Source organism: Equus quagga, chromosome 1 (genome assembly GCF_021613505.1).
Source record: "Equus quagga isolate Etosha38 chromosome 1, UCLA_HA_Equagga_1.0, whole genome shotgun sequence".
NCBI classification, from domain to species: domain Eukaryota; kingdom Metazoa; phylum Chordata; class Mammalia; order Perissodactyla; family Equidae; genus Equus; species Equus quagga.
In genome coordinates this window covers 161,003,262-161,147,440 of record NC_060267.1, presented here as the reverse complement: position 1 = coordinate 161,147,440, position 144,179 = coordinate 161,003,262, and the positions used below count along the sequence as shown (strand labels likewise).

Here is a 144,179-nt window from a genome sequence, read left to right as displayed (position 1 = left end):
GTGTAAGAAACCAGTCCCCACGGATGCCCAAAGAAAAAAGGCAAAGAGGTCAAGAGCAGGAAGGAAATTAACTTTTCATTGGACACACTGTGTAATTTTTCAAACCATATTCACATATTACTTGTTAAAGATATAATTAAATACCTAATTTGAAAGAAGGACAAGTGTTTCTGTAAACATGAATTATTCCATTAAGCAGCGAGGCAGGTGGAGAGTGGGGCGGGAGTTGTTGTTGAATTCCCATGATCCCTAAGAGAAGAATCCCGGTTCCTAAATCTATAAATGCGGCTACTGTCCTATCTAGATAACAGGCTGAACAAACAGAATACCTGGACTAGTACTCAGGATGTGTTTTTGCAACATCCTTTCTGTCATGTGCGTATAAGAAGATGTCACTTTATAAACTAGCCATTTCAAGGTAACAGGAGAGTCTGCTGTGCAAAGAGACAGGTACATTTCATCCAAATGCCAGTTTGTAAGTGTAAATAATTGAAAAACCCCCCATGATAATACCATGAGACTGAGAATAGCAGAATAAAAATAGAGGTTGAGCACTGAAACTGGCTTCCAGGGGTGGGAAAAAAGTGTTTGCCTTTGGGATGCCATTAAGCGGGCAATGACCATCTGCTGTTCTGTCTGCAGCCTCTGTAGTTGTGGCTCTTGTTAAAGGTGGCAATTAAAGTCTAGATGAGATGTCACAAAGGGGTCATCATTGAGGTCATCATGAAAGACTTTGAAAATGAACAGAAATGTCAGGACTTCCAATCGAACAGTTCTGTGACACCAGTGGGCCCACTTGTGGCCAGGACTTATGAATCCCAGCCTCTCCCACACTTACTAAAGGACAACTGTTGCAAAGGTCCCAGGAATCCTCCTCATTCTCGGATATGTATTGAGTGCTTACTACAAATCACTTTGCATCACCCTTAGTCCTATTTTAAGCATTAACTGTACTCTTCCATTTTGACGTTATAATCCAATGATCACTATTTTCCAAGAATCAACATGTCAGATGAGATATATTCATAAAGAAGATTCAGGATACAAACTATCTAGTTACTCTGGGGAACTTGGAGCCTGAAGCCTTGTCCAAAGAGGGTGACTATAATGTTAATTGCCAGCCACAATCTTCCCAGACAATGGAACCTTTAAAAAATTTTAAATTATAAGATATATAAAGTGTACAAATCTTAAGTATACAAACTGGTGATTTTTAACATATGTGTCCACCTGTATAACCACCATCCAGATACAGTTCTGACTTCTATGGCCAAAAAATACACACTGTGTGATTCCATTTAAACAACATAGACGAACAGGCAAAATTAATACACTTATACAACCACCACCCAGATCAAAACAGGAAACATTTCGACATCTAAGACAACTCCCTCTTGCTCCTTCCCAGTCAGTACTATCTCTACCAGAGGTAACTGCAATTCCGACAGCATAGAATCATTTTGTCTATTATTGAAATTCCTATAAATGGAATCACACAGTATGGACTCTTTGTGTCTATGATTCATCCGTTGCACTCATCAGTAGTTCTTTTTATGCTGTGCAGAATTCCACTTTATAAATATAGCACATTTTGTTCATCCATTTTCCTGTTGACAGACATTTAGCCTGTTTCAAGTTTTTAGCAATTTTGAATTAATCTCCTATGATCATTCTTGTATATGCCTTTTTGTTGACATATGTACTAATTTCTCTGTTATATAGGACTGTAATTACTGGCTCATAAGGTGGGCATTGTTTAGCTTTACTAGATGTGACCAAATGGAATAAATACTTTTATGAAATTTCACAAAACTTAGAGAATTATTTACTTATAAGGAGAAAGATCTTTTCCTGCAAATAGCCTTCTTAGGTGCCAACAGCCCACACTGGTCTCTACCTTCCTAACTCCCTACCTTCTCTATTTTCCTAACTCCTTCTGTACCTGTTCAGGGTGATCCAACCTTTATTCCCAGAGTTTGGTCTGGGAAGCATGGGTAGTCCATGCTTTTTAATTCTGCACATTTCCATAAGAAAAGGCACCTCTCCAGAATGACATTTCACCATTTTCTAGTTAAGAAGAAATAATTCAACATATAAGAAAAGTTCCAGGAGAATAGACGCTCAGAAGCTAAGGGAAGAGGCAATTTAAAGAAAGAAGGGATGTTTAGTTGAATTAAACTCTTTGAAGAAGTCAAAAAGGAGGCAAATTAAGAAAAAAGTCATGAGAGTATGCAGGATGGAGAAAAAAATATCCACTTAAATATTAAATAAGCATGAAAAAATTTTTAGACCGAGAGAAGAGAGGCAATGATGCTGTTTAGCTACAGAGATCAGACTGTCGGGGACAACACATAAAAGAAAAGCATGCCTAGCCCACAAAACTCCATCCTGCTCAGCCCTGATTCTCACAAAGAATTAGTCACAAAGAAGTAAACAGCAAGAAGGCTAAGCAAGATCTCCAGCGCACTCTCTGAACTTGGTTTTTGAGAGCTACAGACCAAGAACCCTCTCACCAGTCTCCCTTCATATTGACCTTGCCATGCTGTCACCAAAAGCACAGGCTTGACGTTAGAAAGTGTCATGATGTGTTTCCCGGCTGGGCCGGGCTACACAGCACTGCTGTGGCTTGAGTCTAAGAGCTGTGGAGGAGTGCGGCCACAGTCACATGGGCGGCAGGGAAACAGGATCTCTTGGCACAGATGATACCTTCTAAGAGACAGGGAGAGGTTGGCAATGTTACAAAGAGAAGGGATGTCCAAAGGAGCACAGGCCCAGACAGGCTTCGAGGGTAGAGGCCAAAATGTCAGCACCCCAGAGATGTGAGGAAAAGACTAGAGCCACATTTTACTATTTTTACTTCTAAATGATTGGAGAAGCTCAGTCATTACAGTCTCAGACAGTGGCTTTCAATTCTTGACTGAAGTCAATAGTAAAAAGAAAGGGTGTGTGTGTGTGCAAACACGCATATATACACATATTTATACATATGTAATATATAATAAATATACACATTTATGTATGTGTATGTATACTTCTATTTTTAATTTTTCTTAATATCCCAATGCTTGATTTGAAAATCACTGCTCTAAAAAGTCCCCAGAAAAGACCTCAACTGGCAAATAGCCCATTAAAAGTCCCCACATTTCAACAAGAGTTGTGATCTTAAGTGCCTTTTGGAACCAAGTGGGAACTTTCACTATACAAAGTACCTGGTATAAATAGAAAAAAGTAATGGAATAAAATGAACTGAAATATAAAATATCAGCTCATTCTATATAGTAAGGTCAGTATTTTGGGAGACATCTGTGTCATTTATACCAGTGTGTGTGTATTGGCTTTCAATATAAAAGGTATCTTTTACCGGGCCTTGCAATCACAAAAGTTGGAAAGCCACTGCTTAAAACATAATTGTGGTGCTTCTCCAGTTGCTAAGCAAAAAGATCTATGTCTAAAACATCAAGCGAGAGATTTGAGGCCAAGTCTTCTTTCCAATACAATTGAGAGATATGAAGGTCTCACTCTTCATAACAGTGACAAAATTAAGATGCCCTATGAAGAAGACATCTTTGCTCTTTCCACCACTATCAGTGACTTTTTGTCTGACAGTAAACAAACCCATCTGCCTCATCAAGGTTGGAATCTGAGCTTCCCAGAGTGGTATTTTTAAAAGAAGTGCATGACATAAAGGCACTGACATCTTCAGATTTTTCAAAGTATCTGAAAAAATATTCACTATCTATGAGAATTCAACGTGTCCCCTTATCTGTACTTAAGATTAATTCAATCAATATTTTTCAGGAATTTTTTTCTTCTTGGATTTCTTATTAGTTCAAACCACCCCTGCTACCCAGAGTCAAGTTAGCATGATGTTGAAGCCCCACCATGTCCCATTAGAGTTTGTTCCCCGTGGGAATGTACATCCTCCCTGTACCTGCTTGCTCCTCCACCAACAAGGGAAACAAAAACTCATTTTCCTGAATATCAAACTACATTCTTATTAGCTTTGAACACACAGAATACAACACATTCTGTTTGTTTAGCAGAACTGGAATTCCTCCATCAAAAGGTGTTATCTTAACCTCGGCTTGGTGCACAAACTTGAGTAGACAAAAATTAGACCTTTATTTTCACAATATCTAACTGAAGTTTAGCACTTCCTTCAATGATGAATGTAGGTAACCAACTGCAATATTATTTGCGGTACCTAACCGTGTTACAAATAGAAAGATATTTTCATAACACATCAGAGGTGTTGCAAATAACTCAAAATATCATTACTTTGAAATATGCCAGTTATTTGGCTGAACGCTAGATCTTTTTATTTAATGTGTTATTAAATATCATATGGATCACAATATTTTTGATTTGATAACTTTGTTTCAAAATAATTGGTTTACTTTATAATCCTATGCATTTTATTTTATGCACTTAAAAACATTATTCTGAAAAGAAATCCACAGAGTTCACCAGTTTCCTAAAGTTTGTCAAATGTCTAGAACATGCCCAGCTCATATTAGCACCATATAAGTTTCAATTTGGTGGTCTAGTGGTTAAGATTCGGCGCTCTCACAGCCACAGCCTGAGCTTGTTTCCCGGTCAGGGAACCACACCACCTGTCTGTCGGTTGTCATACTGTGGGAGCTGCATGTTGCTGTGATGCTGAAAGCTCTGCCACCAGTATTTCAAACACCAGTAGGCTCACTCACGGTGGACAGAACTCAATGAAGCTTCCAGACTAAGACCGACTAGGAAGAAGGACCTAGCCACCCACTTCTGAAAACATTGGCCATAAATCCCTGTGAATAGCAGCGGGACATTGTCTGATATAGCACCAAAGGTGAGAGGATGACACAAACAGACCAGGCAGGGCTCTGCTCTGCTGTACCCAGGGTCACTAGAAGTTGGAATCAACTCCACAGCCCTGACAACAGCAAAAATTTTAATTAAACAAATAAAAATAAATGTAATGATTTACTGGGGACTGGGACGCAGTCATGGACTGGGAAGGCTAGGTGATGGAGAGAAGTAAGTTAAGAAGAAAATGAGTAAAAAGTAATTTCACTAAATAAAATCCCAATATGTATGATGCATGATAAGGCATGTTTATATAGTTTTATGCTTATTGATAAAGCAAATTCTAAAAACAAAAGAGCAAATTTTAAATCTTATATAGGTGTTGGAAGTCACTCTTTTCTGACACTATGTTTAGAGTTTAAAGATAAAATACTCCTAATAAAAAGCCAGAGACAGGGCATCTGCAAAAAGAACCACCACAGAAAATGCAGCCACTGAGACTACACCCCGCCTTTCTCTTAGTGTAGAAGCAGTCCCAGCCATTGAAGTTGAGTAGATTTTTATTAAAAAATAAGACAGGTGAGAATTTAAGGAAAGCATTATCCTCTGTGCTGTGGAAATCTCTTCAAAAAACTACAGCTTCTTGGCAGCTCACTTGAGGACAAAAGAAAAACATGGCAAGTAATGTAGTATAAGATATAAAATGAGAAAGCCAAACTGCCACCTTTAGAGTCTCCTAGGATCCTTCCCCAGGACCCCCACAGATGTCCTGGCATGGTGCCAGCTCTGAACTTGCCGTGTCTGAGGACTTTTCCCTTTCAGATGGTAAAGTTCAGAGTGGGCCTCAGTCTTTCTGGGTTATCCTTCCCTCAAAGAAGAGAGTCAAGCCTAAAGGTTAGACTGTAGGCATCATCCATAAGCCTCCATCCACCCTCAATCCATTTTTCTTACTGCAGTCAAAATCATTGTTTATAAACTCAAATGTGATACTCTTAACCTCTCCCTCCAAAAAACCTTTTAGGCTCCCTATTTCTGTTAAGATCTAGACCAAACTCCTTCATGTGACGTGCAAGACCCTGCAAGGTCTCACCTGAGCCCACCTCTCCAGCCTCACCCACAAGCATGCTCCGCCCCTTCTCTGCTCCAGCCACACCAGGCTTCTCCAGTCCCCTGTACTCTCTGTGTCTCTCTCTCCACAGTCCCTTTGCACATCCTCATCCCTCTGCCTGGAATGTTCTTCCAGCCCTCTTCGCCAAGGTAAAGCCTTTGCATCTTTCAGATCTCAACCTCAATCCAAGCATCAGTGTATTGGGAAAGTCCTTCTCGCCTCCTGACTGCCATGTTTCATCAAGTCAATGATGCCTGTTTCTTTATACTTTAGCATCTCAGAGATTAGAGTGTGTCCTATCTCACCATCACTGTTGGCCTAGATTAAAGTCAAATTCTTCCAGGAAGATTTGCCTTTGCCTCTGCCAGTTATCTCAGGGATCTACCAACCTGAAATCACTTTAAATTCTCTGCTTGAGTTTTTTTGGATACATTATTGATGTGAATTCAGACGGAAAACCCTTAAGTACTGACTTGACATTGGAATTCTCGGGGGAATTTTTTTTCCTTCTTCCTCCCAGTGACAAGGTTGAGACAAGCCAAGTTTCTTTGCTGTCCCTTACTGTGATATGGTTTGTTTCTCATTTGCCCTTTTACTGAGGGGGACAGCTCTCTGGCATCCCAGCTTAACATGGAGTTCCCTTTTAGGGTTTCCATCACGGATGATTTTTTTCCTACTGGTAGCTGAAATAACCACGCATCATATGAAAATCTCCTGTATGTTTTGATGAAATACAGGAGTTCAAATTCCCTTGAGAGGCTTTTCCAGTATTCTGTACAGCTCCAATTTTCTCACTTGTCAGAGTTGTAGCTTTTATACTATAGAAACAAATAGAGATTTGTTTCTCTTCTTTGATTAAATTTACCTCCCTTACTAGACTATAAGCTCCATGAGGACTGGGACATGAGACCTCATTTTTTTCATTGCAATCTTAGAACCCAGCACAGAGTTTGAGCAAATATTAGGTGTTTAAAAACAGCACAAACAAATACATAGAAACAGATATTGGATTGGTGGTTACCAGAGGGGAAGGGAGGAGGGAGGAGGGGTGAAGGAGTGACTCGGCACATGTGTGAGGTGAGGGATTGTAATTAGTCTTTGGGTGGTGAACATGGTGTAATCTACACAGAAATCAAAAAATATCAATATACACCTGAAATTTATATAATGTTATAAATCAATGCTACTGCAATAAAAAATAAAATTAAAATTAAAAATAAATATTAGGTGCTCATTTAACACAAATTGAGTAATTGAATAAATGAATGAATGGGTTGTTGGGAGAATGGATGAATGAATGAGATAACTCCTTTGCACAATAACTCATAGACATACTGTCAAGATCATGGCCCATTTGACTCACTACCTCTCCGAATCAACCAGACCTGTGATCTTCCACATCTAGCACCACAAGAACTGGAAACCTACGCCTGAGTAGCAGCGCACACATGCCAGCCCATCCCAATCTTCTACACTTCGACTCCACTCCTCTTCACCTCGAGCACAAGTTCCCGCCTTTCCCCTTCCCCTGAATCTCCACCCCCGATCCTTTGCTGGAAATCCGCCTCTGCCCTGCCATGAACAACAGAGGTGCAGGAGCGCTGATCTGACCGCGCTCAGCTTCCCAGCCACATCCTCTGGTTTTCCCTCTCAAGATGCCTTTTTTCTCTAGAGTGAGGAGGGGTTGAGCAGCCAAGAGCTCTGTGCTGAATGCCCGAGTGAACAGCAGCCTTTGACCCTTGAAAACCCAGAGTGAAAGCCAAGTTACTTAGTCCCTGGGGTCCCCAGTTCCGTCCAATCCCACTGTACTTTTCATAGTTGTGAGCATGTTTTTCTCCAGACTCTACGTTCTTTGCAGGACCACATACAAGGCACGTGGTTAAGAGCCCTGGATTTGGAGTCAGACAAACTGCGTTTGAACTTTTGCTCTACCACTGGCTTGTCTTGGACAAATTCCTAACCTCCCTGTGCCTGTGCCCACATGAGTAAATTAAGGATAACAGCTAACTCATTGTGTATAAAGTATTGGGCAGATCAGGCTCCCAATAAAACCAACTTTGAGGTCATCATCCTCTGACTCTGAGCCCCTGTTTTTCTTTACTGTGTTTCTGACTTTGTGTGTTCTGAGTTCCAGTGTCCACCTTGTACCCTGGACTCTAGGACTGGGGACCTGCCTACAGACAATGCTACCTGCTGCCAGACATTCCTGACACCTGTTGTTTGTCTGCCTTCCTGGCATCAGGCACGACCAGTTCTCAAACACTCCCATCTGCCAGCAACCTCGCAGCTCACTAAATCTTCATGCCCTAACATGATTCTCACTTGAAGCCTGCCACTGTCTTCTCTAACATCCCAACTGCCTGGCTGGTAGGCTATCTACTCATAAGCATCACTTTGTCCCCGGTTTTACTGTTTCCAGGATTCAGGCAGGAACCAAGCTGTGAAGGAAGCAGGACAGGAGCTACTGTGTTCACCTTACAAATGAGGAATCGGAACGTGAGAGAGAGGTCGTATTTGGCTCCGATAACTGCAGCTGGTACGTGGAAGAGTAGGTCTTGATCCTCATCTCCCCTTTCATCCTGGGTCAGTATTTTTTCTCCACAACAACTGCTATTCACAACACCATGGCTATTCGTTCATTTCATAGGCTAATATTTACTGTGTGCCAACCCTATGCTCAATACTATGGACATAAAGTGATGAATAAAATGTTCCAAAATATTCATAGAGCATTTATTCATTCAATAAATTCTTATTCGGCTCTTATGTGCTAGGCATTGGGCTGGGTGCTGGGGATATAACAGTAAATGGGGCCCTCTAAGGGAGCACAGTCCAGTGAGGAAGATTGAAGCTTCCTATACGATGTGGAAAATGCCATCAGAGGAGAAATCACAAATGCTCTGACCACATGAAGGAGGAGCACTTCCCCCTCCCCTATCACAGTGACAACCACACTTTATTGGAATTACTTCTTTTAATATCCACCTTCCCTACTACAGCATCTTATCACTATAGCCCCAGCCTGAGCACAGTGCCAGAAACAGAGGTGCTAAGTCAATGTGTGGGAAATAAAGAAAGGAGACAAAGAAGTGGGGAGGAAGGAATATCCCTTCCTCTGAAATCCAATCTGCCCAGTTAGCACCTCTTCTTCCCACAATCCACTTGCCAACCAGCAGTGTCCCATGTCTCCTTACCTTTGGTGCTGCATCTCCAGAGAAGTGAGGAAAGGAGGCACTGTGGGTGAGGCATACCCACGAGATCAGCAAATCTCAGCCACAAGCAAATAAAGCCAATGAATCCTCCTGAGGGCAAAACTTCATGAATTGCTATATGGATATTCAGGGATGTTCTGGGAGAGTTCACGGAAGAATCCTGTCAGTCAATCCCCCTCGCTTTACTCTCAGCTAAGAGCTAAGTTTTTCATCAGTGCTACTGTGAGTGGAATCAAAGAGAGTTGTAAGGAAGGAATTAAGCCATCAGGGTCATAACGTGTGTGTTTGTGTGTGTGTGGGTGTGTATGTGTGTGTCTCCATCAATTATCTGTACCTTAAAGTAGAGAGACCCTGCAGAGAACCCAGCAGGAGGTCCCAAATTCAAAGCTCCTAAGGCCTCCTGCGGGTATCTGACCTGTGCAAAGTTTTCAATATTCCAGCAGATGAGGAAGAATACGATCTTAAAGAGTCTCCTAAACGTTTTTGCAGCTCATACACCCTTTGTGCTTTGTACATTTCTGTGATTAGAATTATCATTTTGTCATTCTAAAGAGTAAGAGTATAATTTGAATACACATGGTATCACAGAGCTTTCTGAGCGATAAAATGCCATATCCTCCTCAAAGGCCCAGACACGAGGATATGAGTTGACCAGAACAAGAAGTTAAAGCAGATCAGAGTGATGGCAAAATCAAAAAGAGCTGGGGCCATGATGGTACACAGAAGCTTTCTACTTTCTGCAGGTTAGAGCCTCGCAAGGTTTCCTAGCTCAGCTAAAATTTATTGTTCATTCCTCAAACCTGAATCTCTGGAAAACAGAGTTCTCTCCTTTGTCAGTTTCCATGTCTTTATGCATTCTTCCAAAAAGATGCTTCCCCATTCTATTACAAAACTAAGCATATCCAGATATTGCACTGACTCCTTCAGATATCATATAGCAAAGTAACACTTATGGGTATAAAAATCATTTAATACATTAATACATTTTCCCACAGTTACCATTATTTGCTAAAATATTTCATTTCCCAAATCATGGAGTGAAAGGATTCATCATTAGTTAAACTTCATTAGCTAAAATTAAGAAGGGTTTATTCACTGGTTTTTCCCTCTTAGGAAGTAAAGATGACCACTGTTTCCCTTCAAATAAAGAAAAGCAAAAGGATTTCCTAAGACGGAGTTGGTGATCCCGAAATCATCTAGAATAATAATAGTAATAGTTATGTGTTTGGGTCTCATTACATAAGATATGTGCTACTATTATACCTTTTAATAAATGAGGAAATCATAGCTTGGAATGGTTAATGCCTGCACCCAAGGTCATAAATCCACAAAGTGGTGGAATAACATTTGTAGTCAGACGCTCTAGTGAAGGAACAGATTTCAAAACAGAAAATGATGACTGGTTCCTCACTGCAATGAAAATATATTCCCGCTAAACCTTGAAATAACTCATCTGCCCATAAATGTACGTGATTGTAATATACCTTAGATGGATGTGGCCTTAAAACACAGCTTCTAGTTCCATTTATATGCTGGAAAATTTAGTTGTCAGTATTGATTAGTCAGAAGTCATTTCCTTCATAGTCAAGACCATTTTAAATCTTCTGAAAGAGATAAACATTGAATTCTAAAGTGAAGTCCCTTATTTACATAGTGATTGTGCACACTTTCTTGCCACTTTTCTTCCTTGGCTGTACACAATTTTTTATTGAGGAGTACATAATAGACATTCATTAAAGGCTGCATTGAATGGGTTGATGAATAAATGAATGTCACTGACCCTCTGTCTTGGGCAACTGTTTAAGATCTACTCTGACTGGGTGTTTTGATCCTTGGCTATTTTGGTTATCTTCTGCTGCCTAACAAGTTACCGCAAAACTTGGTTAAAATAATAACAATTTATTATTTCTCGTGATTCTATGAGTTGACTGAGCTCATCTGGGCAGTTTTCCTGTTCCACATGGTGTTGGTGGGATCACTCATGTGGCTGCATTCAGCTGGGAGCTAGGCTGGGGTGCCTCAGTGTTCCTGACATGGTTTATCTCTCTATGCTATATCTCATCCTCTAGACATTCTCCACATGGCCTCTTTCTGTAGCAGGGTATCCTGGACTTCCATTCAGCATGGCAGCTGGGTTCTAGGAAGGAGCATTCTGAAAGGACCAGCCACAAAATGCAAACACGTATCAGGTAATCATACAGTCAAACCCAGACTCAGTGTAGGAGGGGGCTATAGAGAGCATGAATCCAGGAGGCATGGGTTATTTAAGCCAGTGGTCTAAGAGTCTACCTCATTAGTTGTTTTCACTTCTTATCTCTTCAAGTATGAACTGATCTGAAAGAGCAAAGTTGTAACTGTCAGGATCTTTTTAGTTAGAAGTAACAAAAACTCAACTCAGACAAACTAAAGCAAAAACAAAATATATTGACTCATGCAATTGTAAATTCAGGCATAGTTGGATCTGGGTGCACAAATATTATAATTGGGACTCTCTCGCCATCTCTTGGCTCTATTCGATTCTGTGTTAGCTTTATTTTCTAAAAGGCAATCACCATGTGATTAAAAAAAAAAAGATCACCAACAATCTATATTTAAACGGTCTTCATAGCTCACAATTTCAGAAGGAGAGAGCCCTCTTATGGCTTTGATTTCCCAAAAGAGACTATTTGCCAGAGTCCTCAGACAGAGAGATTTCTTACCACATCAATGGGTCAGTGGAAAGGACCCATTTAGTCCCTTTTTCACTAAAAAAACAGTGGTTCCAATAGTTACTGCTGCATAACAAATTGCTACAAAACATAAGTGGCTTAAAATAACATAAGTAAACATAAAATAATTTTATTATTTCATGGTTTCCGTGGGTCAGAGATTTGAGACTGGCTCTGCTGGGCAGTTCTGGCTCAAGATCTCTCAAGTGGTTACAGTCATATAGGGACTGGAGGTGGAAGTGGGGTGGGGTGGGGTGGGGTGGGGTTGGGTCAGCAGAAGCAGATGGCAGCTGGCCAGACATCTCTCTCTATGTATAGTTTCAACATCTCTCTCTATGTATAGTTTCAGGGCTTCTCATGTGGTCTTTGCATGTGGAATAATTCAGGCTTCTTCAGAGCATGGTGGTCTCAGAGCGGGTGGACTGCTTACATGGAGCACAGGCCTCCAGCATGAGTGTTACAACAAGCAAGGTGGAAGATGCATCACCTTTTCTGACCTGGACCCAGAAGTCCTGCAACCTCACTTCCACATCCACATTCTGTTGGTTACAAGTGAGACATAAGAGATTCAAGATACGAAGAATTAGACTCCACCTTTTGGTGAAGGAGGGGTAAGTTTCTACAAGAACACGTGGACTGAGAAATATTCTTTTGGCCATCTTTGGAAAATCCAATACCACAACAGCCCTTATAGGACCCTGGCTTGATCCAGGAGCCCCAGTTCTAATGTGTACCTTGCTTAGGTCCAGGTTATCGTGACATCATGCTGCAAACATGTTTCTCTGACTTCACATTACCTCTTTGTTTCAAGCACCTAAGGATTTTAATCTCTTTTTTGGGGAATGTGATTTGGTTTTGTTGATGTTCTTGTATTTTGTCCATCTGGACCACGTGTTAGTAGTAGGAGAAATAGCGTTAGCCCAGTCTACATGTCCAAAACTGGATTTTTGACTCTATTGCTTGTCTCTGAAACTTCAGTCCTATTTGGCAAAAATCTCCACCAAGTTTGAATCAGCTTATTCTCAAGTTTTAACTTGAGAGAATAAAGCACATGAAACTCTTTAGCTTTTCTTTTTAGTTCCCTTTCCAAAGGTGAACCAAGATATAAGGAGTACAATGAGTCTTGAGCAAAATAGAGTCACATCTATAGCATAGTGGAATTACAGAACATAAAAAATATGACAATGTCTGAAAGCACGCAGAGAGAAAAGACATATTACCTACAAAGAAACAACTATTAGTCAGAAAGCAGTTATTTCAAAAGTAATGATATGAACAAAACTATGATGAATATTGTCAACATGCTGAGCAACAATAATTATCAATCAAAACTCCATACTCAGCTAAAACATGTGATTGAAAATTAAAATGCAATCACAACTGCAGACAGATTGAATTATCAATCACAAGCCATTGCAGAAAGAAGTACTGAAGGGTATACTTCACTAAAAAGGAAATTAAATCCAGAAGAAGGAAGTGAGTTGTAAGAAGCAATGATAAGCATAGAAACTGTAAACATACGGGGCATAAATCAATTCATTCAGAAGTTCTTTCAAGTCATTAAGGTACAAACTAAAAAGAAGAATGGCCCAAACACATTCCTGATATATACTTCTTGATATTTTATCTGATCTATTAGGTGATGGTTCATATAAGTGCTGATTTTTACAGAGGTAACCACAAGATCCTGTAACTGTGCATCATTAGGCATCTCTGTTAATTATGACAATAAAAACATACAAATAGTTAACATGCAAACTAAACTCTCAAACAAATACTGTGTGGTGCTGACACAAAAACAGACGCACAAATCAATGGAACAGAATCAAAAGCCCAGAAATAAAACCACACATCTTTGGACAGCTAAGACATAAAAGGGAGCCAAGAACATACAATGGAGAAAGGAAAGTCTCTTCAATAAATAGTGTTGGGAAAACTGGACAGGCACATGCAAAAGAATGAAAGTAGACCATTATCTTACACCATATGCAAAAATTAACTCAAAATAGATTAGAGACTTGGACGTAAGACCTGAAACCATAAAACTACTAGAAGAAAATATAGGCAGTTCACTCTTTGATATGGGTCTTAGCAGCATCTTTTTGAATATCATGTCTACTCAGGCAGGGGAAGCAAAAGAAAAAATAAATAAATGGGACAACATCAGAGTAAAGAGCTTCTGCAAGGCAAAGGAAACCATGAACAAAACAAAAAGGCAACCCACCAATTGGGAGAAAATATTTGCAAAGCATATATCTGACAAGGGGTTAATTTCCAAAATATACAAAGAACATATACAACACAACAACAAGAAACAAACAACCCAATCAAAAACTGGGCAGAGGATCTGAACAGACATTTTTCCAAAGAAGACATACCAATGGCCAACAAGCAAATGAAAAGATGTTCAACATCACTAATTATTAGGGAAATGCAAATCAAAACTACAATGAGATATCACCTTACATCTGTTAGAATGGCTATAATTACCAAGATAAAAAATAACAATGTTAGAGAGGATGTGGAAAAAGGGGAATGCTCATACACTGCTGGTGGGAATGCAAACTGGTGCAGCCACTATGGAAAACTCTATGGAGATTTCTCAAAAAATTAAAAATAGAAATACCATACGATCCAGCTATCCCACTACTGGGTAGTTATCCAAAGAACTTGCAATCAGGAATTCCAAGAGACTTATGCACTGCTATGTTCATTGCAGCATTACTTAAAATAGCAAAGATGTGGAAGCAACCCAAACGCCCATCAAATGATGAATGGATAAAGAAGATGTGGTACATGCATACACAATGGAATACTACTCAGCCATAAAAAAAGACAAAATCGTCCCATTTGCAACAACATGGATGGACCTTGAGGGTATTACATTAAGTGAAATAAGCCAGACAGGGAAAGACAAACACCACATGATTTCACTCATATGTGGAAGATAAACAAACACATGGATAAAGAGAACAGATTAGTGGTTACCAGAAGGGAAGGGGATTGGTGGGCGGGTGAAAGGGGTAAAGGGGCACATATGTATAGTGACAGATAAAAATTAGACTATTGGTGGTAAGCACAATGCAGTCTATACAGAAACTGATAAATAATAATGTACATCTGAAATTACACAATGTTATAAACCATTACGACCTCAGTAAAATAATTGAAAAAAGAAAAAAAAATTTGTAAATATGTGTATATTCAGGTTAATATACACATGTATATTTGCTTGGTCTATCAGCTGAGCGGGCACAGAAGCAGTCACCCCAGTAGTGACTAGCACACAGTGCCCAGAACTTGGTTTCCAATACCGTTCTCTACTGCAAGGGCTGGTTAGGGCTCCTTAGAGGAATGGCTAATTCTATGACTGAGGCAGCAAATATACAAAATGAGCCTTGAGCATCTTGTTGTGCCAGAAAGTGAAGTGCTAAAACACAAACAAAAAAACACTAGAAAACTTTGAGCAACAAAATAATGTAGTATGGGATTATAACTGAAAGTATAAAATAGATATCTATGATATAAGTGATTAAATAATCATATAAAAGGGGGAAAAAGAGACAAATCTCCCATGCCCACTTCTCAAGTCTTGGCTGTGCATAGTGACTTCCTTCCATTGAGTACAGTATGGAAAGGGGGAAAAGTATAACTTACAGTGGAGAAACTTGACCAACACACCTCAGCCAGGTGATCAAGGTTAACATCAACAGGGATAAATGATGTTGACAGTATGTTCCTTAGATATGATGTGATGAGAATGGCCTTTACCTCCGTGGTCTTCTCCCCAAAACACATAACCACAGTCTAATCATGAGAAAAAAATCAGACAAATCTCAACTGAAGGACATTCTACAGAATACCTGACCAGCACTCCTCAAAACCATCAAGGTCATCAGAAACCAGTAATGTCTGAGAAACTAGCATAGCCAAGAGGCGCCTAAGGAGACAGGACAAGTAAATGTAATGTAGATTGGATCTTGAGACAGAAAAAGGACATGAGGTAAAAGCTAAGTAAATCTGAATAAAGTATGGACTTTAGTTAATAATAATGCATCAGTATTGGCTCATTCATTATAACCAATGCACCTTACTAATGTAAGAAGTTAATAATAGGGGAGACTGAGTGTGGGGGACTAGCTTTATAACTTTTGGGTAAACCTAAAACTGTTCTAAAATTATTAGTTTATTTTGAAAAATAAAGTGAATGTTACCAAGAGAGAGAGAACATGTGCATGCATGAGCAAAGAGCAGGAGTGCAAATAGTAAAAGATCTATATAAACCAGGAAGGTGAATAATTGAGAGCTGATCTGCATAAAACAAAGAACTGCCAGAAAAATAAAGCTTTGTCATTCCAAGTGTGATCCCTAACCAGCAGCATTGCATCACCTGGAAGCTTTAGAAATGCAGAATCTCAGCCACCCGGACCTCCTGAATAAGAATCTGCATTTTAGCCAGATCTAGAGGGTGATTTAAAGTTTAAAAGGTACTAGCTTAGTGACTATCAAATGTAAATTGCATATTTATCCTCTGTCTCCCCAACGCTCACCTTGCCCCAGCAAAATTCTTCTACCTGTAAATCTCAAGAATTCAGCTTTTCTGATAGATGTATTTACTACAAAAGTTAATGAACTTACCAAGAATTCTACTTGTGAAAATATTTCTAACTGGACAAACTGCAGGCTGGATGTCTGGACAAAGACATTCTTAGTCTTAATCCAAATTCTGTACTAGTTAACCTCTCCTCTCACAATTTAGAGCGCTGGGATGGGGAGTGCCAAAAAAGATAAGTGTGTATTGATCAGTTCAAGGTATGCATATACACGAGCTCACTCCAAGAGAAAAAGAAAAAGGCTTTCCCGCCGCCCAGGCGAAGGTGTGTTCACCTCTATCTACGGAGCGGAAAATCCGACAGAGTAATTACAGGTGAAATAAGGACTGTATGCTCCAGATTACTCTCAGGAAACATTTCTGAGTCTAAATGCACTTTTTAATTAGCTCTTCCAACAGCATCATGCTAATTGGCTAATTTGGAAATGATATGAGACCCCGTGTGCTTTAAAGAAAATCTGTTTGTTGATGTATTTATTTGCACCTGAGACTGTCTTATTGCTGGCAGGACAGATATTATTAAAACAGAATCACCTGCTTACTTTAACCAGATTTTTTTAACGAACACTCATGAATTGGATTATCTCTAGGGTTTCAGGAGGAAGTATTAGCATTTTGAGTGATGGGAAATTGCCACTTAGCTGGGAAATAAATGAGCTTTAAATAGATCCCATTATTTTTTACAAGGTTATTCATAATAGAAGAAATGCCCTTCAAGTCTATCCTCATTGTCAGTTTATGACTGGGGTGTTAGCCTTTAACTAGCTCTTCACATCAAGCCACAGTGAGTTTTCATAAGTGGTTATTACATAAAATAAAATTTCCTTTTATTGGTCCACATATTTCCAACAAGTTTCTCGGTTTGTAAGCTATGAAGTGAAGCAAATGTATTAAGTTTATTAGCCTGGGCTAGGAAACAAGGGCTTTTTAAAGTTTTTATGGGTTTAATATATTTACTATTAACAAGACTATCCTGAACGCTATAGAAACATAATTTAGGTGAGAACATGCTGATGTATTTGGATACTTATTTATATCTCACCTGAATATTTCATACCGCTCTACTTGTTTCACTGAGAGATGACACTTCATAATCCAAACAAACCTCCCCTCTAGCTTACTATTTTAAATGTCCCCTTCCAGCCTAATTACTGCCACTAAATTATAAAAGAAGAAACTGCATGGATCGCCCTGGATTTCGGAAAGTACGGTGGTAAACAGTCTCCTGCCTCCAGTTTAACCATCTCTTTTTTTTCTGAAAGTGTTACTGAGCAGGCTGTAGCTATTTGCACTGTGCTCATGGCTAAGTTTGGAAATGCTAGGATGCCCCCTACCGTTGCAAATGGGGAAGTGCGTTTCTTGGCTGTCATTCAGAGAACAGGATTCTTCCGAAAAGGACACTTAGCGAAAGTTCAGATAAGCAACGGTTAGTTGCATGGATGGATGGAAAATGGGACAGATAAGTAAACCTAATTGATGATAAATTTAAAATTTTGGAGCAGAGTTAATGCTCACCTGGTCTAGAGATCATGGGGCAGGGGGAGGTGAGTATTATATAACCTTTAAAATATATGTGTATTTGCACTTTTTAAAAATGATAGTGTGTAGCTTTCATCATGATTTCAAAGGGATGTATAACCAAGGTCACTCTCTCTCTGTTACCTTCCCTGTCATCTTTCTTGATATCAACATCCATGTAGGTGATCCTTCTACTTAACACCAGACTTCTCACTTTTTGAACTCCTCTCCTTCAATGATCTTGTTCTCCACCTCCTTCAGGCACTCAGGCCCACTGTCACATCCTAAACTGTCATTCCCAACAACTCTACCACCTCCAGAATCTTACTTGCAAGTATTCGACTCTGATCACCAACTCCTCTTTTTCTAACAATTTTTTCATAGAATTCTTTCTCCAGGGGCCAGCCCGGTGGCACAGCAGTAAAGTTTGCAGATTCTGCTTCAGAGGCCCAGGGTTTGCTGGTTCAGATCCCAGGTGCAGACCTCCACACTGCTTGTCAAACCATGCTGTGGCAGTCATCCCACATATAAAGTAGAGAAAGATGGGCACGGATGTTAGCTCAGGGCCAGTCTTCCTCAGCAAAAAAGAGGAGAATTGGTGGTAGATGTTAGCTTAGGGCTAATCTTTCTCAAAAAGAAAAAAGAAGCTAGAGGAAAAAAAGAAGAATTCTTTCTCCACAATACTTTGACCCACTGGGATGGCGCAATCCATTGACCCTGCCATTTTGCACCAGCATTTCATTTCTCATCTTAGTTTCCAAGTATATCACTAGAATCACTTCCTTGCATGCACTCAATTCCTTTGTCCTTCCTCCCACCAACTTATTCACCACGTGAAATTCCAACCCTAGCTCAACCCAGATCTCCACTTAGTCCAGATCTAAAGTCCAGCAGCTACATACGAAGAAATTAACTGAAGAAAGACACAAAACCAAGTGATCAGTCTCACTTTAAATTTATAATCACCAAATTCAAGAGGGCTGGCAATTTTACTATATTATTGATAAACTGGACTTCATCAAAATTTTAAACGTCTCTTCTTTGAAAGACTGTTAAGGAAAAAAAAAGACAAGCCAAAGACAAGGAGAAAATGTCTGCAAAACACATATCTGATAAAGGACTTATATCTAAAATATATGAAGAACTCTCAAAACTCAACAATAAGAAAACAAACAAATCAATAAAAAAAAATAGGCAACATATTAGAATAGACACTTCAAAAAGATATATGCATGGTCAACGAGCCCACGAAGGATGCTCAACATCATTGGTCATTACAGAAATGCACATTAAAACCACAAGGAGCTATTACTGCAGACCTATTAGAATGGCTGAAACTTAAAACAAAAAAAAACCTGATAACACCAAGATGCACTAAACTCTCATAAATTGCTAGTGACAATGCAAAACAATAGAGTTTTTTTGGAAAGCAGATTTTCAGTTTCTTATAAAGTTAAACATATACTTGCCGTATAGCCCAGCAATCTTACCCATAGGTATTTTCCCAAGAGAAATGAAAACTTATGTTTACACAAAACCTATACATGAATGTTCAGAGCAGCTTTATTCAGAATTGCCAAAGACTGGAAACAATGCAAATGGTTTTAACTGGTGAATGGATGAACAAATCGTGGTATAGTCATACAGTGAAATACTACTCAGCAATAAGAAGAACGTACTGCTGATCCATGCAATGACGTGGATGGATCTCAAAAGCATTGTACTAAGTGAAAGAAGCCAGTCTCAAAAGGCTAGGTACGTACTCCATGATTCCATTTATATGATATTTTGAAAAAGATAAAACTATAGGGGCAGAAAACAGATAAGCGGTTGTGAGGGGCTGGAGTGGAGAGGGGGAGATGTTTACTACAAAGGGCACAAGGGAATTTTGGGAAGTGATAGAACAGTTCTATATTTTGTTTGTGATGGTGGTTACACAACCAGTACACATTTGTCAACACTCATAGAATTGCACACTAAAAAGAGTGGATGTCACTGTATGTAAATGATACTTCAATAAACCTATTTAAAAATTGGTACAATTTATCATGACATTAAAAACAACAAATGCCTAAGAATGAATCTAACAGAAGATGTACAATATCGCAACATGGAAAACAAAAGAGCATTCCTGAGATAAAGAAAAGCTAAATAAACGCATGGATGTACCAGGTTTATTGTTTGGAAGTCAAAACATTATAAAAATGTCATTTCCCCCAATTGATCTTCAGAGTCAATGCAATCACAATAAAACTGCCAGCAGATCATGTGTGTGCACGTTTCAAAAAAAAATAATAGAATGAGGAGCTCTGCTCAAAGCATAGAAAAGTGATAGACATGCCATGATAGGTACTCTGAATTACCTAGAGGAGTGGCCAGAGGGAATTGTCAAATCTGCCAAAATCAACAATGGACATGTAGTTAAAGAAAATCAAGAATCTCAAGGATGAGGGCAAAACCAAGAAAAGTCAACATACTGATTATATTAACAGATGGGGAACAAAGCATGAGCTACAACCTAAACTAGGCCTTTTGGTTAATATGTACTGTGCGAGGTGCTCATATATCCATTATCTCCATAACTATCAAAACCACCTTTACAAGTTGATAAGAAGCCATTGTTATTTCCATTTTGTAAATAAGAAAGCCACAGCTTTGTAAGGCTAGGTGTCTTTCCCAAGGTCACAAATCCAGTGAATGACAGATTTATTATGCACATCTATTGCTCCCAGTTTGTTCCTCAGGAGGGGTGTGACTAATGAACCAAAATTGCTAAGCTTTATAACACTTCACAGTCAGACTTAGTGAAGCATGAAGGCCTGAAGACTGTGTCATGCTACGGGCTACGATTCCTGCAAGTGAGAATCAAGAAACCAGCACTATGTAGCTGATGCCACACAATTTGGGGAAAAGGGTGTCATTGTAGAAAAAGTAGGAAAAAACTAAATGATGAATTAGAAATCAGTGAAGGCATGAAACTTGATTGAGATTACAGTTCTTCATCCTCTATTAATACAGCCAAAGGTAAGAAATATAAATCACAAGATGTTCATATGCTACATGAAAAGAAAATTTCTAATATCATGTATCTTACAGCAGCCTGAGCACCAGGAAGAGCCATACAACTGTCTGATTTCTATATGGTAAAATGCAGCTGGTTTCATGGTTGGGCCACCGCTTTTTGGAGCCCTGGTCAGAGATGACTGCAGCTTACGGCAGCTTGGTGCACAGGTTAAAGGCTGCTTCTCGAGTGACAGGTCTACATATGGAAATGACATCAAGCAAAAGGCAGAGATGCTGACCTTAACTAAAGATAAACTGGAAAGTCTCCAACTGCTCAGATGTTAGGGAAAACCACCTTTATAAAGCTATGAGGGGGTCTTGGTCACACCACAGACCACGGAGGTGTTTGCAGCCAGATTTCTGGCAGGCCAACACCAGCCAGCAGGCTTATAATAGGCAGAGGTGGCTTCAGGGTGCAGCCTGATGCAACTTGACTGTACATGCCAGTTAGAACACTCGGTATAGTTGTAGGGGGCAGTGACCTTGGCTGATAGCGGATGGCCAAGACCCAGTAAGAAGTAGCTAAGGGGGACAGGCCCAGTGGAGCAGCGGTTAAGTTCTCACGTTCCGCTTCTTGGCGGCCCAGGGTTCGTCAGTTCGGATCCCGGATGCAGACATGGCACTGCTTGGCAAAAGCCATGCTGTGGTAGGCGTCCCACGTATAAAGAGGAGGAAGATGGGCATGGATGTTAGCTCAGGGCCAGTCTTCCTCAGTAAAAAGAGGAGGATTGGCAGAAGTTAGCTCAGGGCTATTATTCCTCAGAAAAAAAAGAAGTAGCTAAGGCAAGAATTCAATTCTAGAAGAAAATGTCTTTTCATGTACCTGAATCTTTTAGATATTAGGATATGAAACTTTTAAACAGTAAGTCAATTCAGATGCCTTTATGCTACAGAGCTTGTTAGTGTGGCTCTAGCTTTTAAACAGGGCTTACCCAAATAGGCATCACTAGATCCATCACCCCAAAGCCATCCCACTTTCAGGGCAAGGAGCAATCTATCTATCAGCTTAACCTGGATTTATGCGGCACAAGTATCACCCCACGACATGCCGCACTTTGACTCTAGATGGTTTAAATCATAGGAGAAAGAAACTTTCATAAGAGGTAGGTTTCTGAATCCTAAGCAATTCCAAAGCAAGAAGCAGTGGACACAGTTCCTGGGCACAAGATTGAAGGGGCCTACTCACAAGAGAATATTGACAGTAGGCTGTGATGCAGCACCTACACTCAGTTCGGTCCTTAAAGCATTGGATAACATCAAGGGCCATGAAGCTCAAAGATAGAAGAATTGTTTCAGATTAATGGAAACTAAAGAGACATGACAACTAAATGTAGCATGTCATTGTAGACTGGATCCAACTTAAACCAAGAAAAAATTTATACTTTTTCTATGTGCTATAAAGGATATTATTACTATAAAGGATTATTGGAGAAATTTGAATAAAGTCTGTAGGTTAGATAATAATGCCATAACAACACTAATTTCCTGATTTTGAATATTGCACTATGGTTGGGTAATAGAATGTCCTTGTTTTCAGAAAATACATACCAAAGTATTTAGAAGTGAAGTGTGCATGTGCATATGTGTGGATGGGTGGATAGGTAGATGGACGGATGAATGGATGGATGGATGGATGGATGGATGGATGGAGGATGGATAGATAGAGTTAAAGAAAACAGCGCTGGACAGTAGTTATAGCAGTAAAAGACAGATGTTATTGAGGAACTATTGCAATAGGGGAAAAGAGACCTCAGTATAGAACTGGGCTCAATTCCAAATACAACAAGGAAATATGAGGATTTATAGCCACAGAGCAGGTTGTGGGAGGTTGGTGGATGGAAAATTATTAAGAAGAGACATCAAGGGTAGGGGGAATTCTTGCTAAACTGACTTAATAGGAGTTCTTTTTAAAGGCAGGCCAAGGTTTCATACCTCAAATATGGCAGATGAAGAATTTGATCAGATGTGAAGGGTAATCAGATATCAAGGGTGAGAGGATTTGCCCTAAACTGACTTAGTAGAATTCTTGCTAAAACTGGGCAATGCAGCCCCAGTAGGGACAAACACAGAAACCCAAAGTCAAGGCCTAGTTGAGAAAAGGGCTCAGAGGAGCCTGACCAAAGTTTGGTCAGGAGTCTGTCTTTGTCAATAAATGGATGGATAGCTATTACACAGATAGGTAGGTAGGTAGATAGATAGAAAGATAGATAGATAGATAGATAGATAGATAGATAGATAGATAGATAGATGGATAGGTAGAGATATTCTTGTAAATGTTTAACAATTGGCTCTTTGGGAGGAAAAATCCCTGATCTGTAGCATTTGTTGGTTTCCTTAGTGTAAATATTCCCACTATAGCTGGTTTCAAGATACCAGTGTGGGGTCACTGGACACAGTGCTGGGAATACTCACAATTGACTTGAAAGAACCATTAAAACCAGGTTCCAACACACCACTGCATAATTCTTTGTCCTACTTTTGCAAATCTTCTGTAAGTGTGAAATTATTTGAAAATAAAAAGTTAAAATCTTTAACATAAATTATCTATACAAGAAATGTATCATAAAATTATTTTTTCTAGAGACAAGAAAAGTATCATAAAATTATTTTTTCTAGAGACTGGGTAAAGCAATTTTTTAAACCTTAGTCTCTCTCTTTTTTTTTAAGTAATGGTAGACTACATGGTATACTACAGTATAACCACAATATGTAAATTAAACAGCAATTTTTATACTAATAGACAACAAACAAACAACAAAAGGTCAAGGTCTATCACCAAGAAATACTGATAGAATGCACATTATTGATCTTTCCATTAATCAAGTTATATTACTGATAAAGCTTCAGTCGTGGATTTAACCGACACCGGTACTCTTTTGATACAGAAAGAGCACACTGTATTGGAAACACTCACCCGCACCGTCCCTATCAGATCCAGGCCAGGCCATCACATTTGTTTATCCAAGAGCCAAGGGCTGAGGGAGGGAATGACTCAGCACAATTTGCTACTAATAACTCTCTAAAGTTACATCTAAGGGTGGGTCAGCTTTGTCCTCTTCAGATACTTCAAGGACAATATGCTTTTCTGGTCAGAGAAAGATATTAAAAACTAATGGCCATTATGTCATTGTTGGAACTCAAGTGTTCGCTCTCTAAATTCTGCTCCTTGTGATTAAATTTGTCTTCTTTAGACACTATTAGAAACTAAAAGTCCACTAAGGCTGACTCGTGCCATAGTGACACCTAAAGAGAAAAAAAACAAAATGTCGAAAGCAAAATTTTCTGAACCTGGCATCACAAACCAGACTTTGAATTTCAGACAACCAACTAAAATGGATAGAATTCTTAGGCATACTAAACATCACAAACTTCTAATGTCATTCTGAACTATGTCTTTGATGAGGTTAAAGGTTAACTCCAAGTGTTTGTCAAGTTCTTTGATGCTTTCTAGAAAACAATAAAATTTTAAAATCCAAAATCTAATTTATTAGCAACACATACAGGTATACGAGTCCCACCACAGTGACTGCTGAATTGTAACAGAATATTTAAAACCAGAATGGACTGAACATTTTTCAGATGAACATAGTTTTAACAATTCTTTTGTTTAAATGAATGAACTCTCAAAATATCACATGGTTGTTTTACACTTGATCCGGTCTGCGTGCTGTAGCTCATCTAGAACATTTCTGATGTTCTCGACACAAACTTCTCCTCTGTGATGTTTTTTTGATGCAAGATTCCAAACATGCTCAAATTCTTCATCAGAAAGTTTGACACCAATGTTACATAAAATCTCTGCAATCTAGAAAACAACATTGGCACTCAGACCAAGATTGATATGTTTGTAAATCTGTATTTTAAAAATATCTTTATAACATCTAAGACTATGGATATTTATCCTAAAATAGTCTGTGTAGAGGGAGGGAGGATGTTTGCATGTGCGTATGTGCTCATTGCATATAACGGAGCAAATACCACAATTCCAGTGTTTTCAGTCCAGGAATAATTTTGCTAATATGAACAGGAAGGTGTTCACCTATATTAGCCAATACATAATATTCCTTCCAACTCTAAGTGTTTCTGTTATTTTAAAGAGAGGTAGCAAAATTCAAGTAGAAAGAGTAAAAGAGCTAAAGATAGAAGACTTGTTGGACTTGTGTTCCTTCTCAGTTACTTCGTGGTCACCATGACCTTATGGATGTCATGTAAACCCCTTGAATATTAGTTTCTCCTCTTTAAAATATGAACGTTTATAAAATGTCTCTACTTGGCCTCGTAAACTTTAACTAGAGTTGTGGGCGTGCAAATGCCAGAGAGATGGCGCAAGCACAAGCAACTAAGCAGACTAAAATCTGAGTACACTGAAACCCAGAAAACGGTGTTATTAATAATCTCTCTGCGATGATAATTATTAAAAGAGATGAAGAGGGAAAATATGCTTCTTATGTCCCAGGGAAAATATAAGAAAGGAAAGATAAGAACTAGTAATGGGAAGAAATGTTAGAATGAGTAGAAGGAAGAAAAAATGTGGGGGGAAAATGAAACTAAATTTAAAAGAGGAAAAACATTTACTATGAAGCATACAGAGAGAAAGCCAAGAGGGAAATGGAAAGAAAGGGTAGACAGTGAATAGAAAAGCCAAAGAAATAGAATAGTTGCAGAATACAATTAATAGATCCCCTAGAAATGACGGGCTCTTGCGGGAAATTAACAGTATAATCAAGTAAACTTGAAACTCAGAAGAGCTGTGCTGCCAGCAGCTGCAGCTGTACAGAAGAACACCTCAATGCCCCCAGGCATAATAGCTGCTATTTTTCCCCCACCCAGTGGCAGGTCAAGAATGTCCCCAAAGAGGGGCTGCCCCCGTGGCCGAGTGGTTAAGTTCGCGCACTCCGAAGCAGGCGGCCCAGTGTTTCGTTGGTTCGAATAATCCTGGGCGCAGACATGGCACTGCTCATCAGACCACGCTGAGGCAGCGTCCCACATGCCACAACTAGAAGGACCCACAACGAAGAATATGCAACTATGTACCGGGTGGCTTTGGGGAGAAAAAGGAAAAAATAAAATCTTAAAAAAAAAAGAATGTCCCCAAAGAGTGAACTCATGAAGGGATCCAAGTCAGTCTTGGGCGTCCCAGGCCTCCTCTTCTGCTTCCTTCCCACTCCTCAAGAGGCATTCCTCCCCTAGTTCAGCATGCCATGGTAGTGTATTGATTAGCTAACACTTTTACAGAAACGCATCTATTCTCAACTTAACACTATTACTCCAACCAGGCCTTTGGGTACTTACTTTTTATCTAGAATTGTGAGATAAAGGATGACTTCCTAGTTAAAAGAATTTTAGGCATCATGAAACAAAGAGATTTTTGCTTCTTTTGGCAACACTGAGCTTGTATTTCATAGGCCCTTTGGAGCAACTGAGGGAAGTGAAAACACAGTCTGGAAACGTCTCTTCTCTGATGTCCTGGGGAGGATCCTGGGTTCTTTCTTGGGGACAAGCCAGCAGGCATTATCCTCTGAGTTTCTCCCTTCCTTTCTCCTCTACCTCAGCAGGAATGAATCATTAGAATGAATCTGTTATTAATTAAGTTGGTATTCAGTAAGTTTTCAAGCCATCGACCCTTCATCTGTAGTCCCAGAAGGCATCATATATCGATTCACATCATTTCTAGTTCTGGATATGAAAGTTCGGAAGCACTTGCTCCCTAGATCACACACTGCTTTCCACGAGTAGAGAGGGAGACAGGCTGGTCTGACCAAGCAATGCTATTAATCCTTGGCCCTCAGAACCCCAGTGGCTATTCTAACCTAGCAGGTTGCTTCTGCTTTATAACCCACCTAGGAAGAAAATCACCTGGGATGTGAGGACCATATTTTCTGAGTCAAAAATAAAACAAGAACATAGCTGACATATGGTTTGGCAACAGGACAGAACAGTTTAAATCAGTGCTTGTTGCAAATACCCTGAGACATGTGACAGCAGTACATAAGGAAGGTGGCAGAGTGGCCCTCCTCATACTTACTCTTTGGTTTTGGAGACCCAAGACCATAAGGATAGTTACACAAGGAAAGGATTGATCTTTTCTGCTTTTTCTCAACTAATAATAGTGTTGAATGTCTTAGGAAAACACTTTTCTTTCTATACATAGGTCATAGTGACTACATGACATGAATGTAATGCTTCCTATCATAAAGTAAATTCTACTTCAAGACTTGTACTTAAATGTTACAACCAAATTGAACAATAGAGGACTCTCAAGAATCCTCTATTTGGGGACCCTGATGACTTCTGTAATATAAAAGCTCAAGTTTTAAACAGTCTGAAATAGTAGCTGTTGATAAATAAGCATTTTCTCTTTGCGTGTTTATAAAGTTGACATTTCTTTCAACCCTTTTGAAATAATATGCTGTACCTCTTTTTTTGATCTGGTCTTGAAGAAGTCTCTTTCAAACACTCCTTTCTGGGCAAAGATGCTAGGATGTAGTAGAGAATAGGCATTGCCCTCTTCGCCATAATTAGTTCTATCACTGACGCGACGAATTCGGGGGGCAGGAAGATCAGATCGAATGGTTGGAACACCATAGATGGGATAACCTAGGAGGCCATCAATGAGGAAAGAAAACAGACATTCTAAAACTGAGCTGTACAGTACAGTAGCCACCAGCTGCATGTGCCTATTGAGCACTTGAAATGTGCCTACTCTGAACTGAGATGTACTGTAAGTATAAAATACATACTGAATTTCAAAGATTGAGTGCCATAAAAAGAAGGTTAAATATTTAATCATTTTATATTGGTTATTTGTTGAAATGATAATATTTTGGAGATATATATTATATCTAAAATATAAATATTATTAAAATTAATTTCACCTCTTTCTTTTTCATAATGTGGCTACTAAAAATTTAAAAATACATATAACTCCAATTATATTTCTATTGGACACACTATTCTAAGGGAGTAGCAAGATCTCATTATATCAGAATGTACAGAATGTCTATAAAATCCAGTTAAGAAAAACATGGAAATCCTTAACCATGTCCTTAGTCCAAGAAAATTATCTTGACCAACATAAAATAGTCTTTCTAAATAACCAATATTCGTCATGCTCGATATTGAGAAATGGGTTGTTATGGATTGAACTGTATCCTCCCAAATAAGGTGAACTTATTTGGAATTAAGATCATTGCAGATGTAATTAGTTAAGATGAGATCATACTGGAGTAGAGTGGGCCCCCAATACAACTGGAGTCCTTATAAAAAGGGAACATTTGAATATAGACACTCACACAGGAGAACACCATGTGAAGATAAAGGCAGAGATCGGGGTGATGCAGCAGAAGTCAAACAGCCCCAAAGATTGCCAGGAAACCACTAGAAGCTAGGAGAGGGGCTTGGAATAGATTCTCCCTCACGGCTCTCAGAAGGAACCACCCAGCCAACACCTTGATCTCTGACGTTCAGCCTCCAGAACTGTGAGACGATAATTTTCTGTTGTTTAAGCCCCCCAGTTTGTGGTACTTGTTGTGGCAGCCTTAGCAAAGTAATAGATGGTGGACAAAGATATAAAGAATTGTTTGTAAGAGCTCTTCAAACATTTGAAGGCAAGTCTGTTTGTAGCTAAGAATCCTCTGGTTTAAAAGCCCCCTAACACTTGGAGAAGTCTGAATTACTACAATGTATAACATTCAGTGTTCTTAACTATGATGGTTTCAATTTCATTAATACAGAGAGAATCATTTTACTTGGGTCATTACAAACAATAGTTCAGTTCAGCCTACATATCCTGCGACCTGTTGGGTGTTTATAACACAGAATTGAATAGAAGGTCGTAGGTTTTCAGAAACTTAGTCTAATGGAGATAAAGGCTGGGGACAATGCAAGGACAGACAAAGGACACTTCGCTTCTACATTTGCTGATCCTTTTAAAACTCAACAGTTCTCCTGGCCTTAGCCCCATCTTCCTAGAAACCTCCGTGCCATGAGATCCAAGTGGAGGAAGAAATGAATACGCAGGCTGAAGCGCAAAAGAAGAAAGATGAGACAGAGATCCAAGTAAACCGGTAGCTTGTGCACCCATGGAAGCCACAGGAGCAGAAATAAGGAAAGCCAGTGTCCAGAGACACGGGCACAAATTGTTGGACTGCGTGCCCTCTGTCTAGAACTTGTCTCAATGGATCTAGAACATTCATCATCACATGATCACCGTCACCACCTTTAAGAGATCCACCTTGCTCATACCAAAACAGGCCCTTTTGGTCCTTTGCCATGGACCTATGACATTCTGGACTGGCTCTGTTTTCAGTTGTGGCTGAATATATCATGTGTACAATAAATCATCTCTTCTGTTGACTTAACTGAAGAAAACAACAACAACAAATAACATGACATACTCACAAGTAGAAGGAACGGCTCCTACCACTGCACAGATCTCAGAAGAAGTTGTCTTATAGTGATTAGAAACTTTATCACTTGGCCTCAGAAGTGTCCGGAGAGTGTTTTCTGAGCTCCCTGGTTCTTTTAAGACAATATCTTCAGGCTTTATCAGGAGAGTTGGTTCAGATTCATCAACATTAGCTTCAGCAGGGTTTGCACAATCTGGTTTTCTATCTTTAAGGAAAGAGGGAAATGGGGGGGGGGGGAAGTACAGGAAGAAATTACTACTTGGTGCTTGCTGCTCTGCAAAAAACTTGGTTTTCCATTTAGTCTCTTCTTGCTAGTGGGAAGCGAGACTGGCTGGTGTAAACGCTCCACTGATGCCAGCACCCCACTGTGGAAAAGCAAGTTCAGGCCAGTGTCAAATACCAGGAAATTTGAACGTGGTCTAATGTTTCTTTTTACGACTCCACTCACTTTAGAATAAAGCTTTTAAATCTGAAAGACCAACTGCAAACTTAGAACCTATTATTTTTCTTTCCTCTTTTTTTAAACTAGAGCTTATTTTCATATTTAACTGGAACTACAGGTTTACCAGAGTCGTTCCTAGCACTGTGCCCTAGCCAGAGACAGGAGAAGACATATTTGGAGTTGTAAATTCCGCACATACCTGATCACAGGAGGAGCCTCGCGTATTGCAACATTTGAAGAGGCAATGAAAACTCACTGTGAGATCAGGAACCCATTATACAAATGTCTCCCTTCAAATCACTATATAAAAGAAAACCCCGAGGTAGAACTGAAATTGGAAGACTTTATCCTCTTTTGCAGATTTGCTTTGCTGAGGCAATTCTGAAATTGAGGCATGAATTCTTGACACATTTTTTTCACAGAGCTGGTAATTCCACAGCTAGAGGGCGCTGTGGTCGTTCAACCTCCAGAAGAACGCAAGGTCTGGAAAGCCCAAGCAAGGGTGGCAAAGGCAAATGGTGCCCCAGCATCGGAAAGGGCTGGGAACTGCGGAAACCGGAAAGACCCGCCTCTCTAAAGTCTGCACCCTCTATTCGGCTCTTGCGAATCGTTGCCATGAAAGTGTTCAGGCCCAGTATTTCAGATTCTCTAATCCCCTCCGCACCCACCAAAAAAGCGGAAATCTGTCGAAAGAATGAAAACCAGTTCCTCAGAAAACTGAAAGACACCGTCTTAGAGTACTTACCCCACTTTCCTCCAAAAGTCAACAGTAAGATAGAATCTGATGTAAGAAAATTCCTGGTAAAACAATCCTCAACCCCTTCTGATCTGCTGGCCACTATCTTAGAGGAAGAAAAACCTCGAGAACACTGAAAAGGGCTGATGAAGTCAGGAGCCCAAAACCAGGAACCATATGAGGAACTATCTGGTTTGAAACCAGGCTTCTGCTTCCCCTACTTAATGAGTTGTGCCAAGAAGAAAAAACATTCCCTCTTCATTTCTGAAAGGATTGAGGTAGAGTTGTCTTCTATAAAAAGCTTCTTTAGGTAGAGAAGATTCTCCTGCTTTCCTAGTAGATAGAGAGAAAGGCCATCCCACAAACTTCTAAGGGCTCGTATCATCAATAAAGTCCAAAATTTGGTTATGGCCTTGCAGAACGGCATGACCCAGGAATAAAAGAGAAAACGGTAGTATCTTCACTTTTTAGACGAGAGATATTCGAAGAGGAAATAAAAATGTAAATAACCTTTCTAAAAAGTTAATCCTTTCCAATAATCAAGATCTGAAAATTAAAGCAAACGATGTATCATTATGTGCCAACTAAATTACAAGAATGTTTGAAATAACACTCAATGGTAGCAAGGTTGGAATAAAATCTTCTCACAGCCTTGGCTGATAAAGTTGCAAATTGGTACAATCATTTAGAAAAGGAAAATGAAAACATATAGAGTTACTTCTGGGATGATAATAACATTCATAAGAAATGAGATATAATTAGAAACAGGAAGCTTTTTGAGAGATGATAATCATTATAATGTTACCCATATAACTTTAAAAATATCTGGAAATAACCTAAATTTCAAAAAGTGAGGAAATGGTTTAGTAATTCATAATACATCACCATAAGGGAACTGAAAATGAAATTTACAGAAACCATAAAAGTATTTCTTCATTCCATAGAAAGTGGAAAGCTACATTTTAAAACGCCAAATAAAAATGGGACACTCGTGATTTGAGCTACATTTAAAATATGTGCCAATGCACATACATAGGTATGGATGTGCATCTGTCTATATGTGGTTAGTGAGGCAGGAGGAGAATATGTGAACACGAAAGTATTTGAATAAAGGTAAAGATTATGTTTTTCCTTTTCTTACAAAATTTAAAAGATCAAATTTTCCTATGTCAAATTCTATCTGAATATTGACTTTCCTGGGGGAGGGGAGCTAACTACTCTAAGACAATGGTTTTCAAGAACTTTCTGAGGAACTGTCTTTCATATTTTGGGCTTCTCTGTGAATTGTTTTGCTTTTTATTTTTTTCCTTTTGAATGAGTAATACGTGGTTCCAAATTCAAAAGATACAAAAAGATAGATTAAAAAGTGAGTGTTGCTGCCACCCTGTCCCTCAGCTGCCCAGTTCCCCCCCCCCGCGGAAATAATAAATGTTATCAAATTCTTTCTTATCCTTCCACAGATATTCTATGCAAAAACAAACAAATAAATAAATATGTATATATGCATATTTTTAAATATATAATATTAAAGTTGACAAGAGTTGAGCTCCTAGAAAAATGAAAATATAAAAGTCCATTTAAGACTTAAGCAAACCTTCGAAATGTAAATACCTTTAATAATAACCCTCTTTTCATATTCTTTAAGAGGCACTTTATCTTTCCAGTTAAGAAAATTTGCAAATTCTAGGTAGTTAATCAGTCCATCATTATCCACATCACAGTAGTCAAATAGCTGGTCCAGGAGCTTCTCATCTAAGTGCAAGTTGACCTCTTCACAAGCTTCCCGAAGCTCGGCTTTATCTATCACCCCATCTCCCTTCTGTTAGACACAAAGCAAAACAAGATGAAATGAGCATTGCCTTTAAGAGTAAAGTATGCAACATCTATTATTTTATTTAAGAAAAAAGAGCTCTATCACATAAACTCAAAGAATTTGTCTCAATTTTCACATAAGAGAAATCATATATTAAGCGAGATTGGTCCTCATTGCATTGACGTGATACATGCACAGTAATTTGAACCCTGGTTGGAGTGGGTATGGCTTAGAATCTTTGTTCATTCTATTTTAATATGCTTTCTTTAAATCATGCTGCTTACACTGTGGTAGAGCAGGTATAACCATGGTTTGTGCTTCACATCTCATTTGATCAATGTGGTATACTCTTGACGGCTCTCTACAATTTTTCATACTTTCAAAGTTTCTAACCCCTGTGGTGTTCCACTTGGACAGTAAATAGTCCTCCACTCCATTGCCTGGTAATGAGAAGAAACCGGGGAGGTAGTTGCTGGCCAAGTGCAGGGAGGTGGATTCAAAGACTGTTGCCTGCTTCCTGCTGACACTCCTAGGGGCAAGAGGGACATGCCACCACCCAGCATTCAGCCCCCACTGTAACAATCAGCACTAAGATTCATCCTGATAGGGGGAGGAGGGCAAGTTTCCACCCTCTTTCAGACAATAGTTAAAGACAGGAGTGCCTACGCTGAGTGTGCAAGGAGGGAAATTTATGAAGGCTCTGAGCGGAACTGGCTGGTTCACTTGGGAGATGAGGGAGTGGAGCACACAATTCTCGTTAATGAAGAATGGCAAGAGCTGGGACATCTTACTGCTCAGCCCCTCCTGCAGTCTATCAAGCCAATCTGAAATCCATTCAGGGATGACAGTGAAAGAGGATTTTTGCAGTGTGTCCTAGCTGCTACAAGGGAGCTTTGGCCATCTCAGATTTCTCTGAGACAGACAAACTCCCAAGGGAAACTACAAATGACTAATTGACTAGTATTTAGCTCTTATGACCAGGATTGGATTTACAATGCTGATGAAGGTAATCCTCTGGAGAACGAGAAACTGACCCAATGAATTCTAGACAAATTCCTGCAGTCAGACCCTGAAAAATATCCCTACCCTTATGTAAAACAGAATGAGAATTTAAAACAGATTATCTTGACAAGAGAGCTACAAACGCCCTGGATTAAAGTAGACTCCTTTATAAAAGTCTCTGCTGCAAGCCCAAATCAACCAAAAACGCAAACCCCTCAGCCCTAGATGAAAAGCAATGTGGGGTGTGGCTGTTGAATCAAGAGGTCTCTGAAACTGAAATAGATAGTGTCAATAACGACGACTTTGCTGCCCCAAATAGGGCTTTGTGTGGACTGCAAACACAAATTGGTGATTTGTTTCATCAAGCTGCATGCCAGCACCATACCCCTCAAAACTCAAAGGAAATGTTTCTTACTGCCCAGGTACCAAGCTACTCTCTCCTTCTGTACCCTTGATCTCTCCCTTCCTCAGACCCCTGCCTCAGCTGCTCTAAGGAGAAAGATGACTAGATGCAGGACCAAGGTCTCCCAGTCCCCAAGGAGGATCAAAAGGCACATGCATCTGCTCTAGTATGCTGTGGAGCTTCAGGGGGGCAGAGATTCCAACTTTCATGGCTTCTTTGGATATGGGTGCCAAAGTCATCATCCTACTCAATCTGTAGGGGGAGAAAAGATCCGGACTCAGCTAGCGGGATTTGGGCAGGGTTTGTCTGAAGTGGAGAAGGAAGGCTAACAACATAGTATTTCTGTGGCTTCCACTGCTGAATATAGAATTGGTATTGATACTTTACGTGCCCGTATTGTGAATGTTCGTTAAGTGCCAGATGCCACTTACTCTCAAGAAGAGCCACATGTAGAGAATTGCTGGTACCTTTGGGGCCCCTCAATCCTAATGACCCCTTTGAGCTACAAATCTCCATGACCAATGATTTTGACACTTAAAGCCTCTGGAAAAGAGAGGCAACCTCCACTTGGAGATGCCCCTTGGGGTTTAGGATTCATTGCCTCCTAACCCGGTACCAAGTGGATACCTTTTGAAAAGTAGCTAGTAGCCACTTCCTGAGCTCTTTATGAAACTGAATGTTTGACCCTTGGAGGCCTTGTGACTCTCCAGTCTGATAGTCATTTTGAGGTGAGCCAACTTGGATTCAATGACTAACAAGGTGGAAAGGGCCCAGCAAGCTTCAATGTGAAATAGGTATATTCAAGAAAGCAGCCAGCCTGGCCCCAGTAACATCTCAGCTTTACATAAAAAACTTTTGGGAAAAACTTTATTTACCTCTTTGCCACCTAAAGCAAAGCCACTGGTTCAACTGGACCCTCAGTTCACAGAGGCTTCCCTAAGTGCCTGGGCCTGGTTCACTAACCTGAAACCCAGTGGTCTTCACTGGGCTGCAGTGACTTTCAACCTCAATGAGAGCTATGAAGGACCAAAAATGGACTTCGTCACTCTACTCAGTGAGCGGAACTCAAGGCTATTCTCATGGCTCCAACCAATACTCCCCTTGATGAACCTGTTATATTTTTACTGACTTTTGTACTGTTGCCAATGAACTCCCCATTTGGTTTGCCACTTGGAATGCTACAGACTGGAGGATTAAAGGCACCACTTTTTGAGTCTGGAAACTATGGAAACAAATCACGGCTGCTGATTGAACCACCTGGGTAAATCATATAGATGCCCATGATGAGGGTCCATTCTCTGATAAGAATGACTGGAATCAAGCTTCTGACTAAGGCTGAACCATCCAGATTGCCACCATTGCTGCCTGGATCCATCTTTGTGCCAGACATGGCAACACACCCACCATTCCAGACAGGGCACAAAATAAAGCACTCTACATTTCTGATGCAGAGGCTACCACCTCATGCCAAACTTGTGACTCCTGCCAAAAGTCGACTCATTTATCTCATGGTCAGAGAAGACATATCACAAACAAGGAATTGCCCCCGTGCTCCTGGCAGATTGACTGCATCGAACCTTTGTCCCCTTGCAGAGCTATTGGTGGGGCCTCACCACTATTGACACATTTTCAAGTTATGGAATTGCTATTCCAGACCAATCAACCAGCTCCAGTCACAACAGTATAGCCCAAGAAATTAATCTGGGTCGTGTGTTTTGCTTTTTTGGACCATTTTCAGTCTAACCATGGAGTGCCTTCTAGCTCAAAAACTACTCAACAATGAACTGGCAGTCAAGGTTGTCAAGGAAGCTTTCCTACTCCCAACCATCCACAGCCATCTGGTATTCCTGAGCTCTGTCTCCCTTCCTACCAGCTCCTGTTCACACATCTGAGTAGAGCAGTTTTGTCGCTGAATGTGGCTGTCCCCAAAAAAGGAGTCATCCCATCTCAGCAGCTTTCTGGATAATAATTAGAATAAAAGGAGTGGAAATTATATAGACCTATTTTGAAAATTTGGGACTCTGCTATGACCAATCCTGGACATGACATGTCTTTTTTTTTCCCCTTCGAGATTTTAAGTTCCCTTAATAGAAAGTCTACACATTATCCAGAATAATGTTTGATGTATTGTGAGTGTTCAATAAATAGCAGAATTAATCCTTTAAGCTGAGAAGATTCATTTAGGAAATCACACTTTATTTGTTCTGTTTTGTTTTGTTTTTCCATTAAATTAAATCTGGGCATTCAACAGTGTAAGATTTGAATAATCAAAAATTATCCTACAGCTGTACTTAGGAAGACCCACATCTTATTACCCTCTCGGAAAAAAGCTCCTCAAGGACACTGAGCGCTACATCGTGCACATTAAAAGTTAACTATTTAAAAGGTATATCAGCATTAAATAATTGTCAGTAATGTTCTCCCTGGTTAATTTAATTTTGTCATAAAGAATGTGCCTGGTGGTTCACTAAGATAATCAACAGCTATTAAGATGATCATCTTGCCTATAATTACATTTAAGATGAAAAATTTTTAAAAAGCAGAGCACTATGCATTGCGATAAGTTCTCTTATTCATGTCACTACGACATAAATTTCCCCCAATATCATCTTTGTAAGATACTTGGATGTGAGCAAAGTTTAAAATGTACTTGTTTTAGCTTACATATTTTAATTCTGAAGAATCATTTTTAAATTACCTGTAAATAGTAATCAGTCTCTATTAAAAAACCAGAGAAAAAGTTGAATACTTACATTTTCTTTAAACACAACTTTGTGAGAAATGTAGTTGATGACTGATTGGTGCTTGTCCCCACATAATTAGTACAAACTTAAATGAGATATTTAACCCACTTTTTATTCATCAGTATGACACAGGCACACAAGCCCCTAACCTATAAACAAATAAAATGAATGGGCTCAAAATGAATTAGGCAATGAGTGATCAAGATTTTTTTAAGATAACAAGTGTGAAATGTAACTTTTCCAAAACTGTACTCAACACTGGAAGGGAGATAGAAATATTATCTTTTCCTTTGGAGATAAACCAAAATTATTCTGCTCCTTTTATTCTTCTCATGTCAAGATTACGATACACTGCATCATCACAGATTCATGAGCTTTTATTTGTTTATATTAGACTCATTCTAAAATGGTATTGAGGCTGCCTAGAAAAATAAGTACAATTAAACAGAGCCCAAAAAGTGAAGAAACCAGAGCAAAGAGAAAACAAAGATGGAATAAAACAAGATGAAACTTGGAATAACAAGAGCACACAAAATGTATTCTGTAAGATCATGTTCACAAACTAGATGTGTTTCATGGAATTAGCTCTGAGCTTCCTGGCAGCCAAGTCAAAAAGGTATGCATAATCAGTACAAAGTTCATTCTGTTCATGAGGTAAAAACAAACCAGATACTTAGATGAAGCACAGTTATTTCCTTTAGGGATACTGGGTTTCCTTATAAAGAGGATGCATATGACAAAAATAAATAACAGCCTCATGGGCATACTAACAAAAATATGCCATTTCACAAGCAATTGGTATAACAGTGCTCCTTAGTGTAAGCTAAAGGCAGTGCACCTTGGTAAAAGAAACCTTGTGATGGCCTAAAATGATGAGGGGTAATTATGCAGCCACAAATTGATCTGTAGGAAGAAGGACCTGGCCACCCACTTCCAAAAAAACTGGCCATGAAAACCCTATGAATAGCAGTAGAGCATTGTCTGATGAAGCACTAGAAGTGAGAGGATGGGGGCCAGCCTGGTGGCGCAGCGGCTAAGTTTGCATATTCCACTTCAGCAGCCCAGGGTTCACTGGTTCAGATCCCAGGTACAGACCTATCACTGTTTGTCAGGCCATGCTGCAGCAGGCCTCCCACATATAAAGTAGAGGAAGATGGCCATGGGTGTTAGCTCAGGGCCGGTCTTCCTCAGCAAAAAGAAGAGGATTGGTGGCAGAAGTTAGCTTAGGGCTAATCTTCCTCAAAAAAAAAAAAAAAAGTAAGAGGATGGTGCAAAAAGACTGGGCAGGGTTCCGACTGCTGTACGCTGGGTCACTGGAGTTGGAATTGACTCGACGTCACTAACAACAAAGACTGATCTGACTATATCAAAGGATAAAATTTAGAGTAGCTTGAAAACTGAATGATCTTCCTCTCTCAAAACTGAAACTAGACCCTGCTCCCCCAGGGGAGAGATGTTCTAAGCTTGACTCGGACCTAGACTGACAGTACCATGTGTCCATATTCAGGTTCCAGTATAGATCGTCTATCCTCCAGGAGTCTTTCCAGGAATCCACAGCGCTGCCCCTCCCCTTGCTCCCAGCACACCACAGTTTAAGCATCTACAACAGTGGGTCTTGGACTTGAATCTGCATCAGAATCACCTGAAGGGCTTATTAAAACACAATTGCTAGGCCGCAACCCCAAGTTGCTAATTCAGTAGGTCTGGGGCGGGCCTTAGAATGTGCATTTCTACACCTTGCCAAGTGATGCTGATGATGGCAAAAGAACCACACTGTGACAACCACTGATCTGCCCCAGGGGTCGGCAAACTTTTTCTATTAAGGGCCAAGAAGTAAATATTTCAGGTTTTGCAGGCCATTCAATCTCTGATGCACCACTCTGCATTTGTAGTGCAAAACACAGCCACAGACAATACTTAAAACAAATGGGCATGTAAAACTATTTACAAAAACCAGTGGTGGACCAGATTTGACCCACAGGCCATCGTCTGCTGACCCCTTGTCTACCCCAACCTGCCGGGATCCGTAAGCCCACAGAAAGCTCTGCTCTAGTACTGGCCTTGTCATAATGCCTGAAAGCTGCCAGCAAAGTGTCAAAGTTTTGGTAGTTAACTTTCTTCAAGTGATGCCGAACTGCTGCAACCATGCTTCGCTGTCTATCCTTGCCTCGAAGGTATTCACCCGGAAGTCTGTTATAGATGAGATCATCCGCTCCTATTGAAGAGGGGGGAAAAAAGTCTTTTATCTGAATTTAAAGTCTGTCAATATTATTCCTCTCCTAAAAAAGAGAGACAGAGAGAGATCGAGCAACTTCTGTGAATGGAAAAAACCTCACACCTAACTCCAACGCTATTATACAGCATGACAGAAAATCCTTGTGCATAAAAAAGTACATAAAGTAATTGTTAAAATTAATATTTCTGGGGCCAGCCCAGTGCCATTGTGGTTAGGTTCGCATGCTCCACTTTGGCGCCTGGGGTTCACAGGTTTGGATCCCAGATGCAGACCTACACACGGCTCTCAGACCATGCTGTAGTGGCATCCCACATATAAAATGGAGGATGATTGGCACAGATCAGGACTTTAGCTTGGGGTGAGTCTTCCTCAAACAAAAAGAGGAAGATTGGCAACAGACTTAGCTCAAGGCTAATCTTCCTCACCAAAAGAAAAAAAAATTAGTATTTCTGTTTTATGTGACTTTCTTTGCTTAATGAAAAAAATCTGAACAAAGGAATTTTGTAGGGAAATCCAGCCCCACTCAACTGTCAAATCCTTTCCTAAGACAGTGGAGCCCTTGCTAAGAGGCAGACATTTGTCTACAATGCTGAGGATCTGAAAGCTGGGGTTGATTCCACGTGGGGGACCCTTTGTGTGCCTCAGAGCTAACTAAACCTCTGGGAGCCCTTGTAAAAATTGGACTGAAACTCCCTACTCCCTGCTAATATGAGTTTACAGTCTTCCTTGGTCTGCATGTCAAGTTCTCATTTCTCAGCGCTGTTTGCCCCTACACCACCATGAGCACAGGAGACCTGCCCCCATCCACAGCTCGATCAACTGAGTCCTGACCCACAACCCCCTCAGTTATCTGGAAGTAATGAACTCTCCACTCCACCTGCTACATCCCCCTAGACCTGGCCCTCTCTTTCATTTATCCTTCATGACTTAAAGGAACTTCCCTGAATTATGACACAAAGACAGTACACACACATACGTTGCCTGTAAACCCCACTCTTTGCCATTCCCTTTTGGGAACCATTGTTTGGATGTTAATGGTGACAGGAATCAGGCTAGAGTTGACCACGTTGCTTCAGATGTGATGGCTTGGTGGATGTCACCAGAAAAAATCTTCTGCCTCTGTTCATTTTCACCTGGCCTGTACCCCTTCCCCTCCTGCTTTCTTGGGGCAGGGTCATGCTGGCAGTTGGCTGTGATATCCTGGATGGATTAATTTAAATTACAACATAGGTTGCAGTTCAAGGCAACTGATATTTACACCTAGCCTGTATAAGGTCCTCCACTAGTCTCTGTCAAGGGTCTCTTTTAATACATACTCATATCACCTGTAAGTTTCTTACTTATTATAAAATCAGGAGCTAATCTTACACACTCTGATAAAAACTTTGTTTCTAATGGTAAACCCTGCACATGAGTGAGAAGCCCACAACTATTGCTGGTTCCAGGAACTGGGCAAGTACTTAGACCAAGGTCCCCTGAAATGGGATCAGCTGCCGTCAAACCAGCCTAAAATGAGCAAAACACAAGGCTCTGTGAGAGGAAATCAAGACGGTTAGGGGCGATTTTTCACAAGTAAGCATGGCCTCCTTTCCTCCTCCGCATTCCTTCCCTGAGGGAAACCCTTTGGGTGGCTGTTCTGTATAATGGAGGTCCTCCCTCTTCCACAAAATGGCTCTCGTTGAGTTTTTTATCTTCAGAGGTCTTCCCTCTCCATTAACATCCAAAAATAACCGTTTGAATGTTGTTTTTCCGATTCCACCTGGCTTCCCCACCACAGGTGTAACTGCCTAGTGAGTGTGACGTATGCTGATACCTTCTTCTGCCTGGCCCTGAAAGAATATTTACAAACCTCGTGTCAAATCACTCCTAATTACTCGAGAGCTCTAAAGAGCTGTAATCAGGAAGACAAGCTCTGGCCCTCTGAAAGAGACCCATGACCTAGCTACCACACCATGACCGTGAGAAAAGCTAAGTGAGCTCCTAAGTTGTACTCTGCCTGCAACCAATTCCCACAATGCACCACTGTCCACTTGCCCTGGATTTGCCTTCAGACTGCCTCCACCCTTGTGCATTCTGGAGCTGAGCACAGCCCTTGCACCCTTCCTGGAGGCATATTAAGATAAGCAGTAACTCCAGGCCCCAGAGAGGAGGCATTTTTTGTGCAGCTGCCTTCATTTCCCTAAGTAAGGGTAAGGGAGAAATCCAGGCCCAGTAAAGAAACTGATGTCCCTGGAAGCAGACATAACCTGAAGCTTTCCACAGAATAGATGCTACTAGTAACTCCAATAACAGTCCCAAAGGTGAGAACTTAGAGTTAATCTGTGTCCATCCATGAACTCCAGAAAAAGTCCAGAGAGGACTTACACTCTCCTTTCACAGTTACACTATGTACCACCCAGGCTGGTACCGATACTTACATATTTTTTAAATTATTGATGTCAGTGTTCTTCCTTTTCATTTTATAACACTATCTTATCATTCAATTTATAAGAATAATGTCGATCAACTGTTAGGAAATTTGTCAACGTTGTCAAATTGTCAAAATGATAAACTATGTGTTGGATCCATCAATTCATGCAATAAATATTGGTGAAAAATGTCCTGTGTGCTAGACCCCAAGGATCCAACAGACAGTAAGGCAGAGCACCCACCAGCATGAAGCCAGCCCTCAAGTAGGCAGAGTTTACCATGCTGACCATGTTTTTCAGGCTAATTGATGGGTTTCCTAAATCATCCCTTTCCCCCTTCTACAGGTATGAAGGGCCTTTAAGATGAACAGGCATCCATTAAGATAACAGTTCACATAAAAACAGAGCCAACATATAATCTTCTAATGTGGCGATTTCTGATGCTCCAAAACACTGTTGCATAAGCTCAATAAATATTTATTTTATTTGTCAGTGAGTAGACTTCAGCTAAAACATTTTCAGTAGTTAAGTTTCACACTTAAACTTTAGTGTGTATAAGATCCTAAGGAATCACAATATCTGGGCATGGGTCCCAGGAACCTGTGTCTTTAACAAACTCCCTGGGTGATTGTAATGCCGGTAGACTAGAGACTATATTTTGAAAACCACTGATATACAACCCAATCCCAATAAACTTTAGCATAGCTTTCCCTTTGGATGGCTGCTGTTTAGATCGCTTAGAAATAAAGATGAAATCCTGGTAAGATTTTTCTGCCACTTCATGGACTGATGGATTGATTGATTGGGTGGTGGGAAGAGAGTGGTTCTTAATGACATGATTGTAGAGTACAGCTTTCTCAGACTTGAATGTGCCTCCAGTTCATCTGGGAATATTGTTAAAATGTGGTTTCTGATTCAGCAGGTCTAGGGTGAAGCCCAAGATTCAGTACTTCCAGGAAGCCGGCAGGGCATGTCCACACTGCCAGTCTGCAGACCACAGTTTGAGTAACAAGGGCCTAGGACAATATTCGAATTCATTAAAAAGCTGCCTCACTTCACTTTTGCTTGTTTAATACAGGTCATATTTATTTTCTAAACAAAATTCCGAGCTTTAATTACACTTAAGGTATTCATTACAAGGGCTTTAAACTGTACCTATTTCAAACATAATATGAGAAATTTTTTCTCTCTTGTGCTACAAATTGTTCTCATTAATGTTAATATAATATTAAGCCTTTAAAATTAGAAGCCTGGAGAGGAGATAGTGAACTTAACTGCATAACTTTGTGGGGATTTTGTTTCTGTTTGTTTTTTAAGAAGAAAGTTTGTATATTTACCATACTCCTCAGGACGGAGACAAGCTCCAAATGTGTGGTCTGGGGGACCATTCATAGTTTCTGCAATGCTATCAAAGAAAACAAATCCTTTAGTTAAAATACCCACCACACAGCATCCCTGGAATTTAAAATATGTTTGCCATATGTTTTTAATAGCCTATATTTTCTCCTAAAACCAAACTATGAAGATCAAACAGAAGTTCTCCAACAGATCTTTTGTCTAATCTTCCACTTGCATTAACAGTGGTTGAATGTTTTCACTGGCTTTCAGTAGCCCAGATTTAAAAAGAAAAAACAGAACATATTCAAAGCAGAATTATGGAAGTATATATAGAGAAAGACAGAGAATAGAGAGAAAAATCTAACAGAATAAGTTAAATTTTGGATATCCCAGAAATAAAGCTTTACACAAAATTCTCCCTCCCTCTTCTCCAAATGCCCTCTCCATCTTGGAGAACTTAGCACTTTCCTGGAATCCTAAGCTCTATAGAAGCTAATAGAATTTCCTGATTAACACAAAACGACGTTTCTTATTTAAGAGAGAGAATTTAACAGAATACAAACCAACATTGACCAGAAGAGTACTCTTTTAGTTAGACCCAAAGACACTATCAATTTGAAGTTAATCATTAACTTACGGATCTAAAACTCTTCCAAGTTTATGTTGAAACTTTTCTTTGAAATCATCAACTCTCTTGGATACAATCTTAGCTCCTCTTTTCCTAAAAAATTAGAAAATTGTCAGGGTCTATATTACCTAAAGTGTTCTTAGCTGCCAAATATACTTATGGTGAGGAAAACTATAGGGTCATTCGGGCCATCAAAAAATAAATCCCAGGGGCCAGCCCCGTGGCCGAGTGGTTAAGTTTGCATGCTCCGCTCTGGCGGCCCAGGCTTTCACTGTTTCAGATCCTGGGCGCGGACACGGCACCGCTCATCAGGCCACGTTGAGGCGGCGTCTCACATGCCACAACCAGAAGGACCTGCAACTAAGATATACAACTATGTACTGGGGGAATTTGGGGAGATATAGCAGGAAAAAAAAGAAAAGATTGGCCACAGTTCTTACCTCAGGTGCCAATCTTTAAAAAATAAATAAATAAATAAGTCCAGTTTCAAAGAAATTCTACACTAAAAAGAAAGCTTTATGTGTTCATTCTTCTATCATTTATATTCTACTATAAAGGTAAGTTTATAATAGAATACAAAATTTGGGTTAAAGTTTAAGAGAAACAGGTGCAAAATTTTTTTCAGTAAACAAAATCAAAGTGTTAATATCACTATTATGTGTAACTCCTAAAATTGATAAAATTAAGCATCTAATAAATAAATAACCAAAGGATATAAACAGATAATTCACATCTAGTAAGCAAATATATGGAGAAATTACAACACTCTCTAGTAATAAAAGAAATGTAAAATAAAAGAGAACAACAAAGTGCCACTTTTAACATAGCACATAAGCAAATATACACAGAGAGAGAGACACAATATCCAACACTGGCAAAAAGTATAGCAAAACACTTGTGGATTGCTAGTGCGAATCGTTATAATCGTTTTGGAAATAATTTGGTAATACTACTTAAAAAGCATAAAAATGTTCATTCCCTTTTATCTACATCTGGGAACCAATCATAAGGAGATAATCCACATAATTAAAAATGTGGAAAAGTTATATTTATAAAAATGTTTGTTGCCTCATTGACTATAATGGAAAAAAGAATCTAAATGTTCAATCATGGAGGGTGATTAAATTATGTCACATTAACAAGAATACACTCTGCCTGCATTTTAAATGTTGACTATTAAGAAAACACAGCAATATAAAGTTATTTTATGTTAAGTGAAAAATCAGGCTATAAAATGGGATTGCACTCTGTTTAAAGCTATGTAAAAATCTAAACAGGAAGCCACACTAGAAAGAAATGCATTAAAAAGATAAGAATGGTTGATTTAAGGTGACAGGATTATGAGCGATTTTATTTTGCCAATTTTCTGTAATATAATTTCATTACTTCTATCATTATGATTAAATGAATAAGATTCCTTTTGAGAACTGTAAAATTACAATACTATTTAATAACATTAAAATTAATAAATTTTCTATTGTTTTGCTAAGACTAAAAACAATGAACATTAAATTCTTAAACTCCATTTGCTTTTAAAACTATTTCCTGTACTATAGAAATATTGAGCTGAGCAAATTTCTGGAGAAGAGTGACACTCTGTGGAGAAACAATAGATGAAATAGAAAGTAATTCATCTCTTACTTCTTCATTACTTCCATCAGTTCAAAAAGGAAAAAAATAGAATAATACGGGTAAAGTTAGAATAAATCAGTGGCAGTTTAAGGGCCATAATTTGAACAAAGAAAATTGACAATCTGAAAAACAGCTCCAAGGGAACATAATTAGGAATATGCAGGGATGATAAGGCTAAGGATTATAAATTATGGAGCCTACTCTTTTCAGTCTAAAAGTGCCTGGATTATGTTTCTGAGAGAATCAGGAAATACCTGTAAGTAGCCATGTATATCAGAATGTAGATTACTGCAATGTCATTACGCGACCTAAGGCATTCACTAACCAACTCAGAATAAAGTTCTTTGTGTACCAGTGAATTTTTTTATTCAGACACAGACACACACACACATGCATATATACACACGTGCGCGTGCAAAGCAACCAAGAATCAGTTGGTTTGAACTGATTCTTCAAACAAAACGTTATAAACAGAATATAGATAGAGGTAGTTTTACACAGGAAATATACCGCTTAAAAGTTAAGAGTAAACCAAACTTACGCTAAAATAGTGCATATAACATTGAGATGCCTTAAAATGTGAAAAACTTGCTTAACTCCAAGTTTATAACAGAAACTATCCTAAAGACTGACGGAGTGAGTTCTTTTTAAAATCCGACAAACCAAAGGAATAAAGAATCTCTCTATTGTTTCAGCAAAAATTTTCCAATTAAGTTTCGAAATAGGAAAAGTACCATCATTGGTTCATAAAAGATGTCCTTGAGGATGGAGACAAGTGGAGGGACATGTACCCTGCATATTGCCTGCTTTTATAAATTCAGTAGGGTTTTTTCAATTGAGATATAATTGACATATAACACTGTATTAGTTTTAGGTGTACTCAGTGTATGTTTCTATAACTATCTCAAATCATGGGTAAATATATCCTTGTTAATGACCCAAAGGCTCTGCTCTTAGGACGTTCTTAAATACCACATTGTTGTTAATGTTTTTATTTCATGCCTTTTATAAATTAACAGCATGTTTATACTTTTAAGCTTTCAAAAATGGATAAACTGTGTTTGTGATCTCCTTTTATCAATTTCCATATTTAATTATAAATATCTATAGTTCTTAAATATTTGAATCATTTCTTCATGTTGTCTTTTATGTAATACTTTAAAAATGATAAATGCATGAATATTTGTTGTATGAGCTCTTCTTCTATACCCTAAAGAAAACTGTCTCATGTGGGTTTACTATAATATTGTAAGAATTTCTTTTGTGTTTGTGTTTTACCATTACTGTTTTGAATAATTCAAGTATCAGAAACTCACATAAAAAGGAGTGGAAGTGGAATGGAAATCAGTATTTCAGGCCTGTAATCACAATCACAGAGTCAAGCACCTATAAACCTGGTATGGGGGTTAAGGGCGGCCTCCGGAGCCACACTGCCTGGGTTTCATCCCTATTCCTACTACTTCTTAGCTGCATGATTTTAGGCAAATGACTTAACTTCTCTGTATCTCAGTCTCTTCACCTGTAAAATGTAAAGAATAAAAATTACAGTATACCTACCTCATGGAATTGTTGGTAGAATTAAATTAATAATATATAAAGCACTTGGCACTTTGCCTCTACAGTTGGGAGCTGTTAACAGGAACCAAACAGGCAAATGAGTGAGGCGGGTTGGGTGTCTGTGGAGTGCAACTGTGTGCACGCTCGGGTCTATGGAAACTTGGAGGACCAGTGTCTCCATTAAAGAGGGCAGAGGGTAAAGCAAATCCACTCCCACCACTGATGTGTAGAAATGCAGGCCCGGTATATTAGTTTCCTGTGGTTACCACAAATTACCACAAACCCGCAGCTTAAAACAACAGAAATGTATTATCTCACAGTTCTGGAGGCTAGAGTCTGAAATCAAGGTATCAGCAAAGCCACATTCCTTCCAAAGGCTCTAGGGGAGAAACTATTCACTGCTTCTTCCAACATCTAGAGGCTGTTGGCATTCTTTGGCCTTCCTTGGCTTGAGACCCCATCACTCTAATCTCCTCCATCTTCATATCACCTTCTCCTCTGTGTCTTCTCCTCTTCTGTCTCAAATCTCCCTCTGCCTTTCCCTTATAAGGACATGTGTCTTTGAATTTAGGGCCCACGCTGTAATCCAGAATGATCTCTTCATCTCAAGATTCTTAATTACATTTACAAAGACCACTTTCCCACATAAGGTCACATTCATAAATTCTTGGAATTAGAACATGGACATATCTTTTGGGGGGGCCATCATTCAATCCACGACACCAGTATTTCCAATCTTCTGGTTTTATAAGCATAGTAGGAAATATGGATTTTTATGAGTAATTTCCCAGCATTTAAGTGTTGGTTTAGATATGTAATATATAACAATATTGTTATAACATTATTGAAATGAAAAACTAAAGAATCTTATTTTAATTTTCTAGGTTAGTTGTCATATATATAGAATGAAGATGTAAAAAGGTCACAGTTTGCAAGAGTTAAGCCAAGATGCTCAGGTGCCCAAACAACTATTAAACAAAGCTGAAAGATAAATGACAGGTCAATTATATGTGACATGATTGTCTTTGTAAAGATTTGAAAGCCCGTTATCTTGAAGAAACATACATAGGGTTGATCTCATAGATTTAAAACATGCATATATATCTTCAGATCTGCTTGTACATGAAGTAACTTTAGAATGATACACAGATACACACACACACAAACAGTATCATGGTTATCTCTGGGGAAACTAGACAGTTTGGAATACATATCACTGTATATCTTTTTCTATTAATTTTAAGTTTGAACCATGCCGATGCATTATCTCTTCAAAAAATAAATTTAATAAACTTTTCTTTTACGTCCATAGGCCATATATCTAACACTGGTCGCAGAACAGAATTAATCAAACTTACATTTGTAGTTCATGGAGCCAATATAAAGTTTTTGCCATGGCTCGTCCATCATTAGAATGTGATGTTGGAACCCCAAACAAGTTAAACCTATGGAAACTTGAAGGGTTATACTTTCGGTTCTTTGCTTCTCCTGTGGGAACAAAGGAAGACTTCTGACTTAAGCAACACAAATAACCTTATCTTGCAAGAAGCACATTATGTTCTCATTGACAATGAAAATGAGAGTGGGAAAAAGAATGAAATTGTAACAGTACAGGCATTGCACAGATTTGGCTACAGATGACAGAAGCATTCTCCCACCTGAGCTGGGAGCCTGGTGGGACAAGAGTGCCTCGCGTTGATACTTGGAAAGTACTTAGGGAAATGATGTAGGAGAAAAGACAGATATAAATGATGAAAAGTGTAGGCCCCATTAATGTTACAGAAATCCTGACGCTCAAGGGAGGCACTGCAATGCTTTGGGAGCCCAGCAGTCATTTCCACTGTGCTCAGATTTGAGAGGTTGGTGTTTTGTACTTGCTCTCACTGAGATTTGGCGATATCAGCAGAACATTGCAACCCTTGCATTTCATTATCATCACTTATCTCATATTAGAAACATTCAAAAGGTGATTGAGGACTGAGAACCCAACAGAGTTTCTTTATAAATAAGATCTAATACTGTACTTTTTTCAAGTCATGATGTGGTGCTAGTTTTCTATTTCTAGACAATAAAGCAAGGCTAAAACTAGAGATCAGCTAAAAGGTTAAGAAATGATGGAGAAAAGATTTTCAGCCTCACTAGCAACCCAAATAATGTAAATAAAAACAATAATGTGAAATTGTAATTTGTCTCTCAGTTAAGTCAAAATAAAGAAGACTGGCAAAGTTCACTACTGGGGAGAATGAAGGGAAATGGAAATTCTCATACACTGCAGGTGTGAGTGCAAATTGGGGCAGCTATTCAAGTGACAGTTTGGCTCTAAGAGTGAATATTTCAAATGCTCAGAAATCTAGGAATATATCCTAAGGAAATAGATCACATTGACAAAGATATATAAACAATATATTTCTGTAATACTGAAAAGTACAATACAGATGCTGATGTGAAAACACAACCAAGATATTTCATAAAATGGGAGAGAAAAGCAAATAAAAAAAGTTTATAGAGTAGGGAACAAAGCAGACACACGTACTTGTACATGAGTGTGCAAAGAAAAACATCTACGAAAGTATCATCTGTGGAAGATTGGGAATTGTGGGAGATTTTCTTTGTACTTTATATATTTCTTTGTGACTTGCATTTTATAAAAGAAATACCTATTACTTTAGTAATGATTAAATTAAGTATATTTAAAAGATGTAGATATATATTTATTGTTACTGAATGGCGTCCTTGACGTATTATTTTAAATAAAAAATTTTACATGTATATGGCAGGTTCCCCAAAAGCATGGAGAGTATTCTGCCATTTAACTAAAGAGAGAGGGCTCAGTGGATGGAGGTGAGAAAGATGCTCAATATATCAACTGTAGTTATCTCTGGCTAATGCGATTTCAAGATTACATTTACTTTTTCTTCATTTTTTCATAATATTTAAATTCTTTACAATTATTATATATTTTTATAATAAAAAATAAAGCTACTTTAATTGAGAAAAAAATAAGGACAATATTAAAAAGATCAGATTCTATGACTTTCCAAGAAGCCAACGAAACTTCTGTACAAATCAGCAAATGAAGGTAATTTCAGTAATTCTATAGCCCATTAGAACTCTTGTAAACATAAAAAAAACTACACTCATTTTCCTCCAATTAATAAATGCATGTAAGATATTTCATTATAGGTTGTATATATATATGCATATATATATATTCATTGCTATAGTTCCTTTTTAAAACAATTAAAAGACATTGGATTAGATTGTGTGATAGGTGCTAAACTTTTCCAAAAAACGAATAAAATATTTTCCCAAGAAAGGGAAGGAAGACTAAAGGAAGGGAGGACCAGAGAGAGAAAAGGAAGAAAGGAAAGGAGAGAGCCAGAGAAGAAGAGAAGGTGGAGATAAGGAAAGAAGTCAAGGTTGTGAGAAAGAAGATGGTGACCGGTGACCAAGTGGGTGGAAGTAGTGGCAGTCGAATGAGAGGGTAGAGACAATCTCAGGACTGGGATCATGTTAGAAAGTGTATGGAACCAGCAGAGACTGGTCATGAAAGAAGAGAATGGCAGATTCCAGACAGTGGAGCAATGGGCATAGGAGACAAACCCCAGCTGTGAGAAGAAGTCTAGGAGGAAGAGCATAGAGAGGGAGTATGGTGCGAGAGGGTGGTTGAGAAGAGAGAGTAAAGAAATAAAGAGGGAGTGGGGGAGAGAGGGGCCTTGCACTGCAGTGAAGGACAAGTCTTGCTTCTAGCTAATGAAGACTGAGTTCATGAGTCTGCACAATCCATTGACTTTCTCAGGACACATATGACAGGCTAATTCTCAATCCTTGATTGTATCAAGACACTACTGAGCATCAACTTGTCAACAATTAAGTTGTATTTTACAGCACCATAAACATCTAATGCCTTTCAGTTGTGCTATAGAATAATTCTAGTAATAGGCTACCATTAGACAAAATCACTTACTACTACTACTACTAACAATAGCTAATAGTTATTGAGCCTTTACTATGTACCAGGCACTATGCTAAGTATTTTGCAGGCACTCAGTTAATCCTCAGAATGTTATTATCCCCATTGAAGAGATTAGATTAGATGACTATAGGATAAGTAAAATATCCAATGTACAAAAATTAGTAAATGGACGAGCTAGGATTTGAACCTGATCTATCTGACTCAAAAATTTGTGCATTTGACCATTACCCGACTAAATGAACAGCCTTTTTTAAGCCTAAAACCACTAAAATGAGATAAGACTGTCTAACACAATCTTTCTTAGCTGTTTCTTAATTTTTTCACTTTACTGATACATATATTTCTACACTTTACAAAATGTGTAATGGTATGTTTTCCCAGTTCTCAGGGTTTATGATCTTACGAATAGTAAGTTATTATCTATTGATCACCTATTATAGGCCAGGCATTTAACTTAATGCACATTATCTCCTCTATTCCTCTTCACAAATCTGAAAATCCTATATCCTCAGGCCAATTTTATATGGGAGGACACTTACCCACATAGTAATCATTGTGAGAAACAATATACAGATCATGTCCTTCCTTTCCTTCTTTAAACACTTCTTCAAAGGGTTTTGGAGGATTCACCACGTCTCTAGCAGATAACTCTGAAGGAAGAATTAGTGAAATCAGTTTTAAGGTATTTTTCACCTATTTATAACATATTTAAATCACCTAAAACAAATGACAAATGCTGATTGCATAAGTTACGTGGGCACCCCGGAAGAACACAAAGCTGACATAAATGAAGATTTATCAAGAGAGAGGCTAGAGCCTAGGGACCACTGATCTAGGGACCCCTACTTGACTGGGCTCACTCCCAGAATTTTGAAGAATACCAGAACTCTGTATTGGTTAACCATTCAGGTTGTCCTGAGCCGTATTCCAAGCCTGGTTAAAATCCTGATTCTGAGAATCTCAGGACAATTTTGATTTTAGCTTGCTCCAAACTTCCCAGAATGATCTAAGCAAATTTGAATCACAATCCGTTTCAGAAACCTGATGCCCTGTGGTGCCTTGGTGCAAATTTTCACAGCTGTAGACTGGAGCGCACATCCTGAGTCTGTTTTGATCTGAATATCCGTCTTCAAAGCAGCCAAAGTGCAGGGAAATCACTGGAATCAGGAAGAAATTCTTCCAACTGGTCCCAAATCTAGAGCTTTAGGATGTTCACTTAACAGCTACTTTCCCATGACTGGTGGTCCCCAGTTTTGTATACAGTGAATTAGTTTGTTTTTATTGTCTTATGTAATAATTTTTAAATATAATTCCATTTACAATTTCACGCTTCCCTTTCAACCTAACAACATAGATGAAGATGTTTCCTTCCTTTTGGACTTTCTGCCAAGAATTGGGAACTGTAAACAAGCAGTTAAGCATACCAGAAGGTGGTCCTATTCAAAACAACCCTGTAAAGCAGCACATCTTTTGATACATGAAGCATTACACCTATTAATACAAATATACATGTTTTGGAGCATTCTGTCTATTACATATTTAACTGAGGCACACTTAGACAGTACTTTCCACAATAAATGGACTAATCCCAGAGATCAGTTATGATATAATTACTGTAATGCTATAATGCATGTCTACATAAATACAATTTTTTAATCCTATGAAAAAGAGAAAAAGATATTTTATCTGTTCTAAAACATTTTTTCATGTTTCAAATTTTAACAAATTTTAACTTTAGATCTGATACAAAATAGTACAACTGCAGATTTTGCATTCCAAGAGAGGCATAATTTAACTCCAGAGTGGATGTTACTATGTTAAGGAAAATAATCTAATGGGCCTTCTGGTGAAAAAAAGATAAAGTTCCTGGAGCAGAGACTTAATGGGTGCAGAAAGACAAAGAGAGAACAGAATTTCTCTGCAGGGTAAAGAAAGATAGATTTTGAGGTTTCCTGTGTTAAGACCCCCCGGAGAAAGGAGGTAAGAGACTGAAAAGGACAGTAGGAGATAAATGTGAGAAAAGTATAAAGAAAGTCACCCAACAACATGCCGGAGGCTAGGGTTTCATAAGAAACAATGGCTTGTGACCAATTCTGTTATAAGTTGTTGTTTGTTGAAAGATGTGCTCCACTCCCACTCAAAACGAGAATGAAAGTCTGCTCTACATACCGCCTGTGTTTGGTTAATACGCAAGTAGACATGGTGGATCCGCATGAATGGAGCAGTACACAGCATTTACCAAACTCATTTGCTCCATGGTCTACTTTATGAAACAGAGTTTCGTAAAGACTTAAGAGTTATGAACACATTAGAGGCACTGATGGAAATAAAACACACACATGGACATCCAGGGAAAAGGACTGCAGCCTTCACAGCTGGCCCTCACGTCAACTTTCCTGAGTCTCTTCCCTGTCTTTATACTATCTCTTCTACGCTCACTGAGTCTCCACTCCAAAACCTGAAGTTTTACTGCCTTGGCACACATAAACTCTAAGGATTCTGAGTCTGAGAGTAACTTTCTTGCTATGATCCCATCTTTCATCTTGAATCATCATTTATACCACCACTGAAGACCACACCAACGGGATATTCAGTCCTATTTTCTAAGAAAACTTAATTTACCACTCATTATTTTTTTACTACCTCTGACGACTGCTGTCCCAAATGTCGTATTGAGTATATCCAGGCCTTTGGGTAATCCTGGTGTTTGATCATGAGATTTTCCTAATGGTGCCCGTTGATGGCTAAAATATACTGATTCCTTTTTGTCTTTAATTTTCTGTTGAAATGTTGTAATAGGCTGTGGGTTTATCAACACCTTTGCCTAAAGAAATCAAACAAAGCACAGATATAACAACAGAAAAAGTAAAAATCTGAAAACTGAAATTCTAATCAATAGCTGGGGAGAAGAGAATATGATTTTGGAAAAACATTTCATTATCATTGCCTTTGCTCCTCTTCAAATGAACTGTCAGAATTGGGGCTATGAAGCTTAAACATTAATTTTCAATGGAGTCAAAAGGTTTCCATGTGGCTAAAAAGTTTTATGAGGGGAGCTCCCCAGTTACTCAACTCAAATATTCCAGAAAAGTGAGAATGTCAAGCATAAAAACCATGTGATTTCCACAAGCTCTCTCTAGGTATATAGATCAGGTCTTCTGAATCTAGACTGGCCATTCGATCAATAGCAGGTAAGAGTCAGGCCCCGCCTCCACTCAATGTACATAAAAGCACTCTGCAGTGCCTCTAGACAATATCGCCCAGTCTTTGTCCTCTCTGTTCCTAACAAAGCCGGACAGCATTTCTCTTTACTGCAAGAAAATGGAGCACAATTCAGCTTTTATTATCTAAGAGGAGAATATATAGTTTGTGGCTCAAACCATTAATTTTCTCTGTACTCTCTCGGCTGCTGCTTTGGGATTTTTTTCACTGTTCAAGATGAAGAGTGGGAAGGAGATTGGAACTGATGATTTCACTAATACCTCATTTGTGCATTTCACCTCAGTAAATTAATAATGTACAGGTAAAAAAAGAAAAGAAGTTACCGGTATTGAAATTTCAGATCTTATTCCATGTGTCAAGTAAGGTGCAATTTGAGGATCATTCGCTCTGCCGTAAAACACCCTTTCGGCTCCAGCAGGTGGATATCTGAAGTTGAAAAATTTTTTTGCCTCAGGTGGAGTAAGTAGCTACAAACAGTGAGACAAGAAAATAGAATTATTAAGTATAGTTTTTTAAATATTAGCAGGACTGATCTATACCAATCAATGAACACCCTTCATTGCATGCATGCAGTAAGTACATGGTGAGCTACAGCCCCAAATCATGAAACTTCCCAAAATTTATGTTTTTTTAATGGAAATAAACAACATATTTTAAAAGTTATGTTTAGAAAACAATCAGGAAGTATCCAAATTAGAAAGCATACCATAAATGACAATTTCCTATTGAAATAAATGGAATCTCCAGTAGTTTTGGAGAGTTGCAAATTCTAAGCCTGGAATTTTCACTTCCTTGGACAAACTCAATAGAAGACGTCAAAATACAGTAAAGAATCCGATTGACCACGTTCAATTTATACAAGTTTCATGAGGAATGTTGAGAGTCGTCTATTGCATGTTCACACAAATGCATATGGAAAATGCTCACCCTGGGAAGTTTTTCAGTCAAGCAGGCTGCAACTCTGTATCCAACGGGAAAAACTTTCCCTGCCTAAGAAAAAAACGCAGTAGTTAGCATTGTCAGAGTAGAGGGGGAGCATTATGAAGAATGGAATTTATTTCAAATTTGACGTACAGTCTTAATGCTACAAGGTTACTTTCTACTACTTAACACAATTAAGAACAAAAGTAAGGACAAATAGCAAATCTAAAGCAATTGTGATAAAACATAAACACTAAATGCTAAATATATATATGTATACCTTTTTACTCTGCTAGCATTGTCAGTGATCTACCCGATTCCAGGACCTCTGTCACATGCTGAGTGATTCAACTTTCAGAAATAATCTTGTCATAGTTCACAGGCTAATTATAGGAGTATGGCTGCACTCAAGCTAAACTCAAGATAAAGTGTTAGGTGTTTCTGTGTAAGTATGAGTGTGTTTGCGTGTGGGTGTATTTCCATCAACACCCTAACTTTTGACATGTGCAAACATGTCACGTCTTGCCAAGTGCCTTCAGTGAATGGCCCAAATCTCACTTGCCTTTGTTCACTTAATTCTAACTTGGGTCTGATCTGTCCTTTCTTTGCCCAAAGCAAAGATTATAACTGTTCATTCCCAGCAATGTGCCTCTTATCTATTTCCCCTTTATCATTTCAAGACAGCTGATAGTTATTTCTGCAAAGCATAAGTTTTTCTTTAAAAAAACTGAGAGAGGGGCCGGCCCAGTCACGTAGTGGTTAAGTTCCCACACTCCACTTCAGCAGCCCGGGATTCATGGGTTAGGATCCTAGGCATGGACCTACACACCATTCATCAAGCCGTGCTGTGGCAGCATCCCACATACAAAATAGAGGAAGCTTGGTACAGATGTTAGCTCAGGGACAATCCTCCTCAAGCAAAAAAAGGAATATTGGCACCAGATGTTAGCTTAGGGCCAATCTTCCTCACCAAAATAAAGAAAGAAAGAAAAACTTAAAAAAAAAAAAAACCTGAGAGAAAGAAACTGCCCATAAAGAGTGTTCTGGGCCTCTGGAGGGCCATGGCGGGAATCAGTTAGGACACAGAAAAGCAGAGAGATTGAGAGTTGGGTGGATGGATGAATGGTAGATGCTGGCGGAGGGATGGCTACATTAGATAAATATAGGGACGGCTGGATGAAAATATAGACAGACAGATATAGACGGATAGGTGAAGGGTTTTTATTATGTCAAATATCGAGTGCAGAATTCCTCTTTGGAGGAGAACCAACAAGGTTTAAGAGAGTATCTTGATGACATCTCTGTGTATAAAAAAAGAAGCCCAGAGCGGGCCCAGTGGCACAGTGGTTAAGTTCACACATTCCACTTCAGCAGCCCGGGGTTTAGCAGTTTGGATCCCAGGTGCAGAACTACGCACCGCTTGTCAAGCCATGCTGTGGCATGCGTCCCATGTATAAAACGTAGAGGAAGATAGGCATGGATGTTGGCTCAGGGCCAGTCTTCCTAAGCAAAAAGAGGAGAATTGGCAGCAGATGTTAGCTCAGGGCTAATCTTCCTCAAAAAAATTTTAAAAATTGAGAAGCCCACAGACATGGCCAGACAGAAAAGTTAATTGCTTTGCTAAAAAATGGGAGAAAATGTGAACTATTGACAGGATAGACTAAGGAAGGAAGAATTAAAGGAGATGATAGATAGATTGAGAAGAAAGTGAAAGGAAGGCAAGATCTAGCAAGAAGATGAGCAGGGCCAAGATGAGAAACTGGCCATGAAGAAGCAGCCCAGCCTTAATGCCAAATCTTAAGTAACTTCTACTCACACAGCTACGTTATGTGAGGAGAACCTTGTGGAAAAAAGAAAAGGCTGTGTTCCAGCTTGGGGTGAAGGCAGGGTGGAGGAAAGGGAGGAGAGATACAAGTGATTTGTAATTCAGCTGGAAATTATAAGAATCTCATAGATATCAGGGAACATAATCTTTTTTGCTATACATGTTATAGGAGCTCCAGTCATTCTTTTAAATAGTCAGAGGAAAGATGACCTCATGAGGCTGAAGAACACAGAGATACCAAGGCAGCTACTCTCTGTGTCATAGGTGGTTAGAGAGATAGAAGGAAGAATGGATTGATAGTTGGATCAATCAGTCCATGGCTGGACAGATAATTCTACTTGTCTCTCATCTACTTCCTTTCCAAGTGCCTGACAGCAGATATTCTAGTTTTCCAGCATTGTAAATAGTCTATTGGACAGAAATACCCTTGGTATTCCTCATAGAGTTGCCCAGAGTAAAAGCAATTTGATTGCAAATCAGTAGCTGTGATTAGGTTTTGATGTCCTCATGCCATTTGATTGGAGACACAAAAATGAAAGCCATTATGTTGGATTTCTATCTATAGTCTCATAATATATTTGAAAGTCGCCCCTACCCCACCCCAGTCATGGAGCTCTCTTTTTATTTCAGTTGTTCTCAAGGATGCCCGTTCATCAATCTGAGGTGTGAAGGGTAGCAGAATATGCCACCCCAAAATATGCCTCTTTGGCATAAGGATTATGTAGGGCTGATATTTTAAGAAACAGCAGATGTGAGAGAAGCTCTGAAAACAGAGTATAAGCTATCCTTTTGTAAGGGACATTTATATTTTACAAAGGAAATCACTTGTAAAGATGTCTCCCTCTCTGTACCAGGAAAAGAAGGATGACTCCAAAACTCCAGAAACTCTTATCAATGGAGAAGGCACTGAATTAAATCTGCATAACAAATCTTACCCTTGTTTATCATGCTTTCCCTGGTAACCTCCCATAACTGGCCTTGTCCTTGCCCCAACATCTTTCTTTTGTCTTTGGCTAATGATAGTATTTAAGGTGATGGCTTGGGCCATACTGGGGAGTTACTCAGTTTTCCTGCATATCTCCCACTTATAAATGAGGCGTACATGCTAATAAATTTCTGTTTGTTTTCCTCTTGCTAATCTGTCTTTTATGATAGGGAGTCTTAGCCAAGAACTCAGAAGGGTAGAGGGAAAATTATTTTTCCTCCCCTACAGTTTTTCCACCAATTCCCACAACATTAAATACACTCTTTTCTTCATAGCCTACACTTTGAATCTGGCTATCCCAAACATACTCTCCAAGTTTGGTGAAAATCTATTGTGTCACTTTTCATGTGGCTCAGTAAGAGACAAACCAAATGAAATTGTGTTTTATTATATAGATATAAATTAAACACACTAAATATGCAGCAATGGGCAAATGGCTAAATGAACTATGGTGCTGTCCAATGATATGCTACTGTGGAATCATTTTAAATGATGTATACAAATAATTTTTAATGGTATAGGGAAATTTTCATGAGATAATGTGAATTAAAACAAAGACGTACATTTGCATCAGACAAATACACAGAATCACATCTCTATACGCAGTACACACAGAACACAGACAAAAAGTTGTTAGTTGTGAATCTATTTCTGAGTGGCAAGATTACAAGTGACTTTTATTTTCTTCTTTGTCCTATCCGTCTTAATATTTTCTACTATGCATTGCTTTATTAAGCAAAAGAAAGCAACAGGTATCAAAAAGTCTGTAAACAACATCAAACAGAAGGAAAAGCAAGAGCACTAGAAACTAGGAATAATAATCAAGCATCTGCAGACCCATGACAGAATTTAAAAGCAGCTTTAACGGTCCTGAACTCTAAAAGGTGGCCTAGGGTGATCCAATGACCTCCCTAACCTGAGAAAAAGTGACGTTCCCTGAGACTTCCTTTTGCCTCAGGGGCTTTGGTGTTAGAATCCGGCCAAGAAACACAGACAAACATTAGGTGTAACCCATCCTCCACCAGGTCCTAAAACACTCTGGCAGTACTGTGAACTCCTAGCAGGGACCCCTTCCTCCACCACCAGGCCTGGGTGGAGCTCCTTAGCGCTGTTCCCCAAACTTTAGTCCCACGATCACTTACAGTTAATAGACATAGTAAAAAAAAACAAAAACAAAAACAAAATTCTGCTGGCAAAAACTTGGGAAATGCTGGATCTTTAACACACCAATGTACATTTTGAATCTCAAAAGGGAGGATCGTTTAGTGATTTCCCATTAATTCAGCCTTGAAGGCTTTGTTTGTTTTTTGTGACACTAGACTAGCCTTGCATGTAAAGCCCTATAGGAAAACCTAGCCAGAAGTTTCATTTCTCTGTTTCTACTACTGACTTCATTTATAAAATAAAAGTCCTATTTTCCAAGGTTGGCAATCAAAGGAAAATTTCCATATAGGTAAGACAGTGAGTTTTTAATAACATAAATCTTTTCTCCTTTCTCTTAAAGACTTCTTTCCAGTTACCATTCTCAACCACAGATTGGTTTTAGAGAAAGAAGTGCTGCCCCCTTAATTCTCAGGCTCAAACTTACATTAATTCCCCACAACACAACTAAGCCCAGCCTGGAAAAAACACTTCAATAATGGCCAGCAGATTATTTCAAAGGAGAGAGGGAGAAGAAGATAAAGTTTCAAATCCAAGGAGGAAAAATGAAACCAAATAATCTATTTTACAAGGTATATGCATCTACATCTTTGCGGCTCCCGCAGCAAGGACTCCCTACCCAATTCGTCACTCACCTCCACGCAGTATTGTTTTAGCACCCATCCCCCAGAAGGACAAGCCTATGCTCCTCCAAGTTCAAGTCATTTATACAGGACAGATAAGGCAAGGAGGCCATATGGCCGCCGCATTCAAGTGTTAAAAGAACGAATGCCTGTCGTTATTTTCTTTCTTTCTTTGTTTTCTCTATCTTTCAAAATTAATTTTTGTCTAAGCAACATGTGTACTCCATTTAAAAATCAGAGTTGTAATAAAAAACAGCATTTCTCTGCCCCATTCATACGTAGTCCCGCTTTCTAGAGATAAGTGTCTTCTTCACTTGCAGCTATTTTTTCTGGTATTTATCTTGACATTTCTATACAATCTCCTTATAGTGCTATGTATTGATTAATTAGTTTCAGACATCATCCACTGACTCCCTTTTACGGTCTAGAAGGCTATAGCTCTCTCATACCATCACTACTTCCGCTCTCCCATCCTCTCAATAAGGTTACATCACAATTTTGTATAAAGCCAATAGTGTTGCCATTATCATAATTGGATTACTGTTCCCTGCTGAACCAAGAATGTGTATGTTATTTTTTCATAATCATCACCTTTGGTTTGCTTTTTTTTTAAAGATTTTATTTTTCCTTTTTCTCCCCAAAGCACCCCCGGTACACAGTTGTATATTTTTAGTTGTGGGTCCTTCTAGTTGTGGCATGTGGGATGCCGCCTCAGCATCACCTGATGAGCGATGCCATGTTCGTGCCCAGGATCTGAACTGGCGAAACCCCCGGCTGCTAAAGCAGAGCGCTCGAACTTAACCATTCAGCCATGGGGCTGGCCCCTGCTTTTTGTTTGATGTGCCTATTTCTATATTTTTCCAAGTGATCCATCTGATCTGTTTAACTTTAAGGGTGTATTCTTTTTATTATAAACTCCCTCCTACAACGCTTCCTCTTCCTGCTTCAACCCCAGCTGGTTGCTCTTTAGGTCTGGTGCAGAGTCCTTGTCCTCAGAATGGTTCCTTTGCCATACTTTACTAGTGGATTGCCCATTCCCTGGATTCCATCTATTCCTCCTTTTGGGTCTATGCTCCCATTTCACTGAAATAAATTCTTTAGTCATTTCCTAAGACTTTATGGCTTTATGCATAAAAAGCCAACTTCTGTTTCCTTACATCCTTGAAAATGTCTTTATTCCACTCTTACCTTTGGTTAATAGTTTGGCTAGGTATAGAATACAAGGTAGCAAATAATTTTGTTTCTGAATTGAAGGCATTATGCCACTGTCCTTTAAAAGACGGACTTGCTATGGACAAGTCTGATGCAGTTTTGAATTTTGCTCCACTGTATGTGACTTTTTTCCCCCCTATGGAAGTATTTAGAATCATCTCTGTATTCCTAGTTTTCAGAATTTCACAATAATGTTCCGTGTAATGGGTCTACTTTCTTTCACTTGACTTGATCCTCAGTTAACTCCTTGGATTCTTGATTTGTATCCTTCAAGGAAATTTTGCCATATTTCTTGGATAACATTTTTCTGCTTTATCTATTCTCTCTTTCTGGAACTACCATTAATCAAATGTTTTCTAATCTTTTTCTTTTTGTTTCAATGCCTGAAAAATATCTTTGACTTCATCCTCCAATCTTCTATTGAATTTTTATTTAAATTATCATATTTAAGTTCTAAAAGATTCTTCCTTCTTCTCTGGTTTTTCTCTTAAAACTTTTAACCTTGGGCTGGCCTGGCAGCACAGTGGTTAAGTTCACAGGCTCCACTTCAGCAGCCTCGGGTTCTCCAGTTCTGATCCTGGGTGCAGACCTATACATCACTCATCAAGCCATGCTGTGGTGGCATCCCACATAGAAGAACTGGAAGAACTTACAACTAGGATATGCAACTACGTACTGGGGCTTTGGGGAGAAAAAAAAGTGGTAGACTGGCAACAGACGTTAGCTCAAAGTTTCAACCTTGTTTTATGGATGCAACATCTTTTCTCTCTCAGATAATCTTTTTGGTTTGTTCACATTTCTCTCTGTTCCTTCTATGTTTGTATCTATATTTTCTCTTAGCTTGTTTTGACCTTTCCCTTTCAAGCTGGAGTCTGATCATCTTATTAAAAAGGTAGGCCCTACAAAGATGATTAGTAGTTCTGTGTATATTGCAGGGTTTGTTGGCCCTTGGGCTTCCCTATAAGCTGATGAGATGATGAGGCAGTCTTTATTTTGGTAGAGTCCCCAGTAAGAATATTTTTCCTCTAGACTACTCAGACTTTCCAGAGAATAATAATAATAGTTGACAATTACAAAGCACACAGCATGTACTGAACACAGTTCTAAGCGTTTGATGTGTATTAATTCATTTAATACTCATAATTATTTCTATGAGGTAGGTACTATTACCATCACCATCTCCACTGAGTAACAAGGTTACCCTGCTTATATATTGGCAGATATCTGAACCCAAGCAGGCTGGCTTTCAAATCTCTACTCTTACTCATCATGCACTACTGCCTCTCTATGCACTGCCTACTGGAGAGGTCTGGCTTTACTCCTGGCTGCTGCCTCTCAGGGGCCCCTTGGGAGAGGAAGCTAGGGAAACTGCTTTACAGAAAGTACATTTTTACTTATTTTTCACTTTTTCTCTTTCTCATATCCCGGCGCTTGATGATAGAACCAGCGGACTGGAAGCTGGTGGCACTGAAGACATGACGCCCAGGTGGCTGGAGCCCTTTCCCTTTGCCTCTGTGCATTACAGGGACGCCCAATCTCTGCCCAAAAAAGGAGGGTACTCTTTACTTGTCAATGCCCCATGGAGCTTCCTCGCCTCCCCACCTCACACCTCTTCCCACTCCTCCCCCACCGCCTTATCTTCAACTTGGTGTCTTTGACTCCAAAAACCACTTAAGGAAAATAAATCTACAGTTTTGGTGGAAGGGAGGGGGAATTGGTACAGAGAAGTAGGGAGTCAGGGTAGCATAGGATGGAGAAGGTACTGGAAACCCAACTATGCTGAATATGGGCTTTCAACCAATCCTTTGATTTTCAGATCCAAGCTTTAACACATCTTCCAAGGGCTGAGCTTCTCAAGGATTATTTCAGGCAAATTGAAGCACTTCTGGTGGCAATCACTGTCTGATTTCCCTCAAATATCATTTTTCCTTGCTCTGCAAAATCGGTTGCCATATCTCTGTCTTCCTATTTTCTAAAGTCCATTGAAATTTCTTAACTGTGTGTCCTCTTCTATTTTCTTTTTCCTCGTGGTTTATTATCTTAAAAAACAACTATTACAGGTCTCAAAAATCAGGAAATTAACATTAATCTAATACTAGTATCTAATATAAGGACCCCATTAAAATATCAGCAGTTGCCCCAATACTATCCTTTATAGGAAAAGGAGCAAATCCAAGATCACGGTGTGATTGTTTGGTTCCTCAGCAGACACTATGATTAGACATGTAAGAGATTTACTCCGGAAAACACCCATGAAAGATAAAGGGGGAAGAGTAAGCAGGGAGAGCTCTCAGACCATGACACCTGTGAAAGGTGAGAGAGAAGGAAGTATTAAGAAGGAAGAGCTTCAGACTACAGCACAGTTTTGAGAAAATTTTGGCCAGGCCAATGTGTGGTCTCTGAGACTAAGTTTCCTATTAAAGGAATCCCATGTTGTTGGGCAAAAAGGGTCCAGTTGTGGTAGCCCTGCCATGCTCAGGCATTGGGAGCATGGCCTGGTGAACACTGTAGTATATCTATGGGGCAGCAGGTAGACGCTGTCAATCACCTAAACTCCTCATAGCAGGTCCTCCTGAAGGGACATATGAGCAAGGCACCACCACAGCCACCACACATGCACAGAATTTAGTTGTCATGTCTCTTTGTCTCCTTCTGTCAGGAACAGTTCCTAATGTTTCCTTGTCTTTCATGACCTTGACATTTTTTGAGCAGAGGCCAGTTATTTTGTAAAATATCTCTCAATTTAGGTTTGACTAGTGTTTTCTTATGATTAAAGTTATACATTTTTGTCAGAGATATCACAGACACAATGCTGTGTTCTGTCAGGGAACATACACTGTCAACTTGTCCTGTTACTAGCAGTGTTAACTTTGATCACTAATGAAGGTAATCAAAGTAATGTCTGCTAGGTTTCTCCACCATAAAGTTATTTTTCCTTTGTAATTAATAAATATCCACTTCCTCATTAAACTTTCAACTACTGTTTTAATAGCCATTGATGACTCTTGCCTAAATCATTAGTACTGTGATGGTTGCCAAATGATGACCTAATTCCATCATTCCACCTGCATTTATTAATTGGCATTATACTGCAAGGAAGCTTTCTTTTCTTGCTACTTATTCAATCATTCATGTAGTTATTCAGTATGTGCTCATGGATTTCTATTTTATTCAATGGTAATTTTATTCAATGCTCAAAATATAACAGTTGGGCTATTAGGAGCCCCTTCGAGTTTGTTTCTGTGCCCCTTAGACATATCTGCACCATTCTTTGAAAATTTTCTTACTTTTTGGCTCCCAAAGGTGTTCCAAGTTCCTATCGTACTGCATCAGCCCTACAGTCAGCCATTCCTCCAAAGAGTCCTGATTCCTTTTAATAGAGAATGGTATTTGGAAATCAAGATCTTGGTTTTGGTGTACTCATTGCTACTAGATAAACATCACTTCTAGGTCCTCTTAGAGGATAGAGTTAGGAAGTGTGTGTATGTAGACACACCTGATACACTAGCATCTACATCAATTTTACAACTTTCTATTTAGTTAAATGTGTACAAATACACAGATATGAATTTTGACACGGACATAGACCAGATATAGATATAAATATAGATATGCCACTGATACCTCCAATTATAGTCCAACACAACAGAATTCGTTCTATCCTTCTCCTTTTCATATTTGTAACTCTTTTCTCCATTAGTGAGAATTCTGGCTTCTATTGTCCTCAATAAACTTACTTATCTGCTCAGGCCCTCTTTATGTAACCAAAATCCCAGCTGCACTGATTACCTCCTCGCTCAGCCACCTCCTTACTTGGTTCCTAACCATACCAGTGCCACCTCACTTGGCCAGCTCCTCAATCAGTCCCCAATATTACAGCTTTCTGTGACCAAGTACCGTTTTCATTTCTCACACAATTGGTTTCCAAGATTCAGATCAACTCAGGAAAGTTGATACAAGATCATTTTTAGCTCAGAGACCCATAATCATCATGCTGCCTTCCACTCTCCAAACTCAGTGTGGGCTAGCATAACGGTCCCGTATCTCCCACTGGGCCTTGGTCAAGATCACTCTGTTTTACCCATTTGTATCCTTAAATCTGAATATCTCAGAAGACAAGTTAAATGTGATAGCATCAATTCCTTTCTGCCCAGAAGGCTCTGAACCCATTATGCAAATGAAACCACCCACTTCTCAGAATTCTGCAAAGATTGGCTTTTTGCAAATTAAGACAAAATGAGTCTTTGTACTTTTTTTTTCAGTACTAGAGCTTGCATAAGTAGCAAGTTCTCACAAGATTTACAAATGGGTGACCCCTTTGCCTCTCCCCATTCCCCCAATAGCTACCAGGTTCTCTTAGCGTAGAATAGGGAAAAAAATAAGGCATCCCTCTGCATGACATTTACCATATTATAAAATTATTTGTCTATTGGTCTCAAGCCTCTAGACTCTAAGTTTCCTGAAAGTAGGTAGTGTATCATTTTTCATCTTCGTAGCCCCAGTGCCTAACATACTGTCTAGTCATCGTAGATACTATCATTTTTTTCTTATCCTTTTTTTGAACCTTTCCTTCCTTCCTTCTCTTTGTACTTCACGGCTTAATACTGTTTACCAATGCCCTTTATATGGTTCAGTTGTTTTGCTGTAATAACACCAGGGTTTCTGCCATAGTCAGTGCACTAATGGCCGTCAGGGGACAGGCTTAGGATGTCTTGGAGAAATGACCATTATAGCAATTTTCATCTCAACCAAAATGCTTTCCAGGAACCAAGAACTTTTCAAGGGCCACTAGGCCTTCACATGGAAAGGACCTATTGTTCCCTGAATCATTTTGGATTTTGACGGATACTCTAAAAATCTCTCCTCAAGCCACTTTTTCTTGGAAATTTTTCCTGAATACAGGTCCTTGCTGTCATACCAAAAACTGTTTTGCCAGAAGGACTAGAAGGCCTGAGGGGGTCTCATAAGTCCCTTAGAGTACACCTTCACTTGCAGCTCAACCCCAACTCCGGGCAGCACCTTCAAACCACAGGACGAGTGTCCACACAGTGAGATGTATCTGCCCTTCTTCCTCCAACACTAGAAAGGCCTCTCACTGAGATGAGCTCCCCCAGTTCCCTGAATGCACCCTGAACAAAGCAATTGTCCTCAGGGACTGATCTTCGCAGGCTTTTCACAAGAGGAATTTTCCTCTAAACTCTCCTCACAGCCAAGTTCGAATCTGGGTTTTGATGTCACTCAAATGCATTTCTTTCCCCCTCTAAAAGTGGATGAACTCGGAGCATCAAATACTTTACCATCCCATCCCTTGATCAGGATATGGCGGATCTCTTGTCCTTCCGCTTTCAGCTTATCTACCAAATTATATATCATGTGTAGAAAATATGCATAATATATATACTGTGACAAGCATAAAGAAAATTGAAAAAATGAAAGGCTTCCCAATTCTTTTTATATACTAGCATTATCCTAATACCAAACTCAGAGAAAGATAGCACGAAAAGGAAAACTACTGTCTAATCTTACATAGGATCATAGATGCAAAAATCCCAGTAAAATACTGGCAATTCAAGTCCAGGAATATATAATAATAATAATAATATATCACAACCAACTAGGGCTTAGCTCAAAAATATGAAGATGATCCACTATTAGAAAATTAACCACTTTAATTTGGAAAAGATATGTTTCAACAAACGTGAAAAAAGCTTTTCATAGTTCAAAGCCTATTCTTAATTTTTAAACATTCTTAGAAAACTGGGAATGGATACAGCTGTCCTTAGCTTGATATATCAGAAATCTTCAGCAAAAATACTACTTAACAGTGAAGCACTAGAATTATTCCCATTAAAGTCAGAAAAAAGACCTTACTTTCAAAAGAAATAATGATAAATAATTAAGACTAATAAGAGTTCATCAAGGTGACCAGATATAAAAATAAGAAAAACAATGAAAACAAACATATGATGCAATTTCTCAATTTCATTGTAAATCAAATAAACATGAATTAAAACAATGCCTAACAAATCATTATCAATGTTTTAAATTTAGTGATACAACGTGTTAGGAAAGAATTTGGCAACAGGAACTAGAAAAAGATCAATCCTTTGACTTCTGCTGAAACTCTATCCTAAGGAAATATTCCAAGACATATAAAAAGACATATGCATAAAGATGTTCACAGATGATTTTTATAGAAAAATCTGGAAAAAATTTTAATTCCCAAAAAGAGGGGGAATGAGTTAACTAAAGAATCATATAACTTACAGAAATATTGTTTTTTATCATTAAAAGATCTCTTAAAGTCTCTGTAGTAAGTGCTTAGTAAATAATATATGAAAAACAAGACACATTTTTATACTTGATGTTACAACTACATAAAAATGCATTTGGAGAAAAGTGTCACAGGAAGTGTAGTACACAGTCGGCCCTCTGTATCAGTGGGTTTTGCATCCGTGGGTCAGTCAACCTTGGATGGAAAGGCCTACGATAGTTACATCTGTACTGAACATGTACAGACTTTTTTTTCCATGTCATTATTCCCTAAACAACACAGTATAACAACTATTTATGTAGCATTTACATTGTATTACGTATTATAAGTAATCTAGAGATGATTTAAAGTATATGGGAGGATACGCATAGGTTATATGCAAATAGTATGCCACTTTATATAAAGGACTTGAGCATCTTCAGATTTCGGTATCCATGGGGGGTCCTGGAACCAATCCTCCTGTGGATACTGAGGGATAACTATAATCAAGAACTCAGACGCTTGAGCCAGAAGTTGTGACACCAAACTCTGGGCTATCACTGCCTAGCTGTATGACCTTGGCCAATTTATCTGATTTGCCTCAGTATTCTCACCTGTAAAATGGAATTTGCTAGTAGAAGCTGCCTCATAGGTTTGTTATGAGAGCCAATGAGCTAATATCTGCGAAGCTCCATGAACAGTGGTGTTGATACAGTTAGCCTCCAATAAATGTTAATGTGAATGCAGCATATTGCTTGTAGGCATTGTATTAGGGTGGTAAGATTGTGAGTATTTTCATTTCTATTTTCTAAATTTTCTATAATGTTATTATTTTTGTTTTATAGTAACAATAGATATTTTAATATACAAAAAAAAACCCCACTTTTTTAAAAGGAGTCTTGTTTCTAGGCAAGGCTAACCTCTCTTCTCACCTATGGTCCTAATTCCACTCCCTCTTGCTTATCTAGGAGCTGGTTCCACCCATTATCTCCTTTGTGTTATCTCAAACTCCTCTACAGACTGACTAAATAAAAAGATTCCTAAACAGAATCTTTACTCCCTTCTATTCAGTGTCACACTTCTTAAGGAAAAACAGATTCACAGTAACTTTCTCCAATTCTAATTTCCCATTTGCTCTTCAGCATATTGCAATTGGAATTCTCCATCCATTATGCCACTCTAACAATGCAGCTAATTTACTTCATTGCCAAAGCTAATTAATCTTTCTTCTACTTACCCTATCAGAGAAGTTTTAACACTGCTATTCACTTTCTCCTTGAAACTCCCTCCCCTGTTCTGTCACATTTAGAAAGGAGGATGTGAGAGGTAGGAGGAAGCAGAGGGTTTAGAATTGCCTGTGTTAGAAACCGGAAGCTGCTATCTGCTTGTGTGTGAGATCAGGTCTGAATCCATAGACTGCAGAACCAATCCAGAAAGAAGAAGCAGGAGTGGTCAAGTGAGAAGAAAGTGGCTGGGGAAATTCAATAAGGGAACCAGAAAGCAAAGTGGGTCAAAGACAAAAGTACACCCTGAGTCCCAAGGGGAACAAAAGTCTGTGGACCCAGATAAAATTCTGCAGAATTCCTGTGAGCACTTCAGCTGAATTCTGTTCTCAAATCTCAGTGTGTGGAATCTTTATTTCCAGAATGCCTTAAGGATGCCTCCTTTATGTTCCTCAATACTACCCTCTCAGACTCACCTCTTTCTTCTCTGACTGTTCTTTCTCCTGTTTAATCATCCAGCCTTCTTTCCATTTTCAGATATATTTACTGAATGACCACTGTATGCCAGGTATTGTGATCTGCCATGAAACTACACAATAAATAAGATAAAGTCTTTGTCCTCAAGAATTCACCTAATTGACATTTCTTTCTGTGACCATCTTATAAATGTGTTCCCCCAGGTTCTTGCTTAGACCTTCTACCATCCCCACCCGTGGCTCTAATGGTCTCACATTACCAACTATCTCCCTGGCTTCTTTTGATATCTTGTAGATATCTCAGACTCAAGATGGCCAACACCAGGTATTCATTTGCTACCAAACCAGAAGAGATCATTATGAACTTAGAAACTCCTAAGTCATCCACCAATCTCCCTCTCTTACACCACATAGATCCACAACTGGATGGCAATTCTTAACAATATCATCTCCTAAAAAGCTCTCATAATGGCACTTTGCTGTCTATTCCTTCTAACTCTACATTCATTTCAGGCTGTCATTACTTTGGAATAGCCTTCTAACTTTTTCCTGCGATCCAATATCTCCCCCTTCCAGTCCATCATTACTTCTGATATCAGAATTATTTCTAAAAGTCAAATTTATGTATTCCTTCTTTCGTTAAGATCCACCATTTTTCCTGTATCTATATGTTTTACCCCTGAATTCTGGACCTTTAGATTTCTTCCACATATTTCTTCTTCAGCTTTATCTTTTAACACCATGATGAGTAAACAGCATTGCTTATATATGTGATGAAAATAATAAGAATAATAATAAGTTTTCACATATTGAGGTATATGGGGAAGCCACTCTTTTAAATCGGATTTGGCCTAAAACTTGTTTTTCCCAGAGCAGCCTGACTTATGGCCCACCAAATACACATTGTACATCTGCTTCAAACATTTTCTCAAAACAAAGAATGCACCCTTTAAAGATAGGAATGTAAGGTCTCCCTCTCTCTGATGCCAATACCAGTACGTCCGCGAAGACAAGCTTTTCTTCCCAGAGAATTAAGGTCAAGTTGACCTGCTGTAAAACTGCAGCAAAACATCTCCTTGTGATTTGGTGAGGGGTTGGGGGGGAGCTGTGTTCCTGTCATGTATGTTCTTTGTTCTGAAGCGGTATACAACCACGCTGTAAACCATGCCGCCCCGGAGTGCTTTCTTCCCTGTGGAAGGGACTGCTTCCAGACTAGTACTCACATTAAGCTCATTAAATGTCTCTCTGTCTTCCTTATCTATAGATTGGTTATTGATTATTTGTTCCAACACATATCTCCCAAACACAAGAAGTTTTAGTCATGCTCTATGTCTTTCTTTGCCCAAGATGCTCTCTTTTTTCCATCTGCCAAACACTGACACCTTTCTAAATTAGCTCCAATATTACTTGCTCTGAAAAGCCTTTCCCATCTCCAAACAGAGTTGTCCAATCTTTCCCCTGAGTTCAGTGCTTAGAATGTACTTCTATGACAGAAGAATCACGTCTGTTTTCTATTTAGACACCTATTTAATATTTGTTTAGTTATCTCTCTCCAACATTGGGGTGAGCGCCTAAACCCAGAGGGTAGGGATCATGTACTTTTCATTTTATATCATCCGGTACCCAGCATAATGGCCACCACAAGTCTTTGCTGAAGGAATGAGTAACTCATAGCATAAATAATATTAGGATACAACACATATCTCAGTGAGAGGGCAGAGAAAATGCAGGTTGAGGAATGAAATAAGGTCAAAGGAGAAAGGAGGGAGAAATCAGGAAGAACCCACTGGTGCACACAGAAAACAAAGCTGACATCTAGAAAGGCAGCAGAGAATCAAAGGAGATGAGACAAAAAAGCAGCTGGAAAGAGTCCAATGGGACAAGGGATATCAGAATCCCAAAGAAGTCTTTGCAATTTGACTCCACAAATCCAACAAGTCTCATTAGTTTATCATCTCAATATGGCTATACATAATTCCTAGGGAAAATACTACAAAAAAACTTACACTTGGCCAGCAAGGCATCCGATCAAAAAATTTCCCAGAGTATATGGGTCTGATGCGATCTGGAGGTTCTACTCCTGGTTCAGTGTTTTCAGCCTCCGTTTTCTCTTCAGGTTGTTGGGCAAACTGGCAGTCAGAAGGTTCTATCACCAAGCCTATTTGGGGCTCTGTATTCTTAGTTTCATCTGGCTCCTCTGCTTGGGGTAGCCCAATGTCCACCTCCACAGGAGGCTTCATCTCTGCACTGGGCTTCATCACCACACAGGTCGACTCTTTTTCCAGCTCCTCTCCAGGTTCCATACCCAAAGCAGGCTGCTTCCATCTTGAAGCCTCTAACCCTTCAGAGGCACCAGCCACAGGACCTCTCCTGCTCCCCAGAGCCTGTGAACCTTCACACACCATGCCCAAAGAAGACCGTGTTATCCTTCCAGAACAATCCGCCAGAAGACACTCATTTTCTAAACCCACTCTTCCCGGCAACATACCCAGAGAAGGTTTTCTTTCCTGTGAGGCTGAGACCCTGTTGACTTCTAAATTATTATTCTCCGTGAGGGTTCTAGAAATATTCTGTCTTTTGAATCTCATTTCAAGCCCTTTGCTCAATGGAGATTTTGTTTCTCGGGATGCCATTCTCTCTTCATATTTATTATTACCCAAGGGGCTCTCATTCCATGCGGAATCTTCTTTTCTTAATCCCACTCTGAGCCCCAACTCCGTGGGAGATTTTGTTCCCATGAAGCCCCTCCTCTCTCCTAAATCATCCTTTCCTTCGTAGGTGAGTCCGCCCTTCATGCTCAGGGGAGATTTCCTTTCAGACACCCTCATTCCTCCAAGGGCATTCATCTCTAAGGGCAAAGCTGTACCTGGCTCGAGGGAAGTTCCCACTTCCTTGCGGGGGGGCCCAACCGTTTGGGAGACTCCACTCGGATATCCTGCCCACCACCTAACACCTAGCGGAGTTCACAGGGGAAAAGGAGATGGAGGTCTGTTTACCCGGTTACCTAGGAAACATGGGCGTGGTTTGGCGCGCAATTCTTTCCCGAGCTGGTCTCCGCCCATCTCTCCCTCTTTCTCCTGGGTCCGTTTCTCTTCCTCTCCCTCTCCCTACTTTCTTCCTCTCCCTCTCTCTCATTCTCTCACTTTTTTCCCCCTTCTTTACTAGATTTGGAGGACAAGAAAACTTGAAGGATGTGGTTTTGGGCACTAGAGCAAAGGCTCCCCAACTTCTCTCCAGTTTCCCAAGCAATGACGTCTTAGGATGGGTTCATCCATGGACCTCCTCCTGGCTAGCGGCCTATTAATTTTACTGGTGATTAGGGAGTAAATAACCCTCCTTCTGGTGGTGACCACAAACTTTAGGTCTTTCTTTGGGCAAGCACGTGCACACTGCATGTAGTTCTTTTAGCGCTAAAGAACTACTTTAAATTCTGTAAAGTTATATTTGGCAGCTGCGGTATAGAAACATTTTCAAGTCTTTCAGAACACTACTTTAATAACCAGGCTTTAAATAGCATTTAAAGTAAATACATTAAAGTTTGAGGGGCCAGCCCGGTGGCGTAGCATTAAGCGTGCACGTTCTGCTTCAGTGACTGGGGTTCAGGCAGTTCGGATCCAGGTTGCGGACATGGCACTGCTCCGCAAGCCATGCAGTGGCAGGCATCCCACATAGAAAGTGGATGAAGATGGGCACAGATGTTAGCTCAGGGCCAGTCTTCCTCAAAAAAAAAAAAATGAGATGTGTTACATAATAATAATGCATACTGAATTTTTAAAATATTGTGGCAAATTAAAACTGTTTCTAAGTGTGAGATTTTTTTTTAAAGATTCCATTTTTCCTTCCTCTCTCCAAAGCTCCCCAGTACATAGTTGTATATATTTTTAGTTGTGGGTCCGTCTAGTTGTGGCATATGGGACGCTGCCTCAGCATGGCTTGATGAGCAGTGCTAGGTCCATGCCCAGGATCCGAACCTGTGAAACCCTGGGCTGCTGAAGCACAGCGTGTGAACTTAACCACTCAGCCACAGGGCCAGCCCCTGACATTTTCTTTAACCTCTGTCAGGTTTATTTTCTTTTGTTTTGTTGTGTTTTTGCTGAGGAAGATTGCCCTGAGCTAACATCTGTTCCTAATCTTCCTCTTTTTTGTATGTGAGTCACTGCAACAGCATGGCCACTGACAGATGTGTGGTGTAGGTCTGTGCTGGGGAACCGAACCCTAGCCGTAGAAGTGGAGCACATGGAACTTAACCACTAGGCCACTGGGGCTGGCCCTCTGGCAGGTTTCAATGAAAGTGTATTTGGTGAATATTTGTCATGTTCTATACATATAAAGGATATAGAACATGTAGCTTAGAAGTTGAATGGAATTTATAGGATTCCAATCTTTAAGAACTCTATGAAAAACTTGTAAAATCCAAATATTTTTTTAAAAGTGATAGGGGATACTATTTCATATTTGTAAAGACTGTGTACTGTAGTTTTCTAGATAGTTAATATATTGTTCTCATCTTAAGCACTTTAAATGACTAGATAGTGTATAAATCAAGGTATGTTTGTATAAGGGTTCATTCAATTCTTTCATTTTACGAATATGTATTGAATCCCCACTTTGTGTCAGTGCTGGGAATACAATGGAATATAAGCCAATCCCTATCTCATGGAATTTATATTCTAGTGGGTATAAATAACCATCAAGTAAACCAATAAATAAGATCATTTCACATGGTGATAAGTGTTATGAAGAAAAGAATGCTTTGATGTGGAGGGAAGCCACTTTAGAATTAGTGGGCTTAGAAGTTCCTTAGGTAGGTGACATTTGAGCTGAGGCTTGCATGATGCCCTGCAGAGACACGAGCTTTTTAAACATGACTAGCTTAAGTTTCCATAGCCTTTTTCTCACTGCCTTGTCATCATGCCTACAATTCTTTATGTTAGAATTACCTTTTGGGTGGTCTCCAGACAGTGCCAGTTAAAATTGTTACCATCATTACCACCTATGCAAAGATTCATTCTTCAACTACACAATGGAGGAAAGAGTTCCTGGAAGGGAAGGTAGGAGATATGGTGTGCTAATGGGTGATGGAGAGACGCAAAATGCTGGGAATTCCTGGGTGGGTGTTTAGAGATTTGAAGGCAAAGGAAGCACTAAGGACAGTGTTCAAGTCCTTATGACTTTATTTAGGGCCCACCCATTTTATAGCCATTCTATCAACTAGTAGGATCCTACATTTGACACTAAAATGTAAAGAATTATCAGTCCTCCTCAGTTATCTGGAGTTAGGAAAAAACACAGGCATATTGTGACTGACAATATGAGAGCAAAGCTTACTGTGGCATTTCAATCTCTCCAAAATTACCACTGGATTTTAGAAGTGCTGGCCACCGGAGCAGCACTCTCCCAGGCAAACATTATGACTAAATTATAAAATATTGTGGAATGTATTCACGAAGGAGGTGAATTAAAAGACACAATTCGTAGAAATAAATAAACGGGGAAGCAAAATCCTAGAATGACGAAATGGGGAGTTCCCAGCAATTTATAAATTTCAGCATCCATGTGTTATCTGTGAGATCTTCTTAAGTCATACGTTCACCTTCTATATGTAATTAAGTTCACAAATATTTTTGGGGTCCTATTTATCAATCAACGGTCCTCTGTGAGGAAATGATGATTAAATTATGGTCCAAGCCCTTAAGAATTTCAAAATCCTGATGGGAATAAAAGTCTGAGTAGAAAGTCTAGGCACTCTCTAACCTTAAAATAAGGCAGATATTAGAACTATTATAGACGGTAAAGCACAGTATCATGAAACTAAAGGAAAAAGTTAACTAAAGCCAGTAGAAGTACCCTCAAATGCAGTCCAGACAGGCAGTAATGGTGTTACAGGTGGAGAAAAAAAGGGAACAAAGACGTCAAAATGAGAACAGACAGGTAACATTCTGGGAACACAGAGTACATTGGTATGATTAGGGCACAAAGCAAGAGTTTGGGATACACGGAGGCTATAGAAATAGAATGAAAGAAATGTGGGCTGGGACTAGAGCTGAAGAACTTTGGACTCTATTTAGCAAGTAAGGAGATACCACTGAACATTTTCGAGTAGCAGAGTGACTGGCTAAAGTGTAAAGAAAGGATTGAAAAGGCAGGAAGTGTGTATTAACTCCAGTTTAAATGAGTACTACCAGGGCTCAGGCTTTGGGATTACATCTCAGATTTAGGGATTAGAGAATTTGGGGCCATAGAATGGACAATTGTTTATGAGAGAAAGGAGTTGAAGACAATTTTGCTCTTTCAAGTCCAGGTGACTGGGAGGCTATTAATACCAGTCACCAAGCAGAAGCAGGTTTAGGGTGGAATAGGTTTGGTTTTGGGCATACTGTTGACATGCCAAAACTGATGCAACATATCCTATTTCCTGATTCTTCCTGGGATTGTCCAAGAGGTATCACCATGACTAACATATCATATTGGAACCATCCCTTGGGGATAAAGTGCCACAGATACCATTTACGTATGACACATCATGCTCTTCTGGTTAGTAACTGGGGAGTTGATTGGAAAGACTGCCTACTCAAGGGTTCAAATCATCTTCGTTACATAATATTGACTGAGCACCCACAGGATACCTTACCCCAAGTAGACATAGTAGGCAATCATTATTGACGTTCTCACAACGGGGCTATAAATGGTACACTGCAAACTGAAAAGTAGCTCTTATCCTGTGGGAAAATCAATTTAACATTCTACCAAATTACAGAAGGAATTTTTGTTTTGTTTTGTTTTGTTTCAGATGCCTGGCCAGAGACTGTCTATTGTGTGAGATTTAACCAAAGAAGACTGTCTTATGTAGGTCTGCAGTGGAAGATAATTAATGTCTTGGCTTGTCTTTCACTGCACTCCTGCTTAAGCACTCATTCTGGAACCAGCCTGCAGGTTAGAATATAATTTCACGACCAACTCCACGGTGATTTTGCACAAGTTACTCAATATGTGCCTCATATTCTTTACCTGTAAAACATGCACGCCAAACTCATTAATTGCACAACCATGACTTAAGACTGCTGGCTGCCAGGCACTGTGCTAAACCGACAGCGATGAGGGCCACTTTGGGGAGTTAATGTTCTAATACAGGGAGGCAGACGATGAAGTTAGTTTCAGAGCGAAAGCCTTAGTGTAAGAATAAAATGGAATAATTCCTGTAAAATTAAAAGGGACACTGAATAAACCCTAGCTATTATTTTAGGATTTGCCCCTCCCCACCAGAAACAGGTAAACGCTCAATAAAAGCAAGTTGTTATTTGAAAATTTCCCCGCCTAAAGACAACTTTGGGGATGCGGAGGGTCTCATCCTCTTCCCTGCAGTAAATTGCACCAGGTCGCCTTTACCGACCCAACCATCCCCAGGGACATGTTGGGGGGCTCTCTTACGGTAGAAAAGTTCCCTCAAAAAAGCCCCCTAGCGAGTAGCCACGGTTGGGGTGTTAGCAGGTGGGGTAAGGGGAACTGTGAGCTCATACGCACAGAGGGAACTTCGCCGCCCCACACAGGGGGGTAGGAACAAACCCAAGATCTGCGGGGCTTCCCCGAGAGCTGGGCGGCAATAGAGTTTCCCACCACCCCTCCCTCCAGGAGCCCGTGACCGCCGCCCAGATAACAATGGCGCCGATGGGGGCGGGACCGCCCGCGCCTCGGGGAGGGAAGAAGGGAGGGGGAAGGCGGCGGGACCCGAGCCCACCGCTCGGGAGTCACGTGACACTCCCTGCCCCGCCCCGCGAACTCGCCCAGGGTGGGAAGGCTTCGGGAAGGGGCGGGGGAGCGGATGGAGCGGTCGGACCGGCGACGAACGGAAGTGACGAAGAGGCGTAGCTGGCTACGTGCAGCGACGTGGCGGCGAGGCCGGCGCCGGGCGGCGGAAGTGGCTCCGGCACTGGGACTTGAGTGGTTGTGTTTTGGTTCGCGAGGGAGCCGGCGGCCGGCCTAAGGGGAGGAGGCGGAGGAGGGAGGAGGAGGAAGAATCAGTCGGAACTGGAGCGCCGGCGGCGGCGGAGGAGGAGAAAAGAAAGAGGAAGGCGGAGCGGCGAGAGGCGGAGACGGAGCCCGACGGGGGCGGCACCACGGCAAGAGCCCCGCACCGTCCAGACTGAGGGGAGCAGCGCGAGGAGGAGACGCGCCGCCGCCGCCGTCAAAGCCCCAGCCTCAGCCTCAGCCTCCTCTCGGACACGCCTGGGACCTACTGCTGGGAAGCTCCAGGCCCGCGGCTCCGTGCGTTGCGGCCCCAGGTTAGCAAAGCGTCCCTCCCCAGCCCAGAGCGGGCCGGGACCCCAGGGGTCTCTGTGTGCGGCCTGGAGCCCCCCGCCCCTCTCTGTCGCGCGCGCCAGTGCCCGGGATGGAGAGCTGTGGAACCCGGCGTCTCGTCCCGCCGGCCTGGTGACTCATCCTCCCAGGGGCTCTGGAGACCAGGATTTGGGGACTGGCTGAGGGAACGACGGGTGTCACCCTCTTCCCTTCTCAAGATGGCGCCGTGAGAGAGCACTGGAGGCCGCGGTCCCGCCTGGCCCCTATCCTGGCAGTCCTGGGGGGTCCCAGCCAAGACCTGGCCAGGTTGAGGGCGGAGGACGGGAAGGATGGGCGGGGGCCTGGCGGGTGCTGCTTGTTCTGGCGGTCGGCGTCGGCTGTCAGGTGCTCAGGTGCTCTCCGAGGAGGAAGCGGGGCCTACGGCAGGTGTGCATTTGGGGAGCTCCGCCTACCTTCGACTTCCAGAGACGGGTAATGGGGGGAGGAGGCGGCCGGTCGAAATAGCTGTCTAGAGACTCTTGTCTCATCTCTGGAAGGTGGTGAACCGCAGCTTTAAAGAACTCGGGACAGCTAGGGAACGCCCTCCGTGGGCAGAGACCATTAACCTGCACTGCCGTTCTGTTTCCTGGAAGCTGCTTGCCCCTCTGAGACTTGCAGGTTTTTTAAGCTCTGAACGTCATAATTCACATATTTGGTTTTTGTGTTTTGCTTAAGTGGAGTCACAGTGTTGAATCAGTTGCCTTTCACGTAACTATTAGGAAAAAAACGTGTACGCCACTGTGATAATTTAGGACAGCTCAGAAACTATTCCTCACGTAAAATGGGGATAATCATAGAAGCTCATAGGGTTGCTGTAGACAAAATTCGTAGAATGGTGCTTGGCACAAAAGTGCCCAAGAAATGTTAGCTTCTGCTGTTATGAATACAATTGTGATCAAAGAGCACCCAAAAGGACTTTAACTGTGGAATACCAGTTATTTTCAAAAGATTAAAACTGCATATTTATGAGAAATCTTTTTATTCAAGTTTTAGTAGTGAATACAAATAAATGTTTTTTAATCTCAATGGTATGCTAACTGTATATTTATAATTAAATATAAAAGGCAAAGCTACATTGTAATTTTTTAATGGGAATCTCATCTTTTCCCTGGAATTTTGGAAGTACCATGGAAATTCGGAGTATATTGTCCTTGATGAGTAATTCAGTTTACAACGGTTTTGTTGGTAACCAGACAATTGGGAAGTATTTCAATTGCTGTTTGTGTTCCAAAGGTGTGTTGGTGCATTTTCAGTCTACATGATATTCTATTGGTAGTTGCTCATTATCTCAGCAAAGGTCCATTTAATTGCCAATTTTCAAGACCTACAATGTGTTGGCCACTGTATTAGAGATCTTTTACATATGTTCTCTCATTTAATTCTTACAGCAGCTATGTAAGTTAGGTATTCCAGAAATAGAGACTTGGAAATTAAAGAATTTGCTCCAACAGAAATTGGTATAGCCAGCCAGGATTATATCCCTAGATCTGGTATGTTTTTAAGGAGGTGGCAGGATAGATATGAGGATTGTAGCATTTTTTCATTACAGAGAATTTTTTAAATATTCAGAGGTAGGGAGGATAGTATAATTAACCTATCACCTGACTTTAATTATCTTATGGCCAGTCTTGTTTTATTTATATCTCCATTGTTTGGAAGCAACTCAGACTTATTGCATCCGTAAATATTTCACTGTGTATTACTAAAAGATAAGGACTCTTCAAAGCTGCTATGTAGATAAGGCAGAGGTGATTTTATTGTCTGGGAGAATGTAAGATCTCATGGATATGTTTATCAATGAATTCATTGTCAAGAGGGATTCTTGTATAAACTCATTTCATGGGGAAGTCAAATTTCTTGTATGAGGTACCTAAATGAAACATGACAGTGATATTAGGGAGGGAATCATCAGATTTAATATTAGGAAGCCTATGATCAGGTTTTGATTAAAGATGGGCAAAAACTATTGTGATTGATTTGTAAATAGATTTGAAAAGAGTTCTTTAAACGTTAACTAATTTCTTTGAGATTGAAAATTAGCATTGTTAGGTAATGATAAGAGAAGACATAGAAGTTGCCATTCAGGCTAGTTTTTCCTGAATGTGTTAAATAGAAAATAATGACATAGTTGTTAGCCCCCAAACTGCAGAAAAGTGTGACACTAATAAGCTCACCGCATAGAGAACCATGTTAACACTTACGTGTAAAATGTACTTAAGCACATAAGGAAACAGTTTGAAGTTTTTTAACCCCTAGACACACAAACTTGGAGGCCTAAAATATTTGTTGCTCCAAAATTACCATTAATTAAACAAAAACATGTAGCATTTAACAGAGGCCTTCAAATAATAATAGGCAACATTTATTGAGTTTTTACTATATTCTAGGATCTGTTCTAAGAGCTTTCCATTTATTAACTTAATTTTCCTCAAAACTATTTTAACCCAAGTCATCTGGCTCCAAAACCTGAACTCCTGAGTCACCTCTCAGGTTGCCTGGGTTTAAAACTCAGCTCTGTTGTAGTTCTGTCACAGTAACTATATGACCTCAATCAAGGTCTCTGCCTGTTTTCTTATTTTTAGGATTGTAATAATCTAACTTCATAGACTTTTGTTCAGTGGCTGTGTTAAGTATTTAAAACTACCTGGCGCAAAGTTGAATCCTTAGTAAATGTTAGCTTTAAAAAATAAAAAAAAAAGCCCTAAAAATTATAGCATGATTTTAGGCTTAAATCTCATCCCTTTACATTATTTCGTGACAAAGGTAGTGAATTAAACTAAATGGCATTCAATGTCCAATAAAGCTTATAATTGTCATACAGTAATGTTATAGGCAAAATTTACTAAGGCGATTAATATTAGATTTCTGTTTTACTGATTTGCATATTTAATTAGTTCATATTTGTTTCTTTACAGGTTTTTTTCCCTCTAGAGAGAAAAACATTTGACACCTTGCATCCTGGAAGTTCATTTAAGAGACTGAAATTAGGGACTTCTTTCAAATTTGGACATGGCTAATCGAGGAGCAACAAGACCCAACGGGCCAAATACTGGGAATAAAATATGCCAGTTCAAACTAGTACTTCTGGGAGAGTCTGCTGTTGGCAAATCAAGCCTAGTGCTTCGTTTTGTGAAGGGCCAATTTCATGAATTTCAAGAGAGTACCATCGGGGGTGAGATTTTTTTTTTTCCCCTTTTTCATTTAATTCGATCATACATTGGTAAAAAAGATTTTACAGTTCCCATTGTGTGATGATGAATATTTAAATAGGTCACAAAGTGAAGGAAAGAGCTGTTCAGCCGACCTCAAGCTTTAAAATTTTTCTTGATTTTTGTTAAGAAAACATCTTTTTGCATTTTGATTTCCTAGTTATCCCCAAGATGGTTGTATGAAAGGAAAATACAGATGCAAACATGAGTAGAATCAATGTCCCAAGTGATAGGATTTGATCTGGTGTCTATTTCTTGATAATGATTAGAAGCTTCTTCAAATTAATACATATTTGTCCTGAATTGCATTGACTTTAGAATGAATAGTAAAAATAGTAAAAGAGTTAACCTTAAAATTCTAATTCTAAATAACTGGACTATTAGTAAATTATACTGATTTGCAGAATTAACTAAATTGTATTAAACTTGTTTAAGAATGCTCCTAGGATAAGGAAAGAGAAAAGGTTAGTGATTAGTGGAGAAGGACATGAAAGGAAAAATGGGACCTAGAGAGAAAGGTGAAATAAAGGGGGAAGAAGTAAAGTAAGCACTGCGCACAGTGCTTGTGGTAGGACTGAGGTGAGGGGAAGGCAAGACGTAGGAGAGAGGACACAGCCAACGGTGCAGTGTTGGGGATAGGAGATGGGAAATTAGATGACTGAATTTAGTCAAGGAAATCCACAACTATATCGCTATATAATTATATAGTGGGGCACACCAGCCCTTCTCTGGGCCTCAGTTTCATGTGTCAGATGAAGCTTTTGAATTAGATAATATCAGGAGAAACACACAGCTTTAAGATTCACAGTATTTTGCAAGGGGTGTGTAGTTAAAGCAGTACTATATTTTTTTATGTATATATGAATATATTTTAACCTCATACATTTAAAAAGTCAAACTTTTGAAATTCGTAAGACAGATCCCCACTGGCATGTAGTAGCTGATTAGAATCCATCTTTCAGAAGCATGACTTCATGCAGTGCATTTAGTGTATGTTAAGTGGTGTCTCCACTTCAGTATAATGCTGATTGTCAACTGCTAACATTTGTGTATTGTGTTACAGCGTTACTGTTTCAGTGCTTTATGTTTTTTATAATGGATGAGCATCAAAAATGTGGTCCATATCATGGAGCTTTTATTTTGAGTCAGAAATCTTGGTGTTTTAAAAAATTTTAATGAACAATATATTACACATTCTTTGTGGTTTCTCTCTTGATACATTTACATATATATCTGGTTTAGTAATGAAATACTACCTCTCAGGGTTTGGCCTCCAGAAAGCAAATTGGGTCAAAGCTAACTGGCCCACGTGGTAGGAAGAGTTTTAAAGACTGGTAGGTCATGTCCACCCACATTAAACTGGAGCAAAAAGTTAGTTGTTGTAACTACTTCTTGACAAGTGATTGTCAGTGGCAGCATTTCCCAAAGTACATGTACATTCTAGGCTAAATACCTGGGCCAAATGGGTTTAGGGCTTGCTGTATGCTATCCTCACCCTGCTCCCCATTCACAGTACATATTAAAGTAGTGAAAACACTGCAGTATTGTAGTAAAGAACATAATTCTTGGGAAACTTTGTCAGAGCCTCAGGAGCCTAAGACTAGAATTTTTGTTTTTGTTTTGGATATGTTGATCGTCTTCTAAGTTTCTTAATATTTTCTTAATACTCAATTAGAAGGATACTTGAAAGAAAAATTTAACCCCATATTAGTGCATCATAAATATACATATCCTCTGATATCTGTGTATGGATACGTATAATCTCCATTTCCATTTAATATCAGTTAGATTGTCTACGTTTCATTAATGAATTTTTCAAAAGGTTTTCTTTCCTACGTGTAAAGCTTCCTTAATATTTTTTACTTGTACAGATCAAGTCTAGCTTTTAAAACCAACTTTAAAAAGAATTTACATCCACATTTCTGAGTTAATGCTTATTCGGCACTTTTTCCATGTTGACCACATATTACTATCTTTAGGAGGTATGACAGTGCCATTATAATTACAGCTATAAGCACTTTTTTGGGGGTTTTCTTAGAGATATAAGTGACATAACATTGTGTAAGTTTAAGGAGTAGACATGTTGATTTGATATGTCTATATAGTGAGCACTATTCTTTTATGCTCTTTGCTAACAGCTCTTCACCCTTAGGGACTATAATAGAGTCTAATCATTCAAGGATTTCAAGGTTTGAGCTATTTAATGATCAACACCAAAGGTCTATAACTTGTAAGTAATATGTATTTTTGTTTCTGCTGATGTGTGGTAAGAGTTACCTAACAAATGAACCTGGCCAAATGTTTTGTATTTCATCTATTCTTTATTTTTTATTTGACTATTTATATCTAGTAATGTTGGTTATGGTCTGAAGATCTCACTTAAAATTTTCATTTCTGTTTGATTGTGTTTTAAGATGGAAATCATATGCTGCACTCTTGAGTTTGTGTTTTCTAGAACCTTATATTCATCAAGAATATCACAGTTTCTTTAGTTTGTGTGGTTCTTCCTATACTACTTGATAGTTTCATTTAAGAATCTGTGTTGTCTCATTGTACAGGGCACCTTGCTCCTTGATCCTATAGCACTCATAATGAGATTAGGTAGTTAGGTGGTGGGTTGAGCACTTTGGGGACTTCTAGTTTATTTGTAGGGGTTTAAAGTCTGCATGACATTTTTGTTCCTGTTCTTTAAGACTAGCCCAGAAGGTTAGCAAGGAGCATTAGGCTCAGAGCATAGTCTTCTTTATTTGCTATTACATGTGGAGGTTCAGTAGGTCTTCAGTAAATGTTGGGTAATAAGGCTGGCCATCTTTCACTTAGCACCTTGAATACCTAAAGATTTCCAGTGAGTTCCTGTTGTCAAGAAAAACAGTGTTTGTTTTTTAAGACATTTACATGATATTTATAAACAAATAGATCCTCACTGTAAGTCAGAGCAAAATTAGAATGTACAATGAAAATAGCATGCAGTCATTCAACCCTTTTTTTTCTTTTGAGAGATAAATGTTTGACACCACAGTTTAATTTTGTATGTACTGGTCATCAAAGAAATGTACTACATACTCTCAAATTTAGGTTATGGAGCTATGTAGGAGAATATTAACAACATTCCCCTTGCTGGTACTGTAACTTTTGAGCTTTAGTTTAGAGGAATGGTTTTCAAAGGGTTCCCTCTTCCAGAAGCATCTGCATTACCTGGGAACTTGTTAAAATGCAAATTCCTGAACCAGCCTTCGTGGCCTGGTTGTTAAAGTTCAATGCGCTCCCCTTCCGTGGCCTGGGTTCAGTTCCCAGGAGTGGAACCACACCACTCATCTGTCAGTAACCATGCCGTGGCAGTGTCTCACATAGAAGAACTTAGAATTATATACAACTGTGTGATGGGGCTTTGGTAGGGGGGAAAAAAGGAGGAAGATTGGCAGCAGATGTTAGCTTAGGGTGAATCTTCTCCTGCAAAAAAAAAAAAAAAAAAAAGCAGATTTCTATATTGAAACAAAAACACTGGGTAGGGCCAGTAATCTTAAGTTTTAACAAGTCTTCCAGGTGATTCTGAGGCATGCTCAAGTTTGAGAACCACTGCTTTGTGTGTTCTAAGTAGTCAGTATTACATTTATACTAAAGTTGTTCTCCCATAAATAGTATGATTGCTTTTTAGGATTTTGAAAAATATATTCATCCAACTGCTCCAGTTTGAGAATTACAGATATTATGTACTGCTTACATTGCATATTACCTTCCTACGAATCTGTTAACCTTCTAGGCCTCTGAGAGAAGATGGCCCCTTCTTTGTCCCATCTCTCCTCTGCCTTATCTTTACTAAGGGATTATCTGTTGTTTTCATTCGTCTGTACCAGTGCTGCTCCCCTTTATCACCCCAAGTAATGAAGCGCTGACTATATACTAAATTAATTAAAGAAATAAGTGCCTTGTTTTTTAAGCTACTTTCAGCAATTATTAACCCTAAGTAGAGTGCCTAAAGTAATTATTTCAGGGATGTTTTTACCAGAACAGCAAAGTTCATTCTACTACGTTTAACGTCCATCCAGTTTCCTTTCAGAGGGCTAGCAGGACTTGTTTTTCTATTCAGACTCAAAAACACCTGATGGGGGAAAAATTATTGTTAAAGTTAAGGAAAGGGAGACTGGTTTCAAAGTTATATTAACACTGTGTTTTACCTTACCAATTTGTGGCCAGGCCTTTCTCAAGAGTTAAGCATTGTGTTAAGAAAGGGGGCTGTATGTCTACATTGTTTGATTTTAAATTCTAGGTCCAGCACATACCAGCTACATGGTTTGGGCAAGTCATACCCAGCTTTATTTTCCTCTTATATGAAATGGAAATAATAGTACCTAACTTAAAAGTGTATATAAATTTCTTAACACAATGCCAACACAGGGTAAAATGCTTATTAAATGTTAGCTATTGCCACTACCATCACCACCATCATTTTTTTGCTGAGTCATTTTTATCACTGTTGATATTTTTATTGTATTGTCATGACATTGTGTTATTTTGGAATCATGACTGTTCTACCTAGGGTATAGTATTTGATTTAGGATTTGACAATGTTAAAGAATTTTATGTCCAAATTTTCTTCTCTTAGAAGGTAAAATTTCTCATTAAAAATTATAGAAAGAAATAGTATTCAAAAAAATTTATAAGCAAATACTTCCTAAAATTGAGTCTTTCTAAAAAGTTTTTGTGATTCATTCAAGTAGATAGCATGTGCATTTACAACTTTCTTAAAATTTTTTATGACAAATTCTTACTAATTTCCCCCCGTTTATTGGTTTTCACAAAAGTGGTTAGTCATGTATATTACATTAAATGCATGCCACCAACATCAACTAAGCTATTTGTGGAAGTTTTCTCAGAGGGAGAAATTAAACAGTTAAATAGAATACTACCTGTATGTAGATATTAAAGTTGCTTCCTAAATTTCAAAGCATAAAGGCAGCCAGAAAATTTACATCTGAAGTTAAAAGTTAACTTGAAGTTAAAATTTAAGTCGAAAGTTCTTCCTCTAGTAGTAAACTTTCTACTGTTGCCCCTTGTTAGCCTTTATAAAGACTTATTTGTATAATTGTAATCTGTGCATTTGTTTATATGCCTTTATCTTTTTGCATCTGCACATTGTTTTCAGTTAAAAATACTTTTGAGAAAGGACAGAAGACCTAGAGGCAAAGCGAAAGAATATTATCTTTATGCATGATAATATTTCCATGTAAAAAGTAGTTGAGATAGATAGTAGTTCCATCTCAGTGTTGAGATAGGTTATATTACTCAGAGAAGTTGGTAGAGATTTGATATTTTATGTCAGTTTATACCAGTTATGACCTAAAAAATTCTCTAATAATCTTCACATCAATTATTCTCCAATGTGCTAGTTTAAAATGTTATTTGTGGCTACTTAAGCATTGCTGTGAATTAGGAGTCACTAAGTTAAGTCCTAATCCTGGCACCCTTTTATAAACACTTATGAGAGCCCTGTTTACACATTTGTAAAATGAGAGGATTGAGCTAAGTAAGGATTCTTCTAGAGCAGACTTTCTTTTAAAGTGTGTGCTCGCCTCCACGTTAAACAGTGCAATCAATACAATTTAACTTTTTGCCTCTTAAAATTTTTTCACAATTTGGGATCATGAGCATCAGTTTTTGCTCTATCTAACTTAATTCATTGATGCCCTCTGGTGCTGCCAAAATGTTCAGAGCTGTTGAGTAGAATGATTTTGCCGGTTAGCTCTAACTATAACAAACTGCCTCTATCAATTCACTAATGTGCTTTTATTCTTTTATATACTGGGAAATAAGATTATCAAGCTTCTCTAAAATTCATTTAATCAACAGATTTACCAAGCTCCTAACACTGTGCTGAGTACTAGAAACCAAAGATGATCTCATGGTTTAGGATCGGAGACAGACTGAGTACACATAAAGTATGAAAGGTGATAATATACCACTTTTTAAATTAATCCTAAATTTCCAACTGATCTTACTGTTTTTGTTTATTATATATATCCCAAAAGAGGATATACAGAAAAAAGAAGTGTATTCTCAATTACATACTGAAGAAATCTGTAAGTTCACATAAGTTTTGGTACATGGACCTTATGACATCTGTTTTGGCTGCCTTCCTGTTCTTTGCTCTGTTCTGAATATTTAAGGTTTCCGGATAATTGACCTTTTCATAGACACAGTGAGAGGCACATAAAAGACACTTGGTTTTGAAGGATATTTGGGGAGTATAGTGGGGTGGGAAGCTTTTTTAAAATTTGCTTTTAATAGAGTAAGAATTCTGACGATAAAAATACAAGGAGCTATGTTTTTGAAAAATGTTTCTTCTCCCCTTTTGGGTCTTATGCCGTAGTAGTTTGATGTTTCTTATACGTGATCTTGCTTATGATGCATGCTGAATTAATTTATCATAGGATAACATCTTTTGGATTCATCATTGAGAGAACCTTTTGTTAGCAAGCCTCTTGGCAGAAGAGAATGGGAATACATAAGAGTGAGAAAAGCAATAGGAGTAATTCCAGAGGTTTTTGAGTTTTCATCATTGGCTATCTTGATGTAAACGTGAACTCTAGCTACCAAATTGCTAAATTCCTCAAGATGAGACTGAATGTTACTGAAGTTGCATATTGAGTTTTGAAAATAAGAAATAATCTTTAGTGTTTTACAAGTGTTGCGAAACAGTATTTGAAGTAAGTGTTGATGAAGAGCATTCACTCTCTTTTCAACGTAATATAGGTGAGGAATGGTACAAGTAAGAAGAGGAACCAGTCATTCATGTATTTTTAGCCTCTTGTTTCCACAATTGAAGATAGCAAGTGCTCTTTGGACTCAAAAAGAAGAGAGTAGGGGCTGGCCCAGTGGTGTAGTGGTTAAGTTTGCACTCTTCGCTTTGGCGGCCCGGGGTTCACAGGTTTGGATCCCAGGAGCTGACCTACACATTGCTTATCAAGCCATGCTGTGGTGGTGTCCCACATATGGAGGAAGATTGGCACAGATGTTAGCTCAGGGACAATCTTCCTCAAGCAAAAAGAGACTGGCCAGTCTTCCTCACCAAAAAAAATAATAATAATAATCTGATGATATGGGACTCTAGTCACTATGTAATTATTGGACACCTTCAGCATTTCTCAGTAAAAAAAATAGTTCATCTTTGCATAAAACTGGAGCCAGAAGGTGTTCCACTTAGTTGTTATCAGTTCTATTTGAGGTGCAATGTGAATGTATCTTGGACATGTAAGTGACTTTAATATTAGAGGGCTTGAATTTAACAAATCCTAACTTTCTCATCTATTGCATTCATAAATAATTTGTAATTTTAGAAAAATATGACTTCTAGGAAATACAGGGTGATTTTAAGGCAGTTTGTAAGATAATTTTTAAATGGTTGCATGTTATGTGGTGCAGTCTTAGAACTTATATGGCATTTTTACAAGTTTCATCTGGACCTTACCATGGCTATATGAGGAAATACTGATTTTACAGATGAGGAAACTAAGGCAAGAAAAGTGATTTGCCTGAGGTTTTGCAACTAAATGGCAGCTGGGATTAAAGAGATCTTTCTTCGATGCCTCTTGTATTCTGGAATTGATTTTGTGTGTGTGAATGTGTATGTATATAGATTTTTTTCCCAAATTGCTAGAGAGACTATCAGACTAGAAAATCTGGTTCAAAGTTAGAGTTAATGTATGCATGACAGAAGCATTCTGTTATAAAATGTGTAGTACTTGATAGATATGGACCCCCATAGAGATTACAAGGAAAAGAATATGAAAGTATTTTGAAATAAACATTCAGATCACCCATATGCCAAAATTACCACCACTGTGTTCATTTTTATGCCATATACATGTGTACTTTTAAAATTATTATTTCATTAATTTGTTCTTGTGTGTCAAAATTCAAATTTAAAAGATTTACATTGAAAAGTCTCCCTCCCATCTTCTCCTACCCCACTCAGATCTTTTCCCCAGAGACAATGTTATTTTGTCGTATATCCTTGCAAAGTTACTATTACATTCAAATCTATATGTTCTCTCCCCCTTTTTATGCAAGTTGAAGCATATCAGACCTACTGTAATATGTCTTATATTTTTTACTTTAATACTGTTCCAGTTATCTGTTGCTCAGAAACAAGTGACCCTAAAACGTAATGGTTTAAAACAAAATCATTTTACGATCTCTCATGGTTCTGGGAGTTGAGTAGGCTTAGTAGGTGGTTTTCTGATCTCTCATGAGTTGCAGTCAGCATGGGACTAGAATCATCTCAGTATATCTGGCAGCTGATGCTGGCTCTTGGTTGGGACTTCACCTAGGGCTGTCAGGCACGACACCTACATGTGGCCTTGCTACCTGGCTTGGGTTTCCTCACAGCATGATGACTGGGTTCAAGGATCAGTGTCCCAAAAGTACCAGGTGGAAGCTGGGTGGCCTTTGATGACCTCGCCTCAGAAGTCATATAAGTAGCATCGATTACAATCTAGTCACAGGCTCGCACAGATTTGAGGGAGAAGTGTCAATGTCATATTGTAAGAAGAATGTGGTGTGGGAGATCTTATTGCAGCCATCTTGGAAAATACAATCTGCTGAAGTTTTGTCTATATCGTGTTATGAAGAGCATCGTCTTTTTTCTTGGTTTTATCAGTATTCCATACATGGAACACATCGATATATATTTTAATCAGTTCTCTAGTTTTGGATTTGCACATTGTTTTGTATTTTTGACTGTTAACAGTGCTGCAGTGAATAATTTAATTCATAGTCATTTCTCACGTATTTTAAGTATTTGTGTAGTATAAATTCCTTAACTTGATTGCTAGTTCAAAGGGTATATAGTTTTGTAAATCTGATAAATTTTTCCAGACTTCCTCCAACCAGCAGTGCATAGAAAACCTGTTACCCTGCACTCAAGGTATTAGCATACTTGTAGATCTTTGCCATTCTTATATGAATGGTTCCTTGCGTTTTTTATGCTTTTTCTCATATTATGAGCAAAGTCAAGCATCTTTTCTTATTGTTTACTTTCTCTGCAAACTATAACTTCATAATATTTGTATATAGATTCATTTATAATGGTCAAACTATTGTGTTCCGTTTCATTTATTAATGATAATCATTCTCAATACCTCTGTATTGTATTCATGTTTATTTTAGTAATTGGTAATCTCGTCTTATTTTTCAATCATACCCTTATTGTTGGACATTTAATGTTTGCAGTTTTGTATGCTGTTTTAGGTTAACGTGTAATGGTGGATATTTTCTTGGAACTTTTTTCCCTCTGGACTTATTTCTGTAAGTTCAGTTTCTAGATGTGGTTATTAAACTGAAAGTAATTTTATCTAATGATTATGGGATTAAAAGGATTCCAGTCTTTTCATCACTTTTTTCCTCCTTTAGAGTTGCTGCTAATATCTTTGGGCATTGCTTGGCATAGATATATATATTCTGGGATTACGGGTTTCCCGTAACTGATACTCTGCAGGTTAGAGTCTTCCCTGTCACTTCTTTCTGTTTTGACTTGCCCTTTTCTATTCCTGCATCGTAAAATTCTCAGATATTAGAACTTGTAAGTCCACTTAGTGGATAGGCTTATTGCTAAGCATTAAAGAGTCACTTTCAAGGCCTGTAATGTTTTAAAGGTCTGGGAGATTCCCTTGAGGCCTGGGAAGCATTAAGTTCTGGGTTCTTGAACCAGAAGGAGAAAGGGGTATCACTAATGAGAAGAGGGAAGCAACTTCTTTGCAAAATAGCCTGGGCACTATCCTTGCACATTATCTTTGCTTTCCTGTAGTTTGAAAATGATATGCTTAGGTGTAGATTTTTCAGCATTTATCTTACTGGTGTTCTCTGAGCTTCCTTGATCTGTAGTTTGGTGTCTGGCATTAATTTGGGGATATTCTCAGTCACTGTTGTTTCAGATATTTCTTCTGTCTCCTTTCCTCTCCTTCTGGTATTCCCATTAGAATATATTACAGCTTTTGTTGTTGGCCCACAGTCTTGATATTCTGTTCTGTTTTTTTTTTTTTCCTTTTTTATCTTTGTTCTCTTCATATTTCAGTTTTGGAGGTTTCTATTGATACGTCCTCAAGGTTTGAGATTCTTTCCTCAGCCATGTCCAGTCTTCTAATAAGCCCATCAAAGGCATTCTTCATTTATCTTACAGTGTTTTTGATCTCTGGCATTTCTTTTTGGTTCTTCCTTAGGATTTTCATCTCTGCTGACGTTGCCCATCTATTTTTGCACGTTGTTTTCTTTATCCATTAAGGCCCTTAGCACATTAATCCCAGTTGTTTTAAAATCCCAGTCTGATAATTCCAACATCCCTGCCGTGTCTGGTTCTCTTGCTTGCTCTTTGTTTTCACACTGCTTTTTTCTTTTTAGTATGCCTTGTAATTTTTCTTGCTAGTGTGGCTGCAGTAAATAGGCCTTTAGTAATGTGGTGGAGAGTTGTAGGATGAGAGGAAGCATTCTATAGTTCCATGCTTAGGTCTGACTTTGAGTGAGCCTGTGTGTCTGGACAGTGAGCTTCAAAAGTGCTTGTCAGATTTTTTCAGCCCCCTTAGATGAGAGAGGGAGGCTAGAGTGACTGGAGTTCGATATTTCCCTTCTCCCATATGGAAGGCTACAGCTGGTTGGAGTTGGATATTCCTTCCCCCGGGTCATTTAGACTCTGATAATCCCAGTAGGTTATGCTCAGATTAACTAGTTGCTTCTGAGGGCGGGCCTTATTAAGAAGAGAGTGGTCTGTGTTATTTCAAAATGGTTTCTTTTTGCCTCACCCTGCTGGAAGCACAAGGGCATTTTTCTGTGGTATTTACTGTGAGAACCTGCTCAAGTTCCTGGAGGTAAAACTCAACAAAAGCATGATGACCTGCCTATCACTGGGTTCCCTTGGAGTTTTTAACTCAGACTTGTCCATACCTGATCTCCAGCAATTTCTCTCTTACAGTTTGGATTTTCCTACTCTGGCACTAGTTTCTTCAGGTTTCTGCTCTGAGATGTGATTTTTCTGTATCTGTCTGTCTCTCCAATTTTGGGGCAGCAGATTGTCTTGTGACCTCACTTCTCTTACAGATCTAAGAATAGTTGTTAATTTTTCAGTTTGTTCAGCTTTTTACTTGTCAGGTTGGAGTGGTGACTTCTAAGCTCCTTACATGCAGAACTAGAAACTGGAAGTCATCTTTTCCTGGCACAGTATAGAAATTTAATAAAGTACTATTTAAACTATTTAATAAAGTATCTCTTGTCCATAGATAAAATGTCTTTCATAGACATATATCACTTAAAGCCAAATTAATTTCATTAACCTTTTCTCTGATATTTGTTTGGGAGATTTGTCTGGTACTAGTTAATAACTTGTAACAAACTCTCCCCTCTCTCCCATTTCTTTACCTTTCCTGTACTGTGTGCCTTCATTCTGCTTCCCAATTCAGTATTTGATACATCTATGTTGTATAAATCTAGTGTAGTGAGTAAAGACTTTATAAGGATTGTGCCCTTGATGGAGTAACCACAGGCTGTTAGCCTTGAAGGCTCAAATAGTGGTTTTATTAGTTCATTCTAGGGTGATCAGGTTTGGGGTACTAACTTAATACTAACCAAATTCCTAAGACTAATTTTAAAACAATGCATTAGTGTATTATCAGAAATAGTAGTATGATCAGCTGGTGACATGTGACTAGCTTATGTCCTAGCAGTGGATTCCCTTAAGGAGAGTTGATGTTCTTTATGAGTAACGGTCAAGCTATGATAGTAAAAAAAGCATATTGACTTATTATTTCTGAACAAATTACATGAATTAGTCTTTTTAAAATAATGCCTTTCCCCTAGACAATGTTGGAGAAATACTGATTTTTATTCTTTGCTTCATTTTGCTTGACTTCATGCAGACTATTCCCTTTGTATCATTAGTATTTTCCAAGATTGTAGTTCGTTTGACAATAATTACCTTTATATGTTGCTGAATGTTTTTTTGTTGTGGTAAAATATGCATAATATAAAATTTACGGTTTTAACCATTTTTAAGTGTACAGTTCTGTGGCATTAAAAACACTCACGTAGTTGTGCAACTATTACCACTGTCTGTCTTCAGAACTTTTTCATCTTTTCCGGCTGAAACTCTGCTCATTAAACAATCACTCCCTATTTCCGCCCCCCACCACCACCTATGGTAAATACTATTTTACTTTTTGTCTCTATGAATTTGACTACTCTAGGAACCTCATAAAAGAGAAATTATACAATATTTGTCCTTTTGTGACTGGCTTATTTCACTTATTATGTCACCAAGGTTCATCCATATTGTAACATGTTATTCATTCTTTTTTAAGGCAGAATAATATTCCATCATCTATATGTACCACATTTTGCTTATCCATTTTTCCTTCATTAGACTCTTGGGTTTCTTCCATCTTTTGGCTATTGTGATTCTGCTGTGAACAGTGATTTACAAACAATCTGTTAAAGTTTCTGCTTTCAAATCTTTTAGGTATATATCAGAAATGGAATTGCTGGATCATATAGTAATTCTGTGTTTAATAACTTTGAAGTCTCTATACCATTTTCCACAGCAACTGCACCATTTTACATTCCCACCATCAATGCACAAGGGTTCCAATTCCTCCACATCCTTGCCAACTCTTGTTATTTTCTGTTGTTTTAATAATAGCTATCTTAATGGGTGTGAAGTGGTATCTCATTGTGTAATTGATTTACATTTTCCTAATGATTAGTTATGTTGAACATCTTTTCATGTGCTTCTTGGCCATTTGTATATTTTCTCTGGAGAAATATCTATTAAAATCCTTTGCCCATTTTTTAATTGGGTTGTTTGGTTTTTTGGTGTAGCTAATTTGGAGTTCTTTGTATATTCTGGATATCAATCCTTTATGAGATGTGCATAGCTTTTTAAGAAATACTATATGATTAATGTTTATAGATCATGTCATGATGGATTTACTTTTGGGAATATTGCCATCTTTTTAGATGTTAGCTATATAGTAAATTTTTTTACCTTGTTGCCAGGCTTTTGGAATATTTTCTGTTTGGGTTTAGTCACTGTGTATGCTTTCCTCTCTGCCCTAATCTATTTTTATCCCCTTTTTTCTCTTCTTCCTTGTATTAATTGAAATATAACTCTTCCCTGTATGTGTGGTGTTTTTTGCTGCCATAGTCTACTGGGTATTCCCCCCGTACACATACACAATTTTAATGAGAAATGAAAATGGCCTCAGTTTGTATTTTGCCTGTTGTCAGCTCTAGACCATCCATATATTCTTCTGTGTCTACAGTTTTATCATTTGAAGTCAGTGCTCATCTGTCTGAGAAAATCTGTTACGTTAGATTACTGCTGTTGATCCTCATTTTTCCAGCAAACAAATGTCTAGCTTCACTGATAGCTTTGGTACCTGGTTCTTGATGCTACTTGGTTGATTCCTGCTGTCCTTTTCCCTGATTGGATATTCATCTTGAAGTTTAATCAAGATTCACTGAACTCATTCATTGAATTCTGGCTCTAAAAACTTGCTTCCCGTACACATCACTTCCAAACAATCTCTGACTTGGATTTTATGATCATAAGTGACCCTGATCTACTTCTGAGATCTTGAACAAGGCCCTTTCCTTCTCTAGCAACTATATCCTTTACCTTTCAGTTTTAATAGGGCCTCAAATCCACTACTTCTGGGAGTTTTATGTAAGGGAGAATACTCAGTCATGATCCTACTGTGGGGACACTACTGTTTTAGTTTCTTCTGTCTTTTCTATTCACGTTTTTACATAGATGTACCTTTTCCCCACCCTGAATTTATATACTTTTTTTACTTTTTGGCAATTAAATAGGTCATTTTATAACCATTTTTAATTTAATTGTTAATTAATAACTTGCCAGGCCACCGGTACCTTTTCATTTATACATGTAGGTTGTTTCTAATTGTTAAATACAAAAATTCTTTGAGCATGAAGATTTGTTCTCCCCATTTTCTTGCCCCCGCCCCCCTTTCCATCTTTTGGAGATTCTCTGAGGTATTACGTTAACAGGTATCAGCATTTTCATGGCTTTGCCACGTTGGCAAAATTATTTCCAAAACAGTTATAAAATATCACCAGCAGTGAGTGAGTGTTTGCCACACTCTCTTTTTTATTTTTTCATTTTGCTAAGTTAGAAGGTAAAACGACTGTTTTTGCTCTGAGGATGATTTTGTTGATTCCTTGTGATGTTGGCTTTTTTTTAATGTTATATTCCTTTTGTGAATTTTCTTTACACATTTATCCTTGATGCTTTTGTAGTTTTCTTAAGATTTATATGAACTTTCTACATGCTGAAAATTAATCTCTTAACATCCACTGTAGAAATTTTCTTAAATGTGTTCACCCCTGTGTTTTGAGTATATGGTACACGTTTTGCAGACTTAAAGTCTCAAATTTTTGTGTAATCAAACCTAGTTGTCTTATGTAGGGTTTTTGGTCAGTTCTAATAAAGTAATTCTTTCCTATCAAATTTGATAAATAAGTTGAGGGTTGGGGTGGTATTGCTTCCTTGGTTTTTCTCTTTTTCACCCTTCTGTTTAATTCATGTAGAATCATTTTAGTTGATAGTTTAACCTTTTTTTTTTTTCTCAGTTGTTAACCTTTGGTTAATGCTGTTGACTTGGATATTCTTGCCCTTGCCTAGTGTATTGCAGTGTCTTCTCCTTGCTTATTATTATTAAGGTCTTAAACATTGTAGGCCTTCGGATGTGCAGATTTAACATTTACAGTTTCAGCTCTTCTCAGCTGACCCCAAGGTCTGTGATTCAGTAATTTGCAGTCTTGCTGAGACTGAAATGTTACTTGCTTGCTGCCAGGCTTGCAAATAGGAATTGATCATGTAGCTCAAAGAGGGACCCTATTAGACAGGCCAGCACCCGCATCTCAACGCAGCTTTGTTTTTCTCTACTTGTCGTCGCGTACACAGTAACTCTCGAAGTGATAAAAGCTGTTTCTTTGTGAAATATGGGCCCGAAAAGAAAACCAACTGCTAGTGCTGGTGATGGAAGTGAAGAGAAAATGAAGAGGTCTAAGAAAGTGATGGTTCTTAGCCAGAAAATAGACGTTTTGGATAAATTAAAGTGGTTTTGCAGATTCAGGTAAGTTTGTGGTTGGTTAATGTTGTATTGATGTGGTAGTTTATATTTTGAGTGCCACAATTTATTTTTATAACTTTATTAATAACTAATAATGTATTTTTAGAAGCACTAAGGATTTGAAGGTGTCAGCTATACTTCACTGAATTTTATGGGGGAAGTTAAAAGCTGTCGTAGTATTTGAGAACTTGAGAACTTTGGGGAATCACGAAGGTCTTTTGGTATATAATGTTTATAACAATAGTTATCCTGTTCCCATAATGTTTCTTTCCTTGTGGCATTACAATACAACACTTTTAATTGTTTTAGTGTGTTATTGATGTAGCCTTAAATTCGTTCCCCTGGTCTCTAATATTGGTCTTTTTCTCCTCTTCCAAAATTATGCTCTGTTTATCATACCAGATGAACAACAGTACAATGTTATCAAGTTAAAAAAATCTTGATGGTATTTTGTTTGAGATTTTGTTAGTTATATAATAACTTGAGTAGAGGCCTTTTGAGATACCTATTTTTTTCCATTTGGGAACTGTCTTTTCAAATATTGTCTAAAGTAGTCCAATACACTTATCTTTTATGAATTTATTTTAGCAAACATTTTGAACATTTTTATGAACTTGGGTTTATATTAGATGTTGGGTGTGGAGAAGAATAGATAATAGTAATCTTTCGAGGAACTCCCACTCTAGGAGAATAAAAAGATAATATAAGCCAGTGATTGTACAGTGTGAAACATGTTATTGCACAGGAAACTCCGGGAGCAGAGAAGTAGGAGCTACTAAATAGAGTATGATGGAGGATGGTTTCTAAGAGGTTGAGGAGTGAATTGATTGTTCTTGTTTTTTGTTGATATGATTGGAATCCATTCTCCCCCATCATAAGGCTGAAAACCTGGTTATTGCCAGTGTATTGTAAGGCTGTTGACTTTGATCTGTTCCAACCAATTTAAAGAACTCATTATTATCTGCTTTATTTTAGCTGATGCCTTTGGATTTTCATGTCAGTCTTTGTTTCCAAATAGGGCTTTTTCCAATATTTTATTACTTTTATTTTAAGGATATCTGAAATGATACTAAATTATGGTGATAGTGGATGTTCTTATTTGGTTTCTAGATTTAGAGAGACTGCCTAAGAGCTTTGCTATTAATAAGCAAAATGCTGATTTTAGACTTAAGGATGGAACGGACACTTGATAAATTTTAAGGAGTAATCCTATGTGTATATTAGGAATGGATATTGACTCAAATGCCCTTTTGTAATTTATTTAAATAAGACTTGATTTTTCTTTTTTAGCCTACTGGTGTAATAGCTTTGTATTTCTGAGAGAATCTCTACTTGACATGGGCTGTTGCTTTTTTAATATATTTGTTGGGATTTCTTTACCTGTATTTATCATTTTTGTACATGCATTTATTAAAAAGATTGATGGCCTTTTGCGGTATCTTGAACTGGTTTGAGAATTAGATTGTATTTATTTTAAGGCAGCATAACTAATAGTTACTTCCCTGAGCCTAGATGATCTGTGGAAGTGTAAATGATTGGTTTTACTAGCGGTGTACTTTGTGACCGTAGAAGAGATAAAGCAAACACTAAATGCAAATTATAATACACATTTTTTCAAGTTGCATCAAAATATACTTGAGAAGACAGGCTTATGTTTTGTGATCCATTCCTTTACTGTTTTCCCTTTTATTGAAAAAGGAGTACTGTCTTAGAGGCTTAATTTTATTTGTTTAAAAATATTTTTTGATTCTACAGGAGAACTTTTCATGGAAAGAGGGAAAAAGTGACATAATGCTTTCTTGGTATTCTTTACCATAAATATAGGATTTTAGAAAATGGGTATTTCTGCTAATGATGTATAGTAAAAGAAGTGACTAGCCCCTTGTGAGAATTCAGAGAATTCACAGAACTATTAATTAGAATTTAGCTCAAAAGAAAAACATTTCCACTTGTGATTTTTGCAAAATTGAGATTATAGTTGCTAATATTAAAGCCAGCAACCAGTTGGCCTAATAACAATGGCATGAAAAATATTATATCTAATATAGAAGAGATATAATATTTAATTAGACTTGGCTTATTCTGCACATGTCATGTTAACTAGTGAATCTCTTATGAAATATTGACGTCACTAGATAAACTGCTACTATTTACAGAAATAGATCCTAATTCTTTTGCATCATAGGACAGAGTTCTGGAAAATTTTATAACTTAATTCTGTGCCAATTTGGGAGAAGGAGTTGCATACCACAGCCTGAGCTGAAAGGAAAAGGGAAGAGCATACCAATTAATGATGAGTGATAGAGCCGTAGGGGTTTAACTACCAAAGCCAATGAACAAAAGAAACTGTGAGGTCTGGTTACTGTTGGCCAGCATTCTGCTAGAAATGGCTGTGTTGTAGGTCTTGTTCATAAGTATTTTTAGTGCAGCTAGCTACGATTAGAAACTTACTCTATTAGTTGATTTTTTTGCCCCCCTGTACATAGTTGTATATTCTTCGTTGTGGGTCCTTCTAGTTGTGGCAGGTGGGATGCTGCCTCAGCGTGGTTTGATGAGCAGTGCCACGTCCACGCCCAGGATTCAAACCAACGAAACACTGGGCTGCCTGCAGCGGAGTGGGCGAACTTAACCACTCAGCCACGGGGCCAGCCCCATCTATTAGTTGATATTTTGAAGTTCAATTCACTTGATTATAACCTACTTTTTATGAACCAATTTCTTGTTTTTCATTTTTCTTAAGTATACATTGTGGTGTCTTTCCCGATGTTTATTCCTGGAGAAGAATTAGATTTATAATAGAGATTTTACTTTTTACCGCTCTCATGAAGCAATTCAGAAAATGTGATAGAGTAATTCTTTGCAAGATTTGACAACCTCTTAATTTTAAAAGCAAAAATATTGTAAAATGATATTTTCTTATTGTTAAAGTTAAAATCTGAGAAAAGAACAGATGAAAAAGTACAAATCCAGAAAATTTTTATGGCAGGGAATGAAAGAGCTAGGAGTTAATGTTGAACCTATGTTTGACAAATTAAGTCTAGGTTGAGAGAATGATTACAGAAATTAAAGTGTCATAATGTTTTGAAGGAATAATATCATAACAGAAATATTAATTTAGTGGTAATGGACTAAATCCGCAGAGTACGCCAATAAAAACCAGGAAAATGGAGCAGAAATCATGGTGTTGGCAGTGTAGATGGCAGTTATAGATATGCTGATTCTCCCGCTATTTTTCCAGAATATCTGTATAATTCTTAAATTGGTTTACAATTTTAAATTTTTAAATTACACTTTGTAAAACAATTTAAGAAATAGTAAATATTTAATATTACATCAAGCTTTAAGAAAGTAGAAGAAACTTGCAATCTGTGATTTAAATATGAAGATCTTATAGGTAAGCCGTATATATATTATCTAGCTTTGAAGCACAGATCTTTTAGTATTTAAAGCCACTGTTAACTACGGGTGTGCAATATATCAGGTTTCCAGGTGTTTTCTATATTATGAAAATTTTAGGGGGAAAATGATAAACTTATTGCAGACATCTTCTTCTTGCAGCTGCTTTTCTAACCCAAACTGTGTGTCTTGATGACACAACAGTAAAGTTTGAAATATGGGATACAGCTGGTCAAGAACGATACCATAGCCTAGCACCAATGTACTACAGAGGAGCACAAGCTGCCATAGTTGTTTATGATATCACAAATGAGGTAAGTAGAAATGCATTCTCCAGTGAAACTAGTTTGAATATCCATTTTTGGTATTCAGAATTTCAATTAGAGAAAAGATTTTTTAAAATCTTTTTGATAGTCAAGCATGACATTTCTGCCAAAGCTTTTATGAGTTACAAAAGCTGATTTGAAAGTGTCTCAAATAATACAATAGTCCTAAGAATTTCTTTCCAAGAGTCACATTGGATAGTCTTTAAAGGCTTGTCTCACAAAGATGCTCCCTAACCATTTTTTCAGCCTGTGCCAAATAGTCATTTCTTTGTTTCCCAGGAGTCCTTTGCCAGAGCCAAAAACTGGGTTAAAGAACTTCAGAGGCAAGCCAGTCCTAACATTGTAATAGCTTTATCAGGAAACAAGGCTGACCTTGCAAATAAAAGAGCTGTCGATTTCCAGGTATGTTGAATTTAACTTTCACTTGAAGGCACATATTTATTGTAAATTGTTTTTCTGTATCCACACTTGAATTACAGTTATAATTTTAAAACCATGCAAAAATAGAAAATACAAATTTTTTTAACAAATGTTATGTACTGTATGCAGTGAAATGCTTCTCATTATAAACCTGAATTTTTAAACATCTTTACATAATTGTAATGTATAAATTGATTCAAAGATTTTGTTGACCTGAAACAGTTACAAAAGAAGTTATTGTTCACAAACAACGCAGAAATAATAGAAAGCAAAAGTGATTGCCTCCTACCCTAATCCCCCCCACACACATACATTAGTATTCTTCCTAACCGTTTCCTGTTTATCTACCAATATATATATCAACATATACACATACCCATATGTACATATACATTTAGACTCATGTGTTTGTTCTTAAAGGGCCTTCAAAAATAAAAGACTCAGAAAAGCTAGCTAACAAAGAATGTTCCCTGCTGCAAAATAGAGCAAGTGCAATCATTTAAAACAAAGGAAATGTCTCTAGTTAGACATTTATAAACTTCTCCTGTTCTCTTGCTCTTCAGCTTCTCTACCAGAGAAGTTTGTTTGTGGCTGTTATATAAATAATTTCAGTGATAGGATAATTTTCTTTCTGGATAATGGCTCTAGATGTAGAGTCCATGTACTGAGAGAAAGAGAACTGATATTTCTTGCACCATTAGGTAGTAAGCTGAGCATGTTGCACATGCGGTTTTATTTAATTCTAGTGACAGCCATGTGAGGTATAGTATCTATTACTCTTTCTAAAGTAGTTACCTCCCCAGCATAGAATGGTAGATAGAGCACTTAAATTATAGTCAAAAGTAACCCCGTCACATACAGTTCAAAGGAATCTCATTTTCTTCTTTTGTCAAATGGGAAAGATAATTGGTTGCTCTTCACAACAGCTGTGAGGATTAAAGGCATAATACGTGTAAACTGTAAAGCATGACAAAAATGTAGAGTAGTAATATAATTTTCAAAGGAATGATTCATGATATATTCAAAATCAAAATGTTGCTCGTAGAAGTCATTCAGAATTGAATATAAAGGTAACATTTAGTGGTTGAAGCCAGTGTTGGATATTTGATTTCCATTTGTCTTCATTGCAGATAATGAACATAAGTAAAATTTGCCATAGAGATCAAAGAGGGTTTTATGTTTAGAATAGGATAATTCACCACCCCCCTAACCCCCGACCTCCTCATTTGAAAGCAGATTTAATGTGAGACCAGATTAATCAGGATGGGATAGTTCAAGAAGGTAAAGGAAAAAGAAAATTATAAAGATATCCTACATAGTGCACTTCCCTTTTACTTTTGACTAGAAATAATTGCTTATTACACATTTATTGGGTATAAGTAATCAAATTGGAGTAGTAATAAAGGAGCCTCTTTTTTTTCTAACAAATATAAGGCAGGTATAGGATGTGCAAAAGATATGTATTATTTTTTTTCTTCTATTAACAGGAAGCACAGTCCTATGCAGATGACAACAGTTTATTATTCATGGAGACATCAGCTAAAACATCAATGAATGTGAATGAAATATTCATGGCAATAGGTAAGATTAACGTTTTTTTCCCCAAACAATAAATATAGGCAAAACAAGTTATACCGGGACATACTTGGTTTTCTTTTACATACTGTCTTCCTTTAAAAAGCTCTTGGGTTTTCTCCCTTTTTTAATGATTATATTACTATTCTAGATCCCTTCTACCAAACATTACTTTGTTAGGAATATTATTAAATTTGAGAGATTATTACCTATTAGTTTGTAACACTTTCAGTTTAGTTAAGTTTCTTCTAGGTGAGTTGAAAGCCTGAACTTTGAGGTGATAGTTTAGGCAGATAGATTTTCTAAAGATTTCACTTAGAAATTTGGATAAATGTGTTTTCCTATTAGATTATACTTTTTATATAAAAGGATGATAAACTCAGCAGTATTTTTGAATGCAGCATGTAGGCATAATGAGATTTTTTTCTCTTCACTGATGAGTAGCTGTCTTCATCTCTTCTTTGCCATGAGCAGAACACTGTTTTTGTTTCTCAAGTTTTAAATCATTTATTATTGACAAATATAACATAAAGTACATGATACATAAGTATACAGATTCACAAATTATTTTACTGCAAATATTGTAATGGGAAAAGTTTCAAAGCATTGAGGCACAGAGAGAAGGAGGGAAAGCAGAGCGACCTCCATGCTTTAGATGACCTCAGTGGTCATTTGACACTGCACAGTGCTCTTGACCTTTCCTTTAAGGTGCTTTTAATTGATGATCATTGCTCTTCCACAGTTGTTGATTGTAGATAATATAGATGTAGTAGTAATAAGGAAGCTTCCTTTTTTCTATGACAAAAATAAAAGTATTTCTGTTGACTAACCTCTTTCCAATAGTTTTAAGATGCAGATTCTATGGGAAGGTCGTCTTTGGTGGCTCTCACAGTTTACTGCCTCCACACTCTTGTTCATGTGCCAAGCACTCTTCTCGTCCTATAACATCTTTTATTATACAGCAGTGATTATTAACTAGGGTCTCCACCTTTCTATCCCCAAATAAGAAATACTCTTTTATATTGAAGTCATACAAAGTAACCAATTAACAACTGATTCAGAGGCTAAAGAAAACCCAGTTAAACCTGCAGATACTGTTAGAATGTCTTTCACTAGGTGAGAGAGATAATGGTGGCTCATTTAGGAAAAAACTTGCCTGTTTGTGTGAAATATTTTCCTGAGAACCTCAAGCTTGCAATTTATTAGGGAAATACTAGCACAATTGTGAAGGATTATGCAACAATATGTTCTTTTTATAAATGGGACAGATTAAACCAAGAACCACATGTGAAAAATTAATAACAGGAAACAGGAGATAATAAGTCCCTCAAATCAGAATGAACTTTAAACCTTTCCGATGGTATGAAGAGTCCCCATATGAGCTTCATTTCATTTGTACGTTTTATTCAGATGTGCTAATAAAGTCATTTTTCCAGTCAGACAGTAGCCTACGTATTAGAGCTTTTGTCTGAAATTAGAATGTCTTTCCTTGAAAGAAATCGCAAGTGTAAATTGAATTGTGGCCTTTCTATTTATTTTACCAGATTAGTAACTTAAATCACCCAGTGCACTCTTATTTTCACTATTGATGACTTTCCAAAGGGAGTAGTGAGAGCATAATAAATTTATTTATCTGCTTTTAATTTGATAAGATCTTGAGTGGCTTCTTTTATTGCACATCTTCATTAACTTGATCCAGGATTTTTGGCTTCTCAGCAATTCTAATTAATTCAAGGACAAATTGATAAGCTGCAATTACCATATACCATATACAAAACATGGGTACCAGCTTCACTTGGATAACATTCAATAAGATATAAAACAGGAGACCTCTTCTTTTGACCCCTAACATATGTTTTAGTTTATCCCCACACAGTAAAAATTAACCAATAGAAGCGAAAAGTTCCTAATTTCAGGTTATTTCCTTCAACCTCCTAATTTCACTCAGATCTAATTAACAGAAAACCAACCCTTTGAGAAGTGTGCTAAAGGGAGAAATGATCACTCAGTCCAAAACCTTATTGTAAATTATAATAAAGTTTATAATACTAGCCTACTCTTTGTCCCTACAGGGCTTTGTTTGTAAATACATTTGACTGGAAATTTACCATTGTATTACCATTTATACTACCATTCCTAGAGCCATTCCTAAAGCAATGGCCCAAGGTGAAGGCTTTTCTTCCCAAACTTCAATGCTCCTGGCTCTCAGATCCATTGTCAGCCCAGCATGTAGGATTCTAAAGATGATTAACGCTGATGTGGAATAATAGAATAGATAAAAGATAAAAGATCCAAAACTCAGCTAGGCCTTTAGATTTTGAAGTAGAGCATGTTCATCTTTTATGTAGCCAAGGCACTAAGGTAAAGCTAGAGTCTTACCATAGACTGGATGGATGATAGAAACCAGTGTGTCTAGCCATCCTTAAAATCAGCACTTTTAGAGATGTTTAATGAATCCACCACATCAAGGATTTTAGGGATCCAAGCAGACTACATCTAGCAGGTAAATTTTTTACTTGGGGGAGTCAACGCTCCAGAGAACAACTATTAGCTGTATAGAGCTTAGTGCTTAGCAAAGTTAAAGTCATAGCTGATGGTTGAGGAGCTTTGTCTGCATGTGGCAAGTCATGCTCATCTGACTCAAAATTGGGAAATAGATTTTTGAGAGAGAACATTCAGGATTAAGTCTCCTTATATTAGGCAGAGCTACTGGTGAATCAGATTAGAGATCTTAATTAGCCATTTGAGAGAAAAATGGTAGATGTTGGAAGGGTGAAGTCTGTGTAAACTAGGAATTAGATAGAAGCTGCGGTCCATCATAATTTAGGGTAATAATTAGGTTGCACCCTGCAGGACAAGTTGCTGGGGTGATGGTGGTGGTATTTGTTTATATCCCGACTTGTTCCAAAAAGTGTTGTGACTGTCCAAAGAACATTGATATGAACCGAACTTCTTAACCAGAGTGTCTGGCCATCATCTTTATTAACTTCGATTTTCTTTGAATAATAGAAGTATTAATAATTATGAAATAAAGTACTACTCTGGTTATTAAGTTAATGTGTCTAAAGAATTAAATCTAACTCGAGTGAAGTTAAGTTTTAATTACGTGTCTGCACTTGGTCCCCATTTTACCATTCCTTCAATTCAACTGGAAAGAAAGATTATAAGTAAGCAGATGAAAGTTATTCTAATATGAATATTCTAATTGTGTTTATTTTGATAATGTATCTCTCAGCTAAAAAGTTGCCAAAGAATGAACCACAGAATCCCGGAGCAAATTCTGCCAGAGGAAGAGGAGTAGACCTTACTGAACCCACACAGCCAACCAGGAGTCAGTGTTGTAGTAACTAAACCTCCAGTTTGAACTAGCTGGAATATTCTTCTGCTTCCTAAATGTTAATAACAGTGGAATTGGAGCATTTAACCAGCCCAGTATGACTTCCAAAAGGAAGAGACTTATGATAGAGTCAAGTTTCTAATACAGAATTATTTTAAGTGTTTTGAACTTAATTTTTAATAACATGCATGTGACCCTCTGAATAATGTTTCAGCAGTAGAAGGGGAAAATGAGAGCTGTGTGTACGCTGGTTTTTCCTTGGAAGGTTAGGGGGAATCATTTCTCATCACCAGGGATGTCGACAAATGACTATTTGAACCCACAGTTAACCAGCCAATAATATGAGAAAGATTTGGAACTTACTCGTTTGGGCTTTTCAAAGATTCTTTTTTTAGAAGGGAATTCTAAAGATACTTGTGCTTAGCTATAGTATTCAGGCAACTGGTAATTTCTCTTAGTATCCATATTTAAAGTGTACATTCCATATTTTAACAAATGAGCCACAGGAAAACAGTCCCACATATTCAGGGGGAAGAAATGAATAATAGTGGCATCTAAATTATAGCCAGTCCTGTTATTTTTTAAATGGGGTAAAAAAAATCAGATGTAAACCCACCTTGTTGTAAGAATATGAAAACTGATAAATGCATCTTAATGGATAGTGTTCCCTTCAAACATGTGAGGTCTTCAACAAAACTGAAACGAACCAGGTGTCTGTGATTCCGTTTAATCACTGCTGGCCATTACATAGGTTTTGTTGTTTGGGGGCAGGGAGGGGGCTTTTGTTCCCTTTGGACGTAATATAGTCAATGCACTAACAATTATGTACATTCAAACTTGATTATTTTAAATTCGATCTTCGGCTGTACTGTAAATAGGGTACTGCATTGTAGTCTCCATATATGTTTATTACTTTTCTGTAATATTTAAGAGTTGCTTAAAGTATACAAAATGTACAGTTACTAAAAACAGCTAATTTTTTCCTTCTCTCCTCCTTTGAAAGGAAGGGGCTTCAGTTGTTCCTACCTGGCTAGAACCATAATAAACAATGTACCAGTAATTTGTAACTTAAGTATTGCAATATGTTAGTAACAATCTTGCAGCCTTGTTTTCCAAAGTTCATTTTATTCTGATCAGTATATTGCACTAATTGTTTTAGGTATTTTCATTATATGAAATCTACCATGTGTCAGAGATGATTTAATCTATTTAAGTGTTGAACTGCTAGCAGAACTTGTACATTTACAGTAATTCAGAATTAGTAAGGAAAACAGTTCACCAGTGTTTAGTTTTATATTGAGGTGCTCAGGTTGGAATAAAGTGGTATAAAAAGCCAGTACTGGTTTTTCTCTCTTTTTTGGCATGGAAGAGTGAACATATATGAATGGTATTATGTAACCTAAAATCTGCTTTTATATTTTCTTTACTCCATTCTTAAAATATGATTTGCATGGTATTGATATATTATCCTAATACCTGGTTCATTGAAGAATTATCTTTATATTTTTGTACTCTGGATAATGGGAACTTTATCTTTTATGTCAGAAACATATTCACTTCCACTGAGGAGAATTACCATAACTGTAATGTTGTCTCTGGAGCCAGCAGCTAAAGCAGCATTTACAAGTTCATGGCTAATATACTCAGCTGCACTTTCATAGAAACTCTTGGTACATGTCTCTTTTTCTTTTTCACTTGACTCTTTTGGCACACCATCTACACTGGTTGGTCCATCAGTTTCTTTCTCACTGCAAGGATCATGGTTAGTCATTTCTGGTGGAAATGTTTGTTCATTTTTAGGGTTAAAAGTGCAATATTTAGAATATTTTGAATCAGTCAGATTTTTTTTTGAATTTATATTTGACATACATTCTTCAGATTCAGGTTTGTACTGAAACAGTATGTGAATATTACTTTCTGACTTAGAAACACTTGGTTCATTGATTGGGCAAAACGAAGGCCCTGGGGATGGTGAAGGTGTGTTTTGTGAGCTAGAACAGTATGTTTCTTGATACGCTTGAAACATTGTAATTGCTAGTGCAGTGACTTCCTTTTTATCCAGAACTTCCCAGAGTCCATTAGTAGCCAAGATAAGGAATTGACATAAGTCATCTATAGGGACAGATAGCGTTTGAGGTGCTGGAATAATGAATTTTTTCAGTTTGAGACTCCCATGAAATCCAAGTCCTTGTGTGACTCTTGTTTGCCCTTCCAGGAGCCCGTATGGTTCACTTGAACTAATCATTGCTCCCCTCTGAAGTACTCTTCTTCTTTCACTTATGTTTCGCGTAGTGTGTTCTTTGGTTAGGCAAAAGCTTTTCCCATTTCTGCATAAGACCGCTTGCACACTGCCTAAAAGATTATTTTAAAAAACCGAGATTTAATGAAAACCATTTGTATCAAAGTATACTGTTAACTTCATTACTTCTGTTTCAGTGCATAAACAGAAAGGCCATTTAAAAAATATTTTTAAAATATGTATAATATTGATAGCATTACTGGAAGATTTATAGTAATTCAGATTTTGAACTGAGAGGCCAGTTTTTTCCTCATTTTTAAGCAAGTTAGTCTTTAAAATACTTCATTTAATATTAAACTAACTAAAACTGCAGATAATGAAAAATAATTAAATATTTTATGAAACACCTTCCAAGAATTATTTTGTAGAGCCAAGAATTGCACTTTATAACTAAGCTATATTCCATAGACCATTTTAAAAATGTTTAAATGCCTTTTCAATTAAAAGCACAAACTGATTTTTTTTTTAAGTGGAGTTTGATAATTTTGTAACTTACATAGTTAAAACCTGAACATATAAGTCTGGGTAATGAACAGATTAGATCACCCCTGTTGGTCTTAGGTGGTTTATGGTATATGTGGTTAAAAAGAAATTAAGTCAACTAGCCCTGTGAAGAAAAAGTAGTATGTATTATTAATGTGTTAAGTGGGTAATAGCTAGCCAACATTAAGTTAAACCCTTTGTTTGAAAATGGAAATCCTAAAAGTTGATTGTGTTTTGCTCTTGGTTCAGATGAACTTGTGATGTGTGCTTTATTGAAGTCTCAGGGAAATCCAAATATAATCCTCTGAACAGATTGAAGGATGGTTGTATTTCCAAGGCTTTCTTTGGTTTATAAAGAAGAGACTCAAAATTTTTTTAGTTTGTTAGGAAAAAAATGATTTTCCCAAAGTTTCTAGGGACATAATTGTATATTAAAGCATAGGCTATAGTTTTTCTTGATGTAGAATCGCTTATTTACAAAAGGATATCTAAATTATTCTGAGATGGAGTTAATGATGTTTGAGTATTATTATACCTATGAGAATTAAAATTTCTGGAATCATGCACAATTTACATTAGAATATTCTGTTTTCAAACAACGTGCTGTACCTGGAATCAAAATTTTGTTGGTGCTGGGGTTCAATTCCAATCCTCCAATTTTTTAGGTAAAGGAATTTAGGTTTCAAAATTCTGAGGTCCACACAACTAGTATTGTTGGACAGAAGGAGCATAAATTGGTGAAGCGTTAGCGTCAGGCGTAGACTGAGCCTATTGGCTGATTTACTTAATGGGAATTGTTAATATCTGAGCTAATGGATGGAATCAAAAGATGATGATGTATGTGGAAAATGCTTTGGAAACTTGACTATAAATGATGATCCTCAAACTACATGACTTCTTTTATTTGTAGTTTGGTTATTAGTATTTTTTTATTGTCTTTGCTGTTGGTGACTCTACTTACACTCTGCAGAAGATAAATCAGTAAAATAATTCTTGACTTTTGCTGAGTTGTAAATTATTACTGTAGGAGCAAAGCAGCATGGGTTGGTATTGAATGAACGTGCCAACCGGGTAAAACTGAATTGTTCTATTAGGGGGACGTATGATTCAATACCTCTTTTAAATTAGAAAATTTGTATGTGTGTACGTTCACATGTAAATAGTGCAACCCTAGCTCTGAAAACACAGGGGACAATTGTGCTCAGAATAGTCAAATCCACTGACTTCCTAAATGTTTATTTGCATGTAACAAGCAAAAGCCCACTCAGCAAAAAGAAACAGCTTTGTTTCTCTGCTGGGTGATTTGAAAAGAATTTAATACAATTATGTCGTTACAATGGAAGGGTGGAAAACTGGTATTTTGATTTTAGTTGTCTCTGCAGAGAGCTTGGTAAACATAGCCTTATGCACTATTTGCCTTTTTTTTAATTGCCTGGCTAAAGAGTAGAAAAGGCCATTTTGGCTGATTTTACTATTGTGAACATCCCTTGGGCTCGGCACAATAAAATATTCTGGAAAAAGGAACTTTAAATCATGGTTGCAGTTTTTGCTCTACCATTGACTTACTGTCTGACTTTAAGTGAATTAATTTATTTGACAGTTTATTCATCCTGATAAAAAGGGAGATAGTGCCTTCTGAATAACTCACATCCGTACCTGTGTGAATGGTGCATGAAGGAAAGAGAAAGTGAAGGGAGGTGCTCAGCATTTCTCAACTATTCATGCATAGCCCAGGAAGTAGAGGATAAGAAAGATTCAGACCATGGAAGATCATTATGAAACAGACATGAAGAAACATTGGATGTACAGTTAATAGTTTTGTTTCCTGAACTTAGGGTTACACATGCTGTTAACTGTAAATGGGGTTGTTTATTGAAAGCAGTTGACTACATTCACCTGAAAGCTAGAATAATGAACAAAAAGCACAAGGAAAATGGGAATTTGGAGGAAGATATAAAAATTACACTGTACGACCATTTGTTTGGAGAACTGAAGGAAGAGAGAGGAGCAAGTCATCACAGTTTAAGAGGGAGGATGGATTTGCTTTAAAGAAAGGCTCCAGTAACATCTGTTTGGAGGAAATGAGAATAAGCAGTGAACTGTGTGATGAAGACCCTTACGCAAAAATGTGAATGAATCTGAGCATAAAGACATAAAGTTACGAGCTTTCAGTAGCTGGAGAGATTGTGCTCTTCAGAAAATGTTCGAACAGAAATGGAACAGGGTTACTCCAAGAGCAACATGTTTAGGGACGTTAATCATATGGGGATTAAAGAAAACTGAGATGATACTCAAGCTTTTTTAAGGTGACGTGTATGGTCAAGCAAAGTGTCCTTATGCACAGGGCAGTGATGTAACTGCCTCCTTCAATGGCTGGGTTATCTCCAGCTTGTGAAAAGAAAGAGTATCCCTGTAAAACTGAAAGGGCAAGCTCAAGATTTCTTTTCAGATAAAGCCAGAAAAGTCACTTACTGTTGAAGTTAACAGGAAAGCTTTAAGAAAGGACTGGAGGAAAGAAGAAGAGAAATTTTATGTGGTGTTAAGAAAAGAAAATATACTTAGGATGCATGAGTGCCCTGGGATAAAAAGATGACATGATTTAGAAGAAACAGCATGAGGAAGTAGAACGACTGGGAGCCTGACACACTAGGACTTCAATGCCAGTTTTGTGTCTGTGTGACCTTCATTAAGTCACTTTATTTCCCTGAGTAACAATTTTCTACCTGCAATGTTATTTTTTGTCAAGGTTCTTGTGAAGATTTAAGAAGGTAGTTTAATAAGTAGACACTTGATAAAGGATATTTTCCTTTGTGTTCCATGAAGAGGAAAGCAGGCGAAGAGAGGCTATCGAAAACAGATTGAGACAAAGCTATAACTGTTGCATTTCAGACCTCTTTATAAAAAGAAGTGTAAGAAAATCTTTATGAAGTAGAATTACAGGCTTAAGGGAGTAGGGAGTAGTAACTTAGAACTTAGGAAATGAGGAAACTGTGAGGGCAAGAAAAAGGAGCAATTAAAAAGAAGCAGAAATAAATTAAGGAAATGTAAACAGTGAAGTATTGGAAGCATAATGGAAATGCGTGTAAATGAGATGAGGGAAACAACTCATAACCAGTTTTCTTCAGGACTCTAGTTTTGGCAAAAGAGACTGAATTTGCTTCTGTGCATGGACACCAGGTTTATGACTCTTCCTACTGATGATTAGCATGAGAACCTTACTAATGGGGAGCTTGTTTTCATTGGACGTTCAAAAGATCCCTTTGTTTTGTAAGATGTGTGAGCATGAAATTCATGCTCACCATTGTACATCTGGAGCCTAACAATACTTTACACATTGGTCTCAACTAGTTGTCAAGTATTTCTTGAATGTATCCTTAGAATCAGGTTTGTATGAATGTGAGTCCACCACCAACATCCCCCCAAAAAAGGGAGAGGAAGAAGGTAAAGTATATAAATGGTCAATGTTAAGATGGTTTCTTTCCTGTACAAAGTAAGGTGCTTTTGGAGTTGAATTAAGTTTTGGGGGAAAAGGATAGGGCTGGAAATAATTTTAAAAGCAACTTATTAAGACCACTATGAGTGAGCAGAAATATTCACATCTATAAGGACAATTGCATTGAGACAGGAAAATCACAAAAAGTTAAATGAGATCTGCAAATACAGCATCAATCATGAATGAAGAAAGTGAAGAATACATAAGAATGAAGATAACACCATAAAAACAGAAGAAAGCTATAGGTGTTCGTTTGAACTAGCGGAACTTCGAGTCTAAAGGATATGAGTCCTGGCTCACTCACTAGGTACGTAACCTTATATAATACTCTGGTGAGCCTCAATCTTCTCATGTATTAGAACGTGATTATCCATACCTCAGACGTTGGGAGGTTTTGATAAAAGAATCACTTCGTAAACTTGAGAAGAAGAGAAGGAAGAGAGTTTGAAGTGGCCAACAATTATGAAATTGTGAATAATAGAGAAACAGTAAAGTCATGCTTGGTCTCTGGATCTAGAGTGAGCTCATGGGATAGAAAACTAGGACACTAGGAAATAGGAAACAAGTTTCTGGGTCCTCATTAAAAAGAATTATTAAGAATATGTACAATCTAGGTGTAAAAAATATTACAAAGGAGCAGTAATGTGGCAATCTGGGTCTTGGATTGACTGTCTCACAGGGAACAAAACATCCAGATTAATATATATACTTTGGCATACGCATTTATGAGCTAGCAAGAAAGTAAAGAATTCTCAGGTCAAAAAAGTAATGGCTGAATCCCAGAGTTTGCCAAGAGCAAAAGCCAGCTTTTACCTGAGAGCATTTATTGAGCTGAATAAATAAGCTTTGAATTTTCACAGGGTTGTGGAAAAGGAAACAAAAACTAGGGCTTGTCCAAAGTGGAGAAGACTAATGGTTCTCCCCAACAAAGCTAGGACCCCAAAGGACCGTGCCCTCACTGAAACAGTGAACCCAAAATAAACATATGCCCCTTACACCCAGACTGCCAGAAAAAATGGAGTACTTCAAACTGATGCTGAACAGCAGAGGAAAGAAAGGGAACCACAAGGAGTTTGGAACCACCAACCTTCATGTATTTTTAGTCTGGAAAACCTCAACTTAGTCATTTAATTCAGATTGATACTGTTAACAGGAGAACATCAGGCAGTAGTAAACGCATACTCTGGATGACACAGCCCTCAAATAATTCCCCAAAATATAAATTCTAGGGAATTTCTTCTGCTTCTAGCCAAGATGCAATAACATTGACTGGATTTACCCTTTCATCTGTGTTGATGAGACAGACTGAGAGTCCAAGGAGACCAAGGCAGCTAGAGTTCCCCTAGGACAGAGTACCAGAAGGAAGAGAGCTGCATAGAGAACCCCAGAGATCTGCAGAGAAGCTTCCTCAAGTATTCAATAGGGTACTGATCAATGAGTTTGTATGAGGAAAGCCCCCAACATTGTGGATGAACTATTTGAAAAGGATTAGAGAGAACATTGCCCAGTGCTTACACGAGGAAAAATCAATGCTTGTTCCAACCAGTCAGACTGGAAAAATATATTTCATGGGTCATTGGGTAGCATACGGAGGAAGGCCTTGCCTCAGTAATGGGAGATATCGCAATCCAATTGGGCACTGTTCTTGACATACCTGACAAATCAGAAAAGCAAGATCTGAAAGGATCAAACTGTTTCTAAGTAACTTCATTCAAGAACAAAGCTCAAGAAGATAAATTCAAAATAAAAAATGTTTGCATGCTAACCTCTATAACCTGTGAATATGATCTTATTTGTAAAAAAGGTCTTTGCAAATGTAATTGAGGGTCTTGAGAGATGAGATCATCCTGGATTATCGAAGTTGGTCCTAAATCCAAGGAGCAGTCTTAGAGAAGAGACACACAGAGAAAGGAGTAGAAAGCCATGTGAAGATGGAAGCGGAGATTGGAGTTTTGCAGCCACAGGCCAAGGAGTGCATGGAGCCAGTAGAAGCTGAAAGAAGCAAGAAAAGATTCTCCCATAGAGACTTCAGAGGACCTTGCCAACACCTTGATTTGGGGCTCTGGCTTTCAGAACTGTGAGAAAATGGATTTTTGTTATTTAAGCTGCCAAGTTTGTGATAATTTGTTATGGCAGTCCTAGGAAACTAGAATGCCAGGCATGCAAATAAGCAGGAAAATACTACCCACAATAAAATGAAAAATCAATCAATTGAAACCAACCCCAAACTGACACAGATGTTGGAATTAGTAGGCAAGAACATCAAAAGTTATAACTACGTTCCATATATTCAAAAAGTTAAGTATACACATGGAAGATAACCTTAAAAATAAAACTTTTGAAGATGAAAAATACGTTAGAAATAAAAAATATGATGGGTGTGAATTTGGCAGATGAGACATTGCAGAAGAAAAGATTAGTCATCTTGAAGACAACAATAGAAACTGTCTAAAACAAAGCATAGAGAGAAAAAGAAGTTTTAAAACATGAAAAGAGCATTAAGGAGCCACGAGACAATTTAAGTTGGTCTAAAGTACATAACTGAAATGCCTTAGGAAGAGGAAAAAGGTGAGGAGAAAAAAAGTAGAGGTAAATCACATCAAATTGCTTAAAACTAATGATAACATCTTTAAACCAGCCAAAGGGGAAAACCCATAACATGGACAAAGAAACACAGATAATGGTGACAACAGATTTCTAATCATAAATGATGCAAGCCAGAAGACAATGGAGCAATATTTTTAACAACCTGAAAGGAAAAGAATCTATCAACCTAGAATTTTGTACCAAATGAACATATCTTTCAAAACAAAGGTGTAAATAAAGTCTTAAGAATTTATCACCAGAAGAAACATTACAAAAACTATTAAAGGAAGTTTTCAAGCAGAAGGAAAATGATACTAGACAAATATAGATCTACACAAAGGAATAAAAAGCAACAAGAATGGTAACTACATGGGTAAATGTATCACTTTTTCTTACTGAAATCTATTTAAAAGATAATCAAATGTTTAAAAAATATGTATTATACATGTATGTTATATATTGTATACATAGAGAGAAGTTTTATATATATAAACACAAACTTCTTTATTGTGTACATATAAATTATGTGATCAAAATAGTATAAACTCTAGGAGGGAAGAAATAAAAGTATACTGTTGTAGGAATTTTATTCTCTATGTAAAGTGGTATAATATCACCTGAAGGTAGACTGTGAGTAGTTAAAGATGTATACTATAAACTCCTAAAATAATATAACAAAGAGTAATAACTAATAATCCAACAGAGGAGATAGAATGGAACCATAAAAAAATCTAAAGAACATAGTAAAAGGTGGGTGGGGGGGGGAGAATAGAACAAATAGATGGAACAAATAGGAAAAAAAGAAAACCAAGATGATAGATGTACACCTAATCATACCAATAATCATATTAAATATAAATGGAATAAATACCCAATTAAAAGGCAGAGACCATCAGAGTGGATAAAAATGCGAAGTCCAAATTTATGCTACTTACAATAAGGGCATTATAAATATGAAGACAAAAATAGGTTAAAAGTAAATGAATGGAAAAAAGACATACCATGATAACAATGATCAACAGCTGGAGTGTCTATAGTATATCAGACAAAGTAGACATCAGAACAAGAAAAATTTCCAGGGGTAAAGAAGAATATTTCATGATGATAAAGCTTCAAAATACTGGAAGCAAAAACCAATAGAGCTTCAAGAGGAAATAGAAAAATCCACAAGTATAATCAAAGACTTCAGTAGCCCTCTCAATAATTGATAGAGTAAGAAGTCAGTAAGGACATAGTAGGAAGTCAGTAAGGACATTGAAGACTCGAACACTAATGCCAACATTTGGCCTAATTGAGATTAATACAACCCTCCTCCCCAAAATAGCAGAGTACATATTCTTTTCTAAGTGCACACAGAACATTTAGCAAGATACACCATAAAACAAGTCTCATTAAATTTAGAAGAGTTGAAGTCATACAACATATGTTCTCTGACTATAATATAATTAAGTCAACTTTTAGGGGAAATGAATTAACAAAATGAAACAAACACCATAAGCAAGAACCAATAGAAATCAGAGAGCAGAAACAAACCTACAAAGATATTAGATTCTAGAATCATCAGACATACAATATATTAAGTAAATGTGTAATATATTTTTTAAATAAAGCAAACTCATAAATATATATATTGAGCAAGGGAAAAATGACTAAAAGATGTAGAAAAAAAGTATTCAATTAACAACCAGCAAAAAAAAAAATTAGGAAAATGGAAGGGCTTGCACATATGAAGAGAGAATTAGTGAACTGGAAGAACAATGTGAAGAAATTTTCCAAAATTTAGCACAAAAGTGGGAAAATAAGGGATGTTAAATGATATTAATGCTAGAGAAGGTCTAATATAAGCTTAATCAGGACTCCAGAATGTGAAGAAAGAATGAGACAGAGGTAACATTTGAAGAGGTGGTTGCTGATACCAACAGACAAAGTCAAGAAGCCAAAAAAAAAAAAAAAATCACAAATAGGATTCAAAAAAATCCACCTGCAGACACATCATAGTGAAATTGTGCAGTTAAAGACAAAGAGATATTAAATGCATCCAGAAACGAAAAGGAGTACTTTCAAAAAGATCTATCTTTTTATCAGCAACAATAGACTACAGAAAAGATTAGAAAGAGAGAAAATACCTGTCAAATTAGAGTTCTTTGCTCAAGAAGAATGTTTTTCAAGAAAAAGAGTGAAATAAAAACGTTTCACATGGTCTGAATTTGCCACCAACAGACACTCACTAACAGAAATAATGAAGGTTGTATTTCAGTCAGGAGGGAAAATATTCCAGATGACAGAAGGAAGGACACAGACAGTAGTGAATGTATGCTTAAAGATAAACAAATATTAAATGTACAAACCAATAATAATGTCTTGTAAAGTTTTTTAAATAGAATTAAAATAAACCACAATATAATACAAGTTAGGAGACAAAGTAAAGTATTTTAGAGTCCTTGTATTGCTTGGAATTAGGGTAAAGATAATGGTTAACCTTAGAGTGTGATAAGTCAAGAATGCAATTGGGGAGTAAGTGGGGGTGCACAGATTTTTTTTAAAACATATCGTGGAACAACAGAGTAAGGATCTCTGACAATCTATTCCTCAATAAAATCAGTGAGAGCACTGGCAAAAATTGTTATAGTCAACATTTTCAGAATCCTGGAAATTAACCAAAGGCTTGCAAAAATCTGAGCATTATTGAAGGAAAACAACTTAAACTAGGTAAAATAAGAAGAGTTTGTGGTCTTGTATCTTGATCTACTCCCAACCACTTCTCTTCAGCTCTGCAGTAGTCTTGAAAACCAAAAGCTTCATAACAATGCTAGCCATGAAAACCAACAGTCTGGTAGCTACTACAGGAGACAGGGTGGTTTTGGACCTCTCTAAAAGAATCCACTCCCAGAGAATTGTCACTATTCAAACTATCTTGCAACTCCCTGAAATGACCTTCATTCTCAAACCTTGTCATTATTTGACCTAATTCAGAGTTTTCTCAGTGCAAACAAACTATCCTCAGGCTGTTCGTCAAAAACAATGATCAACAATTGTTCAAAATCACAGCTGCCTGAGGCAGTGAAAGTGTTTGGGGCTGACAAGAGGCTGACCAAAAAAATGTATAGGAAAAAGCTGAGGAATGAGAATCTGTAGGGTGTTTTGAAAAGCTCAGACATATTCCTAGAAAAAAAGATGAACATGCACATGTGCAGGCTCAACATGAACCCAGGACCTGAAAAGGCCTTAAATTCTCACCTATGACTGATCTTGAGGCTCTACCCAAGCAGAAAGTAAAAGCTAAGGCAGTTTGTAATTGCCTGCCATTTCTTACAAGTTACGCCTCAACAAAGACACAGAGCACCTCAACAAAGATCAGAAAACTGATTAGTTCAAGGCATTTAAGGAAATATCCACCTAGTCATTAGCTGACCACTAAGATACCCAAACAATCAGAGACTTTGTGTCTGCACATGACATAGAATAGACTTTACAGAATTAGTCCATGAAAGTCACAAAACAAACAGGGGCAACAACAAACCCTGGAAAGGGAGGGCATGTATATTATTTTAAATGTCCAATTTTTGACAGAAAAAATTATGAGACAGGCAAAGAAACATGAAGGTTAGTCCCATGCACAGGAAAAAATAAGTCAATAGAAAGCATCCCTGAGGAAGTTCAGGCATTGGACTTACTGGACAAAAATTTTTTAAAACTTATACATTTATTTAAAGGGAAATGTGCCTAAAAATTAAAGGAAAGCATGAGAACAATAATTCACCAAATAGAGAACATCAATAAAGAGATACAAATTATAACAAAGAAGCAAATAGAAATTCTGGAGTTGAAAAGTACAATAATTTAAATGAAAAATTCACTATAACAAGCTCAGCATCAAATTTGAACTGGCAGAAGAATCAGAAAATTGAAGATTGATAAATTGAAATTATCCAGTCTGAAAAATAGAAAAGAAAAATGAGCAAAGTCTCAGAGACCTGTGGGACACCACCAAGCATACCAACATACACATAATGGGAGTCTAAGAAGGAGAGGAGAGAGAGAAGTGAGCAAAAAGGATACTTTAAGAAATAGCCAAAAACTATCCAAATTTGAGGAAAAACATTATACATCAAAAAGCTCAACAAACTCTAAGTAGGATAAACTAAAAGAGATCAGTACTTAAACACATCATAGTCAAAATATCAAAAGACAAAGACAAAGAGAATCTTGGAAGTAGCATGACAAAATGACTCACCATATAAGGGCTACTCAATAAGATTAACAGTTTTTATGTCTCATCAGAAACAATGGAGCCTAGATGGCAATAGGATGACATATTCAAAGTGCAGAACTATCCTTTTAAAAATAAAGAAGACATTTAGACATTCCCAGGAAAACAAAGACTCAGAGAATTCATCAGTAGCAGGCTTGCCATACAAGAAATACTAAAGAGAGTCCTTGAGGCTAACATGAAAACACTAGGTTGTAACTCAAATCCATACAAAGAAAGAAAGGTAATTTATATAGGTAAATATAAAACAGTAAAAATGTATTTTCATTTTTAATGCTTTTCTTCTCCTGTCTGATTTAGAAAAAAGCTGCATGACCCATTCACAATCACAACAAAAAGAATAAAATACCTTTGGGTAAATTTAACTAGTGAAGTGAAAGACCTATACAACGAAAACTACAAGACTTTCCTGAAAGAAATTGATGATGACAAAGAGATGGAAAGACATTCCATGCACATGGACTAGAAGAATAGACATAGTTAAAATGTCCATACTACCCAAAGCAATCTACAGATTCAACGTTATCCCAATAAGAATCCCAAGGACGTTCTTTACAGAATTAGAGCAAAGAATCCTAAATTTCATATGGGGCAACAAAAGACCCTGAATCGCTAAAGCAATCCTGAGAAAAAAGAACAAAGCTGGAGGCATCACAATCCCTGACTTCAAAACATACTACAAAGCTACAGTAACCAAAACAGCATGGTACTGGTACAAAAACAGGCGCACAGATTAATGGAACAGAATTGAAAGCCCAGAAATAAAACCACACACCTATGGACAGCTAATCTTTGACAAAGGAGCTGAGGGCATACAATGGAGAAAAGAAAGTCTCTTCAGCAAATGGTGCTGGGAAAACTGGACAGTCACATGTAAAAGAATGAAAATTGACCATTCTTTTTCACCATTCACCAAAATAAACTCAAAATGGATCAAAGACCTAAGGTAAGACTTGAAACCATAAGGCTTCTAGAAGAAAATATAGGCAGTACACTCTTTGACATCAGTATCAAAAGGATCTTTTTGGACACCATGTCTTCTCAGACAAGGGAAACAGTAGAAAGAATAAACAAATGGGACTTCATCAGACTAAAGAGCTTCTTCAAGGCAAGGGAAAACAGGACTGAAACAAAGAATCAACCCACCAATTGGGAAAAAATATTTGCAAGTCATATATCTGATAAAGGGTTAATCTCTATACTATATAAAGAACTCCCACAACTCAACAACAAAAAAAATCGAACAACCCAATCGAAAAATGGGCAGGGGACATGAACAGACATTTCTCCAAAGAAGATATACGGATGGCCAATAGACACATGAAAAGATGCTCATCATCACTGATCATCAGGAAAATGCAAATCAAAACTACACTAAGATTATCACCTTACACCTGTTAGAATGGAAAAAATAACCAAAACAAAAAGTAACATGTTGGAGAGGTTGTAGAGAAAAAGGAACCCTCATACACTTCTGGTGGGAATGAAAACTGGTTCAGCCACTATGGAAAACAGCATGGAGATTTCTCAAAAAATTAAAAATAGAAATACCTTATGACCCAGCCATCCCACTACTGGGTATCTATCCAAAGAACTTGAAATCAGCAATTCCAAAAGTCCCATGCACCCCTATGCTCCTTACAGCATTATTTACAATAGCCAAGATGTGGAAGCAACCTTAGTGCCATCAACTGATGATTGGATAAAGAAGATATGGTATATATATACAATGGAATACTACTCAGCCATAAAAAAGGATAAAATCATCCCATTCACAACAACATGGATAGACCTTGAGGATATTGTTAAGTGAAATAAGCCAGATAGAGAAAGACAATCTCTGTATGACTCCACTCATAGGTGGAAGTTAAACATGTAGACAAAGAGAACAGATTAGTAGTTACCAGGGGAAAGAGGGGGTGGGGGGTGGGCACAAAGTGTGAAGTGGTGCACCTACAACATGACTGACAAAGAATAATGTACAACTGAAATTTCACAGGGTTGTAAACTATTATAATCTTAATAAAAAGTAAAAAAAAAAAAAGCTGCATGAAACAATAATTATGAAACAACTTATGAAACTTTATAAGCTTGTAATTGTGTAATGGTATGATTATATGGATATAGAGGAGAGTGGAGGAAATTTGGAGCAAAGATTTTGAATAAATTTTTTGAAATTAAGTTGACATTAATCCAAACCAAATTATTTTTAAGTTAAGATGTTATAATCCTCAGCACAACCAGTAAGAAAATAAATTCTAAAAATATACAGTAAGAGAAACACAGGAATTAAAATGGTATACCAGAAAATATCTATTTAACATGAAAGGAAGCAGTAATGGAGGAATAGAGAAATAAAAGAAAATATAAGACACGCGGAATGCAAACAGCAAAATGTCTGACATAAATCCTACCCTATAAGTAACCACATTAAACGTAAATGAAATAAATACTTGAATCAAAAGGCAAAGATTGGCAGAATGGAAAAACAGATAAACAAACAAACATGGTAGCATGCTGAATAAAGGCCCCAAAGATAACAGGACCTAATGCCTAGAGCCTGTAAATGTTACCTTATATGGCAAAGTCTTTGCAAATGTGATTGATGAACCTGATGCAATCATAAGAGGAAGATTTGGCTATACACACAGAAGGAGAAAAGGAAATGTGCCTACAGAAGCACTTTTGAGATTGGAGTGATATGGAGATCGGAGAGATTGGAGTGAATGGCTACAACCCAAGGAATGCTGGCAGCCAACAGAAGCTGGAAGAAGCAAGTAACAGATTACCTCCTAGATCCTCTGGAGGGAGTGCTGCCTTGGTGACACCTTGCTTTCAGCCCGGTTATGCTGATTTAGAACTTCCTGAACTGTGAGAGAATCAATTTCTGTTATTTAAGCCACTAAATTTATGGTAAATTTGTAAGACCAGTCAAGGTCTTACAACAAGATCCAACTATATAACAAGATCCAACTATATGCTGTTTAAGAAGATACGTTCTTGATTCAAAGGCAAATAAGTTGAAAGTAAAAGGAAAGAGGAAAAAGCCTATACCATGCAAATAGTAAGCAAAAGAGAGCTGGAACAGCTATACTAATATTAGACTTTAATACAGAAAATGATACTACAGATCAAGAGCATTTTATAGCAATAAGAGTCAACCCAGCAGGAAAAGATAATAATTATAAACACCCAAGAACAAAGTCTCAAAATGCACGAAGCAAAAACTGACAGACTTGAAGATAGAAAGAGACAATTCAACAATCATAGTTGTAGATATAAAACCTCATTTTCAGTAATTGATAGAACAGGGTTGGCCCCGTGGCTGAGTGGTTAAGTTCACTCACTCTGCTTCAGCTGCCCAGGGTTTCACCGGTTCAGATCCTGGGCACAGAGCTAGCACCACTCATCAAGCCATGCTGAGGCGGCGTCCCACATGCCACAGCTAGAAGGACCCACAACTAAAATATACAACTATGTACTGGGGAGCTTTGGGGAGAAGAAGTAAAAAAAATAAAAATAAAAATAATGGATAGAACAGCCAGGCAGAAGATCAATAAGGAAATAGAAAACTTGAACACTATAAAACGAGTAGACCTAACAGATATCTAAAGAATATTCTACCTAAAACAACAGTATAATATACTTTCTTCTTAAGTGTACATGAAACCTCCAAGGTAGACCACATATTAGGCCATTAAATAAGTCTCAATACATTTTAAAGGTCTGGAATTATACAAAGCATGTTCCTTGACCAAAAAGAAATGAAATTAGAAATCAATAACAGAAGACTATTTGGGAAATTCACAGATATTTTAAAATTAAACATACTCATGAACAACCAATGGGTCAAAGAGGAAATCAAAATCTTTGAAATAAATGAAAATTAAGGCAACATAAAAAATACTTATGGGATATGGCTAAAGCAGTGGTCACAGGGAAATGTATAGCTATAAATGTTTTTATTAAAAAAGAGAAAAGATCGCAAATTGATAATCTGAGTTTTCACCTTAAGATACTAGAAAATGAATAAGCAGAAAACCTAAAGCAAGTAGAAGGAAAGGAATAATAAAAATTAGAGTGGAAATAGATGAAGCAGACAAAAGGAAAACAATAGAGAAAATCAGCAAAAACACAAGCTGGTTCTTTGAAAAGATCAACAACAACAAAAAAGAATCCTGGAATTACTAAAATCAAGAATGAAATAAGGGATATTAATACCAACCTTACAGAAAAGTATAAGGTAATACTCTGAATGAGTGCATGCCAACAAATTAGATAACCTAGATGAAATGGAAAAACTCCAAAAAAGACAAAAACTATTGACACTGACTCATAGAAACAGAAGATCTGAATAGACTTCTTACAGATAAAAAGGTTGATTTAGTAATCAAAAACATACCCCAAAAAATCCCTCAGGCCCAGATGGCTTTGTTGGTGAATCTTGCCTAACATTTAAGGAAGAATTAATACCAATTATTCACAAATTTTTCCAAAAAATAGAAGATGAGGGAACACTTTTTAACTCATTCTGTGAGTCCAGTATCTCCTCGATATCAAAACCAAATATTTCACCAGAAAAGCACAGACTAATATCACTTATGAATAGATGTAAAAATCCTCAACAAAATGCTAGCAAACCAAATCTAGCAATATATAAAGGGACTGTACACTGTGATCAAGTGGGATTTATCCCAGAAGGGCAAGGTTGATTTAATATATGAATATCAGTCAATGTAATACACTAGGTTAATATAAAAATGGAAAAAAATCTACGTGATCATCTTAACAGATGCAGACAGCATATTTGACAAAATCCAACACCCCTTCATGAAAACATTAAACAAACTAAAAATAAAAAGGAACTTCCTCAATCTACAAAAAAATCAAAACCAGCATCATAGGTAATGATGAAAGACGAGATGGTTTTCCGTTAAGATCAGGAACAAAACAAGGATGTCTGCTCACAACACTTCCATTTAAGATTATACTGAAAATTTTACCCTAGGAAATTAGGCAATAAAAAGAAATTAAAGCCGTCCAACTTAGAAAGGAAGAATTAGAACTATGTCTATTTGTAGATGACGTGATCTTGTACATAGAAAATCCTACAGAACCCTCCCCCAACAACAACAGCAACAAATCTGTTAGAACTACTAAACAAGATCAGCAAGGTTTCAGGATACAAGATCAATACACAAAAATCAATTGTATTTCTGTACACTAGCAATAAACAATCCAAAAATGAAGTTAAGAAAACAATTCCATTTAAAATAACATCATATGAATAAAATGCTTAAGGATAATTTTAACAAAATAAATTCAAGAAGTCTTGTACACTGAAAACTACAAATCACTGAAAGAATTAATGAAAACTTTAATGGAAATACGTCCCTTTAATCACACAACTTAATATTGTTAGGATGACTATATTCCCCCAAATTGGTCTACAGAGTCCACACAATCTCTATCAAAATATCAGCTGGAACTTTTTGAGAAATTGACATGCTGATCTTAAAATTCATATGGAAAAGCAAGGGACCCAAAACAGGCAAAACACAATTGAAAAAGAAAACAAAGTTAGAGGCTCACACTTCACAATTTCAAAACCTACTACAAAGCTCCAGCAATCAAGACAGTATGGTACTGGCATGAGGATAGACATAAAGATCAATGGAATAGAATCACGATCTCAGCTGTAAACGTTTACACTGCTCATTGATTTTCAATGAGAATGACAGGATAATTCAATGGGAAAAGAAGAACTGTATATCCACATACAAAAGAATGAAGTTGGACCTCTACCCCATGACACGTACAAAATTAACTCAAAACAGATCATAGATCTGAATGTAAGAGATAAAACCAAAAATCTCATAGAAGAAAACACTGGTGTCAATTTGTGTGACCTTAGATTTGACAATGGTCTCTTGGATTTGACACCAAAAGTACAAGCAACAACAAGTTGATACATTAGACTTCATCAAAATTAAAATCCTTTTGTTTCAAAAGACATCAAGAAAGAGAAAAAACAACACATGGAATTAAAGAAAATATAACATCTCCTTATCATATATCTGATAAGGGATTTGTATCCAGAATATAAAAAGAACCTTTACAACTCAACAATAGACAAGTAGCCCAATTAAAAACTGGACGAAAGATTTGAATAGACATTGCTCAAAGGAAAATATTCAAATGACTAATAAACATGCGAAGAGGTATTTGACGTCATTCATCATCAGAAAAATGCAAATCAAAATCACAGTGAGATACTGCTTTATACCCACTAAGATTGCTAGAATTAAAAAAGACAGTGTTGGGAGAATGTGGAAAAAATAGAACCATTATACATTATGAGCAAGACAGTGAAACGGTGCAGCTACTCTGGAAAATAGTTTGGCAGTTCTTCAAGTGGTTAAACAGAGTTACCTTACAATCCAGCAATTCCACTCCTAGATATATACTCAAGAGAGGTGAAAACATAGGTCCACAGAAAAAGTTGTGTAAAATGTTCACACCAGCATTCCTCATAATAGCCAAAAAGTAAAAGCAACTCAAATGTCTGTCAACTGGAAAATGGATAAACAATATGTGGTATATCCGTACAAGGGAATATTATTTATCACTAAAAAGGGAAGAAGTCCTGATGCATATTACAACATAGATGAATCTTCAAAACATTATACTAAGTGAAAGAAACTGGTCACAAAAGAATGTGATGATTCTATTTCTATGAAATGTCCAGCATAGGGAAGTGTATAGTTACAAGATGTAGATTAGCGTTTACTTAAACCTGGAGAAACAGGAGGATAGGAAGCTGATGGCTAAAAGGTTCTGGGTTTCTTTTTGAGATGACAAAATGTTCTGAAATGGACTGTGATGATGGTTACATCTATCAGTGAATATACTAAAAACCGCTGTACACTTTACGTCAGTGAGTTATGTGCTTTGTGAATTATATCTCAATAAAACTATTAAAAATAAAAGTACTGGGGAATATGTTTAACGGAATCAAATAAGAATCCCTTACATTTATAAGGAGCTAGTGTGGTTAATTAGAAATGGAAAATTTGTGGTTTATTTGATGCTAGAGAAAAAGTGTAATTATGTATTCTACAGAAATACATTTGTTAATGTTTTATCCTGTGAGGATTAATTGAAGTACGAGAGCACCAAAAGAAATTATAAAATGTAGGGGCTGGCCCTGTGGCCGAGTGATTAAGTTCCCGCGCTCCGTGGCAGGCGGCCCAGTGTTTCGTCAGTTCGAATCCTGGGCGCGGACATGGCGCTGCTCATCAAACCACGCTGAGGCAGCGTCCCACATGCCACAACTAGAAGGACCCACAACGAAGAATATACAACTATAAACCGGGGGGGGGCTTTGGGGAGAAAAAGAAAAAAATAAAATCTTTAAAAAAAAAAAAGAAAAGAAGTTATAAAATGCAATATAAATGAGAAGTTCTAAGAATAAAAAGTCAAGAATGTCAGCTTGGAAGTATTTTTTTCCATATGCACAAATTCAACATTCAAGGACTTCATCATTGCACTCATGTTTCATTATAAAATGCGGGTTTTGTTTTTTGTTTTAAATTCCAGAGTTGTGATGACTCTGGTATTTTATAAATTTCAGACAAGAAAAATGAATTCCCTTGCTATCATTGGTCTAGTTTTACAAAATACAAAATATGCTCTTGATAAATCTGTGTGAAAATTTACTTTTGGTAACCCATTTAAATTGCTTTCTTTCAAGAGCAATTTTGTACCATAAATCATGACCTCACTTTCACAAGTTGGATTTTTTTTCCCTACATATTTGTTTCTATTAAAATGAAGGATGCTTAAATGAAAACAGTTTGACACAATTATGTAAGCCTAGAAATTAGATCCAACAAATGTTTGATCTGGAGATTAGAACCAACCAAACAGCAGTGAGCTGTGAAGTAGAGAATCAGGTAAATTAGACATTTAATGATAATGTCTACTTATTGAATATCTCGTAATTTCTCCTTTACGTTTACAAGAATCGTGATACCTAATGATATTTTCTAATAAAGGTTCCAAGTCCAAGAATATGGGGCAGTTCCCAGATTGGTCTGAAATCTGAACACTGTCCGTCCATGAAGTAGGCCTGTTCTGAAGCACTCCGTAACCTCCCCATAGAGCCTGAACGACGTCAAAGACTCCGAGGAAATTGGCATTGCGCTTGGCTTCTTGGTATCGCTTCATCTGAAGTTCTCATCATTTGGGGCTCAGAATCAGAGCTAGATCAGAAACAGGCTGACTTCCTGGGCCCTTGACATTGGAACGGTCTTTGTGATTATCTGGCCCTGGTTTGGAGCCATCTCTGCTACAGTCCTACCCCCCGAGGCCCAGCCTCCTTGGGCTCTAGAAGCAATCTCCCTCCTAGGCAGCACGACCCAGTCAGCTGGGTTTCCAGCTCCAATTCCTATGATCGCTGAGACCTTGAACAAATTATCTCCCCTCTCTGAGCCTCCATTTTCTCATCTGGAAAACTGGCTTAACAACGCAGATAGAAGGAGGTGGAGGGATAGAAGAGATGATTTTTAAGCGTCCAAACTTGCAACAATCAGTAAATAAGTCCTAGAGTTCTAACGCACAGCATAGGGAACATAGAGAACAATACTGTACTATAATTGTCAAAATTGCTAAGAGACTAGACCTTAATTATTCCAACCACTATAAAGAAATGAGGGGCCGGCCCAGTGGTGTATCGGTTAAGCACGCATGTTCCACTTCGGCGGCCTGGGTTTCATTGGTTAGGATCTCGGGTGGGGGCATGGCACCACTTGGTACGCCATGCTGTGGTAGGCATCCCACATATAGAGAAACATGGGCATGGATGTGAGCTCAGGGACAATCTTCCCCAGCGAAAAGAAGAGGATTGGCAGCACTTAGCTCAGGGCTAATCCTCCTCAAAAATAAAATGATAATTATGTAACCTGACAGAGATGCTAATTATTGCTACAGTGGCAATCATATTACAAGATAGAAATGTATCAAATTAACATGTACACCTTAAGCTTATGCATTGTTATATGCCAAGTATACTTTAAAAATGATGCTTAGATATCATTAGATATCAGGGTTCTTCTAGAACTAACTGAGAAATTACTTTGTATTCAATAGTCAATAAGTGACCACTATCATTAATAATAATTCTATCCACGACAGAGGTACTGGGACCCTAGTTAACCATCTTATGGAACTTAGCATGGAACTCATGTTAAGTTTGCTAAAACTGTTTTACCTCTGTGCTTTCCATATTGGCAAGGTCCTAAGCTAGAACTTTAGCACTGAAGGTCAAAAGAATTGCTTCCTGAAATAAAATGAAAAGAACACAGCCAAATTTGTGGAGAAGAGAATATATGCCCATAAAACTGAGGCATGAACTATTGTTTTCTCTAAGGTGAAACTGATGCTACTTGGCAAGTGAGCACAAGCATAATCTATTGCAAATGGATTAGTTATCAGAATAACTGACCAGTTTGAACACCTATACTAACAATGCTCAAAGAACTTTCCATTCTCCTGAAAAAGGGAAGTGTGGGAAATGTTTTTTGTTTCATTGAGATCTGAACAAATGTAATGTATTTGTTTGGCCTTTATCAACAGCTGTATTGCTATTCCATTTAGAAAATTTAATGGTTTGGGGGCCAGCCCAGTGGCATAGAGATTAAGTTCATGTGCTCCGCTTTGGCGGCCATGGGTTCAGTGGTTCAGATCCTGGGCACAGACCTACGCATCGCTTATCACACCATGCTGTAGCAGGTGTCCCGCATATAAAATAGAGGAAGATGGCACAGATGTTAGCTCAGGGCTAATCTTCCTCAAAAAAAAAAGAAAAGAAATTTAATGTTTTGGTCACATTATTTCATATATGTGCTTCCTTGAAAAATAATTACAATTATTTTTGTACCTACAATCTGCATTTAAACTGTAATTATTGATCATTTCTTAAATTGGTCAATGAAATTCTAGGCATTAAGTCGTCGCTAAATAATAGGTCACTAAATAATTCTGGAAGCATGAGAGGCTTTGCTGCCAGGAATAAAACATGTTAAGGTATAACCTGGCACTACTCAATGTACATACCAGTGTTTGCAATATGTAGTACTCCAGAAATTATTTGTGGCATTATTGGGGAAGAGAACTTCTCTGCCAAACCACCATAGTCATTGGTTCTTCTCCAGTTCTTGGCAAGGGGATTTTCAGTGTTGCCTTCCAATATACAAGTAACTGCAGAACAGCCACTCCATCGAACCCTGGATACTTCTTTCCTTCCGAGACGTAAAAGCCTATCCATTCTCCAAAATGCTTTTGCAAAGGCTCTGTGTATGTTCTCATGCTCACACGTCAACACTTTTGCTCTTTTCTTTATGGCAGAGAAAAAGTCTTCTATAGCTGTGTATTCTTCCCTAAACACTGTGTGAAAGGAATCGATTACTTTTTGCTCTTTAGGGGTCATTTGGTAGGAAGGATCAAGTCTGGAAAGTTGATGGAGAAGTAAAACTGGGAGTTCCACTGAAGACAAGTCTGCCGCTGAAGCACCATGATGCCCATCAAACAAACCAAAAAAACACACATTGGGTTTATTGCCAAAACGATTCACTACAGTGAATTTATCGTTCATGTTAGCTTTCCATGTAGAATTCCTGTCTTCACAAATGGCTACTCCTTTAATTAATAGATGGCAGACTTTTTGAGAATATGTGGAACTCATATGAATGTTATCAACAATCTTATAGTATTGTGGTATTTCTTTGTTCCAAAGTAGCTCAAAAGCATTATTAATGCTCTGTAGGACTCTTTCACTGAATAAGGAAAATGACAATACTTTAGTAATTACAAACTGTCTCTGAATAGCAATTACTGAAGGCCCTGGTTTCTTTCTACCCATCCACTGAAAACCCAAAGTGGCCAGAGCTATGTGTTGCTTTTTATGGAAGAAAGTTCCAGATGGCTCAATTTCATGCTTGCATATGGAACAGGGAAATGTGATTGCTTCAAAACAGACCTGCTCATCCTGGTCTTCAGAATCTCCGGATAGTCTCATCTTCTTTCTAAAAGACTTTCTTTTCCATGAAAGTGGAATGTCTATGTCTGAATGAATGGCTGTTTTTCTCATATTCCATTCCCTTGATTTCCAAAACACTCTGCAAATGGGATGAAAGATATTTACACGCCAGGCATGATACAATGAAAATCACTTCAAGCAGGCCCTGAACTTTGCAATTTGCTTTGGCTCCTCACAATTTTATATAGCCCAGAATTGAATATTCTGATGCATCTTTCTGTGATTCCTCAGAAAACACATAGTAAATACTCAATGAATTGGTGATTGATCTGTGCATGCCTGAATGAAATTAGGCAAAAATCTCCTTAAAGTCAGCTAGACATCTAAGAACAAATACTCAGAGAAATAAGCACAATATTTTATCTCAGGCAAGTGAAAGTATATACTTGAGACCTAGGAATTTTATTTCAAATATGAGCATAATTATTTTTGTAATCCATTTTATCCTGTTTAAAACACTTTGATACCAACCCTATCATTTTCCCTACAATAAACCCGGCATATATGGGGTTAAAACCAAAACACTCATTCCCTGCTTACTCCCTGGCTTCCTGGCTCCAGAATCCACTATCATCCGTGCAGACAGACACTGCCAATGACAAGCACCTGGATTCACTATCTCCTCCCTGCAGAGAGATATAGGCTTGTGGGAAAGCTGCTGACCAGCAAGGTCATGGGCTCCCTTCTCTCTGCAAGTAGTCTCAAGGCCAAAGACAGGCTGGTGGGAAAGCTCCGACCAGCAGGGCCACATGCTGCCCCTCTCCTATCTAAACCCCCCAATAAAAACCCTTCCTTTTAGCTTTTCAGGGAGTTTGGGATTTCAGCATTAGCTGCCCTCTCTCCTTGCTGAGCGCTGTGCAATAATAAAATTCCTACTTTTTTCCACTGCCCCCTGTGTGTCAGAGATTGGCTTACTGCGCAATGGGTGAGCAAACTCACTTCAGGTTCGATATCAACTTTTGTCCTAATTAAAGAGTTAACAAGAAAATGAATGGGAGATGCCAAAACCAAGCAGAATAATGAAAAGAATTGATAGTAAGGTCACAATTTTTTAGGACTACAATGGGAAAGAGGTGTGGGCTGAGGAAAGAAAGATGTGGAGCTGGATGATAAATATCTGGAGAGCAGGGAGCATTTCTTATACTCCTTCCTATCACAAGGATCTAGACTAGTACTCAGCACATGGGTCCATTTTTATTCATTTTATGCACAATTCCTAGGGCATGAGGTTTTTGCAAGGGCCTTTGGAAATGTTAGAGACCTGAAAAAAAATGGTTTGCTTATAAAATATTTTAAAACTGGAAAAATCAAAGTTAATAGCTTTAAATGCTTATGAAATGTAACATTTTGAAAACCAGTTAACTTCAACTCAACTCATATATAAATTGTATTTAATATGGGTACATTTAATGTGTTAGATGTGATAAGCCGTGGGGCCTACAACTATAAGAATTCCTGGAGCCTACAGGCACTGAAAACATCCAGGCATAATAATAGATGTTCACGAATGTTGATGATTTTTGAAACAAGAAATGAGCCCATTTAGTAACAATGACAAAATGGTAATAATACCTTTTAGCATAAAAGTCATATGTAATCATTTCCTTTGCAGTTCAATACAGAAGGATACACAGTAGAAATGAAAGAATGTTCTCCTTGTCTCCCCATCCTACTCCCAACTGCCAAATCCCAGTAGTAATTAATAGCTTGTTACTTATTTTTCCATACATATAAATTATATTAATTAATATAATATAGCAATATTATTAGTTTAAAATAAAAATATATTATTAATATATATCAATATATTAATTTCATAAATATATTTGTATATGTAATCTTTTCTGAAATGTAAGTGGAGTCGTATTTTGCATATATCTCAGAATCTGCCATTTTCACTCAATACTATGTCACCGCTTAGTATTGAAAGTCCAAGTATCAAAAGTTTGAATTCTGAGAGATGAAACAATATACTGTGAACAATGTAGACTTTGGATTAAAAAAAACCCTGCCTTCACTTACTAACTGTATGACCTTAGTCAAGTATTTCTCTGAGCATTTGCTTTCTCATCTGTAAAGCAAATAGGGTTGTTCTTAGCATCAAATGAGATAAACGGTGAAGCAACTGGCAATCAGGGAAGCTCAAAAAATGCCTGCTCCTTCTACCCTAAGTGAAAAGGCCACTGAAAACTGTATCAAATGAAAACATGTTACATTAGGGCATGAAATTGTAACACTTACCGAGAAATGTGTTCCATATAAAACTAAATTAGGAAAACATCAGTAAACCAATGGCAGAGGGTTTTTTTTAACAGCAGAACCTGAATCTGAGTATTTCAGAATTATGTAACGTGCATTTATTAATATAATGTGGTGAATTGTATATATTATCACTTGGTTACGGTTATCTTACTCAGTTAACAAATAATAATAAACTGGACAAATAAAATAGAACAAACTTTGAGAAATGTATGTAAATTAAAAATGAATGGGGGACCGGCCCGGTGGTGCAGCCATCAAGTGCACACATTTCCCTTCGGCTGTCCAGGGTTCACCGGTTCAGATCCCCGGGGGCGGACATGGCACTGCTTGGCAAGTCATGCTGTGGTAAGCGTCCCACATATAAAGTAGAGAAAGATGGTCACGGATGTTAGCTCAGGGCCAGTCTTCCTAGGCAAAAAGAGGAGGAGTGGCAGTGGATGTTAGCTCAGGGCTAATCTTCCTCAAAAAAAAAAAAAAATGAATGAATGAATGGTTAGAAAACAGTAACAAAAAATTAATGTATAAGTAAAATAATATAACAGCTTTAGAAAATAGGTAAATATCTTTAAGATTCTTGTCAGTAAAATTTTCATCCTATAAACTATGCAAAAATCTTATTTCTAGAAAGGAAAGACTGATAAATGATAAATGAAATGATGTATTATGTGACAGGCAAAAGGGCTTTAGCAATCTGCACATATGGTTTACACATGGCGATGTAATTAAAAATTAAAAAAGTAAAGCTCTGAGAAGTTTGAAGTGTTCTGTCATTCTCCTTATTTGTATTCAGTTCCTTGAAGCACACATTGTATTGGATATAGCTCCTTGTCCATACAGTAAAGTTTTATTTACAAATTTCCACCTCCTAAATGCTTCTAGAACTACTAGCACGTTAGCAAGCTTTCCTGGTTTTGCCTCACCAACAAATTTTTGTCTCTCTTTTTTTAATGGAAAATTTAAAAATTACACAAAAATAGAGAGAAGAGTATAATAAGCCTCCATATAGCCATCATCAACTTCAACTATTATCAACATTTTTTTTAATTAATTTATTTTTTGCTGAGGAAGATTTGCCCTAAGCTAACATCTGTGCCAATCTTCCTTTATTTTTTGTACATGGGTCACCACCGCAGCATGGCTGTGTGGTGCGGGTCTGCACCCAGGATCCAAACCCACAAACCCGGCAGCCAAAGCAGAGCATGCTGAACTTAACCACTACAGCACAGCCATTATCAACATTTTTCACTTTCATTTCATCTGTGTGCTTAGCCACTTTATTTTATTTATTTTTTGCTGGAGTATTTTAAGGCAAATCCCCAAATTATATCAATTACACTCATAAATGCTTCAGTCTCATCAACAGATTTGATCAGTATCTATTCACTTCTTCGGTACCTACAATAAGCCAGCTACTGTACATGGTGCTGAAGATGCAGAGACAGATAAAGTTTGTTTCCTGCCTTTGAAACTATGAGGGGGAGGAGTTTGCAGTGTCACCTATATGCTCATACAAAGCATTAAACAGGTCAGAAGGGAGCCCAGGACAGAGCCCCATCACACTATCCAGCTGGGGACCTGACCCTTCACCTAGCTAGGAATGGTATCCTGAGACCTTAGAAGCTGACCCAGAAAAACTCACAGTTGAGAGATATCAGCAAGAGGTCCAAGGAAAATCCAGGGGAATGACCAGTTAGCAGGCGGAAGGAGGAAGTGGACCCAGCAAAGGAAATGGATGGGCAAGCAGAGAAGTTGGGAAAGAAAAGGGGTGCTGGCAAAGCTTTTAAGCTCTTCTGACCAAAATGTATATCAAATATTTTTAATTGTTATTATTTGGTAATATTCACGTAAAAGATATAGTTTTTCTGAGGCTTGATGAACTGTTGGAACAATATAAAAGGCACCCTAATACTATGATTTGACCTAGAGTAGAACCCCTTACGTCAGAACTTTATTTTTCTGTATATAAGGGAAAGCCAAAATACAGTTCTCTCTCATATGGAACCATCCTTAGAATGTAATGCATCATTCATATGTCCATTCATTCATTCATTCATTCAACACATACTTGAGCATCTGCAATATGCCAGGTACTGTTTATTTGCTGGGCATAAGCAGTGAACAAAACAGGCATGGTCTGATATTCATATTGTGATACGAAAAATAGACCATAAATAAAGGAAAGATGTCAACATATAACATCTGATAGAGAGAAGTACTATCACAAAGAATATAGCAGAGTACAGAGAGGGACGGAGGCGCTCTCGGGTATACAGTGTTCAGAGGAATGCATCACTCCTCAGTGGACATAGTCCAACAGGAAGCCGTGATTTCATTTGATTACCAAGAAAGTGGGGTGAAAGAATACTGCAATTACAATTGTTCATTGACTACATTTGTAATCCAATAAAAATGAAGAAAATTTACCTTAAGGCACTATTAATTTCCATGTTTCCTTGGGATTGTTACCTTCTTTTGCCTTCTCTTTACCACTTTTCCCCAGCCTCTGTTCCTCCAACTTGGGTAGAGATGGAGATGGCAGTAGTGGAGGTGGTGGTGATGGTGGCGATGGTGGTGATGGCAGTGGTGGGGGTCCCACTGACCTGATGGAAGACCTCTTTGTGTGGAATGTTCACTGCATCACCTGGAACTTCAGTCAGAACTCACTTTATGATTCTGAAGCACTGTGAAGTAATAACGTCACAAATTGTATTAAGTAGCAAACTGGTCTTTGAAATTTCTGAAAGAAGGATCGCTCATTAAATATACTGTCTTATGCCTGTATAATAGGGTAAAAAAAATAAATAAAGAGGAGTGACTATCAAGTAAGTTTTTTTTCTTATAAGTTCTGGCACTTTCAAAATAGTGATTCCAGGAGGCCATCTTTAATGTACAGATGAGTTACCTTCCACTCAGTGGTAATGTGTCTCAGGCCATCTTTCCAGGACACCCCCTCCAGCCAGCCCTGTGGAGCCTGCCCACTCCATCTTGCTGCCCCAAGTCACTGCTTGAAAGTTATAGACCTTGTTTGGACTGTCTTTTTGATTCTTGAGCCTGCCTTCACTTCTGGCCAATATCTTTAGTTCTTAAGTTCTTAATTCACAGCTGCATTCCACTCTCTCACCCCGGGCTGGATTAGAATTGAAGTCCTAAAGCAGCTTGTTTGCACGTTGAAGGACAAAACCAACTGCTTACTGGACATCTCAATGGGCATGTATCATAGTCAACTCAGTCAACATGTCCAAAATGGAACTCACCACCTTTCCTCCAGAATCTTCTTCTACCATTAACCTGGTTAGGCTGAAAACTATGTTTCCCAGAATCCCTTTCCCTGTGTGGTTCCAGGTTAGAGTTGGCCAAGAAAGGAATTTGGGAGCACTACATCTGAATGCCTTTATGGTTCAGAGAGATGACCTACAGGTGCAGAGGTACCTGGAAGCTTCCAGCTTGTCCTTGCTTCCTCTACTCTGCTCCCACTGTTTCCTCCAGACTGCAGGCCCCACTGACCAACAGCAGCCCCAGATCCTTCAGCAGGCTTCTGCCTATAGACCCACAAAGGCAAATGCTTCCTCTAGACTTCTCCATCGGCCCTTCCTTTGTGGTCCTACTTTGGTGGCTGGACATCCTTGCCTTCTCAGCCTGACTGGCTGGGGACTTCTCTGGTCCTCCAACTCCCCATCCCAGATGTTCAATTGCCCAGCTCCTCCCACAAACTGTGTAAGGTCTAATTTCAACAAAGAATTCTTCTTTTCATAACTCCTTGGGTTTGGCTTTCCTGATCGAACCCTGGGTGACACCAGCACCACCACCACCACCACCACCCTGTCCTCTCATCCAGGATATATGCAATCGATTCCCAAGACCTGTCAGATCTCTCTCTTTAATATCCCTGTACTCATTCATTTGTTGCCTTCCCCACTGCTACCACACTGTTCTAGGGTACCAAAATATTATGCCTGGATTACTGCACCGGCCTCCTAGCTGCTCTACCCACTTCCAGCCTAGTTGTCTCTCAGTGTATTCCCCGTGGAGCAGCCAGAGGTGGTCCAGCTGCCTAAAGCTTGTCACTGGCTTGCCCTTGTTCTTGGGACAAACTCCTTAATGTGTCTGCCTCCCATGGCTTCCCATAACTGTCTGGCCTCACCTCTCATCATTGCCGACTGTGTAGAGTCATTAAATAAATCTTTGCCAGTTTGGTAGGAAATAGCATTTGATTGGTTCAATCTGAATTTCTTACTATTCAATTGCTCTTTAATTCACACCAGGTATGCAGGTATTGCGTATTCTTTTCCAGCAGCTCCATCATCCCCATGCCACCGGAAGTAGGAGAAGGTTAATGAGATGGCTCCTTCAAGTGAGTACTGAGTTTCCTGTAGGCCCTCGCTCCCTGCCGTGGGCTCAGGCGTCTTGCAGAGCAGCCATCGTCTCGTATCTCACCTCCACATGCAGCCCTCAGGCCAGCTGGTGATTAGGGTACTAAGAAAATCCCCTTACAGAAGTTAATTGGTGACTTAATGTTAGCTTCTTTCCAGAGAGGCAAAAACAGAGAAAATATATTCCTGAAATGCTTCCCAAGGGAGAAGATGGGTGTATCTCTACATGGGTTCTCAGTAGCTCGTTTTCTTCCAAAGTGTATTTGTTGTCTGCTAATTTCATCTATTAATTGATTCATTATTTTATTTGTGTTATTTTATTGACTTAAATAAAAACATATTGCAATTTTATTTATTTATTAGATATCCAATTAATGCATTCTCCTTTTTAAAATATTTAAACAACACAGAAGTATGTAGACGGAAAGCAGACGTCTCCCTTTCCCCAAGGTAACCACTGACATAAATCGGGTATGTGCTGTTCCAGACCGGATTCTATGTACATTTATATATACACAAAACATAGACACAGTCTATTTCTAAATTTAGGTTTAGTTTGCATACAGTTAATTGCACGAATTCTAAATGTACAGCTGGATAAATTTTTACATAGGAATACACTTGTAGACTCCATTAAATCTTGTTTTCTGTATTTTTAAAAATAACTTGGCAACATAATCATAATATTATTCTGTAAATGATTTCTGTCACTTACTAGTATGGGGTGGGGATTTTTCAGTTCAGTAGCTATCAAACTACCCCATTCTTTTGAACCATTGTATTATAGTCCATAGTAAATGTAAAGATACATTGATTACCTAACCATCTACCTATAATGGATTTTTTTTTTTTTTTTGCTATAATCCTCAACATTTCAATGAACATGAACATGTACAGGCCTCTTCATGCAGATGCTGGTGCTTGCTGGATGCCCAAACCACAGAAAGTCTAAATGACTGAGTGGAAGGAGCAAGAGCTTGGGGACGGGCAGACTGGACTCAAATCTCAGCTTGCTGAGCACTTTTAGATTATTTAACCAGTTTGGGCCATGGTTTTGTCAACTGTGAAATCAAGAAAATAATAGTAGCCTTGCTGGGTTGGTGTGAAATGAGAAACATCTGTCAAATACTGAGCACAGTGTACAGGATAGATGCTCCCCACATAATTGTTATTAATATTAACTTAGTAATGTTATTTAGTATTCCCCACTTTCCACAACCATTTTTGCAATATATTTCTACTAAATTCTCTTCCCCAATCTGCTTTCATCTGTCTGTCTCTTTCTGCTCACTTTTGGCCCTCCTTATGTCTACGTCTATCCTCACCACCCCAGCTCTGTATCACCCTTAGCCATACACACACACATATATAAATATGCATGCACACACACACATATGCTTACATACACACATGTTGAAAAAGCAACTTGAAAGAGAGAGTAGGAGAAAACATGATGTAGGCTATTTCAGAGTCTGAAGCCTTTCATATTCTTGAGAATATCACATGTCCGCTAAAGTGGCAACTTGAACTAGATGTGCCCAAATATAAAGAAAGAAAAAGGTAACTTAGTAAAGTGGAAGATTACAAAATTAAAGTACAACAACTAATTTGAGAATACAGAAGAAAAAAGAACCCATTAGATACTACAACAAGAAAATAATTTAACTGGGAATAAACAAAAAATGTATAAGGAAAAACATTCATATGAAAAAACTATAAAACTCCACCAAGAACATAAAAGAAAATATGAATAAAAGGCAAAGGCACATTTTGGTTTTGGATTGAAAAACTCGATATTGCATGGATGTCACCCTAAAAGAGAGGAAGGCAAACCATCCACAGGGGGAAGATATTTGCAACACATATAATTGGCAAAGTATTTAAATCCAGAATGTGTAAAAATATAAATAACTCAAACAAATCAATAATGGAAAAGCCAACATTCCCTTCTCCCCAAAAGGCAGAAGACTTCAGAGAAATTTCACAAGAGGAAATGTGATTAATTAATAAACATGAAAATTACTCCACCTCAGTAATAACCATGAAGATGCAGATTTAAATCATAATGAGTTAATATTTCATATCCACCATATTGGCACAATGCACTACAGTCTGACCATCCCAAATATTGGTGAGGCTGTGGAGCCATGAGAAGAACTATTATACACTACACTACTGGTGGAAGGAAAAATCGGTACCATCACTTCAGAAAACAACATTGCCCTGTCGTGTAAGTTGAAGATGCACCTATTCCAAGGGTCTGAAAACTATGGCCTGTGGGCCAGTATGTCCTGCCACTTGTTTTTGTATAGCCTGCAAGCTAAGTATTGTTTTTACATTTTTAATTGGTTGAAATAAACCAGAAGTATAGTATTTCGTGACGTGAAAATTATTCAAAATTTACATATCAGTGTTCATAACTAAAGTTGTATTGGAACTCAACCATGCTCATTCATGTGTGTGTTGTCTGTGTCTGCTTTTGTAATACAAGAGCAGAATTGAATAGCTGCAACAGAGATTACAGGGCCCACAGAGCTTAAAACATTTACTATCTGACTCATTACAGAAAGAATTTGCTAACCTCTGTCCTACACTTTGCCTTAGCAAGTCCCTTTAGAGTTATTTATTCTATAGAAACTATTGTGTGTAGGCACCAGGAGATGTGCGTCAGAGCAGTTACATGAGTATGGCTGATAATCGCGAAAAACTGGGAACATCCCAAGTAGCTATCAACAAGAGTATATTAGTTATCTATTGCTGCATAGTAAACTACCACAAACTCAGTAACTTAAAACAACATATGTTTATTATCTCACAATTTCTGTGGGTCAGGAGTGCGGGCACAGCTTAGGTGGGTCCTCTGCAAGGCTGCAATAAGATATTATTGGTCAGGGCTGGGTTGACATCTGGAGGCTCATCTGGAGGAGGATACACTTACAAGTTCATTCAGGTTGGTGGCAGAGTTCATTTCTTTGCCTTTCTAGGACTGAGGACCCTGGCTTCTTGCTGGCTGTTTACTGGAGGACACCCTCAGGTCCTAGAGGCTGGCCTCATCTCCTTGTCATGTGGGCCTCCCAACACTGCTTTATTTCTTTAAAGCTGGCCAGAGAAAAGAGTATGCAAACAAGACTGGGTTTTATGGAATATAATCATGGAAATGGCATCACATCATCTTTGACATATTCTAATGGTGAGAAGCAAGTCACAGGTCCCACCCACACTCAAGGGGAGGCAAATTCACAAAGGTGTGACTACCAGAAGGTGGTGATCTTTGGAGGTCAATTTTGGGTGGTTACCATAAGGAGAATGGACAAATAAATCGTGGCGTATTCATACAATGGAATATCACACCTCAATGGAAAGAACCACTCCAACTACCCACAACGTGGAAGAATGTCAGGAAGTATATATTGACGGAAAGAACTGCCAATTGCAAATGGTTTATAGAGGAAGATTCCATTCATGGAAAGTGCATAAACTTGCAAACTAAACAATGCATTTTTTAGCATTCAAACATATATGATAAAATGATAAAGACAAGCAAAGTAATGATAAACCAAAATCTAAAATAGCACTTATCTCGGAAAGGCCAGGAAAAGAAATGGAATTGAGGTCTTCAAGGCTGACTGGAGGATGGAGACATTCTCTTCATAGTGTTGCTATCATATCTTACATGTACACTTAAAATGCTACTTTGTGCCTATTCATTATTTTAAAAATGAATGCAGCATTGTTTATAGTGCTCAAAAATAAGTGATTTGTTTACTAAATGAGTTGCAAATACAAAGGCATACAGGCATAAAACTTATACAAACCATCTGATTTATTTAGAAATAAATACATCTGAATATTGTTTGATGAAAAAAGCAGACGACAGAGCAGTATAAATAGGATGAGGACTTTTACGTAAAATTCTATAGATGCATAAAGAAATAGCTAGAACGATGTTTACCAAACTACTAATATGAGTTTTATCCTTGCAAGAGATTTTTACTGTCTTCTTTTTGCTTTTGTATATAAATTTTTAAATAAGAATGCATTATTTCCCCCAAATTAATGCATTTTCAAATAAATAAATCTATGCCCTTTTTATATAGTCACATGACAACTTTCACACATTTTTATTAAAAAATAAATCAATTTAAAAGAAAAATTCATGAAAATTGTACCTGCCTCTTATTAACGTGGAAAAAGTAAGCAAGTAAGTGGGCTCTGAGGTGAAAGTTTTCTTTTCCTCCTTCCTCAATCCGTCACCCAAAGATAGACTCAGTGGATGACGTGAATCCTTCCAATATAGGTCAGAAAATGAGTTGATTATATTTTACGTATTCTCATTTTATAGATACTGTTGTATAATTTGCTTTTTCACTTAACAATAATATTGTTAACACTGTTCCATATTACTTCACATAGATCTGCCTTATTATTTTTCAATAACTACATAATATCCCATTGTATGAGTGTACAAAAAGTTACTCAATGTTTTCTCTGTTGATGGACATTTAGCCCATTAATAGTGTTTGATTTTTACAAACAATGCTGCAGCAATAAAATCCTCGTGTGTGTATCCGTAAGGTAACTTTCTCGTAGGAGAATTCCTCTGTCAGTGACTAAGTGCACTTTGAATTTTTCAAATTTATTCAACAATATTTTATTGAAGACGTATGAACATGCCAGGCACTGTTTTTAGCACTAGAGATTCCATGTGAAGAAAATAAATACCTTCCTGCAAGGAGCACAAGTTCCAAGGATGGCCAAATAGTCATCTATATTTTTTATACCAATTTACTCCATTTTTGAGTTTTATATTTCCTTTATCCTGATTAATAATGGGCATAAAAGAAAAATGGGAGTTTGCTGCTATTTCTTTTGCATTTTAAACTGAAAGAGAAGTTGATATTTTTGCAAATATTTGTAGGGCATTAGGTTTTCTTTTTCTCTGAAACTGATGATTCAGATAGCTTTTCTTTTTTTTTTCCAATTGCGTTGCTGGTGCTTTTCCTCATTGATTAGGAACCCGTCTTCCACAGTAAGTTAAACTTTTAATGTATGTTTTAGTTTTCTGAGTTTTTTCATTATAAGCACGCATAATTTTTCTGAAAACAATAAGGCTGCTTTAAAATATATAAGTAGCCAACACAATATTGAAGGAGAAGAACAAAGTTGGAGGACTGACACTACCTAACATCAAGACTGACCACAGAGCTACAGGGATTAAGACAGTGTGGTACTGGTGAGAGAACGGACAAATAGATCAGTGGAGCAGAAGAGGGAGCCTAGAAACCACCCTATACAGATATAGTCAACTGACCTTTGACAAGGAGCAAAGGCGATTCAATGGAGAAAGGATGATCTTCTCAACAAATGAAGCTAGAACAACTGAACGTCTTCATGCAAAAAGAAAAGAAAAGAAAAAACAATCTAGACATAGATTTTACGCTTTTCACAAAAATGAACTCAAAATGGTTCAAGTACCTAAATGTAAATGCAAAACTATAAAACTCCTAAAAGCCAATATAGGAGAAAATCTGGTGACCTTGGGTTTGGCAATGACTTTTGATCTATAAAAGCATGATCCATGGAAGAAAGATTGATAAGTTGAACTTCATTAAAACTAAACATTTCTGCTCTGCAAAAGATACTAACAGAATGAAAAGACAAGCCAAATTTTGGAGAAAATATTTGCAAAACATATATCTGACAAACGACTGGTATTCAAAATATACAAAGAACTCTTAAAACTCAACAATAAAAAAACCCCAAACAACCCAATTTAAAAATGGGCCTAAGACCTGAACAGACACTCACCAAAGAAAACACACAGATGAAAAATAAGTATATGAAACAATGCTCAATATCATACATCATTAGAGAATTGCAAATTAAGACAACGAGATACCACTATGAAACTATTAGAACAGCTAAAGTGCAAAACGCTGACAACAGCAAATGCTGGAGAAGATGAAGAGCAGCAGGAACTCTCATTCCTTACTGGTGGGAATTTAAATGGTTCGGCCACTTTGAAAGACAGTTCGGCAGTTTCTTACCAAGTTGAAAGCATGTTTGCTATATGATCCAGCAGTTATGCCCCTTGTTATTTACCCAAATGAGTCAAAAACTGACACCCACAGAAAAAACTGCACATGAAAGTTTACAGCAGCTTTATTCATAATTGCCAAAACTTGGAAGCACAAAGACATCCTTGAGTAAGTGAATGGATAAGTAAACTGGGTACATCTGGACAACAGACTATTGTTCAGTGATAAAAAGAAATGAGCTATCAAGCCAGGAAAAGATATGAATGAATCTTAAATGCATATTACTAGGTGAAAGATGCCAGTCTAAAAGGCTGCATATTGTATGATTCCAGCTCCATGACACTCTGGAAAAGTCCAAACCATGGAGACAATAAAGTGTCAGTGTTTGCAAGAGGTTGGGAGCAGCGAGGGGTGAATAGGTGGAGCACAGGGGATTTTTAGAGCAGTAAAATATTCTGTATGATATTGTAATGGTGGATACATGCCATTATACATACGTCAAAACTTACAGAATCTATAACACAAAGACTAAACTTGAATGTAAACTCTGGATTTAGTTAATAATAATGTATCCGTATTGGTTCATCAGTTGTAACAAATGTGCCAGACTAATGCAAGATGGTAATAACATGGAGGGAAGGGAGTGAGGGGGCATATGGGAAATCTCTGTACTCTTTGCTCAATTTTTCTGTAATCCTAAAACTGCTAAAAAAATTAAGTTTATTAATTAAGAAATACATATATGTAAATAGAAGCATTCTAGGAAGATACCTTTTGGGAAGTGAAATGAATAATTTTGTTTTCCTAATTCATGTCTAAAGCAGATGCAAAGAAACAGTAAAGATTGTAGGAAATTAGGAGATTGACCATCTTGGGAAGGCTGACAATGCAAGAGAAGAATTTCTTTACTGTAAGACGGCTGTGTCAACTGTTCAGTTCATATATGGAGCACCTACAGGAGTAGTCATCAGACATAAAGGCCAATGGCAGTTCTCCATGCTTGAGGAGCTCAGGGTCATGGGGAAGAGAACACATAGACGCATTACTGGATAATAACAATGCCAGTGCTTACCACGTGCAGGGACTACTTCTAAGCATACCATCCACATTATCTCACATCATACAACCTGCAAACAGGCACTATTAACCCATTTTACAGACAAGGCCACCGAAGCTCTGGAAGGTGAGTTAACTTGCCTGTAGTAAGTGGCAGGGTTGAGAATCAAGCTCCAGTATGTTGACCAGCAAAAAGGATGACTTTTCTATCATGCCGGGGACAGAGGTAAAATCAATTCACTTAGGGAGAACAGCTAGTGATTCATTTTGCTCAAGGAAGTTGAACTCTCACTATTTGAAACTTTTGAAGTTCAAATACATTCACGAGTCTTTTCTCTCATTTTCACTCTTCTTTTCTTGCCTTTCTCCCATTGGAATAAATTCTTTGCCTTGTCATTCTCCCAACTGAAGATCAATCAACTACACGTGGCTCAATGGAGAGGTGGCCAGACTAGAAAATATTGCAAGTCAGTCTCTCTAGCAGGCTGCCTTTGTTTAGCTGAAAACTGCGCGTCAAATTCAAGTTTCCTAGATGTTCCACGATTATGGTTGTAAAAGTCAGGGCAGCAGGCACCAGCTCAATGGAAGACAGTTATATTTAATAGTCCCGTAGGAGCTGTCTCTTTGGATATCACAAAGATTCTAGTACAGCCTGTTACTGTTTGAGGGCTTCTGGGCCCGAGGCAGAGAAAATGGAGTGGGTGGTTTGCTGACAGTTTTTATAAATACCCCAGTATTTATTTAATGGCAGAAACACACAGAGAGCACACACAGAGCATTAGAGGAAAGAACACAGCTTAGCTCCATTCATCCTCTGGGCCCAGGACCAAGCACTTTCAGTCTGTTCTGGGGATCTGCCTCTGGAGCCAGCTGCAGCCCTGTGTCTGGGGAAGTCACCTGCCTGGCTGCTAGCGGAGGAAGGAAGGAAGGAACAGGGAACAATGAAGCCCTTGTTAAAAGCCAAGTTTTTTTTCTTTTGGTTTTGTTTTTTAAGTTTATTTTCGAATCATGTCACTCCTCTGCTTAAAACCTTTCAGTAGCTAGCCACTGCTTTTAGGATAAAGGTCAAAAGCCCTGATACGGCAGACAAGGCTCTGTAGAGCCTGCCTCTTCAGCCTCATCTCTCTCCCTTTTCCCTTTCTTTAAAGTTCCTCAGATATGTCTACACGCTGCCAGCCTCAGGCCTGTACGTGCTATTCCCTCCACCTTGAATGCTTTTCCTTCCACTGTCATTCAGTTAATTCTAACTCATTAGTTTCTCAACTAAAACATCACTTCCACAAGCTAGACTTTAGCATCAGCAGAAGGTGTTTCTCAATGCCTCATCGAATCCTTCATCCTCATCAAATGTCTTCACAACTCTTTTTCTTTTCCTTTATTTGAGTTTCTAATGATGTTTTTGTGTGATTATTTAATTAACATCTGTCTCTCCAGTCCCGTCTTGCTCGCCATTTTAACCCCAGAGCCACTGCATAGACTTATAGTAGATATGCCTGCCATGTAGCAAAAGTTCTATAAATATTTGTTAAATAAATAAATGAAAAATTAAATAAGTATTTGAGCACTTAAATATTTTTGGTTTTTTTTGCTGAGGAAGATTCACCCTGAGCTGGCATCTGTTGCCAATCTTCCTCTGTCTTGTATGTGAGCTGCCACCACAGCATGGCTGCCGATGAGTGGTGTAGGTCCATCCAGGAACTGAGCCTGGGCCTCCAAAGCAGAGCACACCGAACTTAACCACTAGGCCAACAAGGCCGGCCTTTAAATATTTTGTTTTTAATGAAGGGAGTAAGAAAGATCCTGATTCTTTTCCTCTTCCGCAGTTCTTTGCCGTGCCTTAGTCTGAAGATACATGCCTCAGAAGCTGGCCGATAGTAGAGCCAAGAAAAAAGAGTAGAGGATCAGAAATTCGACTCTGCTGGGAACTTGGCGACTAAGCAGTCTTACCCACTACAACTGTGCTGTTCAACATGGTAGGCACGAGCCACATGTGCTATTTAAATTTAACCAGCTAAAATAAAATAAAATTAAAATTTCAGTTCATCAATGTCACCCACCACATTTTACATGCTCAACGACCACACGTGGTCAGTAGCTACCGTATTGGACAGTGTTGATGTAGAACATTTCTATTATGACAAAAAGTTATATTGAATAGTGCCGCTCTAGAATGAAAACTATCCTCTTTTGCACAGAAAACAGGATTCTCAGCAGGGTGAAAGAAGAAAGCCCACCTTCCCTTCTGCTTTCAAAG

General features: G+C 38.0%; 3 protein-coding genes and 1 non-coding gene across 4 annotated transcripts; 1 reads left to right on the top strand and 3 right to left on the bottom strand.

Annotated features, from left to right (window-relative positions):
* Positions 1–24,483: 24,483 nt before the first annotated feature.
* EFHB (EF-hand domain family member B) lies at positions 24,484–71,301 on the bottom strand. Its single transcript, XM_046640661.1, has 14 exons — positions 71,244–71,301; positions 70,246–71,192; positions 54,488–54,550; positions 53,884–54,027; positions 52,982–53,162; positions 50,878–50,988; positions 47,721–47,850; positions 43,183–43,266; positions 42,545–42,612; positions 38,624–38,778; positions 32,213–32,420; positions 29,416–29,628; positions 27,431–27,612; positions 24,484–24,820 (listed from the first exon to the last, which is right to left on the bottom strand). Exons 1-14 carry the CDS (start codon positions 71,299–71,301, stop codon positions 24,647–24,649), a joined length of 2,718 nt encoding a protein of 905 aa, XP_046496617.1. The 3' UTR covers positions 24,484–24,646.
* LOC124231315 (small nucleolar RNA SNORA57) lies at positions 61,705–61,842 on the bottom strand. Its single transcript, XR_006886488.1, has one exon. It is a non-coding gene; the product is annotated as a small nucleolar RNA SNORA57 (small nucleolar RNA).
* Positions 71,302–76,136: 4,835 nt separating the features above from the next.
* On the top strand, positions 76,137–105,306 carry RAB5A (RAB5A, member RAS oncogene family). The gene is made up of 6 exons (XM_046670686.1): positions 76,137–76,518; positions 79,489–79,745; positions 98,475–98,626; positions 98,918–99,040; positions 100,546–100,639; positions 103,869–105,306. The coding sequence occupies exons 2-6, from the start codon at positions 79,583–79,585 to the stop codon at positions 103,982–103,984; spliced, it is 648 nt and encodes a 215-aa protein (XP_046526642.1). The 5' UTR covers positions 76,137–76,518; positions 79,489–79,582; the 3' UTR covers positions 103,985–105,306.
* PP2D1 (protein phosphatase 2C like domain containing 1) lies at positions 104,745–132,908 on the bottom strand. Its single transcript, XM_046670676.1, has 3 exons — positions 132,886–132,908; positions 127,218–128,278; positions 104,745–106,322 (listed from the first exon to the last, which is right to left on the bottom strand). The coding sequence occupies exons 1-3, from the start codon at positions 132,906–132,908 to the stop codon at positions 105,469–105,471; spliced, it is 1,938 nt and encodes a 645-aa protein (XP_046526632.1). The 3' UTR covers positions 104,745–105,468.
* Positions 132,909–144,179: the final 11,271 nt, after the last annotated feature.

Coding starts and splice junctions, on each gene's coding strand:
- EFHB (XM_046640661.1), bottom strand. CDS start 71,301: ATGGGCGGAGACCAGCTCGGGAAAGAATTGCGCGCCAAACCACGCCCA. Junction 71,193..71,243: donor ACCACGCCCATGTTTCCTAG/GTAACCGGGTAA, acceptor GAACTCCGCTAG/GTGTTAGGTGGTGGGCAGGA. Junction 43,267..47,720: donor TGGCTCCATGAACTACAAAT/GTAAGTTTGATT, acceptor CTAATTTTTTAG/GAAAAGAGGAGCTAAGATTG.
- RAB5A (XM_046670686.1), top strand. CDS start 79,583: ATGGCTAATCGAGGAGCAACAAGACCCAACGGGCCAAATACTGGGAAT. Junction 98,627..98,917: donor TTTATGATATCACAAATGAG/GTAAGTAGAAAT, acceptor TTTGTTTCCCAG/GAGTCCTTTGCCAGAGCCAA. Junction 99,041..100,545: donor AAAGAGCTGTCGATTTCCAG/GTATGTTGAATT, acceptor TTCTATTAACAG/GAAGCACAGTCCTATGCAGA.
- PP2D1 (XM_046670676.1), bottom strand. CDS start 132,908: ATGGAAATTAATAGTGCCTTAAG. Junction 128,279..132,885: donor GAAATTAATAGTGCCTTAAG/GTAAATTTTCTT, acceptor TCCCATTTGCAG/AGTGTTTTGGAAATCAAGGG. Junction 106,323..127,217: donor ACTACATATTGCAAACACTG/GTATGTACATTG, acceptor ATAATCTTTTAG/GCAGTGTGCAAGCGGTCTTA.